This window comes from Drosophila innubila, assembly GCF_004354385.1.
Source record: "Drosophila innubila isolate TH190305 chromosome 3R unlocalized genomic scaffold, UK_Dinn_1.0 2_E_3R, whole genome shotgun sequence".
In the NCBI taxonomy this organism is placed as follows: domain Eukaryota; kingdom Metazoa; phylum Arthropoda; class Insecta; order Diptera; family Drosophilidae; genus Drosophila; species Drosophila innubila.
The window spans coordinates 21113762-21229794 of NW_022995380.1; the positions used below are offsets into that span (position 1 = coordinate 21113762).

At 37.2% G+C, this 116033-nt stretch overlaps 4 protein-coding genes and 1 long non-coding RNA gene across 5 annotated transcripts; 2 read left to right on the forward strand and 3 right to left on the reverse strand.

Moving 5' to 3' along the window:
- Positions 1 to 9593: 9593 nt before the first annotated feature.
- Positions 9594 to 19135, reverse strand: LOC117792876 (platelet binding protein GspB). The gene is made up of 4 exons (XM_034633182.1): positions 19085 to 19135; positions 14118 to 14462; positions 12641 to 14024; positions 9594 to 11628 (listed from the first exon to the last, which is right to left on the reverse strand). Exons 1-4 carry the CDS (start codon positions 19133 to 19135, stop codon positions 10847 to 10849), a joined length of 2562 nt encoding a protein of 853 aa, XP_034489073.1. The 3' UTR covers positions 9594 to 10846.
- Positions 19136 to 27432: 8297 nt separating this feature from the next.
- On the reverse strand, positions 27433 to 49299 carry LOC117789793 (serine-rich adhesin for platelets). The gene is made up of 7 exons (XM_034628926.1): positions 48431 to 49299; positions 38030 to 38255; positions 36999 to 37110; positions 36226 to 36799; positions 30680 to 31276; positions 28762 to 30010; positions 27433 to 27751 (listed from the first exon to the last, which is right to left on the reverse strand). The coding sequence occupies exons 1-7, from the start codon at positions 48438 to 48440 to the stop codon at positions 27709 to 27711; spliced, it is 2811 nt and encodes a 936-aa protein (XP_034484817.1). The 5' UTR covers positions 48441 to 49299; the 3' UTR covers positions 27433 to 27708.
- Positions 49300 to 50313: 1014 nt separating this feature from the next.
- Positions 50314 to 69490, forward strand: LOC117790133 (serine/threonine-protein kinase Warts). The gene is made up of 9 exons (XM_034629423.1): positions 50314 to 50424; positions 56823 to 57821; positions 64775 to 66271; positions 66762 to 67665; positions 67951 to 68071; positions 68141 to 68256; positions 68319 to 68397; positions 68457 to 68652; positions 68716 to 69490. The coding sequence occupies exons 2-9, from the start codon at positions 57699 to 57701 to the stop codon at positions 69115 to 69117; spliced, it is 3438 nt and encodes a 1145-aa protein (XP_034485314.1). The 5' UTR covers positions 50314 to 50424; positions 56823 to 57698; the 3' UTR covers positions 69118 to 69490.
- Positions 69491 to 72817: 3327 nt separating this feature from the next.
- On the reverse strand, positions 72818 to 102390 carry LOC117791039 (zinc finger protein 1). Its single transcript, XM_034630667.1, is given in 5 exon segments — positions 72818 to 74636; positions 75463 to 77683; positions 88859 to 89551; positions 89662 to 89828; positions 102103 to 102390. Coding segments are annotated over 5 exon segments (3888 nt in total). The 5' UTR covers positions 102200 to 102390; the 3' UTR covers positions 72818 to 73926.
- LOC117791041 lies at positions 78439 to 80912 on the forward strand. Its single transcript, XR_004618015.1, has 2 exons — positions 78439 to 78709; positions 80709 to 80912. It is a non-coding gene; the product is annotated as an uncharacterized LOC117791041 (long non-coding RNA).
- Positions 102391 to 116033: the final 13643 nt, after the last annotated feature.

Here is a 116033-nt window from a genome sequence, read left to right on the forward strand (position 1 = left end):
GTCCAAAAGGTCTAAGGGTCTAATTAGAATAGCAACCCCTCGAGTTGTTACTCCTGCTGATGCTGAGGGTTGTTGCAGCTCTTCTGCTTTGACTGAGCTTGTGTTTTAACCACCCACCACCACTAGTACGAGCAGCACAGTGGCTCGTCACTAACAATTCAGGTGTATAGCATGGGAATGCATTTGCGTGTGTGATGTTATGTCTAATAACGATGTTGATCATTAGCTGCCATCCCACAGCACTATTGATTATGATGCTCTACTAAACCAGATGACGATGACATATCAATTTTTTCGAATTCCTCTTTCTGACCAACGGTCAGTGGGGTTTGTCGTGGGAACTCATGAATATGAAATGAGTTGATGCTGCGTCAATTTAATTGCAGCTGCTTTCAGTATCAAACTTTCTCACATCAATCCCACATCAATAATTACACAACTCAAATACTTTTGCTCCATTTGCACTTCAGTTTGCATCAGGGAAATTTGCAGGAAAAACTCAACAGCAATTTTCATTCAAGTTCAAGTACAGTTGCATTACTTAATGAAAACTTGTAACGCCGTTGAGCTGCTAATCCCGCTAATCCCCGCGGATTAACGCTAAATCCACCACAAGAATTTAAACAGCAGTCGCGCACATCTCACAGGTAAAATACAGCTAAGGTCGCAGGTACACATAGGCCTTGCATATGTTCACTCCATTCAAGGTCAGGCTAATAAAAAAGTGAAAAAAGACGCATTCCGCGAAATGCGCATATGCATATGACTTTTTAGCGAAATTCCTCAAGGATTGCAGGTTCTACACGGTGGCGATAAGGAAAGCGAAAGGGTTGAGTAGGTGTCACGTTAGGTAGGAGATGGAAGCATATCGTCGCCTGTTTAGAGCTAAGGCTAATGATGATGTTGAAAAAATGTAGTTAGCACCTTTTTGTCTTCGAAGAATGCCGAGAATGGACATCAGGTAGCAAAGACTCGAACTCCTAAGGCATACCGATTTTTATGGGCGTCATTGGCACTTTCACTGCATTTTTATGAATCGCCATTATTTGGACTGAACCTAAAGGGTTAGCCATCATAAACAGGCAGCAAATCAGTACAACTACAACTATGACATTGTTGTCAGGCGTCTGACGGCGACGCCACAGTCCTAATGACACTTCGCCCGAAACTACCGAAAGGGTTAAATATTTGGGAAATTTTCTTCATTTGCATGGCTCGAGTGTGGAAAAATTTCATAAAACTATTCAATTGTATTGTATTCTGTTTATGGCCTAAAAGTTGCTACCGTTCATTGAGCAGCTCTGAACGACGCCGGCTGTTGGCTCAGGTTCCTCTTCTCTCGCTCATCATTATGAATCGCGCCAGACTTTTGATGGGAAAGTCCCGAAATGTCATTAGGTGAATGTTTTGTATTATTTTTATGGCTTGGCACAGATCATTTTATGGTTGTACTCTACGTGTTTCACTGTATGAAGATATTTGTTGATAAGAATCTTGTGTTATTCTACTTTTGTTTTCAAAGTCCCCTACACATGTCGAACTATATCTCAGTTGTGCAAAAATTTTTTGTATTTATTTCAGTTTCAAGTAAAAATGAAAAAATCGTAGAAAAATATTGCGTGAAATCTACTACAAAGATTATTATTAATTCAGCATGTCTTTTCAAATTTTCATTTCTCTTAAGATCTTTTAGTAAAAAAATCGATAGCATTTTATGAACAGGATATGGTACAAATCTCCTTTATTGAAATAATTACTCCATAACTTAAGCCCATTTGCATTTCTTATACTTCTCTTTCATCGATTTTTGGCGCGCAAAATATCAGTTTATTGTAATAAATAGAAATTGTTGTGATATTTGTATTTTTGGCGCACAAATTATGTAAATTTCCTTTTGAAATAATATGCATCCAGTATGCGGAAATGAAGAACCCTTCTGGGTAACTTCCGCCTAAACGAGTAGCAAAGTTCAGTAAAGCAAAAAGCATGTCAATTGAAAAAGTACAAACAGACAAGTCTCCAAAAGGCAGACAAAAGGAAGACTGGATCGAGGGTATAGCGGCGAGGCGTCAACAACAGGAAGCGACTCAGAAATCACGTCAAAATGGCTAAGCAACAGATTTTTATGGATGGTACCCAGGAAGTAAACTATTATAGTCAAAAGAAAAAAAAAAACGAAAGGTACAACAACTACAAAAAGCGCAATAATTACGTAGTGCACACAAATTGAATCAGAGCAGCAAATGGATGGAAAGTTGGGATTGGGAACAGGGAACAGAAAAAGATAAGCAATCTGATCTTGAGAAATCATGTGAACAATTCATGAAAACATGAAATTAAAGTGCTCAAATGTCGCCAGAACCCGGCCTAAAATTGCGTAAAGTAGGAGCTGTACGATGGCAGAAAGTTGAGCAACTTTTGTCGGGATTTAACAGAGAGTAGGAGCACTCGGGTTCAGGACTTGGTTCCCAGAGCTGCACGTGCAAAAAAAAAAACACACACACACACACACTCATATAAATTAATATTAAAGGAGAGCAAAGGAATCCGTTGAGATAAGTTTCATATGGCTGCGCCACGGAAGCGCGTTCAAAACAATGGGACACACCTCCAAGATCATATGAGAGTTCATCTTCGTCTCGGTCTCGGTCTCTGTCTCGGCCTTTATTCGCTGTTAACCTGATATCCGAGCGTGTCCCCTTTCAAGAATCTCGCAATGCTCGCAATTTATGCAACAGGAGTGCGCGCAGAGGAAACAAGTGATGAAGTCGCTGCTTCCATTTCAATTGATTGTTATGTCCTGGCCCAAAAAGGAGGTTTGCATAAGTGCCATGTCTCTTTTGTCCAACGTCCTCTCAAGAGTTTCGCGTTCTCTTTCCCCCCTCTCTCTCTCTCTCTCTGAGGAACTGGCTCATTGTTTTCCATTCCATTTGCCAGCCAAAATGACGCACAACATAACTTAAGGACTTTTTGTTTGCCTTTTTTAGAATTGAATTTTTTTCTCTCTCATTGCGTTGTTGTTGTTGTAGTTGTTGTTTTAGCAGTAAGTAGGATGTCCTGTTGCTCTCCGGTTGCCTTTTCAGTCTCCTGTCTTAAGTCGTTTGCATGTGCTAAGCCCAAAGATTATGTCATGCGCAGATTATTTGATTTGCTGCCAACGATAGACGCTGATAGTTGAGTCCATTGCGTTGCATTTCTCACGCCTGCACCTCGTTTTGGCCAACAACTCGAAACAGTCTCCGATTTCAGCCAGTGATTGTCGTTATTTTACACATTTCCTGTAAACATCCTTAGCACAACGTGTTTGTCTTTTCACTTACCCTACAACGATAGACATCTACATATTACTCGGCCTAAACTCAACTTTCCAGCTAAAAGTGTCGCAAAAAGTAGGTTGGTTTTCAGGACTCTGAGATCCTTAGATAGTTGCATTAACAGCGGTAACTTGCTTTGATTAGATTAAAACACAACAAACTCCGACTGTCATTGCAGGAAGTCGGCAACTCTATTGATATTTAGCTACCAAAAAGGAAATTTGATGTGTTAAAAAAGACACTTTGCTTGGTTTGAAGAGCAGCTTCTTATTACTGGTTCCATTTAAAATCACCCAATACAGCATGAGCTAATGAATTATTGCTAATTCTGTCTGGAAAGCATTTCATTTGACAGAGGTTTAAGAAATTTTATCAAAATTTATGGAAGTTGTTTTTTAACAAAAATGAAATGCAATGTTTATAATTTAAAACAAGACTTTTAGAAAATGTAATATCATATCACACTTAAATAAATTTTTAAAGATCGGTAATACATAATAATTAAAAATTTTTATGATTTGTAAAAATAAACAAAAGCAATTACATGATAGAAATGAATTTGTAAATATGAAGTAAAATTTAAACTTTAAACGCTTTATTAGAAATAAGATGTAAAACATATTTCACTTTAAAAAAAACTCAAAAAACCGAGTTCAATGCTCTCCACTTGTAAAGATCATTAACCTTAACCTTACCATGGGATCTCTCTTTTGATTCACATCATCAAAACATTCATTTGCCGTGGGAAGAGCCAATGTAAGCTTCCACTCAAGGATACATGGCTGATTGAGATTGAATACAGAGAGAGTGAAGCAATTCAAGGCACATTTATTCTGCACAATGTGACGGCACCTGATGCGCTAACTGCTAACTCGATATAACAATTGATTCCACACTTGAGTTGCCCCCAAAAGAGGCATGTAATTGAATAGATGGGGGCGCTAGACAAGTGATTCCCCCGATCGGGGCAATCATGCGGGAGATATGCTATGCACTACAAATTCTCATATAACAAAAAAGGCAAACAAAATGAAGAAGAACCTTTTATTAAAAAAAATGGCAAAAAATAATATGAGAGAATTAACTTTCACGAAATGTTCTTTTCATCATAACTATTAAAGAATGTGTGGCAGGTACAATGAGTATAAACTGGGAGAAAGGGTTTTTGCGCTAAACAAACTCGATTTCAAGGAGCTGCGATCAATCTAGTTTTCGATTGAAATTGAATTGTGTATGCGCAATATGTTTTTTGTTTCAATTATGAAATGAACCCTCATCAAGGGTCGCTAACTGCCTGATCGATGAATGAGTAAAGTTGAAAAGAAATTCTGGGCATGTCTTATCAGTTTTTTAGCATCATGTGCGTGGGCACAATAGACAAATATTCCCGTTTTGGACTACCAAAGAAGCGGGCAACTTGTCATATTGTCAACAGCTCTATCAAGATAGCAGCAGAGATCTTTAAACGGATCTTCAATTAATTTATTCAGTTTGTCTAGTTCAATCATAGCTCATCATAGTTTTATGATTTAATTAATGCATTGTCATGACTTTCGCTGCTCTTAACTGTAGCTGAGCTACTGACTGACGGCATTTTGATTTCATTATTCAGTTTGGTATCGTATGTCAACGACGTGGGAAGCACGCACGACCTGGCTCCATCCACGTCAAGATGAAAGATATGCGAGATCAACATGTAATCTTTGGCATAAATACAAGAAAAACGCTTAACAAAATGACAACAGCAACAACAACAATAAGAGGAGCAGCAAGATAGAGTAGACAATGGTAAAGATAAAGGCGCAGCAATGAGCGCATGTTGCATGCCCGATCAAATGTCCTTTGATATCAGAACGATTGTAGGAGCATCTTTCTTATATGGTACTTATATTTCATTATGCGAAAAGGCAGCACACAAAAGGTTGCAAAGAACTACACATTGTTGAGACACAGCCAGTGCAAAGAGAGAGACCTGTTGTCATCAGTTCCATTCTCATTCCCTTACCCTGTCCCATTCCCAATCCCTTTCCCTGCTCCGTTCTGAGTCAGCCTGCCGCAACAACCCCTTATGTCAGTTCAAGAGAATTCTGATTCCGCCGTGTGCTCTATGCTGGTGCTACGACTACGTTTTTTTTACCCAGAACGCACACTTCAACCCCTGACAGTCTGTCGGTCTGTTGGTCTGACGGTCTGCCTTCGTCAACTCCTTTACCACCATTATGATTGTGTGGCTTGTTCAGGAGCACGCCGGCATCTGTTAAGGTTAAGGCATCAGCAGCTTCGACCGCTTGACACTTGCAGATTAGTAAAGTGTTGAGTTTTAAATATATTTCTTGCTAATTGCTCAACGCACAATTAGTTCTGTGCTCCATATACTTCTCATCCTTGCATCGATCCCAGGTCACTTGCATTGGGTTGCAGTTGCACCAACTGAGGAGAAGAAGGAGGAGGCTGGACATGCAATGATTTGCATTCCTTTTGTTTATTTTCACATGTGTCCCGTGTTTGGTATTTTCTTTTTTCTTTGCTGAATTAACTTTTTGCTTGATTCATGACTTTTGGTTAATTTTAATACACATTTCCGGTTCATCTTTACTTCCAAGTAAAGTAAAAATAAAAATTTGCAGAAGAAACAAAACTTCTAGAGCGTTTAATGAGATTATACATTTTACTGAAAATTTACCTCATTAATGGCAGTCAGTCTATTAATTTCATTAGAACTACAGCTAATAGAATTGTTATAATGAACGGTGTATAAAAAAAACTTATAAAAGTATTTAATTATTTATAATATGTACATTTTTAACAGAAGTATAAGGAAAACATAATTTTTCTGCCTATAATTTCTACTAAAACAGTTTGTTGGCCACTCGAATTTGATGATAAAATGAATGGTTTGACAAGCACTGCAGGCAATTCTATATTTTAAAAAAGAATTGCCTACTTTTGGGCATTACATATTCAATATATTCCTATACTACGCCAATAGAGGGCGTGTTTTAGTAATTTAAAAGCTGAAAGTTATTGAATTGATGCATAAAGCAAATTAATATGTTCAAACTGTCTTAACTTTGCCAAAACTTAACCAATTTTCATGCAGAATATCATTTTGATATTATTTTGAACAAATTGATTATACTTCAAAAAATAATTAGTTTATAAAATTACATTTTTTGTTATTACTGTCCAATTTTTCCTTTGACGCTTTGTCTAAACCTTCAAACTATCATAAGTTTGTCAAAACTGAACCGATTTCCATCAGAATGTCTTTTTGATCAGTGTTTGGCCTCTTATTTGATTCTGCATCAAAATTACATCACTGTCAATTTTTTCAAAATTTTATTTTTTATAAAACTTTAAACTGTCATAGTTTCGTCAAATCTTAACCGATTTCCTTACGTAATATTTAATCTTGCATTAAAATTTTATGCATTTATTAAAAAAAGTATTTTTATTGAAAATGTTTATTAATAGAATTAAGATAATTATATCCCTTCTACACCCAACAAAGCAACATTCTTGCTAACATTTACATTGTTGTCCAGCGTGTTCTATAAATAAACCATTGCTTATATGCATAAATTGATTGCAAAACCCTCTGCCAGATCCTGTCTATATGATTTAACTACTGCCCGGATCTTGTGGCTGGTGAGCACAGCGTGTTCACTAATTATAATGACAAATCGGTCAATTATAATGTCATGTCATAAATTTCCAATACACGATCGATCAGGCCAAAGACAGGAATATTGAATAAAATAGCTCGTAAATTATGAAAAATGGACGCAACCTGGGCAACTTTATTAAAATAAGCGAGCTAAAGAACATTTTTACAGTAATTAACTGAGAGAGGACACTTGCGGGAAAAGCGGGGAAGAGAGGCCTAAACGGAAAATAACAAATGCAGCAACGTCAACAGCTCAAGGCAAAAGGAAGCGGGCGAATGCAGGTGGAGTTGAGTTGCAGTTTGAGCTGTAGGCAATTTAATAAAGCCAACGCGATCGAGGGGCCAAAACCTGGCTACAAAGCTGTCAGAATGGCAATCCAGGCGGCACGCCCACCACATTAAAAAGCAACTAAAAGGACGTGAAGGCGTGCTGCCAGCGTCTTTCAACCTGTCGGACTGAGAAAGAGAGACAGCGGTGAAGAGGCAGAGGGAGAGTTGAAACAATCGTGTGGTTTTCAAATTTATTGTCGACACGCACTGACTGCCTGCCAAACGCCCCCAACAACAGAGATGGCCAACACAGATTCAGATTCAGATTCACAACAGATATCCCGATTCTCCTCCCCCATGGATGACCTGAGGCGAACGTGTTCGCTTAGCGTTCATCATGCCACAGACACTTTAAGGCTCTGTTCTCCAACATTGTAAATTATTTTCGCAGCAGAACTCTTTGCTCTTACTACCAAAGAGTACAGCCCAGAGAACTCGACTATAGGAGACCCTGGAGTTATCCTTAAAAGAACTTTCTTTAACCCGACGTTGAACAACTGTCGAGTTTATTATGCGCTCGCAATCCTTTTTTTTAGAATAAAAGACAAGTTACATAAATTGAATATTAAAAAATAACTTATGATTTATCAATTTTAAATTGAACTATAAAAATAAACTAAAAAGTAGTCCGGGTGTCCACGATATTTATCACTTGTGGTAAAACTCAATACTATGGCTATAAAATTGCTCTTAATAACCTTATGTTACGAATTGCGAAGGCGACAAACAAGAAAAATATATACAGTCGAACTTTCCTAACTCGAATCACCATTATCAAAAGAAAAAGTTCGTCTTATGGAGACTTCAAAGTAAGGAATAATTTTTTTTAAGGATTTTTAAATGAAACTACAATTTATTCATGGTATATTGTGTTTTTTTTTAATTTTATTTTAAAAGGCTTACAAGCTTACTTAAAAAATAAAAAGTCAGAAACTAGTGACAACAAATGCATACATTCAAATTGCGAGCTGTTAAATTTTTTTATCGTTTTAGTTAAGCAAACTAAAACTTTTTTTAAGATGTTTTCTACATCGAGTTGGGGAAGTTCGACTGTATTTAATCTACTTAGGATATATAGAAATCTACTTATCAAGTTTGGTGAGTCTATCGTTTAAATTCTTCAAGATCCAGGTGTTCGCTCATACAGACGGATACATATAAAAATTTTATGGGAACATCCAAGTCTCCTAGTGCCTCATACCTACAATTTTTTGTACAACTTAATATACCCCTTGTACTTTTTAAGCACTGGGTCTAAAATGGGGGGCTATAATTGCCTGCAACGGTATAAAACTGTAACCAGTTCCTTTAGCTGTCCATCAGGCAGCTGACCGCAGAGGGCACGGCAGGGCACGGCACGGCAGCATCGTCATCTGAACGTTTACTCTGTTTCTGCCACAATTCACATGCCTGGCACTGCCACTGCCACTGCCCCTGACTCAGAGTCAGACTCAGACTCCGACTCAGGCAGTTCGCATTAAATCTGCGCGGCACATTCTCTTTTCGCCCAAGTTTATGGGCACAGCATGCATAGTATTTCACACAGATTGCGTCTTCGATGCTGGGTCCCCGTACCCATAGCCGGGCTCATGTTGGCACTGATTGCTGGCCAGCGATAAGATGACATACCAAAGCTGCTGCTACACTCACCCGATTGTCTTCGGGGCCCAGCAATTTATAAATAGCACTGGTAGAAGAGGGCTCTATATATTGTCGACTCTGGCGCATGCAATCAGTGGAATTTGCCAGTTGATTTTCTCGCAATCCCTCAGTGGCAATAAAATCCAAATGACGACACGCAGACGCCAAACATGTCCGGCGACCGCAAGCAAGGCCGTTCAGCGACCTTCAGCTTCGATTTTACAGGTTCAGATGCAGGACCATCAGCAACAACATTTACCATTTGCCATCCTCTGTTCATTCTCTGCTTTTATATTGTGCCAGAGATCAGTTAACAATGCTTCGCCATCAGAGCTTTTTTCTTAATTGACCAAATGCATCTATATAGGTCCAGTATCCTGAGCCCTGACTTTGTTTTCAACCCAGAGACGAACTGTTTCCGCATTTCGCTGTCGAAACTGATAGCACTTATTGTTGTTGCTGTTGCTGATCGTCAGCCCTTTGTCACTTGTTCATATCAATTAAAGTTTAATGATATTGTCGGAGAGTGAGTGCCGATCGCCGTAGGCAGCATGTTTTTAATCAATTTTAAATGGTTATTTACATTATATTGGACCTGTTTCTTCCCATATCCCGCTGTGTGCCTCCATTTATTTACACTATTTACAATTTCAATCAGTGTTCTTTATTAATTTACTTCATTTATTATTTACTTAGTTCACACTGCAAGTTACTCGTTACTTAGGACTCTAATTAGGATAGTTTATGCATTTAGTTGTGTTCGTGCTTTTTTGAGGCCAACTAACTTGGCCAAATTGTTATGAGTAAATTATGGCAAGTTTGCTAGTTCAAAATTTTGCGGATCGTTTAGTTAAGTGTATAATTTAAATTAAATTAATTACAATACCAACAACTACAATAAATTAATTAAAACATTAACTAAACTATTAAACAAATTCGATTACATACGCAGACACACAAATACAAATACAGTTACTGGTACAGTTATAATTACAGTTACACATACAACACGCTCACGCACACTTGCTGAATGGGGCTGTAGGATTAAGTGGAACAGATAGTCGTGATTATGTGTAGACGTACACGTACTAACTATGTGGTACTTAATTCCCATTGACACTTGCTGAAACTGACAATCAAACGTGGGATTAATCTTGGCAAAAGGACAAACTAAGCTGATAAATAAATAGCTTGTCAACGTTTCGTTTTAAGATTCAGTGAAAGCTCATTAAAGCTTTCCAACACAAGATTTCAAATAATTCTAGCTATTTTATCAGTATAATTTTAAAAATCTCATGATTAATTTTTTATCTCTCGCAGCTTTCTGCTTTTGTTTGAAGTGAAAGCATATTAAAGCTTGCCACAAAATGTTTACTAATACCATATTTCTTTTAATTGATCATTTTATCAAAATATGCTGAGCAGCCTTTCACTTAAGTTTGATTTGAAAGCATATTAAAACCTTCAGCGAAATCTTTCAAGTATTGTGTTTAAATTGTATGCAATTAAATCATCAGATTACAGTGAAAGCTCATTAAAGCTTCCAGCAAAAGCTTCGACTTTTGCCCAGTTCACTGGACACATTTATTTTACTCTAACTCTTTATAGACATGTATGTACTTGATTCAGTTTCAAAATAAATCGATTGTTGAATTTGTCACTTTCAGCCAGTGTCATTTGGGCTTTAATAAATGAAGGCTACTTTATATTAATTTAAGCTACGCTAACTACAATACGACTTGGATCACATGTGTATGAAATGAATGCCACAGCAATTGTGGCCGTTGTGGCAGCTGTGGCAGCTGGTTCAGCTGGACAGCAGAAGGCGGCAGCTGGGGCAGCTGAGGCAGCTCGACTGCAGTCTGCACAGTCTCTTTGGCTGTGCGACTTGCGACTACTTGAGCTTCAAAAATGTCAACAGCCCCTTTTGTATCAAACTGCGATCAATGGTCGAGTCGGCGGTGTAACGCACGCCGCTCAAGTTGCCATCGTTGTGGTCGACAACGCCATACTCGCCAACGATGAAACCATCGTCGGTTTTCTCCTCAACGCGATACTTGCGATAGTTGCGTCCCTCGACCACATAGGCGACTTTATCATCATCTGACTCATCCGGGTGGCCCCTTCTGCCCTCATCCGAGTTGCCATCATCACCATCATAGCCATCGTCACTGCCACCGCCATCGCCGTCGCCATCGCCATCGCCATTGCCTTCGTCGTCGTAGTCGTTGGCATTTGCGTTGGCGTTATAAACCACCGAACCACGTCCCCGGTCTATGCCACGATTGCGACCGCGTTGCGTTGTTGCAGATGCTGCAGACAGCGCTGCTGCTGCTGGTGTTGTAGTTGTTGTTATTGCTGGAGTGGCTGGTGTTGTTGCTGTGACCAGTGAGAAGCCAGCTGAGCCAATGTTGCTGCTGCTGCCACCCTGCAGGCCATGGGCTCGTCCGTTTGTCATAACACTTACGGACTCCTCAATTTCGTAATTTTGCTCTGGGGTCGGTGTGTAAAGCTCAGCGCGTTCGGTTGTAAAATGTGGTAACATGACCGCAGCATCACCAGCTGCAGAGGATGAGGATGATGAGCTGCTCGAACTGGAAATGTATGAATAGGCGCTGTTGCCACCGTGTGTTGCATGTTGGTGCTGTGCGAATTTGGAAACACACTTGACTAGATCTACACAGCAAGAGAGACAGAGACAAAGAGAGAAGAGTAAGATACACACAGTTTGTTGTTTGATAAGTTCAAGATTAGTTAAGTTATACGTGCGTTGTCGCTTGCCAGACAAAGAGTCTCATAATTACACTGGGCTGCAGGTATCAATTTTCTATTTTTTAAAAAACAAAATCCAAGCTGAACAAATTATTTGTTTATCAATTGATTGATTTTTTTGTGCAAATATTAAATGTATACTATTTTTTATAATTTTCCTTGACAGTGCATTTTCTATTTACTTATTATTTAAGCAGTTCGAAAATAAGAAGATCGATAAATTACTCGAAAAAAAACATTCTCTAATTTTTTTTTTTTTAAATTTGGTGTGTATCAAAATTCATATAACGTGCATAATTTGTAAGCTAAAAAAAATTAACGTTTAATGACAAATTGGCTAAGGAAATAGTAGGAATTTCTTAAAATCTCTCCCACAGACTAGAAAGTCTTTTAATATGTTAATACTGAGTTTTTAAAACTTAATCTTGTTATTACTTTGCAACCTATTAAATTCTAAAGATTAAATTAATTTTGTTAGTTCTTTGCTTCCTATTAAACTCTAAATATTAAATTAATTTCAAATTATATTTGACTCTGAAGGCCGTATTTTGAAATTTGTCATTAATACGTCAATATACACGTATCTTTTAAATAGTTATCTATAGATTTTAGTTAACTAGACAGTGAAAAAATGGGCCTGAGAATTTTGAAAGTACTAAGCACTGAGATATTCAAGAGACTGCGGTTTTTCCAGAACTTCCATCATTTAAAAAAGAAAAACATTAAGATCCAACCGGCATTCCAACATTGTTTCACATCAGTTGTTAAAGCTAAGCCCTGAGTTTGCGAACTGACTAATTGTGAAGTCATAATGTAGGCAGTCATGAAACGACAACCCAAATGAACGCCTATTTAATGGGCGCAAAAACCTGCAACACAGTGTAATTTGTTTAGCCAAAAAAAAAAAAAGACTCACCTCTATTGGGCAATCCTTTGGCATTTTGATTAGAATGTTGAAGCGACAGTGATGAATGCTGACGTTGCTGTTGTTGTTGTTGTGGCTGTTGCTCCCAACATGGACGATGTTGTTGCTGTTGTAGACTTGGACTTTTTGATGATAAAATTGGCTCCAATAGATGGCGTTGCTGTTGCGGTTGAGGCTGTGGTGCATTCAATAAATCATAAGGCAATCTATCCAAATTGAAGAGTACACGACGCGGTTGTGAATTGCCCGCATTTATTGCCGTCTGCTGATGCTGTTGCTGATGCTGTTGTTGTTGTTGCAGTTGCTGATTATGAGTTTGGTGATAATGTTGCTGCCAAGTGCTGGGCCTGACAGTGGCCGACGTGCTGCTCGTTGCTGTCTGAGATTCCATAGATCTCGCTGTTGTCGTTGTTGTTGTTGTTGTCGCTGTCGTTGTCTGTGCCTCACCGAATGCAATCCTCGACACAATTGCCGGTCGACGCGAGGGCACAAAGGTGCTTGGGGCAGCGCCCGGTGGCACAGTTGCACTCGCTGCCGTTGTTGTTGTTATTGTTGGTGCTCTTGTTGTTTTTGTTGTTGTTCCTCTCGTTGTGGTGGCTTTGATTGTCGTTGTTGCAGTTGCTCCTGTGGTGGTGGGCGAGCTGGTCGTGCTGGCCGTTCCAGTTAGCGGCCAGTAGGTCTTGGCAGGCTCTCCATAAACCTTAGCTGGCTGTGAATAAACTTTCGCTGGCTCCGAATAGAACTTCGAGGGTTGTCCATAAACTTTCGCTGGCTCCGAATAAACCTTCTCAGGCTGACCATACATTTTCGCTGGCTCGGAGTAGACTTTAGCTGGCTCCGAATAGAATTTCGAGGGCACACTGTACATTTTGGCCGGCACAGAGTAGAATTTGGCGGGTTCCGAGGCCAGACGTGGCATGGGCTTCAAACTGTCGCTGACATTACGCTGTGCCTCGGCCAAAATGCCAGCTGACTTGTGCCAACCACTTGGCAGATGCAGGTCATCCACGTTCTGTGATATGGAACTGTATGATATTGATCTTGACTGGGGGCCATGACCCTGTTTGGACCCTGTGTCGTGATAGATTACCGTCTGGAACGGCAACAATTTGTCATCGGCAGCTGTCGCCTCGCTGACATTTCGCCCAGTGGCGACAGAGCTGCGAAAAGCCACCGAATTGGAGCGACTGGAGGCGGCTGCCGCAAGCAGTGGCGCCGCCAAAACATTTTGTATGTTGGAGGCGCTGTTCAACGAATCGCTTTCCACATCCATGACATCGGCAGCCAAGCGTGGTTCGGTCTCCTCAATGGACAATTCGCTCTTGTGCGAACGATTGACAAAGTCCACACCGATTGCACTGGGAGCACTGCTTCTGTGGGAATGGGAATGTGTAAGGGAAGAGGCATGTGAGGGGGAAAGAGCAGGGGAAGGGTATGCCTTGACTGCTGGCTGTTGAGTGTGACTAATGCGACTGCCACGTCTGCTGGAGGAGCTAACACTGACAGCAACCACCTTGACCTCATCGCTGGCATTTGGTTTTGTGGTCGACTTGACGATATGACGCTCAACTGGTGCATCATCCAGAAAGACAATCTTGCTGCCTGTGGTAACCAACTTGACGACCTGTTTGCCCTCAGCGTCTGTCTGCTGCTGGCCATTGGCATTGCGGTAACGTGTCCTATGCTCAAGACTTCTCGCACTATTCAATCGGCCATGTCCCTCGAATTCCTCCTCTTCGCTGTGCAGGCTGCGCTGCTGCTCGTCGTGATCGAGAAGTAGCTTGAGAAACTCATTGCCCGCAATGAGTTCACTCTGTCGCAAACCAGAGGAAGGTGCAGGAACTGGTGCAGGGGCAGGTGCAGGGGCAGGAGCAGGGGCTGGGCGCGTATAACCACAGCTCAACATCTGCAATGATTGAGAAAATGGCAGCGATTTAGTTTTTTATGTTCATGTCACAATTGACTCGCAATTTCCCTCAATGCGATTTTTATGCAAATCAACTGCCGCATGATGCATTCGTTCGACTAAGCTTATCTCAGCGATCTATTTATATATTTGCGTAATTGAAATATCATTCGTACTGAACTTTAATATAGTTTTTATTGCTGGCTGAAATGTCTTCATGCCACCTCAACTCACAGTACGAAGTCATGCTCTGCTCTGAAGCTATGACATTTAAATAATATGATTACGAGCAATGTATTGGCTTTATTAACACATCAATGGAATGCAGCGGCTCTGTTTGATCTACGACTACGAGTATGTGTTGCTTGTGCTGCATGTAACTGGCCAATGTCATAATTATGAACAACTGACAAATGGTTAGTTAAAGCGGTGGCAAGTGGCAGCTAATGAAGACAACATATGAATAGCCGACACTTAATCTTTTTAACGCTACAACGAGCTCAACTCCATTGGGAGTATCTTTGGGAAAGAGTCGAGCCAATGAATATGTAATGAGGGGATAAGCCAATAATTTTTTGCTTCAATTGATCTAGCAACTGTATGAATTTAAATTTAATGTATCTCATTCAAACATAATAATTTACTTACTTGAAAAGTAATTAATTATAAACCAATTACATATTTAATATTATATTTCATTATAATGCAATAATTATACATAAAACATTCCTTACAATATATACAATAACAACTATGAGAACTAGTTACTAGCTCATCTACTCAAAAATAATTGTCTCTTTTAAGAAATAAAATAAATTATTTTCTTTGACAGTAAAAAAAGCTCAACTAATTTTGAGCTTTTCAAGAAATAATTAAATCAATCTATATCTATGTTTATTATTTTTTTTTTTTATTGGCCGTAACTATTATGATAATCACCTATTAGCTCTATATAACAATCTATCAGTAATTTCTAAATCTCACTGTCAAATATTCATTATTATATAGCCTTGACTAATTTTCAGATTAATAAAATTATCATTACCTCATTTGGTTTCTTAGAAATCAACCTTTCACTCTGAATAAAACAAAGAGTTTCAGGAATAACCACAAACATTATGGTTAAAATATATTAAAGATTACGGGGGATCTTTTGAATGCACTAAATTTGTAATTGAAGATAGATTTCTTTAAACATTCGTAAATATTTAATTAATTTGGAGAGCAACATTTCTAAGTTCGAATATTAAATAAAGCAATTGTCTAATATCAAGACATAAACTATTTAATTGTTTATAAACTATTGTTATGTGCCCATTATTATTATAATGTGCATGACCTTCTCTTTACCTTTTCTTTTTTATGTTGTATTTCAATGTGCTTGAACTAGTCGCTCGGCTAGAAATATATACATATAAATCAATTTAAAGCAAATCAAAATTCCGCCCCGCTGTCGACTTTTAATGCCGCAGCGATAAAAACTATAGTGAAAACAAAAGACTTAGGACACGAACTTGCCCTGCAACGCCTCTAAACTAACCAATTGAACAAGAGCTCAGATAAATGGCAAATAAAACACATTTATTGCGTTTGGCAAAATCAGCATAGCTAATTGTAATTGAGATAAATCACACACACACACACACACACACACACACACACATACAGAAACACTTCTATGGGCTATAAAAGTTAATGCAAATGGAAAGGCACAAATTGAAAATCGACCAAAATAAATAACTAAGATACATCAATAGTTTTGCAACAATGTCAGCTCTAATTATAAATTAAGTATGTTAAGTATTTTATTATAAATTCAAACATAGAGAAAAAACTTTTAAAATATTTTTGCACTTTTATATATTAATGTCAGTTAATAATAATTTAACCACATTATGTTAAATATTCTAAATAAAATATAGCTTATAAATCATACAACAACAACAACGACAACATCCGGCAGCTTTTCGAGCATAACTGCAAATTGCTTGACAGCGCAACGATGTGCAACAACAACAAGAACAACAAATGAGATTAGGTGGGCGCCACGGCGATCGCTTGTCGTTAGTTGTTATTGTTTTAAAGTGAACATTTCTAGATCATATTTAAAGCGATTCTATCAAACAATTGCTGGCAGCGAGAGCAACCAAAACACCTTCGCACATGTGCTAAAATTACAGAGTAAACAGGCGCAGGCGCAGTACAAACTATAAGCTGTAAGCTGTAAGTTGTTAGCTGTTCGCGGTAAGTAGACTGGCCAGTTACCAGTTACCAGTTGGCAGTTGCCAGTTATAAGCCAGCCGGAGTTAGTCACCAGTGAGGCCTTGCCTTTTATGTCTAAAATTGCAGAAGTTACTTGGACTGTGGCTGCTGCGGGCAGTGAATGAGCATTTAACATTGACACACAAATTGCTGAAAGTTAATAACAATGCGAGCAGAGTTTAGAACAATGGCCCAAAGTGTCTCTAGGGCTAGTGTCATGTATTTGGTTACCCCTTAAACAACCCCCAGTTAATAATAAACAAAAAAAAAAAAAAAATAGAAATAAAATAAAAACAAAAGACACACAAAAACGTTCTAAAAATACAAGAAACGACAACTCGTTTCTCTTGATATGACATTATAAACAATCTCGCAAACATTCCTTTCCATTGTGCAGAGTTACTTGAACCGACTGGTCAGTGCCATTACGAGCTTTAATGAATGAAAATCAAATCATGAAATTATTTGAAATGAGTTCAGTTTTGTTGGATCTAACCAAAAATAGATAGGCAATCATTTATCCTAATCTTGATTGATTTATCAGCTGACAATTTGGCTACAAGTAATGCTAATCCTGTTAGACATTCTTTTGCACTTAGCTGGCATCGTCATCCAGTTATCATTTGTAATTTATCATTTATCATTCAATTGTTGCACCTTTCACAACAGCGTTGACAATTTTCACGGCTGTCAACTTAGCGGAAGTGTCAAAGTGCCACATTTGCTACTTATGTAGAAAACTAATCAAAAACGACGGCGGCGCTCCAAATTGTCTATTGAAATTCTAAACGCTGTTGTCGGTGAAACTCAATGAGATATCCGCCTTAGCCAAATCAATAGACCTGTTGTTATACATTTAACAATTAAGCAATAATCACGCCTTAATGAACGGCTCTTACGTGTACTTGTCGCTTTCAAGTGCCGCTTCAAAAAACTTCAACTTTTAATTAGCCACAATCATCCACAAGCCAAATAAAGAGACGAAGTTCTTTTATGAGTTGAATTTTTTATTTTGCTCACAGGTTGACAAATTCAATTGCGTTTCGCTTTCAATTTAAAAATCCGTCTCAGTTTGAATTTCAATTTCAAATCGTTTAGTGTTTCGTTTTGATTGAATTTCATATGCAAATTTCGGAAGTGTAGACTAATCAATTAGGTGGTCGCTTCATGATTGATGTGGCAACCAAATAAAAATTGAATAAAAAAAAAAATAAACAGGATTCAGTTGCATAAAAACGAATGACTCAAGACACGAACTAGCCACACACAGCGACTAAGCGATTTGCATAGAGAGTTGAAACACGGAAAAAGTCGACGGGCTATAATAATGAAATGTTTTCGTTTATCAAATTCGCCTGGTCAACATGCAAAAGGAAAGAGATAGACCATGTTCGCTTACAAGAATTGGCCAGACCGCATAGTTTTTGTGTATTTTATTTCTTTGTGGTGTGGCTGTAACTTTTATGTGGCCCAAAGCATTTTGTTGTGGGCGTTGCAACGTTGAAAGGAGCAGCAGCAGCAGCAGCAATTGAAGTTGCAGTTGCAACAATGTGAATGTGTCAGCCATAAGCGTCTGTTGCCAAGCGGCCATTGTTTAATTGCAGCTACCACCCGCTGCCTCTTTAAGCTGGCCAATGTTGCAACTTGCAACGTGCAACTTGCAACTTGTAACTTGACTTGTCACTATCGATTCATCGATCTTCGACCAAAAGTGCGGCCCACATTAGGGCCACTCAATGCCACAAAAATAACCACACCAATTGCTATGTTTCCCTCTCTCTCTCTCTCTCCCTCTCTGTCTGTCATAATAACACACATTTATTAATTACACAGCACAACAAACAACAGACAACAAACACTCCTCGCCTGCTACACTAGATTCTACATATCGTTTTGCTAATCGTCATATGCATATCACACACACAGATGAAAGAAAAGCTGACGCTGGCTTTAGAATGTTGTTGCACCACGCGACGCGACGCGACGTTGCACCGCAACCCACCTTGCCCCGCACTCAATCAACGTCCCGCCCGCTGCGCATAATTTGCAAATTGCCATCGTCATCGACGACGACGGCGACTCGCCAGTTTCTGTATTAGTTTTTTTTTTTCAGTCTAAGTTTTAGTTTCATTTTCATTTTCAGTTTTGAGACTCTGTCTCAGTTTGTGTCTCGCATAACCGCGCGCAAATCGCGTGCAATTATTTAGCTTACTTTGGCCATAGTTAACTTCACTTTAGCCGACTTTACTCTATTTAACATTACTCACAATCAACTGGAGCTCTTCGATTGTTGTTGTGTCCAGCGCCACAATACACATTACCATTAACCAACTGGGCTCAAATTAATAACAAAAAAAATGCATTCACCAGCTCGCATTATGGATGATTTGGGCCAATAAATGTGAGCCCGATCAAATGCAGACATTAAAAAAATATATAACACTGGCAATTAATCCATTTATTACATATTTTTTTTTTTTTGCAAAACATTTGCCAAGTGAACAATTGTAATTGCAATTGCAATTTTATGATCAAACCATTAAACAGCGACCAATTCAGCGGTAGCCAAGCCAAAACGCCAATTGCATTGAAACTCTTTACTTTTTTGGGTTGATCAACTCGTATTGATTTCGCTTTGACTTTGATTAAATTGTCCGTAATCTCCCGCATAAACTTGAGCTCACTCTGCGTATGCGTAATAAATCATTTTCGATTGTCTGACAACTTGCAGCAGATCTTTTAAAAGTTCAATGTCGAGAATGAAGTGAAGATGAAACCTATTTGGTTTATTGGCCAACAACAGCCCACATCTTAACCCGGCTTTTGGCAGTCAAAATAACTGCGAAACATTGTGGAAAACTTTCGAAATTGTAGGTTATACAGGTGAGCTCATACTGGTAGCTATAATCGATGAGAGTCTTTGCTAGATGCTTGCTGCATCAAGAAAATGTGCAAGACATTAATAAGCAATACTAGAAAATTACTAAACAATATAGTCTGGGCTAAGCAAATACAACAACTGACCGAACTACTCAATAAAATATTTCGCTTGTTCGGTAATTCCTATTAACGTATATGAAAAAACTTTACGATTTTTGTATCAGTGTATTATTGATTGACATTTAACATACAGCACAGAACTTGATATCCAAACTTCTTGCAAAAATAAAAATACTGTATACATTTTTTTTTTCAATAATAAATTGATTCTCAGATTCGGAGATGATGATGTTTCATAAATAAAAGACTTTCCTTAGGTTTCTTTCGAAAAATATACTGCTCAAAATCTTTTTAATTATTAAAAATCTGCTCCCAAAAGCATCTCCATGATTAACTTGCCAAGCATAATAATAAAGATATATTTAGGATTGAATAAATTTAAAAATTAAATGCATATTTCCTAACTATTTACTAACATTTAAGCATTTTATTTTATTATAAATTATTATTAACTTACCAACAGTAGAAATACCAATTGTAGATACCAGCAAAAGTGTGCCATGAGTATGAGTATGCGTTGAGTTGAGTTCTTTGAGAATTATCCACGCTGACACGCTGACTGTCTCTGCCCTCAATTAGCAGTTTAAATCAAGCGCTTTAATGCCAAACTTATCTGTTGTCTTTTTTGAGTTCTTAATGAAGCTCACTTTCTTTGTAAGTGAATCAAGTGAATCATTTGGCCGTTTGTCTTGTCTGCAGTTGAATCATGCTGAAAGTGGGAAGCATTCTACAGGGTCACCTTTGATTCTTTCCTCTTTGTGTTATGGCTTCTGATGTGTTTATGGTGTGTATTGTGTGTCTTGTTAATGACTGAAATTAAAGAACAGAAGCGAGCAATTAAAAAGTGCGCTCATCCAAAGGAAAATTAAATTGACGGAGTTTTAAAAGCAAAGCTTAAATAAAGAGAATAAGTTGAATAAGCTAAATGATAGCTTTATTTAATATTAGCTAAGTAAAACTCTATTTTAGGATGAGATAAATAATTTTTAGGAAATTAGCTAATTTTTCTGCTCAATAAACAAATAGAAGACTCTTCACTCCAGGCTATAAATCCAATCGAACTATTGTTTGATCTAAGTGGTTAGTGGGGGCAAGAACATTAAAATGATTACCGAGTGAACATCTAAATTGCAAAAATGATGCATAATTTAACAAAGTTATTGGCTGGCATTAGCAAAGGCAAAACAAATTCATTGCGAACGGTAATCAATAAACGGCGGTAGAGAAAAAATACAAGTATATATTAAAAACAATATATACATTCAAATGTCAAGGTGCATTTCACACTTGTGAACGAACAGTGGGGCAAGTAAGATAGAAGTGAGGCAGGTGAAGCAGGTGAGGCATGCAAAACATACAAATATTCGAACAGACAGAGAAATATTTGAGCATTTGCAGCTAATTTTTAAGAGTTGCCAAATGCGATTGAGTCACGGCTAGAAGAATCATTGAACTTGTCTAGCAACATAGCGGGGGGGTAAACGGTGCAATAGAGGGCTCAGGCGTGGGGGATGGGGGTGTGGGGAAAACGAGGCAAGAAGAAAACAAGTCGCAACAAGTTGCAGCAGTTCCAGCCCAAGCAAAACCCAAGCACAAGCAGATGCTAAGCTGTTTAGCTGTTTAGTTGTTTCTTGCGATTTCAACATATTTATAATTAATGACAAATATTTTGATAGCCACAACAATTGGCATGTCATTGAAGCTGGCTTCGGGGTTTGGGTTTGGGCTTGGGAATTATTTCTTATTCGATTTTTGTGGCAAACTTTTGGCATACTCATCTTATACCAATTCAAATGGCCCGAGGCGCACATTAGCCTTTAGCTTGATTTCATATTATATATATATTTGGCAAGTGGCGCCCTTTCTGCACGCTTCAATCACAAATTAATTTAATTAAAGCCTCAAAGTAATTAGCGAGCACGCAGCCTCAAAACTCAGCAGCATTTCCGCCAACAAAATAACGAAATATGTAATTAAGCCGTAAACTAACTAAGCAAAGTCAAAGGTGGTATAAAATAATAAACTAAAAATAGTTGGCCAAAAGAGAAGCCCATAATGCCTAACTATAAAACCAGTTCTAGTTCTTATCAAGACTTCTTCTCTTCACAGTTCATATAATTACTCATAGTCATAGTCACAGCCAGTTTGAGCGTTCAATGGCTTTTAATTACCCAGGAATCTGTCTATAAGAAACAAGCAACAGAACAATATGTTTATGACTAAAAATTCAGCTCATTAAAAATGAAAGTTTCTTGACCAAAAAAATGAACAAAAAAAGAATTCGCGCTAAACTTGGCTCATTAATTAACCAACACACATAATGCGATGCTTATGGAAATTCCTTTTTGATTCTCCACTTCTTTTAGAATCTTGGCTTAAAGTATCTCGCTGTTCTCGGTGTATCTGGCAGCTTGTGACGCATTTCTTTAATGATTTGTTATTTTTTGACAGTTTGACACCTGCTGCCAGCTAGTTATCATTATTATTAACTTATGTAACTGAGAACAGACCGAAAAGTAAAAGTGCTGGTCACAAACTCATCTAAAGGTCGTTGTTATCTAGAAACCAGCTCGACTCCTCAGCATTCTCTCTCTCTCTCTCCCTCTGTGTAACCTGAGCAAACAGGTCTTTGCTGCACCCAGAAATGAAACCAGACAGTCCGCAAAAACTAGAAAGAGTATTGGTAACTTCATAAGGAAAGATAGAGTAATGCAGTCTCAACGAATGGAGATCGCTTACGAGTATGATATAGATTATTTGTTAAAGGAATGGGAATGAGAATGAGAATGGGAGTGGGAGTATACAAAAAAATTTGTCACTTGACAGTGGCAATGGAAGTGGAAATATTGACTTGGTCTTGCACTTGGCTTAGACGACTTCGACTCGTGCATGGCCAATGGCGTCAAATTTGCAGCAGTTAGTATATAAATTAGAATGCTAATCGATGGCTGATGGTTACGCCCAGAAAAATCAATACAATAGAATGCTAGCAGAATTCCGGTTAATAAACTTGATTGAATTGAAAGAAAAAATAAAATATAATAAATAAACCAGAAGTGAGGCAAGTTAATAAATTGTTACTAAGTACGTATATGGGACAGACAGACAGACAGAGTACAATAAACTAAGTAAAGTGTAGTGTGTGTAACAAATGGGTCGCAAGTGTTGAACTTGTGACAAATTGTCAAAACATTCGCAAATACAAAAGGCAGCAGCAAAAGTCAAATGACGATTGCAATTCAATTGACAAAACAAGTTGAGGGACGGACAGGCTCAAAGACAAGCCAAGGGAGAGGCCACACGGCGTATGCGTTATTTGTGAGACAGGCCGAAACTGAAGCAGAAACAGAAACAGAAACACAAACTTAAAACTGAAGCAAAGTCAGACAAATGGCCGCGACCATTAAATTGTTTATATTTCCATGGAATTTCTTAAAAGTTTATTGCACTTCTTTTATGATTACTGCCAAATATGAGACTCAGCTATCGCCACAGTGCCACATTGCAGTGTATATAACTATTGCAACCAGTTTGGTCTACCAACAACAACAACAAATTCGCTGTTAACAATTTGTTAATTTAGCTTAGCGGCGTTAATTATTGTGGCTTAAAGCTCAGGCTATAGCATTGTTGTTGCCATCTTAGAGTGTGTTTTGGCCCGTTGCCGACTGCACTGCAATTAAGCTTTTAATAATAATTTGTATTAAAATAGTTGAACGAGTTTGGCAATGGGCTGCCGTTTTGCAATTTGGCATAGAATGTGCACTAGCAAAAACTAAATTACACAAATTACACGTATTAATAAAATGTCTTAATTGTTGTTGAATCCAATCGACTGTGGCAATACAAGAAAGTCAGTTAATAAAAATTGTTTAATCCTACAATAAAATGAAAACAACCTGGCTCAAATGCGTAAGTTTTCTTTGCGCCTTAGCAGAAAATTGATTAAATTATCACATATGTCATAATTAATTCAAACAAAGCTGCATTTATACCAAGTTGCAACCCGTCAATGCTCAACTACATTTAACCCTTAATTATGGACAAGCAAAGTGGTAACAAATTACTAAATTATTACTTCCAGACGCCGTCTCGTCTGTCCATCAAGACACAAAATACTTTTAGTAATATTTCAAACAACAGGCGGGCAATGCTGCAATCTCCAACGGATGTGATAAACATCTGCTCAATCAAAATTGATCTACACGGCTGTCAATCAAAAGGCAGGAGACAAAGGTGCCCCACTCCCCACCTTTTCACTCCCCTACTCCCTTTCTGCTGCCTAGAAAAAAGGCTTTTCAATATGCTTTGATTTCGTTAGCGTTGCTTGCCACAAAGGCTAACTGTAAGGCAAATAACAGCTACACACACACACACACACAAACACTCGCACACTTTCATCGATGACCTTGACGCAAATCACTGGCTATTTTCTTGTTGTTGTTGTTGTCTGTTTGTTTTGTTTTCTGCACCTTTTGGCCGACATATTTTCAGAGCAGTTGCAGTCGCTTTTTGGCTTTAACTGTGGCTTTCGGCTTAGGTTTTGGCTCAGCGTTTGGGCCGTGCAGATTTCTAAACACAATTGAAGACAAATCCACTTTATAGCCGTCAAAAAATGTAAGAGAGCAAAAACAAAAAATACATTGAGCAAGGCAGCAAAAATTAAAAACTTAGCAAAAACTTTGAGTACAAACGGCGAACGACAACAACAACAATTCAAAACAACAAAAAAATGTTAAGCATAAAAACGCGTTTGCGCATAAAAAACGTTTTGGCCAATTTTTAGCGATTTTGGTTGTTGTATTTCTGTTAGTTGTTGTTTTTGTTTTTATGTATTAACCGTTACTTTTTTTTAACCCGCTGAGCTTACCAATGCACCCACCACATTTGTTGTTGTTCTCGCTGCTACTGCTGCTGTTGTTGTTATTATTTTTGTGGTTGTAGCTGGATTTTTAATCCCGTGTTGTAGTTGTTGCTGGCGTCGCTGCTGTCGAAGTTGATTTTGTGTATTTGATTGTTGGGCTTTCTATAATACGAGCTTATATTGTTGTTGTTGCTATTGTGATTGCTCAGTGCAATTGTTGCTAAGCCGTTTTTTTAATTGGAGCAATATTGGCGCGCGTCATATATACGATATTTAACGAAGATTTGTTTATGGCTTTTAGAATATGAGTTCGTTTTAATTTTAAATTAATTTTTTATTAGTTTCGTGTTTTTTATTCCAGTTCTTTGTTTAACTGTTGCTCTTGGTTTTTGTTTATTGTTATTGTTTTTTTTTTATTATTTGTGATTTTATTTATATTTATGCTTGATTGTGCCGCACTCACACACTCTGAAAACTATATATTTAACTGACTTTGTCGAAAATGCTTGCATTTATATTAAGTTTGAACTTATTCGGCCAACGGTGCGTATGGGGAATATTAATATATGACTTTTAGTACTGTCCTTAAATATGTTTTCAGCTGTGTTCTGCTAGCAAATACTGCGCTGCAAGTTAGTCTCGCTTAGTTTGTATACTATATTTAGTTAAGCTTAAAGAACTTCTAGTGCCACTTCCAGTTCACTTAAAGTTCCAGTTCCACTTGCAGTTCCAGTGCCACTGACTTTCACACAAGACACAACACAACGACAACAACAAATGTTCGAGAATCGTATTTGAATTTGAAAGATATATATGTGTATTAATAATTCTGCAGGTTGTGCCGTGCGTCCGTTTGGCTACAGCGTCCACAATTAACTGAATTCCCACAGCGATCAGAAAACTGATAAGTGCTTGGCTGGCTAGCGCCCAAGAAGGCTGAAAGCTCAGTAAGTCAGACTCTGAGACAGAGTCAGAGTCAGAGCCAGTCTCAGTCTCAGTCTCAGCCACCGCCAAGTGCCAAGGCAACAACAACATAGCCGCTCAAGAAAGGCAAAAGCACACTCACACACACACACACACACACACATGCGCACGTGCAAACGCACACACTCGCAGAGTTACATAGACAGGCAGGCAAGCGACGCACAGTGGGTCAAAGGCGAGGGAGCGCATATGTCATATAGCATACCTATTTTGGTCATACGTTTAGCACTTTTTCCACTTAATTTAATCCTTTTTCTACTCTTTATTATTATATTGTTTTTAAATTGATCCATAAGCTTTATTATATTATATGCATATTCTTTTTCTATATATTTTGAATGAGATGATCTCATTTCAAATACAAGAAAATCAACTTATGATTATATAATAAAAATTCTCTCGTTAAATTATTAACATTTATTTTTTTATTTTATTTAGAATCTTATTCAAATACAAGAATATCAACTTGTCATTAAAAAATAAAAATTATTTTGTTAAATGACATTGGACCCACAGTGCGACCTGCTGAGTTGATTTCCATAGGCTAGTGACGTAGAATAAGCTTTTATGGACTAATATATCAGCAAAACACCAACTCATAAAAAGCTTATAAAAGATCGTATGCTCGCTCCACTGTCAAAGAGTCGGCTTCGTGTGAACATCGTGCTCGACCATCGGTCATCGTGTCGAAGCTTTGAATCTTCGTGTTGTTGTTATCAATGCATTCTGTGCTGCCAATCACTGTTGCCAACTTAGCTATTTTATAGCTAGCTCTGGCTTTTTTCAGAGTTCGTTTGCTGGAAAAGTTTCAAAATTGATATAAGCTGAAAATCTGGTTATTTTTAAATATATCTCAGCTAAGTTTTGCTATTAATATTTTTGGTAAATTTGTGAAAAAGTGCCCAAAATTACAAATTTATATGCTTTCCAGCCAGTTAACAGGTATTGTTCCCCCCAAAACTTGCCAGCACTGGTGAGGAAGACTGCCACCCAGTCCAAAGGTTGCCACCCTGCAGAATTTACGAATCTCGCAATATGAACCATTTTGGGAACATTGTCAAAATGGATAACAAGAAATATTTCCACCCAGTTTTGGTGAATTTTTTTTAATTTTTTGCAGAATTTTTGTTGGAATTTTCTCGATATTTGATATTTTTTTTATAACCAAGGGGGTAACCAACTTCAAGCCTTCATTAAAATATTCACCTTAGTTTCATGTAATTTTGAATTTTAAATTTTCTTAAAATTGTTAATTAATTACAAAGTTATGGTACTTTTTTATTTGTAACACCTCTATTTAAGTTTATCGACTTGGCGCCAGCTCAACCAATTCCCACTAAAAACTTGCCAGCACTGTTGTGGAAGGTGGCAGCCTGGTCCTTGGTGCTTGGGCTGCCACCCTGCAAAATTTCCCGATCTGGCAGCTTGTTCTAATTTAATCAAATTAGAAATTTAGTTGCACCCAAGAAATTCACCTAATTTGGAATTTTTCTTAATAATGAAGATAGAATTTTTTTTAATGTTTTCAGAGATTTTGTTAACATTCTGTCGATTTTTTTTATATATTTTTTTATACAGAGCTAGCGCACTTAACAGAAGTCTGTTACGTTAACATAGCATGAAGCTGGCTGCGATCGAAAAATTGCGTTGCGATAACTTTTCAGAGGGCGCGAAATTGAAATGTGTCAAAGCAAAGTACAGCATATATTAATTGAAATAAATAAGTGTATATGTGCATAGCAAGATTCCGATTTAAAAAACTTGGAATTAATATGTGATTAAGTCAATCATTTGTATTTATTATCAAGCCATATGGATTTACAGTATTTACAAGCAATATTAAATGCGATATCAAATTCAATTGCAATATTTCGCTAATAATTGGGCTGAGGGATTTATGTTTACTCTTATTGCCTAGCTATAGGCATATTATGTTTAGTTTTATATGACTTAACGTTCCAAAATGCACAATATTTATGTAATCGAATGGTTTATCACAAAATTAAAAGGAATTGCTGTACAATAGATTGTAATGCTGTTGCTTCAGAACATCCAATTATCAAATTTCCCGCGACGTGTTTGCTGTCTGTATTGGAAAGATTGAAAGATTTAGCCATTGATTAGATGGGTGTTGATAATATGCAAATGTCACTAGGTGAACTAATCTAAAACTCTAGACATATAATGCTGATATGGTATTTATATCAAATTGAAATGGGAATCTTCTATGATATGATTTGAATAGTTGACTTGATGATATGATGGCAATACTATAAAAAAAGGAAAAGGAGACTATTTATTAAGTATATATTTTAGTTGTTTTATTTGGAATACTTAACGCTTACGGCATCTTCATCGAACTTTATTTATTTATATGTATATGTGTTTGTATATATTCTTTTAGTATTTATAGTACACTTTTTTTTCATAACTTTAATACATCATAAAAATAATTATAATCATATGAACAAAACAAATTGTAATTGAATTATGCTTATGCTAAAGCGCAGCTCATTTAAAAAATAATCACACAATGCCCACAAAATAATTGGAAATGTTGTAAAAATACTTATCAAAAATATGTATGTTGAAACTGAAGAGAACAGTTACTGCATGCAATTTATACCAAGTTATCAGTTGTTGTTGTAAAACAACATGGCAAAATTATCCATAATATAATTAAACAGTTCATATATGTATATATGTAGTATTATATAGATTTAAGAAGGTAAAAGGCAGCTCTGGATGAACTGGCTTAAGGTTTTGCTGATAAGTACAAAGTTGTGTTTCTTTCTACGTGTTGGTTTTGTTTTTTTTTTTGGGATTGTCTTGGATTCTGTTCTATTTGCCACACAGCTTAACAAGCATTGGAATGGGTATATTGGTATTGTGGTAGAAGACTCCATTTTGTTGGGAGAAACCATAGATTAAAGCTAGCTAAAATTGACTTTAACTACAAAAATCTGTTAAGCAAACGCACAGCTAAGCGGGCCAACAAAAAAACAATAATCAAGGTGCAAGCACGACTATGGAAGGGATGAGTTCGACTTGCAGCTTGAGTTCAACTCCAAGTTGCTTCAAACTTGTGTCACGCACTGCGCATATTTATCCAGTTCGCCTCGCAGCACCTTCACACGCTCCGTCTCCTCACGCAGTGTCCGTATTAGCTCCTCAATTGTTCGCTGTTGAGATAGCACCATTGCCTCCAGTTTATCCACTCGATTCTCCAGCTGTTGCACCCTTGGCGTAGACTCTGCAGTTGTCGCTCCTGCCGCTGATTGATGATTGTTGACAGTGCCATCATGGGCACTTATATTGTTGATCTTCTCCTGCGGCGCCGTGCTATTGACACTGCTGGTTTTCACCAGCGGCGAGACGCTGCGATTACGTATCGAGAGACTATTGGGGCGTGTCACACGTGACTCCTCATCGCTGCTGGCAGTAGCTGTCGCCATTGCTGTGGATGTTGGAGCTACCTTTGCTGCGGACATACTCCTCGACATGATGGCATCGTTGTGGTTGTTGTTGCTGGTCACATTGCTTGTGCTGATGCTGCTACTGCTGCTGGACTCTTTCCTTTGGCTGCTGCTGCTACTGCTCTCCACAATCATGGACTGTTGCATAATGCTGGACGAAGTCACCGCACTCGATTGCACTCTAGTCGCTGTGGTGTTGCTGCTGCTGTTGCTGCTGGTGGTGCTGGTGCTGCTAGTGGCGCTGGTGGTCAGCACACTGGATGTGGCTGTCGTCTGCTCGGCGGCGAACAACTTTGAGGTGCGCTCGGCTACAGAGATCGCAACACCACGTGGTTCAACGCTGGGTGAGGTCTTCTTTCGGGTAACCTGGGATGCCTTCAGCTCCTCCATCCACGGTGCTTTCTTCTTCTCCCAATCACGCGGCTTGGGCTTCACCAGCTGCGCCTCCTCGCCCGTCGAATTGTCATCCGATGAGGCTGTCGCCTGCTTGCCACCAGTTCCACCATCTTCGCTCAGTTCGCTGGCACTGCTCGCCATACCGCTGCCATTGACATACACCGAATTGTTGTTGCTCTCGCCTAGCACATTTATAGCCGCCGATGGCGGACGTCGCTTTGGAGCCTTAACGCGCCCAGCACGCATATCCGGTAGTATAGATCCACGCTCCACACGATCAAAGTCCGTATCCTCCACAGCAATAGTTGCTGCACGCCGCATTACCACATTGCCTGCCATGCCCGACTCCGGCAGCTGTCCACCTGATAATTTACTGCCAGTCAGGCCATCGGAGACATCGTGGGACACGGCGCTCGTTAGTTTGCTGTCTGAGCTCTTCTTCTTCATGCCACCACCGCCGCCCAAAATGTTGCCTGGAAAATTAAGAGAACAAAATTTAGTTGCGAAAAACTTAATCTCTCTCTATGAAATGCAATAACTCCATTTACGTGCAGTGAAACCAAAAAAAATTCGTTCGAAAAAATTGTATTCCTCTAGCTCCTGGTTTTCATTTTAATGCAAAGGGTCCCCCCTTTATAATTTTTAAAATATTAAATCCCAAGTTTACACTTTTGATCAACTTCTTATATCCTAATTATTATAAATTAATTAATTTCGTTAAATTAATTTTTCCTCTCTAGTCAAAGTAATGTTAAAAAGGTTAATGTATTTTGAATATAATTTTTAACTGATATTTAATCGTTTAACTAATTACTTGGTTCCATTGCCTAAGTATATTTAATTTTTTATTGTAAATTAGTCTTCAAGTCAATTATGGAAACAACTATTGAGGATAGATATCTCCTACAAGTACTGGTCTTTTTTTCTGTGTTTGAGGATAGTTATCGGAGAGCCTTCCTTGTAAATACTTGCAATATTTACTTTATCATTCTCTATAACTCCATGTCTTCTTTCTCTAGCTAACCACTTGCTGTCCCTTGTTATTTAAAAACACCCACTCGAGTACTCAAGCCAACACTGCGTACGTTTTATAAATTTGAGTTATTTAATTTCGAGAGTTGTAATTCATATTTATAGCTAACCTGGGACACTTCCCGTGGGCGTTTTCTTGAGCGGCACACTGGGCTTTTTGCTTAGCACCGGCGGCGGCGGTGACTTGATCTTCTCGTCCATATTGTCCAGACTCTTGCGCAGATCAGCATACGCGGATGTGGGCACGTTTGTGTTGCTGCTGCTGTTGTTGCTGTTGCTGTTGATATTGTTGCTGCTGCTGTTGTTGCTTGTGGTTGTTTTGCCGGGCAGTTTGCTCAGATCGAGGTTCTTGTTCTCCAACGATTTGCGCTGGGCGGCCACAGTGCCGATGGGCAAGCCCGTTTCGCTGAGTATATCATTGAGAGAATCACGAGATCCGAAACTCTCCTTGCGTCCCGTTGTCGACGAGTTGCTGCTGCTGCCCGTCTTCTTGATGTAAACCTTTACTGTGGTTGAAGCGCCGCTCTGTTGTTGCTGCTGTTGTTGTTGTTGTTGCTGCTGCTGCGTCACCGTTGTGGTGCTGCCGCTGCCGCTGCTGTTGTTGGCATTCGTTGTGGTCATGTGGCTCGTGTTGCTGATCTTGCGCTGTAACTGCTGCGTTGTTGCTGTTCCCGTTGTGGTTGTTGTTGGCTCGTTAATGGGCGCGACTGCAAGAGGGCAAAAGACGAGACTTGAAATAATCATTTAAGCAATAGGAAGTTTTTTTTTATTTTAATCTCTGGGTGTGGGCTGCTTTTTTGGCCACCCATCAACATTCGCTCATCATTAACATCAACAACAACAACGACATTACTCTTCAAGACGATACGAAGATGTTGTGTTTATTATTAAAGATGAGCACGTCGAGCACATCGGCGTGACTAACGCTAAGAATGACAACAGCTGAGCTACAATGCAAACAACAAACTAGTTTCACTGCTCAACTGTTGCCAAATGTCAATAAATTAACATGGAAAACAAACAAAGCGCAAGCGTAGGAGCGCAAATGCAAAAGGCATATCACAAAGCAAGCATCGAATAAAACGTTAGAGATGACATTAAGAATAGTAAAAATATTTAACACGATTTTAAAACATTCTAGAGGGATTTCAAAAGTATTATATTTCCAATAATTTCTATTTAACAAAAAAAGAAAACAAATTCTTGTAATCTAAAATGTTTATTCTATTTATTTATTTGATTGTTATTTTGTCGTGCTTTTAAAAATTTACAAAAGTAAATCGACATCTGACCCCAATATCAATAACTAATTGGTTACCCTTTCCATAATATTTTTTATTAATATTTCTCTCTCTCATGATCAATCAAACAATATTTTCTATTTCTTTAATTCTTTTTCTTTGCGCATTCTAATGTCGTGTTATCTCGTGTCACGACACGCTCTCGCATCTCTACTACACGAATACAACAAAAGAGCAAGCGACATAAATAAACGGAAATAAATGGTGATGGCAACAGAAATCAAAGCAAACGCTGATTGAGTAACGCTTTAAATGTGTAAAGGTCAAGCAAATGGAATAACAATAAAAACAACAACAACGTCAGTAGCAACATAAACAACATCCAAAACAAAACCAGCAACGACAAATGGCCAACTGACAAATGGCCAACAAAGTCAGTCATAGAATAGACAAGTTGGCCAAAGCCGTTGATAGTTGCAAATGTCAAAAAAGGAATGCCCCAACAACTTTCACTGCTACCAAATGACAAACAGGCCAAAGCAGCAATAACAACAGCCAAACAACAACAACAACGAAAGGTAGCAAAAAATGTTGCGCGCGATTTGGAATTTAATATAAGTATATATATTTTATATTATTATATATTTTTTCATATATTTTCAAGTATTGAGTAATTGAGTGAGGTGCTGTTGTTGTCATTGTTGCTGTTGCCAGCGGCAAAGCTGACGCGCACACAATCACAAAACGAAAGACTTAGGCAACAAACTTGGTTGCCTGCTTTGATTTAATGATGACTGCGTTTCGTTTTAACTTTTTAACTCTTAACAATTTAATCATTAATCACACACACACACTCATACGTCTTCATAATTATATGTTTCTTATTTTGTAAAGAAAAAAGTCTTTCGCGACAACTCTTGTAAGCCACATTCGGTTGCCAATTAGTTAATGCTAAGTTAATGGTTTTTTGGGCCAACTGCAATTGCAGTTAGCAACCAGCGAGAAAACCGCAAGAACGGTAATTGTAGCACACGCACCAGCAAAGCGAAAGAGAATAATTTAACAAAAACTAAAGAACAACAACTCGCGGCCGCAACAAAATTTATTTCAATAACGTAAATGGTCAAGAAATCAAAACGTACTGAGCTAAAAAGGTAAACAAAAATGCTGGCAAAGGTACGAGAAACATTTCTCAAATAGCGAGAGAGTCAGCGAGATAAAGAGAGAGAGAGACACTTGACGCTCTCTGGCAACATTGTTGATATGCCAGCAAAGACAATGAAGCAAGCACAAAGAGAGAGACCGAAGGAGGAGATGAGGCAACAACAAGTGAAGCGCGCGCTTGTGTGGGGCTCGTCTCTGATAATCGCCGCTAATGTGCGCCCATAATGAAGTTCAGTTCAGCTGTTCATCATTATAACAATGATAATGAGCTAAGAGAGCACTGGCGTTGCATATTAAAAAGAGAATTCAGACAAAGAGCAAGACACAAATTTTTATTTATTTTTTTTCGAACAAAGGAACAACTACAAAAAAAAACAATAAACGTAGCAGAAAACCAGTTACAACAACTGCTATTTATTTTAATATTACTGCTTAAGTCTCTGTTTTTGTTGTTGTTGTTGCTGTTGTTGTTAATGCTGTCGAAGGTGGTTTGTGTCTTTGTTGTTGTTCGGCGTTGAAATTGCGACGTTGACAAAATGTAATAGCAAAGCAAAGATCGTAAAAATTTGATTTATATGTAAGTCAAAGTATATACAACGAATAACAAATACTCTTTTAGTTATATAAAGCTTCCTAAATCTTTCCACATTTTTTTAACTCTTAATTATCAAAAACATAAACTTACTTAATTTAAATATTTTTTTGTAAGCTTTGTAAATTTAATACCTTATTTATTTATATTTATTTTAAATTTTAAAGAGGATTATGTGGATGGTCATACTATCGATTGATTTATATATTATTTATATATAAGACTTAAAGCAAATATATAAAAGTCGGTTATGATTGTTGATTTTTACTAAAATACTGTGCACTTAGTTTATTATTAGGATATCATTGCTGTTCGCTACTTTAAATGAATATTATTTAAGCAGAATCTCAACGTGATGTGCATTTAAATTATATCTGCATTAATTTCTTAACATTTCTGCAAAGTTGTAAGTTGATAATTAATGTGTTTAAAATACAAAAGTTACTTTAATGGAAACTACTTATTAATGGAGTTTTGTCGAGGCGTTCAAGCCGCACGTCTAAATTATAGACCCGCTTGAATGTGCATTAACCGCAAAAAAGCAATGCAAAGTCAACAATTAAATATTACAGACTTGATAAATATTTATTTAAAAGGCAACCGCAAAGTATGCAACATAAGTAAGTTTAAATATTTTTAGGTTTCTTTTTTAATATGCAAACCAAAGCAAAAAATAATGGCAAATAATCAAGCAACTAAGCCAAGCGACTGTTGAGCGTTTAAAACAGCGCCAAAAACGCACACAAAACGCTACAACATGGCCATAAAGCAACGATAATAAATGTAAACAACAAATGAAAAACTAGTTTTTAGTTTGCCATGCAAAATGATAACTAAAAGCGAAAAGGAACCAAAAAAAACAAATAGCGAAACCGCAATTGTAATACTCGTGGCAAAGGAAATCGACATCAAAGCAGCTTCATTTATAATTTTCCGAGACTTTTCACGCCACGGCAGAGCATCTAAATTTACAGACCACTTTTGCCGGCGCCAAAGAAAGCCAAATAAATGCGAGTAATAATGAAAACAGAAAATAAATCATAGAAATTATGAACATGGCCAAAAGAGCCAAGCAATTTTCCATTTCACATCAAAGCGAGAGACGCCAACGGGTCGAAAGGAGATAGAAAAAGAAAATGAAAACTGGCGAAAAACGAAAAGGAAAAACTAAGCCAGTGCCGTTGTTCCCCACTGGAAAAACTCGTTTACATACAAATCGTGGTGATAAAGCTGGCCATACGAGCGCCCAAGAACTCGAAAGAGCCGCCGCGTTGCGGAGCCGCCGCAGCACCACATCGTGATCGTGGCCGGGGACGTGGCGGGGGCAGAGGCGCTGCCGGAACATCGGTGTACAGTGTTGTTGTAGTTGTTGCATTGTGGAGTGTGGAGTGTGGAGAGTGGAGAGTCAAGAGTGGAGTGTGGTTTTTGGAGTGTTGTTTGTTGCCGTTGTCGTTGCAATGAAGTTTTTATTACACACGAAATATTGTAAAAAAAGGCAGAAGAGAAAGGGGAAGGAGGAGTAGAAGAAGAAGAAGAAGAAATAGAAGGAGAAAAGTGTAGAGGAAAATTACACAGAGAGACAACGACATCAAGTCATATACATATATGTACATATAAGAGCAAGAAATAAAGTAAATACAAATGAGAGAAAGAGTCATAAGAGCGATAGTGAAACGTAAACAAAATGCCAATAAAAGTCGTTCAATAAAATGCAAGTAATAATCAACATAAATATAAATCGATAATGACGATAAAATGTGATGATGACGTTGACTTTAAACTTTAAGAAATCAATTGAAAATTGTGAATGTGTGCATGTGTGAAGTGAATTGTGATGTGATGTGATGTGTGTTGATGTCAAGTGATGTGTGTGATTATTCAAGTGCACCAATGCATAGGAAACATTTGTTTGGACCGAACAACGAAAGAACAAAGTCAAGATTGCATTATAAACACAATCTTTAAACGAACTTTTAAACCAGAAGGGCATTCAAATATGAGTTAATTCCTTATCAGCCCGAGGAGCTGTGTTCTTAACGCCTGAGTATAGAAATGCATTAACTTTGAGCTTGGGAAATACAACTACTCATCTGAACTAATAAGTTCATATTTAAATTTAATTTGATTTATTATTGATTATTCTGAATATATTCAGGAAAAAGTCGCTTTATGCTTTCAATCGCTTTCATCTATATTATTACTAAACCCATACTTCCCTTAATTGAATTCCCATCAAGATCAAGAACTAATAAATTTATGGATACATCAAAGGGGAACTACAACTAAATCTGCTTGTCAATTCTTCAATTTAACACCTATCGACAATTTAATGTTCTAGACTTAAATGCATATCAAAAGACAAACATTTTTCTAGGTTTGCTTACAGTCAAGTGTACAGTCTTATCAATTAATAATAGAGGCGCCTTGAACTGCCTACAACTATAACAGGTTGAGCGAGGGGAACTTTTATTTCAAATTAATTCAACGTTTGTTGACTTTTCACGACACTTTAATCAACTTGTCGATGCGTTCAATTAAACATGGGAGGGAAATAACGACGATGCAGATGCAACGATTGACGACGATGCGGATGACAGACCAAAATCAAAACTCATTGATGTGTTGAATAAATGTATAAATTGTCTGTCGTTGCACTCACCATCGGAGGGCGCCAAAAGCTTGACAAAGTTATCGGGAAAGACGCCCACTTTGCCACGCACTTCACCCTTCCACCAGCCCTTGTCCGGCAGCTCCATGCTGATGACACTGATGATGTCGTCCACTCTAAGCTCCAGCTCATCATCATTCTGCGGTGCATAGGGAAACTCGACACGGCAAAAGTCACGTTGTGGCTTCGGTGGTAACGTTGGCACTGCAGCAACAGCAGCAGCAGCTGCAGCTGCCGCCGCGGCTGACGCTGCTGTTGTTGCATCCACTGTGGACGCCGTGGCTCTGCTTTTAGTTTGCTGCTTCGTTGTAGTTGTTGCTGCTGTGGTAGGAGCAGCTGTCGCTGTTGTTGCTGCTGCTGCTGCTGCCGCCGCTGGTGTTGTTGTTGTTGTTGCTGGCGCAATGTTAGCCGCTTTTGCCGTTAGCGAAGATGTCGTGACCGTAGCACCAATCGTTGGCGGCCGCTTAGAGGCCAAAATCGGTGACGGTTCGATATGTTGCACAAAGTTAGAGGGAAACACGCCGACTTTGCTGCGCAAACGTCCGCGCCACCAGCCTTCCTCGACCTAAATGCGAACAATGACAACAAGAAACCAGAAAATAAAATACTAAATACAAGTTTCATATTCGTTTTCATATTCTTTCGGTTTTTGCTTTTCGGTTTTTTGTTATTGGGTTGCGTCAAAACTTATTGGCAGTGAGGTTAAATGGGGGTTGTGGGCACTCTGTGTGTATGTGGGCACTCTAAACACTATATTTACATACCTCCCCTAGGAATTCAATGACATCACCCACGGCCAGCGTCAGTTCGTCGTCGTTGACTTGTGTGTAACTGTAGATGACTTTACAGCGGCGATTTGATGTCGCTGATTTCTCCCTGAGAGCAAAAATAAAGCACAAAATAAGAGAGAATTCAAAATACATGTATTTGTATAAAGAGAGAAAGATAGAGAGAGAGAGACAGGGAGAGGGAGAGAGAACTTTGCAAATTTGTAATAAAAATGACAAAAGCTGAAAGTGGCAATAAAATTGTTCTTATTGATGTGTTAAGTTATAAAAGATTTATGTATAATAAAATAACTAAAATTAACAAATTAAGTTTTAATGTGTTTTCAAAGAGAATAATTTCTAAATAACTGGTGAAAAATAAATCAAATTTTAAGTTTTTATGTGCATCTGAGTCCGATTTGAAGCTTAAAATTGCTAACAACATGTTTTGCAACACATTTTAAGCTCATACAAAGCTTTAATATATTTTAAATATTTTGTTTAATCCTAAGATAAATTTAAATTGAAGCTTTAAAGTGCTTATAAAATTAATATTAACGAAAATAGTTATAATTAACAAGCTTTATCTAAACAAGACTATATTTTGATTATAACAGAATTAAGAAAATAGATAGAACTATAAAAATTTAAAAGCTTTCATGTAGTTTTTAAATGTACATATGTACTAAAATATTATATATTTACTGTAAAGCTTTCAGATAACTTAAAGCTTAACTGTGCTTTCAAGAGCATTTTAAATAAATTTTAAAAATAAATAAGCTATTAACATTTAACATACAAAATTGTTTTCCCAATATTGAAATATTTATTCTATTAAGAAACTTCTAAAAGAGACCAAAAATTAAATTTCTTCAAGCTTTAACGTACATATAAAAAACATTATGTAATCAATTAAAGCAAAGGATTTACTTTAATACAACATTACAGAGATTAGTAGTTTGTTTTGTCAGTATTAAATGCCATCTTCAGCTAGTGTCATTGGAGCTTAAGTGAATTGCGTCACCAACCTGAGCTGCACCACCGCACTGTCATCGCTGTGGTTGCCATTGCTGCTCGGCTCCAATATGCGAACAAAATTGTCTGGAAACATGCCCGTTATGCCGCTGGTCTTCAATGTGCCTTGCCACCAACCGCCGGGCATCTGTTTGATGCGATGTATGATGGCACCCTTTTGTAGATCCAGCTCATCTGGTTCCTTAGCCGCATATTCGTATTCCACTATTGCACAGATTGCTGCAAAGAGAAAGTGCGAAGAGTGTGAGAGAGTGATTTAAAGAGAGAGAGAGAGAGTAGTCTATTTAGTAAGCCAATGGGGTAACCTTATATGGGACACGCGCATTTATAATCATGCCACAGTCCAAGTGCAAATATTTACAATTGCCCCGCAATTGCGCAATCCTCAATCAATTTTACCCCCTCTTTCTCCGCCTTCATCGTCTCCATCTATCACTTTACGCTACGTGACAGTCACATTTTGGTTTATTTTCGAAGAAAACAATGCTTTAAAAGTAAGAGTCATATGACGCGACGCTCTTTGTATCCATTTTTGGAAGAGGAATCATTATATGAGCTCAGCCAACTAGGCGCCAAAATTAGGTTACAGTTTTCGGTGTCTGGCTGTTGACCAAGTCAATTTAATTAGTTAACCCCCAAATTCTATTTTCTTTTTTCATCGACTTCGCTTCGCTATCGCTCATAATTCTTATCAAATTGTGACTCGAGATTTCTTGTCAATAAAAGTGATGTCATTTTTTGCTTTCTTTGAGTTTATACCTAATATTTGAGATGATGAGTAATTGTTCATAATTTATATCCATGCTTTAATTTTTATAACAAATTTATAATGTCTAAAAATTTTAGTACATTTTTTGTTTTTTTTTTTTAAGATATTCAGCTGTGTCATAAAAAAACAAATTTCAATTTATTTTATTTACAGTATAAAATATATTAATGATTAATAATTCGGTTGAAAACGAAAATTATTTACGCCAGCCGATTTATGTGACCCCGAATACTGAAATTTTTAATATTTCAGGAGCACCGTCATATCGTTCGGTTGTTTTCAAAAGCAATTAAAAATCTCAAAACATTTGGGTAACACACATGACTTAAAATTTTTAGACTTATAACACTTGTTGCGGAAATGAGGATCTTAAACCCAGAGATGGAATATTTCTTCAAATATCGCACAGAGAATTTACTGACATTTGATAATATTCTGCATTATTTGGAATTAGAACTCGTACATCTTTTCGCTGAGCACACCAAGGTGACAAAGCTGAGACTCGTTGTAATCGTTACAGATCATCTTTACACCCCTCTCTCAACAAGTTCTCAATTCATTATTACTATTTTAGTCGCCAATTTTCACGTAGCGCAATTCGCAGTTGATGTAGGCAAAAAAAACAACAAATCTGTCATGACGCATATTGACTACAATGCCATGGGCAACACTTCATATATAGTGTGAGATACATGCATCAACAATAACAATACCGGTACCAAAATTACTTTTAAGCGTTGCTCTCTAAAGCTCGTCGCGTTGCTTGGCTCGCTTGCCTTCAATCCAATTTAAATAGCAACAACAACAACTTTAACAACAACAACACAAATATAAACACCATACTTATTTGGGATTGGAGGTTGCTGCCCCCGCACGATTGACTCATTGACTTATAAGTGTGTTTTTACTGTGTCTACTGAAAAGTGGCTCAAACTGAACCACAAATAGAAACGTTTATTGGCTTACAGACGTGACAGGGGAAGGGGGGGAAATTGTAAGCAGGCAACCAAAAGGAAAATGCGTTACAACAATGACAAATGACAAGAAGCGAAAAAGAACACGTAAAAAGAGACAATTCTGATTGAGAGATAACTACGAAATACCCTGTAAAAATTACAGGCTGTCAAACTTTAATAAGTGTAAATAATAATATGAGATTCATAACCATATAATATGACATATGTCAATACCAAAAATTATATACTCGTAGAAAAAGTTTAAAAAGTTGGGAAATTAATGAAATAATAAAAACAATATAATAATAATAAAATATAAATTTATTTATGTACAATTTTAGATATAAGTCCAATAAGATAAAAAAACAATATACCCATTTAGTATAAATATTACAGGTTATTGAAAAACAAATAAGTACCAATGATACGTGATGTTGTTGCCACTATCAGTAAATATACGCTGTACTTTATATGGGTCAATAATGTTGGTCTTCTTTTATGGCCAAACAACAAGCATAGGTCTAATAAATGACGCCTGATGAATGAGCAAAAGAATAAAGTGGAGAAAGAGAGGCAGGTAGAGAAAAATGAAATTGTCATAGGCTGGCCAGGCTGTTGTATTGAGCCTTTAAGCCATTTAGCTACGTGTAATAGCTAATGGATGCCAACTCGAATAGTATTGATAATGAGCAATTAAGACAGGCTGTTAAATGTCGTGTGACTTGAAAGCTTTTCATTTGTCGAGTTTATAATGTGTGTGCAAGTGTGTGTGTGTGTTGTGCCACCAACGTTGAAGTGGCAGCCAAATCCAATCTAAAGCTGCTTTTGTGTCGCACATAATAATTTCACTTTATTTGCAGACGACGACATCAGCATTAAAAGTTGAACAAGTCCAAACATAGATGTTGAGAGACAGAGAGAGGGAGATAGAGAGAGAAGTGGCAAAAGTGCTGTTGAAGGCAGCAGACGTCAAAGTCGCGTCGCGTCGAGTATCCGCCAATTTGTAACTGGGCCAAAACGGCCGTATTTCAGTTACAGTTTAACCTACGCGACGGCTAAAAGCCAAAGCCAAAGCCAAACAAAGCGACAGCCAAATGAACCTTTAATGTGGTTTTTGCTTTTTGCTTTTTTATCTCTTTTTTTTTTGAGCGTTTTCTTTTCTTTGCTCGCAACTGAATGTGCGCTTCAATAACCCAACAACAAAAGCTCAAAGGCAGCTAAAGATACACTACAACCACAACAGATGCAAATACTCATAGATACACACACACACACACACACATAGATATAAATGTACTTATGTATAGAATGGGAAGCATGCAGCAAACGCTGCTTGTGAAATGAGGCGCGCCGTCTAAATGCTGAGAAATGGTGAAAAGTTGCAGCATTAAGTGGTGAAAACAACCACCACTAACAACAACAACAACAACCGCTGGAAAAAATGAGGCAATGTCGACCGTGGTGCGCGGTGTCGTGTGAACAAAAAAAAAAAAATAACCGCCAAGTTTCAACTGAGAAATCGTGCAAATGTGTCAAAAATTGAAAAAAATGACAAAGATGTCAGCTCTCTGTGGTGGGTGGTTTCTAATGGATAAGCAGCACCGTCGTTTCAATGTCAAAGCGCACTGCAAAATCACCATAAAAATATGCAAATTTCATATTTAAAAGGCGAATTGAAGTAGGTTGAAATTTATTCAAAATATTATTTGTTTACTGGTTATAAGAGTACTTCAATATATTGTATATATAGCGTACAATATTGTTTCCAGCTTATTTATTTAAGTGACTCAAATATTATATATATTTACACAATTATACAATTGACTTAATAATGAACATTGCATTTATATTTATTATTTTTAAATATTTATGTTGATGAAAAATATCCAGACACAAAAATAGCATAAAGAAATACACATATTCATTGTGTTTATCAAGAATTGAGAACAACAAAGAAAAAGAAAGCAAGCTTTTAAATAATTGTTTTCTTAAATTTAATATGAAAAACGTAATCTCTATTCTAGTTAATTACTTGCTTGTTGACGCATGAATCGATATTATAAACAACTTAATAATAAGCACAAATTATAGAACTTTATGAGGAAGATTAAGTGATTTATTGACCTTTCTTTTGGCCCTCTTTTGAGGTGTTGGCCACAGTTAAAATACGCTAGGCGAACACACTCTTACTCTTTTATTTATGATAATGAGCGATGGAGGCATTCAAAAATGAATCAATTTGCAGTCATGTTGCCCCAGCGGCAACAAAGCTTGACAACATACAAAACGCAGCCGCTGCTGCTTGCAACAAAGGAGAGGGGGAAGAGGAGGCATGCAACGTTAACCGGTTATTGTGCCCCTTGGCAAGGTGCGGCCTCCGATCTTCTGCTGCAGCACCTTTCGAAATGAACACCTTGCGTAGGTGTGTAAATGAGTGTGTGTGTGTGTGCGTATGTTTAGGTATTCCCTCCCCTCCTCTTCCTCCTTCTCTTCTCTCTGTACCACAAACACATGCTAATTGGCTTAGCCATCAGTTTTCGGCTTTGACTGTCTTTGACTTTCTGCTGATGCCTTGAACCGTAAATGTTAAATTGCGTTTGCGTGAGTTTTATTATTATTTTTATTTTCAGCCAGCTTCAACTGGGCTGGGGGCGTGGCTGGGCATAAATAAATCTATATACATAATTTAATTTGCCCAGTAATGTCAGTTGGACTTGTTATTTAACTAGTAGACTCTCTCTGTGTAAAAAGAACTTTAAAACTTTCCAAGACCCGGTTTATAAGTTTATTTACTTTTGGGGCGAAAAGACATAAAGGAGGCGTGTCGTGTTTTTATTGCCAGGTCAGAGGGCGTATAATAAACAAGTTCAGTTGAAATATTAAGCGAAATAAAGTTCAACAAAGTGGAAAAAACACACTCAGCATAATAAAATATTTAACTTAGCATTTACTTGGTATACATTTACAAATTGCAAACAAAACTAGTCGAAAAGGCTATAGTCAAGATCCCGACTAAAGTAGGATGCCAGTAACTTACTACATTATATATATAAAAGTACATTAAAGAAATTATTTGTATTGCTTTGTAAACATTAATTCGCCATTACCGCCGATCAACTTGTCCGATCTAGCTGGGATTAGGTGGGTTAATAGATAATAAAAATAAATTGATAGCGTTAATTACCACAAAAAAACTATTATCTTAAAAACTGTGGGTATGGTGGTTTTTCGCAATTTTCGGGGGCGTGTCAGAAATTTAAAACAAACTTTACTTTATATTTATATTGAATGCTATCGATAAGTATACCGCATATTCTATCAATTATGTTAAATATCAATGTGCATGCATCTCACACAAATTGTATGCAACACTCTGAAGGGTCACACATTTTTTTAGGTCCCTGCTGTCTGCTTTCGTCCTTGAACCTTTGTAAATTGATGACCTTGGCTTTTTGGCTTTACATGACACTGGCGTGTAACGGACAATTGGTAAAGTTCAGGGCCAAGGTCACAATTCAAGTCCGCAAATGTTGCGTGTCAACCAACAAATGCAATGCAAACAAAATTTGTTGACAAAAACAAACAAAGTCAAAAGAATAACAAGGAGAGAAAGGCCCAATTTTTTTTATGTTTTTATTTTGAGTACTCGAAAAAGGTTCAACTGTTGACCAACTTTTATCATGGCAATTGAATGAATCACAGTTTGAGGGTATTGTAATCGAGCTGATAATAAAGTCAAATTTCCCTGAAGTCTGTGTTGTCTTATCAATTATTATTAGAGTTAAGCTATGTGTATCAGGCAACTTGATTAAGTCATTGCCATCTGTGATTTGTCATTAGTTAATGACCACGCCCACAAGAAGGTTGCGTTTTCATTATCAAGGTTTATTTTCAATTGGAAAAGCCTTAGCTAGAGATTCATTTGCCGCGTCTGCTCTTTAATTGAAAAGACTTTACGATGGAAAGTGTTCAGCCATAAAATTAAATGTCTAAACGACACACAAATACATGTGCATACACACACACACACACACATCCATAAATGTTGATTAAATTGGACTCCCCCCAGAGTAGGAGGCAGAGGTCAGCTGCCAGCTAAGAGACTCTTGCTGATTGAAATTTTCCTAAAAGACTAAATGCAGTTGCCTCTTGCTCAAGCAGTTGCACTTTAATGGAAATTCATCTTTAAAGTTTTTCCAATTCATTTTTATGGCCCAACCAAATGTGAAGGGGCAAAAACATCAAATGCCAATGCAATATCAATGATTAAATGCTTTAGCTGAAATTAGATTTCTTAAAAGTTTGCTTCGTTTAAAAATTTGATTGGAGTTTGAAATAATCGAAAATTTTGTAGCTCTAGATCTTGGTTTTGATTTCAATGCTTAACTTGCAATGTTTTGACTCGTAAAGTTGTTAGGTCAGAGACTTGACTAACTTTGAACTGTAATAACTTTGGCAAAATTTAACCGATTTTTAAACGGAATATCATTTTGATCATGGTTTAACCTCTAAATTCATTCTGCATTTAAATTTTTGTTATTTTGAAAATTTTATGTTTTTCGATCATTTCCATGATTTGATGGTAAGGGTCCCCCCTTTGATAATTTGAAAATTCAAAATTTTAAATCTCAAGTTTTCACTTTTAATCATCTTCTCATATCGTTATTAGTATAAAACAACACTTTAAACTTGATTCTGAAACCTTTCATTTTTCTGTAAAAAATCATGTAAAAATTAAGAAAAATTTTGTCTTATAAAGTTGTAAGGTCGTAGGCTTGACTAACTTTGAACTGTTATAAATTTGGCAAAACTTAACCGATTTTTAAACGGAATGTCATTTTGATCATGGTTTAACCTCTTAATTCATTCTGCATTTAAATTTTTATTATTTTTAAAACTTTATGTTTTTCGATCATTTCCATGATTTGATGGTAAGGGTCCCCCCTTTGATATTTTGAAAATTCAAAATTTTTAATCTCAAGTTTTCACTTTTAATCATCTTCTCATATCGTTATTAGTATAAAACAACACTTTAAACTTGATTCTGAAACCTTTAATTTTTCTGTAAAAAATCATGTAAAAATTAAGAAAAATTTTGACTTATAAAGTTGTAAGGTCGTAGGCTTGACTAACTTTGAACTGCTATAAATTTGGCAAAACTTAACCGATTTTTAAACGGAATGTCATTTTGATCATGGTTTAACCTCTAAATTCATTCTGCATTTAAATTTTTGTTATTTTAAAAATTTTATGTTTTTCGATCATTTCCATGATTTGATGGTAAGGGTCCCCCCTTTAATATTTTGAAAATTCAAAATTTTTAATCTCAAGTTTTCACTTTTAATCATCTTCTCATATCGTTATTAGTATAAAACAACACTTTAAACTTGATTCTGAAACCTTTCATTTTTCTGTAAAAAATCATGTAAAAATTAAGAAATAATTTGACTTGTGAAGTTGTAAGGCCGTAGGTTTGACTAACTTTGAACTGTCTGTTTTTTTTTTCCATACTATGACGTTAAATCTCTAATTATTTTAGTGTTTGTTCTTCCACTTTCAATTGGCAATTTAAGTCGCTTTCATAGATCATCTGCCATATTTATTTCCACATTTGTCCCATTTTTATTGTTGTAAATAAACCTGCAATTGTAAGCTTCTATTTGCAGTGCAATAACTGTATACGATTTGTTTAAAAGAATTCCAAGAATTAAAAATAGCATAAACAACAACAGTTAGTTCCCTTATTGAGTTTCAATTATACAATTGCGACAGTCGCTTACTATTGACGCTAAATGAAGACAAGGCCTTGAGTTCAGTTGCCGCTTATCAGTTCAATGATATGTGAATGTACAAATTTGTGTGTGTGTGTGTGTGTGTATGTGTGTGTACTTATATGGCTTGCCCGCATTTCTTGCTTATTTACAGCCAGAATTAATGACGCCTAAACAATCAGCTGATAAGAGTGAGGACCAATCAAGCAGGCACAGTCACAGTAACGCTCACAGTAACAGTTACAGATACAAAGATACATGTATACAGTTATGTATACATATGTATGTATGTAAATAGTTGCACTTGCCATACTTTTTCTTTGAGTTTCTTTTGGTTTTTGCTTTAACTCAATGTTTTCCTTTTGTAAAAATTCGTAAACATTTTCTTTTGTGATAATCGTCGACTCTGATAAGTTGAGTAGTACACGTAGCTACAAAACGGATCCAAAACTGGCCATAGATAAGATAAGCGTTTCAACAGCTAAACAAACACAAGTTTACTCGTATTTCAACTATTTATATAGTGAATAGCTTACAGATTCAACTGCTCTGAGTCAATTTCACATCCAACAACCGAATGCAAAATGCAATAACTATAAAAAGTCGTCGATTGCTCACTCGGGGACAAAATTCATGAGTTATGGATGATTCATGCGGAGTGTGACTGTCTGTGTGAATGTGTATAGTGTTAAAATGAGTTAAAGTTGAAGGCGAACTCAATTTTCGATGTCGAAAGTGAGCATGAGACGTGTAAGAAATGACTATGCCACGCCCACATCTGCATAATAGAGGCTACGCGTTTTATCATAATTTTCCATTAAAAAGTATATACGCCATTTTTGCGCTATTTCTATTATTATTCATTATCTAAAAATGTTTAGTTAATATTATTTTGATAAAAAAAATCGTATTCTAAAAATAAGACTAAATATTTTTATTTTTTACCATCTCAAAACAATTACTTGATAAATGAAAATAATGTGGGTAAAAACTGATAAAAATATACATACATTTTTTAGTACTTTGTAAAGAGTATTGAGCAATTTATTAAATGTTGATAAGTCATATTTGGACTTTGCCAGATTTTAAGCTAATAAAGATTTTTTAGAGTTGCTTTGGGCATTTCCTGTTGGACATCAACGTATTTATGGTCTCTGTTTCTGTTTCGGCTTCTGCTTCGCTTTTGTATTATTATTATGATTGTCATTATTTTTCACTTTTAGTTTTCAAATGGAATCACTTAAAGAGCAACAACAACAGCAGTTGAAACGGAAGAAAGCTGCGTCTTTTGTTCAAGATGCAAATGCGGCACAGACAAAACCATTTCAACTTCCATTGTGTTGTGACTGAAATTGCCCATCAAAAGAAATCATCAGTGGAAAATAAATACAAAAGTAAACTCTGTTTATTGGGGAACGTTGCATGCGGGCGATGGCAGAGGCAAATGAATATGCAACCAATCAGCTACATTATCAGCAATCATCAGCAACAACAAAACAATAAAAAGTCACAACCACAACAACAATAGCAGACAAGAAACAACGTAACAATCTTGAATATGACAAAGAAACCAAACCCAAGATCTATTATAGCATTTACTCTCTTTCCTTATCAAACATAGACTGTGCGCAATTATAAATATAATACTAAAAGTCTATGCCAAAAGTCTTCCTCTTACACGTTGAGTAAACAGTTCAAGTAAAAAGATTAAATTTATTAGAAATCTTATTATTTATTTGTATTTATTAATTCAGTTTCAGCTAAGAACAGTTGCTTAAAATTTAAATTAAATTTTAAAAATATATAAAATATTAAAAAGAGATTTAAAATTATATAGAAAGCTAAATTTGAGAATTCATTAGAGTAAAGTTACTACCTCAAGTTTCAGAGATGAAGTAAGTTGTGATTAGGTTTATAATGAAACCCTTGCAGTACATGGATATAAGAAAATAATACTAAATTTATAAAATTTAAGATTTATTTGTTGTAGTACTTAAAAAGAAATCTTAGAAGAATTGAAACACTCTGTCTCTATTTTCTTCAACATCGAAATTTCAGTTTATTTGTTTAGAAATTTCCTATTGAAACTTGTTCTTTAATTCACACTTTATATACTCGTATTTATTACGACTATAAATTAATAATCACGTTTAACTAATGCATACTTATGCAATGCACTGTGATAGTGTGTACCCAGCATTAATTTAAAGCTTTTTTCCAACTTTCTAACATTTCAAGCATAATTTATTTGACAATAAGCAATGATTAATTGTTTAAATGTGATGTGAAATTCTTGCAAATATTTACTCAAATTTAAAGGTAAATTACTATTACAAGACATTTCTACCTGTTTCTGCTTCGGAGTATTGTAAATCTTTTAGAGTTCCTCACGTTCGCACGCAAAACAAGCTTTTTTTGTTGGTTGTTGTTGCTTTGATGAAATCATCAAGAAAATCTTATTTAACATAATAAAAAAATAAAAATAAAACAAGAACAAAGCTCAACTGTTAAACCGGTTTATAGCTCTTTATTTTGTTATTCTTTTATTTTCATTGTTGCGAAAATTCAAAGCTTTCATTAACGGTAATTTAAATTTGTTTGAGTTTAAATATATTCATTTGATTTCATCCGAAATAAAACTACAACAACAATGTCCTTGGGCGCGACAATAACAACAAAAAAGAAACTTTTAACGCCCACCCTGTGACACACCCAACAATGCGAATGTGAGCGCAAAACGGAGAGCCGAAAACGCATAGATAAATGTGAATTGAAAGATGGACCCACCCTAAAAACGAAGCAGTGACAAAACTGCAGCAAGGCACGAATTTCATAGTTTTTAGCATTTTTCGTTTTTCCCTTTGTCTTCTTCTTTTTCTTCTTAATCATCTTACTTACTTTTGTCCATGTTGCTGTCGTTGTGGCTGTCGTTGTTGCTGTTGCCGTTTTGCCAGGAAGCAATTGCGTCGCTGCAGCGTCGCAGTCGCAGTCGTCGTCGGCGGCGGCGGCAGTTCAATGGACGACTCTCGACTCTTTCTGGCCAACACTATAAAGGTATGAATCACGCGCGTTTGTTCTGTTTACACACACACACATGCACACCGACACAAACACAGACACCGCTTATAAATTGTTTTAAAGAGAATAATACCCAGAATTGAGCCGCTTTTGCGTGTTTTATTTTGACCTTATTCGCAGCTAAAGAACCAGAATTGGAATTAATTAAAATATCTACATCACATAATGTATAACAAAAGCGAGCACAGTTTTTTTTCAAGAGTCCGAGCGAAATGCAAAGGCAGACGCAGCAAAAAGAACAACAACAATAACGGCGCACTTAACAAAATTCACGTCACGTCCACTTTGTATTTGTGTTTGTGTATATGTATATTTGTTGTTGTTGCACCTCTGAGCCTGGCTTGAAGCTGCTTGCTTTCTCACTCAACACTAAAAAACCGCTGTTCTTCTTCTTCTTAGCACTTTCGTATGCACTTTTCGCCTGCGTTTTATTTACTTTGCTTTGTTATTGATTTTCGCCATCTCACACCTACACATATACATGCACACGTAGCTTTCAACGGTTGCACCTACTGGCCAAAATCAAAGCGTTGCTGATTTGCACGAATTGATAACCAACTCACTATTTGTAAGTAAACTCTTTTGTTAATACAATCGCAAGGCGAACGACGACACACAAAATGCCAAATGGGACCACAAAATACTCCGCCGACCGTCCAACAAGCGTTCATGTAAAGTGCGCGCAGTCTACTGCAAACCACTGTTGTTTTAGTTTCAGTGCTGCCAGCTTGTTTTCACAAACACAACCAACAAAACAAAACAAGGGTTGGCAGGCTTGGGTTATGCACTTCAGCTCATTTTCATATTGTGATCAATTTTCAAAACGGGCTTGAAACTTCTATAATATTAAAACTCGAATTCTGAAAAACTTTGCAGAACTTTTTTTTTCGAATTTTTTCAAATTGTTGGATTACCTAGAGTAAACTTTGTTACACAACTTCTAACGCTGCGACCCAACGAATTCCTAGGATTTTAAATGAGTTCGCGTTTATTTAATCTAATTTCGAATCAAAAATTTTCATTTAATTGTTTACTTGTTTGCTAAATTATTGCTAAAAGAAAACTGAAAAAAAAAAATTGAATTACCCGCCATTTCAGATTGTGATTAAAGTATTTTCGCAATTGCAGCCGAAAATACCAATATGTTATTTAACAGAAGTATTACATCGCATAGTGCTGCCAACCTTAGAGGAAAATATGCCTTTTTTTTGGGTAAAAAAATCTGGCCAGATCGAAAACTTTTACTGGGTGGCAGCCTTTGGTTTATTTAGTAAAATTTCCAAAATGTATTCATTTATGTATTTAACTTTATTTTGAAACTAGAATTTTTTAAATAGTTGCAGAATTTTTCTTTGAATTTTGTAAATTTTTCTATGCTGTTCTCAGAAATAATTCTGTAACCATTCTCCCCAACTGGCGACGATCTTCAGGCTTTCTTAGAATCATTCACCTTTATTTTATTTTATTTCAAGTTTCATTTGATTTGTCATAATTTTATTTATATTATATTGAAATATCAATAATATATGTAACTAACTTTTTGCGATATTTTTGAAACGCGTGAGAAAATAAGCTATAGCAATCAGCTTGTTGTTGTGTACCAACTTGCGGAGCTGCCAACCTCTTAATTTCTTATCGATATTAAAGCTGATTGCAACACTGTAACTTTAATAATCGACCGACCATCACAATTAATGTCTGTCTATCGCTTAGCCACCACGATCTATCGCTATCTATTATTATTAATTAAAACAACGCAGCGCGTGGAGGTGGAGGAAAAATTTGTGAAAAGTGCAAAAACGCAGCGCGTGAAGGTAAATTTAATGAAAAACGCAACGATTGCATGTGCAAACAGTGCGCGAGACGTGTGTTTTTAGCTCGAAAATTCAGTACTTCTCTGTTCGTGCGTACATATGTGTGAGTGTGTGTAAATGTGTGTGTCGTGTATGTACATATGTATTTCCAATTGTGCTGGCTGGCTCTGTTTCTCTTTCTAAAAAAAAATCCAAGAAAATCTATAAAGAAAAACGCAAGCAAACGCAAGTGTGTGAGTGCATTTTCGTGCTTTGTGAAAAATCCAAAATAAAAATGCCAAATGCATGCAACAGTTCATGTATTTACATATTTTTCATCTCAATATATTTTCCCAGTTCGTAAGTGAGTGCAAGTGTGTGTGTGTGTGTGTGTGTGTGTGTGTGCGTGCGCGTTTGTGTGTGCGTGTGTTGCTTTTCCTAACTCTATGCCCGTTCCCCCCACCACCGCACAGCGAAGTCGTCGTTGCTCGCTCGCAACATCTGCGCGCTCGTTACTTACTACAAATCGGATTAAATTCTTCAGCTGCAACTGCTCCGTTCTAGTAGTGTATGCCCTCTCTTTCCCACTCCCACTTCCACTTGAACTCCCTTCTTTTCTTCCTTTTCGTTCTTTGGCACTTTTGTTGCATTTGTTTTGTTCCCTTTGGTCGCTGTTCTCTTCTATCTACCATGTACGTGTATTTACATGCATATGCACATGATTATGACAAGCCTCCTCCCTCCCCCGCCATTCTCGCTCCCCCGCGTTGTCCTTAACTAATTTTCATTTTCAAATGCCATCTGCAGCTAATTGCCGTAATAATTCAGGTGTCCAAACGCATCTGACGTGGGCGTTTCTCAAATTCGCGTGCAATTTGATAAAAACAAGCGCGACAATTAGAAAACGAAAAATCAAAGCAAACAAAAGGTAACAAGAACAACAAATAAAGCGACGACAGCAACTGCAGCGGTAATTTGCATATTAGGGGTATTCCCGTGATGTGTTCAATTTATAAAGTGATCAATTTTTAAAACTGTAGTTTATTAGTTTGCAATTTATTTATGTAACGCTATCCAAATGCAGTTGACAATAAATTATTAATTAATTAGCAATTGCTCATTTGAAAGCACTGTTTTTCTTGAAAAATCCAGTTGCTTATCAGAATTGCCTTCTTTTTCACTGACAATATAAACAACAGTTAATTTATTGCATGCAGCTGCAATAAAGAAATCGTATACCATACAAATGTTGCAATTGTCAGTTAAACAATCTGTTCATAAAGTAAACAATTAGAGCAAAAAAAAAGACAATTTTAATCAGTACAGTGCTTAGAAAATTTAATTTGTAATAAAATAATAAGCTTCGTAAATTTTGTTTTACTTTGTCAATATAAGCTCTCCCATTTTCTATGCAGTTATTTCATATAAATTTTATAAATATCTAAATATTTGTGGTACAAAAAAAGCTTTTTTTATTGTTTGTTTGCTTACTGGAATACCCCTATTGTAAATATTATGAAAGAAATACAACGTCTATACAATGTAAAATGTAAATATGAGAGATGCAAAATGTGGCACAAGTAACTGCAAGACAAACAACAACAACAACTGCGGGTGCGCTTGTAATTAGAGGCATCGCTGCTTCTGCCACTGCCTCTGCTGCAGTCTCTGCCGCTGCTGTGAAAAATGCGCTTCAATGTCAGTGCGACAATAATTTCTCAAGCTGCTTGTTTATGTATGTTTGGGGTCTGTCAACTAAATGACATACATACTCGCATGTATTTGCATACATACTCGTATAAATGTTGCAATTTAATGTTGAATTTTTTTAAATTTGTTTTTTTTATCGTTTTTATATTTTTGATTTGACGTGCAAAAAGTTGCGCCAAGCGACGCGACGTCAAAAGCGACGACGGCGTCATCGTCAGCGACGCTGAAAATTGTTGAGATTCCATTCACATTCCAGCATGCAATTCGTAGTGGATTATAGTGTGAGTGTATGCGTGTGTGTGTGAGTTGTAGTTTCTGCTGCTGCTGTTGTGGGCTGCGCTGCCGCCTGCAGGCAGCGACTAAACAGGTGAGGCGATGTGCATGTGTTCGTGTGCATTCCAAAAACACACACTCACACAAACATTTATACAGGCATGAGCAGGGCAATAAATACAGTGATATGTTGTTGTTGTTGTTGCTGCTGCTGCTGCTGCTGCTTTTTAAAAGTAAATGAACGATAAAAAGTGACCAGGCCTGGACAGGCCAAGTCAAGTCAGTTGGGGCCCAGTCTGTGGCTAGTTTTATGCTTGGGGGCGAGGCGTTGGGTGGGCGGTTGTCCATTGATGGCAGAGAGTTACATCGCATCGATATCCCCCCTCCCCCTTCATCACCGTTTACTCCATTGCACTCGTCGCCAGTGTACAGTGGTCCCTGCAATAGGACAAAATTCAAATTATGATAGTTAAAATATATATAGAGTTTGAGATATGTCGCTCTTTTTCTGGCGTGGGTGGTAGTGGGTGAATATTTTACAGATCCATTTGTACAATTTTTTTTTTGGTTTGTCTTTAATATTTGGTGGCAAAAGTGGGCGTAGACGTGTTCAACAGCAGTTTTAAATATTTTGACCCGATATAATCACTACAAAAAATTTAACCCCTTTTCCCATATAAGCAAAACCACTGTGCAGCGGCCCGTTGGCTGCTGCAAGTTGCAATCGACGAACGACAACGACGACGAAAATGCAATTTAGCTCGTTTTTCTTGCTTCTTGCTTCAATTTTTTTCCTTTTCTCTTTTTCTACACATTTTGAAACATGCCTGCTGCAACTGCATGCATACATGCATACATTGTATATCCAAGTGTGTGTGTTTGTGTTTGTATACATGAAAAAAGGGAAAACGAAACGAAAACACAGAGAATGGAGCAGCAGCCGCCTTGTGGGGATAAGTCGCCGAGGAATGCGCATTTTTGCAATAATAATCAGCAACTAATACTATTTTTATCTTCTGCCCAGCGAGGCTGCGCTGCTTTGCTGTGTAAGTGAGAGTGGCTGTATGTGTGTGTGTGCTTGTGAGAGAGTGTTGCTCCCCTGCTGCTTGCTCTCACAGTCACATTCATAATCTCTCTCTCGCGACTGGCATTTCTGTTATGTATTTTATTTGCTTTTGCACTTGCCTTGCATTTTGATGGCCAATTTCTTATGGATTTTACAGGCGCACGCGACTCCCCCGCACACACACACATACATAGACACACACATACAATCTCAAGTATTTTACGATCGTTTTTAGTGACGTTTTGGCAATAGAGAAACTAACTAAAAATAGGCTTTTAACATGCGCCATTAGCATAAAACTTTACAGAAACTAGCAAGTAACATGCAGTCGCACTGTTAAATGTTGCGCCTTCTGTAATGATTTCTGTTAATCATGCGCTGCAATTTATTTTTAGCAATTGTTTGTCTAATGTCGAATGCTTATAATTGCTCATAAAAATGTTTCAATGCGGCATATTGTCTTTCAAGTCATCCAAGCAAAAATTTGGCCGCAATTAAACAATTAAAAATTCCAATAGCGTCGCATTCAACGAGCCGCTTAATAACGCATCAAAAATCCCTCATCTCACTCTCTCTTGCTCTCTCACTCACGCTTAGACAGACAAAAATTTGAGTGAATTGTCTTTGTATGCTGCTAAGGCTTTTTATACCCTGTACTGTATGTGTAATAAGTTGAGTCCCCCAACCAATTCTTTCGGCTTAATTCATGTAAAGGTTTTTTTTTGGAGTTGGCCCAGCCTAATAGACCATTACCCCTGAGGGAATATTTTAATTATAATTTTTTATATAAATACTTGTGAGCCTAATAAGTAGCTGCTTACACGGTATCTCCTAGTCGTGCTCGCTCAACTGCACTGTATCTCACTTGTTTGTATTGTTAATTAGTGATTGGATATATGTATAAATATATACATTATTTTTTGCGCAAGCAAAATTACTTTGAGGTATGTGTGGAATGTAAAAATTTCCAAAATTGGCACAAACTTTTTGATGGCGTACAACAATGCGTAACAACTGTACAGAAGGGGGTGGTGTTGCGACCGGGATAGGGGTTGGCTGGGTAGCGGGCTGGGGCTGGGGTTGGGGTTGGCACATTCAAGCAAAAGCTCTGGGGGCCACTTCTGTTGACAATAGGATTTGACGCGTGTTTGTTTATCATCCCAAGCACCTTCAAACTCGCTTATCTTGTATGTACATATGTACATCCGAAGTCTCTAAAATTCAGCATTCCACAGCACTATAACAAAATGCGTAGTGTCAACAAAACAACAAGGCGCAAAAGTCAACTTTTGTCAACAATATAATTATACTCTCTTGTTAGTGCAAAATATGTACATAAGCTAAATTTACGGGTCCACAATTGCCTAGCTTTACGATTACGATTGCATTCCAAAGGCGGTTAACATTTACTGTTAACTGTTACGAGTCCTCTATTTGTATGTTAAGCTATTATGTGTATACTAACATAAATAACTGATCTATTTCTAACTGTTACGCCTTAAATGATTTAAAAAAAAGGATGAAATTTATTTAATTGCACAAATTAATTATCTTTGTCGAAAAGCTACTGTCTGACAGCTGCGAGCTTTTATTAACATTTTACATGTCATGTTAACGTTAAAATTAAAAGTTATGCTCAAGCATTTCCTAAGTTTTATGTAATGTTTTCATTTCGCTTCCAGTCTAAATAGTCCATAAAACAAAATTCTAATTATGCTAAATAGCTTTGAAAAATATTTCATATTATTTAAATAAAAATATTCTTTGTTATTTTCGTAAATTTAACAATATTTCTTTTTACATTAATTGCAAATTTAGTGAAAATTTATTTACAAGTTTTAAATATTCTTTTATTTAGATAGTCTACTTTAAATGTACACCTTAAGCTTTTACTGTAAATTTTGATGAGAATATGTATGTATGTATTTACATGTCTGTTTATGTATTGCTATTCCGTTTACTCATTTGCACTTGGCACAATTCGACGAATTTTTCGGCAATTTTGTGTGTTTGTTTACATACAAATTATTGGTATGTGTATGTGCCATACATACATATATAAATGTATCTATTGATGGTCACTTTCATAGTCCCTTTGCCCTTGCCCCACTTCCCCCTTCTCCCTTACGAAGCTGATCGCTAATTTCGTGGTGTGTGAACTTAATGGTTCGTCATAAACAGATTTTTGAGGGAATTTCAATTTATTGGCTTCCCAGAATACGGCTATGACATAATGCGCTACTTGACGCATAAATTATGAGCATGCGCCACCTAAAAAAAAACCTCTTACGACTCTGCAGCAGAGGGGAAGAAAGGGGAGGCGAAGTCACTTGGCCAAATTGTATGCAAATCATCATTCCAAAATGACTATTATTGCCGTTTTCCATTGTCTGTCATTTGCAATAAAACACAAAATTTAACAGAACAACAAATACAAACAAAAATCTGTAACAAAGTGTCCAACACAATTTTGTAGCTGTCTGCTTGTCTTTCTTCTGACTCACGTCTTTGGCATGTAAATGAGCAGTGTCTGTGTATGTGTGTTTATGCATGTGTGTGTGCTCGTGTGCATGAGTGATGGAGCAGTTTAGTTGCCTTTAAAACGCGTCGCGTCTGCGTAGCGTGTGACAATTTTATATACCCTGCATTTATGGTTAGATCCAAAAAGTGTATACTCAGCGAGTACATGACGGCGGAAACTGTGTATGCCCTATAACATAGGTGCAAACTATCGATAATACTATTGCCAAATTGAATTTACCAATATCCAATTCAATATTTGAAATGCATCTTCCAATTTTATAAACGTTATCTATCTTATGAATACAAAATTTGTATAGATTTTGTTAATGATTGAAAGAAACTATAAGCAATACTATCATTAAAGTTAATTAAATGATAAAGTTCAATAGAAATCTTACAAAATAATAATAATCCTATAACAGATTCATCAAACTATATTTTGAAAGCTTAATCAACATGGATTATATTATATCGATAATACTTATTTAATCGACTATTTCATTTTAATGAATTTAATTTAAGATCTTAACTATAATAATATTTTCCAATATGTAGATGCATTTAATAAATACTTAATCCACCGCATTTTGCTTGTGGGACAAACATTGAGAATATGTCTATAATTTAATTATATTTCAGGATATTATTATCGTTAGTCGGCATTTTCCATAGTTTTCCTTGGTTTTTTGACTAGAACTTGTTGGAAGTTGAATTAATTTTCACATGGTATCTGCTAGTCAAGCAATCACCTACAACTATATTCTTACTTTGGCTTTTGTTGCTTCTGTTTGGCGTCCTCTTCACATTTTTAGTTATTTTGTGTCTTCTGTTTTGTGTCTATTTTCAGCAAGTTGGCGACATCGATCGTGTATATTATTAATTAAAATTCCGTCAAGTCAAAAAAGCCGAGTGGTGTGTGTGTTGTGAATTGTTTGCTGCTCAGGCTAAAAATCAAATCAAAATACGAATTCGTATTGAATTATTCAAATTCATTCATCGAATGACATCCAGTGTCCGACCAAAATATTAATGCTATTGCAAAGATGATCATGATGACATTGATAAGTGCCAGAAATTGTGATAAACAACAAGAAACAAAATGATAATCATTTATTAATAAATAAATTAAAAAGGGCAACGGCAGAAAATGTGATACGAAAAAATAAAATGAAGATTTATAACAAGCACACAAGTGTATCTGTGAATCTTATAACAATCAAAATCACACAAATGTTTTTATTATAATGCAAATAAAGTGCCTTAGTGAAGAATTTGCCGAGTGTTAAATAAAAGCAAAAAAGCAAGCTAATATATTTTAATCTTAATAATAACAAGAATCTACTTGCTTACTTGCCTCAAACCAAGACTAGTAAGCTGCTCAACATAAGACCAACAACAGCAGCAATTCCTTACAAAATACAGCATAAAGAAGAAGAAAATCAGCTGCATGGAGAGGCAGAAAATCTCCGCCACACACACACATCTCCCAAAAAATATATATTTATAAATATAGTAACCTCAAGTATTTATTAAAATAATATCGTTGCTGCCGTTTAGTCTACGCGCGCGTGACAGTGTGTGCGTGAGTGTGAGTGTGTGTGTGTGTGTGCCAGTGTGTGTGTGTGCGTGTGTGTCTGTTTTGTGTCGTGCGTGTGTGGGTGAGAGCGCGGAGCATTTTGTGATATGAGTGCTAAATATCACAAAGAGAAGAAGCAGCAGCATAATGCATCCAGCGGGCGAAAAAAGGGGCGGTCGCCCCAATGATAAATACACAGCGGAAGCGCTCGAGAGCATTAAACAGGATCTAACACGATTCGAAGTACAAAATAATCATAGAAATAATCAGGTAAGTTTACTTAATAATTCACAAAATCAGGGAATAACACCGTATCCGTAACCTAACCGTTTAATTTTACTGAAATTAATTCTCTTTCAAGAACCGAAAACCGAAACGCTTGTACCGGTACTGTTGTAGTAAAGTTGCTAGGTCAAAAGTTCACACACTTCAAACTGTCATAACTTGAAAATAACTGGCCCGATTTTCAATCGGAATGCCATTTCGATCATGATTCGGACTCCTAATTCATACTGTATTTCAATTTTGTTCATTTCAAAAGTTTTATTTTTTTCGACCATCATAGCCATGGTTCCACGTTAATGGTAAGGTCCCCCCTTTGAAATTTTGAAAATTCAAAATTTTAAATCTCAAGTTTTTACTTTTAATCAACTCTTAATATCGTAATTAGCATAAAACGACACTTCATACTTGGTTCGGTGGCCTTTCATTTTTTTGTAAAAAATCATGTCAAAATAAAGAAAATTTTTACTTGTAGAGTTGCTAGGTCAGAGGCCTGAGCAACTTCGAACTGTCATAACTCTATTAAAAGTGAACCGATTTTCAAGCGGAATGTTATTTTGATCATAGTTTGCCCCCTTTATTCATTCTGTATTCAAATTTTGTTTATTTAGAAAATTTTATTATTTTTGACTATCGAACTATTCTTTGCTTTTCAAATTTTTCTTAAAAAAAAACTATTTCGTTTTCTGTGGCACCGTATTATGTCTAAATATTTTTTCCTATCTTCTCTTATGAACAAAATGAGATCCATTAGATTAAATATTTTGTTTAAATAAGAATCAAATATGTTAATTTTTTATTTTGTCAAAATAATTACATGACTGGCTGTATACAAAATTTCTAAGTCGCTGAACCCAATTAATAATCTCTCAATTGCAATGGAAAACTTATCACCGGAAACCGTATAAATATTATCACGCATTCGAAAATTCTTTGAATTTTAAGAAACATTTTTACAAAGTCTGGACTAAAAATTGAATATAATTTCTTCGATGATTCACTAAATAGTTGATAATAATGAACAGTTAAGAAACTTTCCAAACGGGCAACTAATGCTTAAGGATAGAAAGAGAGGGACGATGAGCAAATGAGTAAGAGAATGAGAGCGTAACTTACATAAAAACAAACTTATCAGTTGTTTTAGTGCTTTACAAATGATGCAGCAACATTTTCAGGCAGGAAAATAAAAAAAAAACAAAAAACACGACAACTTATAACAAATTAACAACTAGATAAAACGCTTGTCGCGCGACAACGAGAAGTACAATAGAGGGAGAGAGAGAGAAAGAGACAGAGAGAGAGAAAGAGAAACAATAACAGGAACGTGGGCGGAAACATGTTCACCTGATGATGGCACGAGCCGCCGCAAAGTTATTCACCTGTGCGTTGCGATGGATGCGTAATAATACATCAATGTTGGCCAAGACATTTGTCAAAATGACGTGGGAGACAGGAGTTGGCAATTAGCCTGGCCAGAAAGTTAAAAATGATAAGAAAAAAAAACATTCAAGAATCAAGAAGCATTCAAATAGAAGATGTGGGCGAGAGTGTAAGTGTGTGTGCGTGAGTGTGTGTGTACGTGCTAAATATAAATGCAGAGAGCTTGAAATGAAATTAATGAACTGCCAACGAAATGCAATTGACCTTCTGCCATTAAGAAACACACACACACACATACGCACACGCATATAGTGGTGCGGGCTGCTGAGTGGGCGGCTCTCTGCCAGACAAAATGTCCAGCCGTATATATCTCTCTCGCTTGCTCTCTTGCGTGCGTGTGTGTGCACGCGATCACCCTGGATATTTAACATTGACGTCACAGTCTTCAAAAGCTCCATAAAGAGAGCAATGCAATGAGCAATGAGTAAGAGAGAACTTGCAATAACGGTTACCATCTGAAATATAGAAGATTTTGTACCTAATTTAAAAAGAGCGCGCATAATAAGTACCACTTTAATTAATAGTATCAATTAAATAAATACAGTCTTATTTTCTTGTTTTCTTCATTGAAATAAATCTACGATTATTTGTTTTGAAAATATTTCTTAAATACTGTGATTTTGAATAACTTTATAAACAACTTAAAAGCGGAATATTAATTTGATAATTCTTTAAGCCCTAGTTATTTTTTCAATTAAAATTTTCTGAAATGATACACTCCATTATATAATGAATAAGACGTTTGGTACATTAGATTGAAAATGGTACAATTTCCACAATCTGTTACCAAATATTTCGCTCAAGTTTTGCGAGTGCATTGCATTTATTAAATCTTAACTGGAAATTGCTGTATAATTTGGCAACAACTTGCGAATAATGATTTAAAATGGTTTGCTCTTTGGTTTATCGGTTGTTTCAGCCTTAAGCTGAAAATGCAGTCTCTCAGACGGACGGACGTACGTACAGACGGACAGACGGTTAGACGGTTTGCCTGGCAAGCAATAAAAATGCTTAAATATGATCTGACGGGTCATTAATTTAAAATTTTACGATTCCTACTGCCAGCTACTGTTTGTGCGATTGTAAATTATGATCGAGCGCTCGTACCATACGATTAGCCAGCGCATTCCTGCGGCTAAGCCGGGTCCAAGCCAGGGTTCTAACCAATGTGGCCGATGCGAGGAGCTTGCTTTTGGGCCATAAAAAATGTTTGCTGACGGGATGCGGCAAATTGTTATGACCAGGCCGAAAGCATTGACAGTTGGGAATTTAATGTTTGCCGATGTCTGCAGGCACATTGCATATTTCTCATTTTCGGCCAACTTTCGCTTTGGCCACGTGGCATTAACAAATTGGTCATGCTGCGCACTAAATACCCTGGCCATAATCTGCTCATATATGGCGAATCGACTCTCCTCAGTTACATATGTGGGCAGACTCAAAAATGATAAATAAATACAATTTATTCATGGGTCGCTCAACACTTTCGGCGGCCATGTTCACGCCCACGCTTTACCGCTTCTTTTGGACGGCTTTTTAGCCATGGACATTGCCGCCGGCTACCATAAAACGATCGTGTCGCATTTGACAATACCATAAATATCAAATGGCAGCGCGTCTAGCACAGACACGAACCCAACCCGGCCCAACACGAGTTTATACCATATTTGGATAAAAATAAATACATATATCTTTTTGAAAATAAAAAGACTTACGTAGAACTAATTAAAATAACAAAACGATCAAAATAAATTAACTGAAACACCAACGCCGTCAACAGTGGGCTAAATGACGATATATTAAAATTAAAATCAATACAGCTTAACAATAAGAAATATGCATAAATAAATTAGCCACAACGAAAAAGCAATAAAAGCAAACAATGTACAGCTTCCCCTTCAATGCTCTTCAACTGATTTTTTGGGTGTACAAACAACAACAGATATGCTCGTTAGCTTTGTACAGGGTATCACGTATACACATGTAATCCGGCCTTTAAGCCTAATTGGTTGTCATAAGCCCTGAAGCTATTTATAAATCGCATACAATGCCTGACAAAAGTATGCATACGCACAGCAAAGGAAGGTCACAATTTGCTGTCGATCACCATACATTTGATTACGTTATGTTGATCGATAGCAAGTTTTTCCCACGTTACAGTTGATATTGGCTAATTAGAAAAGTATTTCGTGGTATTCTCTTGTGCGTCAGCAAAGGTTGTATATCTACGGCCGATTCAATATATACATAATTACGTTAAGGTATTTTCCCTAGGAATTATTATGTAGTTAATTGACAGGAAATTGGAAATTTTAATTTAGGCGGAAATCGATAAAAAAAAAAATTTATACATTTATATTGTAAAAATTAAGGTATAATTGAAATACATATATTATTTCAAGCATTAGATAAAATCGTTTCAAAAATAATACATCTTTTATAATGATCGTGCTAACCCAAAAATTCAATAGAATTGCCACTTTTTGGAGACCGTCCAGATTTTGTTGTTCGCTTCGCAGATTCCCTGGGGTGTAATTTGTATTTAATTTGCGCGATTTTTCGTGCGACGTGTCGCTATTTTCTAAAGAATTTTCACCTAAATAAATATGTACATAAATATATATATCATTTTCAGTGGAAGAGCTACAACAACAAGAAAAGCAAACGACCAAAAAAGAACATTGGCCCGTCTCTAATAATAACAAAGGCGGCCAAAACAAAAATGTTTGACTGTTCTGGTATAGCATTCCCCAAAGTATACTTATATATAAATATACTATATCTACATCTATATGTGTATACTATGATATATGCATGTGTAGATACGTGTTTTGGCAGTTGCCAAGAATTTTGATGTATTTTTTGGCGTTGTGCGCGATTTTTGACCAAATTATGTATGTTGCCAAAGAAAATCCCAAAAAAAATATTCCAAATTCCCCGCGGACAAGTTGGATATTATCAGCCACCAAATAAACTATAGATATATAGTATTGTCAGGTTCAAAGTTATTTCGGTCAAGGTAATAAACTGGCCCTTGTACACATATATATACATACTTTTTTTGGTTTACGGCCAATTGCAGTGGTAATTGGCTAAGTGGATTAGCGAAAGTGTTTACCGCCCTCCCCACAAATCCAATTTATTTTATATCGTTCAAAGATTTTGCATTGCGAATTTGCGTGTAGGCGGCACCTTGGGGCGGGAACAAGGGTGGCCGTGACGGTTCAGCTGATTTAGTGCGCCCATTGGCTTTTGGCTAATTTGCCGTCAATTGGTTTGCTTGTAAGACGACGGATCGGGCTAAAAAAAGAAGATGAAGACTATGCGATGACATCGCGTCAGATTGTCTGCTGGGGGTCTTTTGTTGGGTTTCGACGTCCTTGGTTTTAATTAGTCTGGTCGCACATTAAGTGTACGCCCACTTGAGGGTGAATACAGCTGCAAACAGATATAAAATTCAGATAAATATATTTCTATACATATTTAAATAGGTAAAGCATCTTTATAACTTGTAATAACTTTAAAAAGTATGCTACAAGTGGAGCATCTGTGATTATAGTTTATTATTTCAACTTTAGTCAGCATTTAAATATCCCATAAATATAATAGATATCACCTGTCGCTGCAATACATGATATTACAGATATTTTTAGTTATTCTTTCTCTTAGGATAAATTTTTTAAATGCTGAAAATTTCTAAAAAGTCATATAATATACAGAAAACTTGTGCAAAAAACCATAATCAGTTGAGAAATCTAGAAGTAAAGATACTTTGAATTTGTGTACTTGTCAGAAATTAAATTCTACAAAAATCAATTGAAAAGATTAAATTTTCTGGGAAATTTATTTAATCAGTCTCAATTTACAATATTCTAGGTTAAGAGCTTTTGCTAAGCTTTTTTTTTAAAAGAAAGCTTAAGCATTAAGAGCGTCAGCTTAACAGTGTTACTGGTATGTTAAGGCTAAGAGAATTCGTGACTGTGCGTGATTTAACGATTATAATATGTGCATATATTATCTCTTGTCACGTTGCCATCACAAATTTATGGCCATCGCTCATGCAAAGTCAGAGTCGACAGAGTCAAACTGTGAGGATCAGTCACAAAAGAAAGACGATGATGTAGTAGCATCAAAAGAATGCGTAAAACGGGTAGCAGCAGCAACAATAACAAGAACAACAACAACAACAGCAGCAGCAGCAAAGTGCACACACACACTCATACTGAAGGTTGCCTCTGTTTCTGTTGTTTGCTGCAATCTGTCAGCCGGCGATCGCTTTGCTGCCATTGTTGTTGTTTATTTCACGCTCTCTCTCTCTCTCTGTCTGTCTGTTTGTATCTGTTCTCATTTGCTCTGCGCTCTCCTGTTGAGCTTGTATCTTTGCATAGTTGGGTGTGTGTGTGTGTGTGTGTGAGTGCTCCTGACTTTTAGGAATTTCTCAGCGATGGCAAGAATTTGATTTCATTGCTTTGACCGCCGCGTTTCTTGTGCCTTTTGTTTTAGGCGCTGTTCGCATTTTTCTTTTTCTTTTGTATGCGCCTTTTGTTTAGTTTTTGAACTGATCCAAACACACACACACATACATACATATGCAGAGGCATACATATGTAAATACACAACCAAAAGTTTCTCACAGCACAGGAATGCTGTCCCTGGCAGAGGCGTAGTTTCTGGGGATAATTGTATTGTATATGAGGTGGCTGAAGGGGTGATAAAAGTTGTGGAAAATATAGATATATACATGTTGAACGATTAATCTTTGAAGATGCGTAAATAGTAATATTATTATTTTCGTACGATAACTATTTTAGAGTTCACACCTGTCTCCAGCAGGTCAGGAAATTAAAATTCCTGTCAATCTTCATATAAAAAAAACCAAAAAATTGCTTCAGTTTTTTTCATATTAAAAAAAAACGAAAAATTCCTGCAGATTTTTGTATGAAGTTTGACAGGAATTTTTATTTCCGAGCCTGCTGGAGTCAGGCCCATAAGATGAAATGTTCAATGTGTAAAAAGTTATAGCGGTAACGATAACTATGATAAAGACTATATATACTTTACACACTCTCGTCAATAAATCGAAGCCTATGTACATGTGTATTTCTAATAGGAAAAATTTTCTAATTGAAGATCGGTCCAATTTTGAGAAAGTAATGAGTGCTTGAAGTTGGTCAGACTTTGAATCTAGTAACTTTACAAGTCCAAATTTTTGTTCAATTTATCATAACTTTTTTTTAAGAAATTGAAATGACTCAGAATCAAATTTAAAGTGTTTTTTTTTTAAATACTAATTACAATACAAGAAGTTGAGTATAAGTGAAAACTTAAGATTTAAAATTTTCAGAATTCCAAAGGAGGCAAATTTTGAATTGAAATCAAAGCCGAGATCTTGATATCTGGATTTGAGACCGTCTTATAGATAACATTTTATCAGAATCAAATAAAGATTATCCCTACAGCATACTTATCGCTTCCGATTTCTCCTCTTTTGCTTTTTGCAGAATTACACAGCTCTGCGATATACCGCCGCGAATGGTCGTAACGATGCAACCGAGTACCACCATGCAAAGCTGGCACTGGAACCGCCTCCGTCGGCGTCACCGTCGCCCGATGTCGTTGTACCGCCATCGCCGGTCGGCGGTTCCGTGGCGTTGCCGACGGCCAACGGACATGTGCCAAAGATAATCAACTCACTGATACCGCCCAAGTTAATACGCAAGCCGAGCATCGAGCGGGAGACACCGACGCATTATCTACGCTGCAGTCCGGCGTTGGACTCGGGCGCTGGCAGTTCCCGCTCCGACAGTCCGCACTCGCACACCCACCAGCAGCTGAGCGGTCGGGCGAGCACCGGCCAATATTCGCCGTCGCCCAGCAGCTTCAGCGATGCAGCGCCGCCAGCGCCACCGCCGCGCAATCCCACTGGAGTGGGAGTGGGCAGCTCGGCGACACCACCGCCACCACCACCCACCAATCAGATGTTCAAACGTCGCTCGCCAGCCCTGACTCGTCCCGCTGCAATAACGCCCAGTTGCCCCACAACGCGTGGCACGTCGCCGGTGATACCACAGAATGGTGGAGGCCAAGGGGGTATCAAGACGCAACAGCAGCTGACGCAGCAAATGAAGGCACTCAACATGTATCAAGGGGCGAGCAGTGGTGCAGTTGTGGAGCCACCGCCGCCGTACATGCTCAACACGGTGGTATCGGTGGTATCGGCAGCACCACCACCACCGCCCAGCTACACCGCCTCCATGCAATCGCGTCAGTCGCCGACGCAGTCACAGCAATCCGACTACCGCAAGTCGCCCAGCAGTGGCATCTACTCGGCCACGTCGGCGGGCTCGCCAAGTCCGATCACCGTGAGCAACAGCAGCGGCATTTTGCCAGCCTCAACGGGCGTGGGCGTGGCAAGGCCACAGCCACGTGTCTATCAGGCGCGCACGCAACAGCCCATTATCATGCAGAGCGTCAAGTCGACGCAGGTGCAGAAACCGGTGCTGCAAACCGCCGTGGCACCACAATCGCCGGTCAGTGCATCCGCGAGCAATTCTCCCGTGCATGTGCTTGCCGCACCACCCTCCTATCCGCAAAAGTCGCCGGCGGTGGTGCAGCAACAGCAACAGGCAGCAGCCGCTGCTCAGCAGCATTCCCCCCTCCCCCTGCTCGTGCCCACGCCCGTCGTTGTGGCAGGTGCGGTTAAGCCGCCGGCGGCCACAACGCCCCCTCTGTTAGTCAATGCACTGAATGGTGGTGCGGTGGTCAGCAAGGGAGCCGCCATGGAGCCACCCTCCTATGCCAAGAGCATGCAGGCCAAGGCGGCCACAACGCCGCAGCCACAACAGCAGCAACAGTTGCAGCAACAGCAGCAGCAGCAGCAACAACAACAGCAGCAGCAACAGTTGCAGACGTTACGTGCGTTGCAGGCGCAACAACAACAGCAGCAGCTGCAACAACAGCAACAACTACAGCAGCAGCAGCAGCAACAACAGCAAAAGGTGCGTCTATAAATAAATCGATCAACTTACAGTCAAATTTTCCTATTAAAAAAAAATTAAAGTCACTAAAATGTACTTTGTAGTAAAGAGGAATAATTATGATAATACGTTCCGTATAAAGTTTTAAGTAATTAATCGAGAGCACAGTTTTAGAAACAGTATAAGAAATCTTTAAAAATTAAACTTTTCATTTGGACTTAGTATTTAAAATTGAACGTTATTTTCTTAACAGGACTTAAATTAAACAAACTTTAAGTAATGTAAATTCGAAATGAAATTAAAACAGGTTTCAGAAAAAAATGATTATTAAAAGTTATAAGTGCACCAAAAGTAGAAAGAAAATTTTTAAACGAACTAATTATAAATGGCTCAAAAAGGGATAAATAAAAATCAATGTATAAAAGTTCATTATAGGAAAGTTTGACTGTAATATGCTTGCAACAGCAACATTAACTAGCTTCTCTCTCTTATCTTTATTTGCATGTTGCAGCAACCGTTGCCCGTGAGCAGCAATGGCAATGGCAATCGACAGCTGCCGCCGCCGCCGCCGTATCAAAGTGCACGTGTTACCACGCCCGAGTTGGCCAACAGCCACAGCAACAACAACAACAACAACAATGTCAACTTGACAGCTGAAATGAAACCTGCTTGCAATATTAACAACATCAACAATAATAATAATAACAGCAACAACAACAACAACAACATACAAATAAGCAACAGCAATTTGGCAACAACACCACCAATTCCACCAGCCAAATACAGTGGAAGTGGTGGCAACAATGGCAACAGCTCGAGTGGCAGCAACGGTTCAACTGTTGCCTCAGCAGCAGCTGCCTGTAAGAAGATCAAACATGCATCTCCGATCCCGGAGCGCAAGCAAATCTCCAAGGAGAAGGAGGAGGAGCGCAAAGAGTTTCGAATACGACAATATTCGCCGCAGGCTTTCAAATTCTTCATGGAGCAACATATCGAGAATGTGATTAAATCGTATCGCCAGCGAACGTTCCGTAAAAATCAGTTGGAAAAGGAAATGCTTAAGGTTGGACTCTCGGATGAAACACAAATCGAGATGCGCAAGATGCTCAATCAGAAGGAGAGCAATTACATACGCCTCAAACGGGCCAAGATGGACAAGAGCATGTTCGTCAAGATTAAGCCCATTGGCGTTGGGGCATTCGGTGAGGTGACTCTGGTCCGTAAAATCGACACCTCGAATCATTTGTATGCGATGAAGACACTGCGCAAAGCGGACGTCCTCAAGCGCAATCAGGTGGCTCATGTGAAAGCCGAACGTGATATTCTGGCCGAGGCCGACAACAATTGGGTTGTCAAGCTATACTATAGTTTTCAGGATAAGGATAATTTATATTTCGTTATGGATTACATACCCGGTGAGTAACCGTTCTATAAACATCATCATCATCAAGATCAACTTGAGATCTGTTTCCAAAACAGTTTAAATTTTCACTTTTCATGGTTTAATTTAAAATTTGTATCTTATCATACTTTACACTACTACTTCTCTCTATAAACTGATTATCGATCATATTCCTGATCATTTAAAATCGACTTTAAATGCACTTTTGCATTTTTACACTGCTTTACTTAATGTAAATTGTATTTGTAATAAAAAAACAAACACTCATGCTAACTATCAATGTTTTAAACTGTTACAGGTGGTGATCTGATGTCGCTGCTGATCAAGCTGGGCATCTTTGAGGAACCGCTGGCACGTTTCTATATAGCTGAGATCACCTGCGCCGTCGACAGTGTGCACAAAATGGGCTTCATTCACAGGTAAGTCACACACTCGATTATATAATCACTCAGTTTACATTTATTAATGTATGTATATATATTTTCTAGGGACATTAAGCCCGATAACATACTCATTGACCGGGATGGACACATAAAGCTCACCGATTTCGGTCTTTGCACTGGCTTTAGATGGACGCACAACTCCAAATACTATCAAGAGAATGGTACCTTCAACTCTTTGCATACCAAAATGCGTTAAATACTCAATATAATATATGTCTCGTAGGTAATCATTCGCGGCAGGACTCGATGGAGCCTTGGGAGGATTACTCGGAGAATGGTACAAAGCCCACAGTGTTGGAGAGGTCAGTTGAACAGTCATTATCATTGTCAATTGATTCTAATAATTGTAATCCTTGTACAGGCGACGCATGCGGGATCATCAAAGAGTCCTGGCACACTCACTGGTCGGCACACCCAACTATATAGCTCCAGAGGTGTTGGAACGCAGCGGTTATACACAACTATGCGATTACTGGAGCGTTGGCGTCATTCTCTACGAGATGCTGGTGGGACAGCCACCTTTTCTGGCCAACAGCCCAATGGAAACACAACAAAAGGTTGACTCAGTGGACATAGTATATTTATATATTGTGGCTAATATTATTTGTCTCTAATCACAGGTCATAAATTGGGAGAAGACGCTTCATATACCGCCGCAAAATCAGCTATCACGGGATGCAAAAGATTTGATACGACGACTCTGCGCATCGTCGGATAAAAGGCTCGGCAAGAGCGTGGATGAAGTCAAGGGTCACGATTTCTTTAAGGGCATTGACTTTGCGGATATGCGCAAGCAGAAGGCACCATATATACCGGAAATCAAACATCCCACAGATACGTCCAACTTTGATCCCGTTGACCCCGACAAGTTGCGATCAAATGATTCCAATTTGAGCAGCGGCGATGATATCGATCTGAATGATAGGCAATTCCATGGATTTTTCGAATTTACATTTAGAAGATTTTTCGATGATCGGCAGCAGCCGGACATGACGGACGATCAGGCGCCGGTTTATGTCTGATCTCGGTCATAATATACATACATAACATATATCATTGTTAGTCAAATAGTCACAAATGCTTGAGAAGACGCACGTTAACGGTGTGCCAAGAACGTGTTAACAGCGACGCTGTTAAGTCTTAAAATTGCAGCAGCGTTCGTTAACAGTGTGCCAACAGCTTGTTAGCAGCAGCGCTGTTATGTCTGCACACGTTGACAGTTTGCTTACAGCGTGGTAGCATCAACACTGTTGAATCTACACAAGTTAACAGCGCTGTTCAGTCAGCCTGGTTACAACTGCCTAGGTTAGCAGCATGTTAACAGCGACGCTGTAAAGTCTTAAACTATTTTTAAAAAAATATTCATTTAGCGTTTTAGTGAAATTTGTTGCCAAATAATGGAAAAGTTGAGGCACTTATATGAGCAGAAGATGTTTAAATTTTGGCAAATCTTTTTTTATTGTAGAAATTATTGCAAATGGCACACACACACATCAACAAGAAGAACTACATGCATATTAATACATATTTATATAAAAATAAAAGTAGAAATACAATAAAAAAAATTATATACAAAAGGTTAGAAAGGGACTACACATATACATACATACATACACACTTACATACATAAATATATGCTTGATTGCATGAACTGAATAAATTTAAATGAAATGAGTCATAACTTTTTGATTTTTTTGTTAACTAAAGATCTTACACATACAAAAACACACGCACCTACACACATCTATAAATATATATAAATATATAATACAAATAGTTATGTACGGTATGAATATGTTAAATTTATATAGACTTGGAATACCAATCGAACCAATTTTTCTGGTGCTCAAAAAAGCTATATATACTTACAGATATATTTATATATACATGAACTACATGCCTTGAAGGAGCAACAAAGGGAGAAGCGAATTTAACTAAGCCTAGACAACTTTCACACACTTACATACATATATATACACACACTGGACCAATTTTAAAAGTGTTATCTCAATGGCAACTATCTCAGCAGGCTGGATAGTCTTAGGCCATTTGAAGGGACTTGAAACTTTAGCTTGACAGAAGAAAACAAATGAATAATGTGCGGAAGAGAGGAGGATCAATGAGAACCGATCTCGACAGACGCACAGCATCGCACCAAGTTAGCGATATAAGCGGGTCTTATAAGCCTAATCTACAAATTCTATCTACTATTATAAAATGCCCGCGGGCGCGCTCTTATCACTCTTATCACACACACTGCTCATTCAAACAATCTATGAACGTATTACGCGCCCTCCACCAACCACAAACACAACCCCCCAAAAAAAGAACAAACTATATTGTATCTATCGTATAGATTCTATGCATATACATATACATATATATACCATAATTAACTAAACTAATTATTTTAGAAATGTTAGACGAACTTGTTGAATGCCAAATGAAATTGTTTTTTATAATATTCAACAGAAATTCTCTAAGGAAACAAAATGGAAAAACAGAAACAAAAATTTAAAATAAATCTATATATATATATTATATCTATTTACATAATTATTATATATATTATACATAAATTGTAATAGTTTTATATAATTATGCAATACATTTTTAATGCTAAGATGTTTTTTAGTTTATAAATCGCTAACAAATAAATTAGTTTAATTTTCGTGTCTAAGCAAAAGTACATTAAATATCTATTTGTTTTTTGTAAGTTCCGTTGGTAATGCGTTTGTATCGGACTTTTGTTTTAAATTAGCATTTCAGTTTTTTGTTTCTTTAACAAATGTATAAGTTAAGCTAATTGACAAATAACGAAGAAACAAATCGCGTGCCTTGGTCAATTCATTTACAATAACAAATTAATAAATGGAAAGCAAAATATGTAAAAAAAAAATTAAATCCTTGAGTTTTTATGGGAATTGGGACGAAAATTCTTTTACAGTCTGAGATTAGATGAAATGTTAATTTTAGAGAAGTGTTTAAAAAAATATTTGAATGTTTTTAATATATGACTATTTCAACTGACAATACAAAAATTCAGGTGTTTCTAAGTACCCGATAATTTAATAGCAATACCGAATAATGTAACTCAAGAAAGCGACTGATAAATTTAAACTTAACCGCATTTGCTTTGAAGGATACACGATCTCCGTTTATATATCGATTCCAAATCCCAATCCCCTTTATAAGATAATAAAAACACACAGATGATTTGAATTTTAATAATTTTTGTTTTTATTTTCACATTGTAAATTTAATAATTATAATAATTTTGTAAATTTATCAAGACAAAAAGTGTTTTATCCGTTTTTTGCTTATTTTGATTAAAATACATTTATGCGTAATATTTGAAATATAAGTTATTTTTTTTTAATTGTTTTTTTTTTTTTTTATTATTTTGTTGTTTGTTTGTGTATTCTTTGTGTATAGCAATTAACATTTGATGCCTGTCTCAACGCATAACTAAACATAAAAAGAGTTTATAAAACATAAAACAAATAATACATTTCGATCCAAACCGATCCTAGGTATTATGGTGTATGGTATTATGGTATATGAACAACTTTAACAGAGGATACAAAATACAAGAGTTTGGATTGGTAACTTAGGGAGGAGGCTCAGCAATGGATCTTAACATAACTAACAATGTTTATAGTATGTGTGTGTGTGTGTAAGTGTGTGTATCTCATATAAGGCCCTAGAGTGCAAATATTATCGCTGGCATCTCCATCACAATTAAAATATTTGCGCTTAAATATAATTAATTATAATTTAAATTTTGTTTTTAAGTTAACATTTATAAAGTTATGTTTAACTAGTCTAGTTTATCAATTATTTAATTTATGCTAAACGAGTGCTGGCTGTATTTATTTAAACAGTTTGCGCGTGTTGTTCTTCTTCATAAACTTCTTTTTTTTGGATTCTCTAGCTTTTTTTCTTGCGAAATAATTTACAAAAAATATATATATATATATTTATTTATAGTTATGTATATATCGAGTTGACTTTTAAAAATACAAATATAAAAATTAATTAAGTAATAAATGCATTATTTTTTTGTGTGTGTAAGTTGTTTTTGGTTGTTTTTGTTTTTTTTTTAAAGCAAAAGAAACAATGTATTAACAGTACATAGATTCATGAGAAACTCTTGTTATTATTAATTAATAAACATTAAAAATAAATTTTCGTTGTTCTGGAAACCTTTAGCTTTCTCATTGCGTCTGTTATTTGTTTCATTAGTTGTTTCATTGCGTTTTTCATTGTTTGGCTGAGTAAAATAATTGAATTTAAATTGAAGGAAAAATGGAAAGCATTCTAATTATTTAGAAATTTATTGTCCTTTTTAAACATTTCAATAGTTAATGTTAATAGTGTTTTACTTTTTCATTTAGTAGGAGAATTTTTTTTTACATCAATACGCACATTGAAATTTGCTAATTAATTTTTCTTAGAGACTTTTCCAAAAGTTGAATTTTTGTTGTTTACTTGCTAAGTTTATTTATTTTGCTTTTTGTTTAAAGTTTAAACATTGTTAGCCTAGAACTACACATAGTTTAATTCTTCCGTTGCTTTTGTAAGTAATTAATTGTTAAATAATTTTTAATAAGGCCAAATTAAGTTTTTCTTTCTTTCGCTTTAGCTTTAAATATAGCATTTATATATTAAATATTAGTTATTAAATTTATTATTATTAATTTCTGTTCATTTTTGTATTTATTAAGCATTACATTACATTTACAAAACTGTTTTTATGCTCAAGTTGCCGAAGGTTTAAATGCATGGGGAGGGCACCTTCTTCTAGCGCGACTTTAGCTTAATGGAATGATCGTATAGTTGTTGTTAATTTCTTTTCGATTATTATTATTAATATAATTAATTGAAACTTTCATACAAAATGAACAAATCGAAACAAGCGCAAATTTTCTTGCAGTGTAATTTGTTCTCGTATTAGTTAATCAACTTGAAACGCGCAGCAAGCGGTGGGTTTTCATTTAACATAAGCAACAATTTGTGTGTGTGTGTGTTTTTGTATGTGTTTTATTTAATTATTTTACTATTTTTTGTTTGTTGTATTCTGGCTTTAATACATTTGGATGTTGTTTAATACTTTTGCGAGAGAGCATCATGCTCGGCATCATCGTTGATCTTTTTTGGTTATTGAATTTGTTTAAATACGATATTGTCAATTATATTTTTTTTTTTTATAATTTTTCTTTTTTTTTTTCTTTTTTGCTGTTGGTCCAAAATGTTGGATATTGTAAAACCCAAAGTTCATAACGTTTTCAATTAGTATTGAAATTATAATATAAAACGAAATAATATACATTAATGCTGAATATAATGTAATAATGTTAAAAAATAATAATAAATGTGTCGCATGCCACAATTGAAATAATGAAAGCTTTGAGTATTTCGCAGCACTTGGTACTGGGATGTTGCTCTTACAACTAAACGTAAATAGTTATCAAAAAATATATAACTTAATCATAATAAAAATGTAAAATAATAATAATAAATTCGCTCAAACGAAAGGTTTCTTCAACTTTAAAAAGACATGTTAAAATATTGCTATAAAAAATATAACATCTGCTCTCTACTGAGATGGCTGCCAGTTGCAACATGTTGCAAGTGATTATTTTTTTTTTGTTGTTGTTGTTTATCATTTATACATTTTCTGTTTGTTCTTGTTGTTTTGTGTTCCTGCACAATTTGAGATTTTTGCTTGTTTTTGGTTATTTTTTTAAGTACAACATTTAAGTGCACTGTTAACAGTGAGCTGTTAGCCGACTGTTAGACCTATGTTAACGATTCGCCGTGTGCTGGTTTTAGTTCAGCAACATTTTGGCATTGAAGAAATTGAAGGCATGACCGGAGGAGTGTTCATTTTGCAGAGGATGTGGATGTGGATGCGGATGCGGTGGTGCCATCAATGCCGCATGATGATGCAACGGACTGGCAAAGTACGAAGGCGGCGGCGGCGGTGGTGCGCTTAGTAAAGGCGGTGGTGCTGCTGTTGGTGGTGGTGGCTGCGGCGCTGCCTGCTGCAAATTGTTGCTGGGCGGTGGCGGCAACATAACGTTGGACGGTGGCCAGGCAAGTCGTTGATGATGTTGCAAGCGATGTTGTTGCTGCTGCTGCTGCTGATGTTGTTGGTAAGCTGCCATGGCAGCCAACTGATGTGGATAGTTGTTGTTGTTGCTGTGGTTGTGATTGCTGTGGTTGTTGCTTGCTCTGGCTGAATTGGAGGCTGGGCCGCGACGAGCACGCGTTCCCGTGCCCGTTCCCGTTCCGGAGGCATTGGCGGCTACGACGCAGGTGGGCGGCACTGAGGTGTCGCTTACCTATTCCCTGTAGGGCTTGCAATAGGAGTACCGATGGTTCATGTGCTGACTGTAGCTGCCCGAGTGCGAGAATCGTTTCAAGCACTTGGAACACTGAAATGGCTTCTCGCCGGAATGCAAACGCTTGTGCTCCGTCAAATGATGTTTGTGCTTGAAGGCCTTGGGGCAATCCATGCATTGATAAGGTCGTTGACCTGTAAAATGGATGGAAAAACAAACTGAGATTAGTTGCGGTCACTTAATGCATTACTCATAATTATTTATTCACATATTGTCAACTATAAACAGTCGACTCAGCAGTTTAACACTTTAAATTGAAAAAGTTAAAAGATAATGCAAAAAATAAAAATGTCAGCTTTAATATTACAAATTTAAATTAAAAAACAATCTGGGTTTATTTAAACTAACGCTGGAACTCAATACGTTAGTTAGAAACATACAAATTTAAATAATTATAAACTAGTATGCTAAATGTTTTAACTAACATAAAATTACATATTTGCTTTGAAATTTTGAAAAATATTATTGCTTTATATTTTAATAAAATAAGAAAATAAAACAAAGATAATAAAATAAATAAATAAAATTTGAAATACACAGAGGTTTTAGAAACATAAAAATGTTAATAATTATAAACTAGTATGTTAATTATTTTAATGAACACAAAATTACATATTTGATTTAAAAGTTTTGAAAAATAATTTAAGATAATAGAACTTATTATTGCTTTATGTTTTAATAAAATAAAATAAGAAAATAAAATAAAAATAATAAAATAAACAAATGTAAAATGTAAATAATTATAAACTAGTATGTTAATTATTTAAATGAAAAATTACATATTTTCATAAAATAAGATAATGAAATAATATAAGAAAATCAAATAATCAAGAAATGTTTTCTTGATGAAAAGTATAACGAGTGTAAATAAATATGATTCATGATAGTGTGTTTAATAAGGAAACCAGTAGTCGATAGGAATATATGTAGTTGGTAGTATTTGTGGCATTGATGACTCACCGGAATGCTCGTATTTGTGTCGTGCCAGGGAACTCTGCTTGGCGAACGCCTTGTCGCACTGATCGCACACGAAGGGTAGGTCGGGATCACCCGCATGTCCATGGGTCTCGGCCTTGGCCCGCTTTGGTTTCGGGGGCAACAATCCGCCGGCTCCGGCCATCACGTAATCATCCTCGTGCGAGATGCGCGAATCGTCGTCGCGCCAGGAACGCTTCTCGGATCCACCGGGACTCAGGCTGGTGCCACGGTAATCGGGCAGCTTAATACTGTTCATTAGTGGATTGGGCGCATAATCACCGCCGGGACGCATCGAGAAGAGCGCCTCCATGGGCAGGCGTTGCATCATGTACGGCGGCAGTCCGGGAAACGGTTGACCCCTTGGCCCGGCGGCGCTGTGTGGCTGCATTGGAGGCACAGCCTCATGATGCATGCTGGGCGGCGAGGGTGGGGCAAAGTAGAGTGCGGCCGCAGCAGCTGCCGCCGCCGCTGCCGCCGTTTGTTGCAACGTCGAGGCACCACCCGAGCAGGGCGACAACGAAGCCGGCGACATCGATGCCGAGCTGGACAACTTGCGGCTCAGATTGATGGCCATGTTGTCGGCGAAATCAACGGGCGGCTGACTCAGTGTCGTCTGCTGTGGCGCCACGCCATACAGCGGCGATGCATCCCGTTTCAAGGACAAATCCAGCGGCTGATCCTCGCCTGCACGTGGTTGTTGTTGGTGTTGTGGCTGTTGTTGTTGTTGTTGTGGTGTCATTGCCGGGACACTTGTTGCTTCATTGCTGCTCACATAGCTCTGCATTTTGCGTTCCCGCGAGCGATTGTTCTGAAACCAGACCTGGACGACACGTGCATCCAGCTGGAGACGGGCGGCAATCAGCCGGAACTCATCACGCGATGGACGCGCATTGTGGGCATAATGTTGCTTCAGCTGCTGTTGCTGCTCCTCGTTGATTGCGGTGCGTACGCGGACTTTGCGCTCGCCGCTGTCGCTGCTGCCGCCAGCGTTGTAATCCTGTCGTGGTTCCAGCTCCTCCCCCTCCCCCTCGCCATCCTCCTCATCTTCATCTGCATCGCTGACAAAGGATTGCTGCTGTTGTTGCTGCTGCTGTTGTTGTTGCTGTTGTTGCTGGTAGTGTTGCTCCAGCTCCTCTTTGATGAGTCCGCAGAGCACTTTCTCATGCTGCACCAGCTCTGTGGGATGATTGAACTGCTTGGAGCAGCGACTGCAGCGCAAGTCCTGTGATGTTACCAACTCCTCCTGCTCTTGCTCTTGCTCCTGCTCCTCTATCCGCTGCTCCAGCTCCTGCTTAATTGGTTTGGGTGAATCTGCTGTCATTTCCGGCGCTGGCGTTGGCTCTCGACTCTGCTCCTGTTTGGGCGAAAGGATATTCGCATTGACTGCAGCTGGCGGCAACTCTGGCGTGGCTGGCTTGGTCTCCGACTCCTCCAGATCCATGACCAGCTTTGGCTCATCGGGCGTCTCATCCTCATCTTTGATGGGCTCATAAAGAGGAGCCTGCAGCTCATGTTGTTGTTGCTCCTCCAGTTGTTGCTGCTGCTCCTCCAGCTGCTGTTGCTGCTGCTGTTGTTGCTGCTGCTGTCCGGCAGCTGTCAGCTCCAGCAATCGCTGAATGCTATAGGGACCCAGACGCGGATCGAACGCAAAGGGAAATGCCAACAGCGCCGCATTCATGGCATTATAATTGGAATAAAAGGGAGCAGCTGCATTCGCTGCAGCCGATGGCAACTGCGGCACCTGTGCCTCGCCAGCAAAGTAGTTCATGGGATGGGGCAGCAGAGGATTCGACTCTGGCAACTTGGAGACACGCTTGCCAGACATTTGTTGTTGCTGTTGTTGCTGCTGCTGTTGTTGTTGATCAACATTTTTATCCAAAGTCTTGAGCATCTGTCGATTGTTGTTGTTGTTGTGATTGCTGTTGTTGTTGGTCTGCTTTAAACCCATGCTGATGCACTTCTTGGATGTCATGTGGGAGGAGAAGCTGCCCGAGTGCGAGAATCTCTTGCCGCACTTGTCGCACCCAAACGGTTTCTCTCCCGAATGGATGCGCACGTGCTCCTTGAGGTGATGCTTAAACTTGAACGCCTTTTCGCACAGTGCACACTTGAACTTACGCAACGCCGTCGACTCATCGTGACTGATCATGTGACGCTGCAGGCGATAAACATTGGCAAACGCCTTGTGGCATTTTTTGCAGATCTGCAAATATAGGAAAAAATACAAAATATTACATAAAATTGCCTTAACAATTGTAATTTGTTTGTGTGCATTTTATTGAGCTTGCACTGTAATTGTAGTCTCGTGATATCTACGTCTCCCTCTCTCTAACTATCTCTTTCTCACTTGCGCATTATTCCAAGCCAGCAATTGAGCAGCTGACATTGTTGTTGTTGTTGTCTTCCTCTTCTTCTGTTACGAACAGTGTGCTCTCATTGTTGTTGCTATTTCTCTGCTCTTCTCCTTTTCTTGTTGTGCGTTTTCTGTTACGCGCTACGCACACGCAACACTCACACACACACAAACACACCGACGGACAGGTAATAAAAATTGTTTAAAATAACATGCTTGTATATTTATTTGTTTTGCTGGCCCATTTGAAATTTAACGGTTTTTAATTTGTTTCAAGGCCCGCAAAACACAAACCAAAAAACCAACGACCACAAAGCAAAAAAAAAAGGAAAAGGCAAAGTCAAATATTCATTTTTTTCTGTTTTCCTTTTTTGTCTTTGCTTAAGTTTTGGCCAGCATCGTTAAATGTTTGCCTATAATTTTGATTTTATGCGCTGCTGTTGCGTTTGGCAAGCAGATTAAAAGCGTTTGATTAATTTATTTAAACGCACAGCAGCCACAACAAAAAAAATTGAAACGTAATTAAAACGCGCGCGGCGCAGATCACGAAACTGTAACTAAAACAGACACCGAAATACAACTATCAAATCCAAGTGTCATAGCACTGATCTTGTGCAGTGAAGCAGAAAATTGGCGCAAATGTAACAAAAAAATGTTGACAGTGTGCTGCAGCAAGCAGCATTTATTGATGGTGAAAAAACAAAATTAAAAAACTTCAATGGATAAATTGCGACAAAGCGCCAATAAGAAATTAAAGCATAAACAACAACAAACGCCGGCAAGTGAAGAAATAAACAAAAAGTCTTGGAATCAGAAATCAAATCAAATCGAATTGTTTCAACAGCTGATGCTAATCAACGGCAACCATCAAAATATGTGAGTGTGAGATTGTTTGTCTTTGATTTGTTTGGCAACAAATTGAACGCAACAATAATATCGTCTGCAACTTTGTTGTTGTGTGATGTTCGAAAAGGTGTTCACTGTAATACATATGTACAAACATGCAATGAAAGCAAAAGCTATGTAAATGACTGACAGGTTTGGTTGCAACGGGAAGAGGAAGGAGCTCCACTTAGCCAGATCGCTGAAAGATTTGCGGCACTTTCACTTGCCCAACAGATGGCAGCACGTGTTGCATTCCCCCTCTCTATCTCTCTCTCTGTTGCATTCATTCCCTGCGGTTGTTTTGTTTACGTGCAGCCGTTGAACTTTTCCTGCTGCATTTCAGCTCACCTCAGTAATTTTTAAATATAAAACGCGCCAGGTCTGTTTGTTATTGCCGTAAAGTTCATGACATTGTTTTAATTGTTTATCAGCGTTTAACAATTTTATATGTTTTCTTAATACGCCATTAATGTAAGTCAATACATGCCAGCAAATGCATCTGTGTGTGTGTATGTAAATATGAAGATTAACAGCCGCTGTTAATACTTAACAGCTGAGCTTTAACTATTCAACTAACCAGTGTTGCCAACTTAGCTTTTTTCCGCCAGATTTTGGGGTTTTCGAATGCCAGTTATCCCAGCAGCGATTGCTGGCGGTAATTCGAGTTTTTTTTTTAAAGTAAAGAAACTTTTGTAAATATTCCAAGTTATTATTACTGTTGAAAATAGTTGTAAACACTATTTTTGTGTTTGATTTCGCTTGCATGACGTGCACTCTCTGCCTTTGCAAAGACAATTTGTGTTTGCCGCAGCTTAAACTTTGACGCGTTACTCAGAGGCAGCTTTTGCATGAATTTCAATTTCAATTAACGTGCAACAAATATGTGTGTGTATGCTTGTATCTATTGAGTGTGGTCAGATATTAGTCATTATTTCAACACAAAACCAATTTATACTGATCATAAATGAGTTTTTGACATGAGATCACATTCATGGTCATCAAAATATGAAGGTTTCAGTTTGTATCTTTGTATCTACATATGCAAATTGGGCCTAAAAACTAACGGCTGCTCTTCAGCCTAATTAGTTTGTACATTAACAGTGACATTCTGTTTATTTGTACAAAATACGCCCAATAATTACGGGCATAAAAAGTGCGGCCCGTCTTCAGGCCTAATTTGTTTGTTTTGCAGCCGTTTGCACATAAAAAGACTCTCGATTGGGGAAAATTTGTTTCGTTTTGTTTTGTTATTCGAAAGTGAAAAAACTTTTAAACTACAATTTGATTTTTGTTTTGAGTGATATGTGAGCGCCGGCTGGCGTCGGCTGATGGAACGGAAGGAAAGGGCAGAAGCAACATAAATTTCCGCTTCCGCTGGTTATGAGTGGGGCGCGAGTGCAAGGGAAAGGGGAATACTTGTTGTTTTACCTGTTCTTTGAATGCTAAGACTTAACATTAACATTGCAGACCTTACAGTCGCCATTTGCAGATGAGCGAGAGCGAGCAAGCAAGCAAGCAAACGAAAGAGCGTATGAAACGTACAAGCGAACGAGTTTTAACATGCTCTCAACATGGCTACGGCTACGTCTACCTGTTGCGCTCACACAAATACAAAGCAAAACTCGTTATCGCTATTGCTATCGCGTAGTATGAAGTTACGCTCTAGCTCTCTCTGTCTCTCCACCTTGGTATGTTGTGTAAGCCGCAGTGTGTGTAAATAATCAGTAAGTGTGTGTGTGTGTGTGTGTGTTTGTGTGTTTGTATATATACGCCCACCTCTCTGCTTAAGTACAGCGTGGACATTAACTCGCTTTGTTGACGTTCTCGCTGTTGTTATTTTTATTGTTATCAATTAAATGTAATCCAAAATGGCAGCTTACCGCTCGCATGAAGCACAACTGTACGTTTACAAAAGGTAAACTACAGAGTTATGAATGAGTCAGGCGAATTCTTATGCATTTTCATTTCGTTTTTTTTATTTTGTTTGCAGTTTGTCATGTGTTGTGAGCGGAAATGCCAATTGAAGCTACCTTTAGTTAATAATGGAATCTCGCCCCATGAAGATGCCCTGGCACCGAGTGGAACTCAACCTCTGAATGCTATGGTGACTCAAGAGAGCGTCTGTACCATGATTATTCATTTTTACATATAAGAGATACTCTAACTTGAACAATTATATGAGATTAATTCATTCAAATTATAACGAATCATTTAAAAGTTTGTTCTAACCTTAGCTTTTGATAAGCTGCAAAACACGTGCCCAGGGGTCAACACACTACAGCTTGACCTATAGACACGAGTTAAATGCTATAAAACACATACTGAGTTAATCAATTTATTCTTCTGACAAATATAAATATCTATATGTATTTTTATTTTAAATAAAAAACAAATGTGTGTACCATTTATTTTGTCGAAACAATTACTTGACTTAACAAATACACTGTTTAATTAATAAAATTTCAACAGAATTCCATGCCTCATGGCAGCCAATTAAGTGTATACCTTAAGTCAACTCTTCACACACAAATTTTTATTTTTATTATTCAAATTTTACAATGATGTCACAGATACACGAGGCGCGCTTTATAAACAATCTACATAGTGTATAGAAATGTATATACTTAATGCTTATCACTAGCGGTTTCTTATCAGGGCGTGCCTAGTGAAAACTAGCCGAATAAAAAAAATACTATCCGGAAATTCGGTTGCATAGATCGACCACACAGCAAGCAGCTTCAAAGCACTAATCAAGCTAAACCAAGTTGACAGTGTAAAAGTAGCATTGAGCGTCCAGCAGGTCCGGCAACATTAATTGTAGACGACAGAAGCCTTTTTGCTATAATTATACACTCAACGTAGGTGGGCGCCAATCCACAAAGACACAGGCACTGTGAGTGAGGGAGACGAAGATGTAGACGCAAGGCAATGACAAGCGCACTAATAGAGAAATCAAGTCAAAAGCAGACAAAAATATAAATACAAACACACACTTGCATGGTGAGTATCTGTGCGTGTGTGTGTGTGTGTTTGGGCACAGATATCGCTAATTTGTGAAAGTATCTCACGAATGCTTTATGCATTGAGTGACATGAGAATTTGGCCATAATAGCGCACATAATTGGCTGTAAACAGTGGGAAGGGGGGTAGGGGACAACAAGCTTTTTAAAGTGACAAGCTCAAAGGCATTGTTGTTGCCTCAAAATTGACAAATGCCATGGAAATACACACAAACACCCATATAGTATATGTATATATGTGTCTACAAATAAAAACGCACCTGTCGCATGTGGAAACGCGTAAACAAAAATAACAACAAGCGACACGCTCAAGTTGTATTTTTTTTTTGAGGTCAGTCTGAACCAATGTCTGCTTGCAGAAGCGAAAAAAAACCAAGATTATTAACGACACCACAAAATAAATGTTTAAGAAAATAAAAAAATATAAAATAAAAATAATGTCTAACGGCTTTATAGCAACTGCGACCCAATTTGCAAACGCTGCTTATCGCAACACGACAGCTGCTGAAGAATTCTACAAATGAAATATTCTACATATTAACTAGAGTCTATGCTTTATAAGGCAGCCGCTGATTAGAGCAATGAATGAATTTCCAGTTAGCATTGACGTACCTTCAAGAAACAAACAACAACAACAATTATAAAAATAATAATAATAATTTATTGAAATGACAGTCCATATAGTACTTCTACTATTCGTATTTAATCGGAACACGTTGTGCTCAGTTCGATTAGGGTTATCGAAAGTGGTTTTTTAACATAGGTACCGCAAAGCCAGGGTTTTTGAACTCTACCGATAAGGTAGCCCACATAGAGGTGCGCCTCACTGATAAGTCTGAGTTTATTCTTTTTTTTCTTCTGAATTCCTATAAACAGTTCTAGTTATTGTTGTTGAGATTTTTTTTCGCCGTAACAGTTCATTAACATTGAGTTGGAAAATCCGTATAGTCGCAGCGCCATTTGCCGATGGGTCTCTTGTGAGTTTTTTCCATTTTTGCCACGGCCGTTGCTTGTTTTTAATTTAAAAGAAATACATTTGTTTTTTTCTTGTTTCTTACAAAAAAATTGACTAACAGGAAAACACTTTTAAGCACTGTTGCTTCGTTTCGCAATTCATTCCGACTGCCGCATTTTTCAATATTTTATGGCGGATTCCTCAGATGCAGCTGATAAACCGATCCAAAAAAAAAAAAACGGAATCAAAGAAATTCAAGATTTATGAAAATCGACTACAAGATATCCAGCTGACATACAAAAAATACCCTTGCAATAAGTTTTAAATCTCAATATGGGAATGATCTTAATTAAAATATACAGCAATGATCTTAGATTTATAATACCCTCTGAAAGTGTGCAGAAAAGACAAAAGCTAAATAATAATAAAAGAAAATCTGGCCAAAAGACAAGCGGAAACTCGTTGAATTTTCATTTTCGTTGGCTGCCAGCGAACGACAAATCAAATTTAATTGTTTATAAATAAAACGTTTTGCTCAATGATGCGTGGGGATCGCATTCGAATATATTTTCAAATATATATACAAAAGTATATACTGTGGGTATGCGCTCTCTTTTATTTTTTGTTTTATTATTTTCTGGCTGAAAATTCGGCTAAACATGCGAAATTAGTTGTGTATTAGGAAAACATAAATTAGGCGCCGCCGCAAAATAAATTTAATTTATAACTTTTGATAAAAGCTCCTTCAAATTGTTGCTAAATCAAAGAAATCTCATAATATGAGAAATTATGTCTTTTGAAAGGCTTTAAGATATCGCTCGCCCGGGAGACAACAGCTGCTTCAAATGTATCTCAACAACTACACGAGTATTTCCCTTTTATTATGAATTCATTTTACGACTCTCGGACTTTAGACCCCATTTCGAAAGAAAACTATTGTAATACAAGCTGCTTGATGGCTATAAAAAATTTGCCAAGGTAAGAGAACACAGTTCGATTTAAGGACATTCAAAGCCAAAGTTAAGTGTCTGGCTCTGATTCGGGATTCAGTTTCTGTCTCCCATCTTCATTAAATATATTCCGAGACACAACCGCACAATAAACGTCATGCAATGCACAAAAGTGAAAGAGCCCAAGGGAAATGCCGTTGGGAAATTCCATGTGAGAAAAATGCACTGACAACGCTTGGGGGCCCCACATTATTTATGATGTGCACGGTGAAAGTTGATCCAAATCCCGAGAGCAAACTCAAAAAATGAGAGAAGAAAGAACAAAGGTAAAACTGTGCGGATATATCCGGAGAGGGGAACAATATCTTGGCATGTGTTTTGGTAAAAAATGGGCAGGTGCTGACGCAGAGCATGGAATCTAGTTATTTAAAAAATTCTCCTCTATAGGAAGTAGTTGATGGTAGTCCTTAAACAGGAGCTGCGGAAATCAAATGTTAAAATTATAATTAGCTGTGCATAGATCTGGGAGATGGAACACTTTAAGAAAATTTAGTTTAAATTGGAATGTAAAAATAATTGCTTAAAGGTATATTTAAAAACAGGCTTCAACTGGCTCTGAAAGTATGCTTTAACTATTTCTACTACTGCTTTTAATAATGATAATAATATTATTGGTTTTATTGCTATTGCTATTATTTTACTACTGGTAATGAATATTTTACTATTAGTACTATTTGTGACTCAACTACTTTTACTATTTACTATACTACTTTTACTACAATTGTTGCCTCTATAACTTATTGTTTTACTACTACTATTTAATTGCTATGAATCTTTACCACTTTTTTCTACTACTTCTTCCACTTCTTTGACTTCTCATTAGTATTCCTGTTTAAGCCACATTATAAATAGTCCACTTTTCCAAATGTGACATACTAATTGAAACATGTGTCAAGCTGAATAAACTTTATGAAATGCAGATATATTCATTACATATATACATTCGTATATATTATATGCAAATAAATGCTACAAACTTTGCGTTATAAATTTCAATAAATTTTCATTATTTGTAAACATGCGCGTAAAAGTTTTTTAATTTGTTTGCTTTAATTGCAAATAATTTTTAAACTTTGTGCGGGTCAAAGGGCAGAGTTGACCTTACAAAGCACATATAAAATAAAATAAAAATACGGGAATACCAAACTGGGAACGGGGGGCAAACAAAAGGGAGCATGGGAATGCGAGTAGAGTAAATAAATTGCTATTAATTTTTCAACGTTGTTCGTCAAGTGGCGAATGGCGCCGAGACGACGACGATGACGACGATGGAAAGAGTTGGGGTTGGAGCTGAAGTTGGAGTTGGAGTTTGGGACTGGAACTGGGACTGGGAACTGAAGTTGGGGCTGTGGTAGGACACCTAAAGTGCATATAATTTTTCAATTTGAAATGTTTCGTGTGCAGACACATGACCCGGCCATTCTGTGGTGGCCAAAAAGGTGGCACGACCCAAATGAATTGTGGCCAAAAGTTGCGACTGTTTTTATTTGTAAGTGCGCATGTGTGTTTGTGTGTGCGTGTGTGTGTGAAGCGCAGTTAAGCAAATATTTAATTGCTGCACTTTTTCTGGCACTCTGTTGTTATGGCTGAAAGTTTGCCAACGTCAGTTTTTGCCAACATTTTGAGTTTGACCAATAATTTATGTGCTGCCATTTGCTCAACAATTACGGCCTCGCTTGCTAGCTTCCTCTCTCTCTCTCTCTCTCTCTCTGTCTGTTAATGATGTTGACCTTTGGCATGTTGTGTTTATTTTCCCCAACAAATATGTTGACTTTAAAGTGACCACGCGACGACGTCTGCGGCCAATTTTAAATGGCTTTTCAATAACAATTGGCCATGGCAAGAGAGCATAAAAAGTGTTGCCTACTTTTGAGCGCGTGATTTTCATAATGAGACGCTTGTTATTGCTATTGTTATTGTTTTTTGCATAATTAATTGTTTTCACACATAATAATTTAATACGCGTGTACACGTGTTATGCCGCCCCATCAATAATAAATATTATATATATGCACATATATGGCAATTAATGTGTATTGGCCATAGTTGCAATATGTCAGACGCTTTTGGCCACCTCTTGATATCCTGTTGCCATTTGTGAACTTTGCATGTGTTTCAATGTTTAAATGTCATTAACATAAGCCGTAAATTATGTGTAGCTGTATGCGTGTTCCAGCTTGCCAGCTGTGCCAGCATGCAACAAAAGTGGAAACAGGTCAAAGGGCTTGGAATGGAGCGCAATTCGGCTTTATGAACCCACAACTCTCAGCTTTATTAGCTTTTTGATGCAGCCTTCTGACGGCTTAGGTAAATATTAATAACAGCAGTCGGTTGCCAAAAAAAAAAAATAGCCAAAAAGTTGCAACAGCTACAGTGAAAACTGAATAAAAATGTGAAGTTGAAATGAAAATTGAAACAGAAAAAAATGCTAAAGTTACTTTTAAAATGTTTAATACATTTGCAAAAAAATATATTTTCATTGACGCTTCTTAAAAAATCTTGTAATAAAGGCATATATATAAATATTGCTTAAAATTCTTGAATGGTTTTTGAGTTTCCAAAAACATATGATAGAAAAATTGCTTGTTTGATTTTTACTTCAACGATTAAGTTCTCAAAAATATCTAAAAATTGCATATATTTTTTCAATTTTTTCGGAAACTTGAAAAAGTTTTATCAGTTCACATAGGCATTTAACACTGTAGCTTCAACTGTCCGCTCTCATATGAAGTCCCGTTAAGCTGTTCAACATTTTCATTTCGTTGAAGGTAAAAAGGCGAAAATAGAAGAAGTGGAGAAAAAATGCCAAACTAGCCATATGAATTTATGACCAACGCTTGATGGGGGGCATAAAATGTTTTGTGGCAAGGAGAGGCACGCCCCCTGCCCACACAGCCCACACAGCCCACACTGCCTGCAACTACCCCAGCCAAGAGCAGCAAATGCAACAAAATTATAATTTATGTGGCTTTAATAGCCGCTGGCATGGCCCAAAAGGTGAATGTGTGTGTGTGTGTATACGAGAGTGTGTGTGTGTGGGAGTATACGATAGTGTGTGTGTGTATCTCTCCCTCAAAAACAACGCACTTGCTTATCACTGGAGTCTGAGGCAGACAAGTTTCTTTTTTTATTGTTCAGACGTAAGTAGGGGAAAAGGGCAGTGAAAAGGGCAGTAGAAAATTCAGGCGTATAGGCCGTAAGCATGTAAGTGTTAATGTATGTCTTATCAGCTCGTCTGCCTGTAGCAACATTTCTTTTAATGCCTTATCACACGGCCAGGCGAAGACGAAAGATGGAGAACAAGAGAACAAAAAAGAAAAAGAAAACAACAACTGCACAATTGGGAGTTACGAGCGTGTGACTGACAGATCCCCGACCCAAGAAGTACTACATACCCGACCCGAGACTCTCTTTCTCAGACTCTTTATGATAGGCCCGCCACAGAGTGTGACAGACGTACGCTAGCGCTATCTCACTCACTCAAACCCTCTTCTCTCTCTCTCGCTTCTTGCCAATGCTCCCCTGATAATACTTTTTTTTTTCTACTTTTTTTCTACTTCTCTGCGCTGCTTATTTTGTTGTTGTATAAGTGTATGTGTGTGTGTGTATTGGTGTGTGTGTGTATCGGGTTTGGTAAACGCCTACGTTTTATTTAATGCCAGTTTTTTGTTGCTGTTTCTTCGTTTTGTTTTTTATTATGACGGTGTTGCTTATCATAGTTTATAGCTGTTGTTGCTGTCGTCGTTGCCGCCCTTCTTGTTGTTGCCGCTGATAAACTTTACGTAACAAACAACAATCTTTAATTCGTCGACAGAGAAAACCTCTTGAGTGTAGGAAAACCTCAAGTATAAATAATTGTTATCTTTAAAAAAAAAAAAAAGAAAAGGAATAAATCGAAATATAATGAAATTCTCCCTGCCTCGTCTCATTGTTGCTGTTGCTGTTGCTGTTAATTGTTATCTTGGCTTAATTATTTTCTCATTTGTTGTCGATATAGTGTCGACATTTTTAATAATACATTTCATATACCATTGTGTCAACAGGAAACGTGGGCACATTCATAAGGTTGCTTTGGGTTTTTTTTTTAATATTTTTCGAGCTTGGCACCGTCTCCTTATCCGTCCGTGCCGCATTATCGTTGCCCACTTCCCGTAACCATTCGGGGAACAGTAACAACGCCAACAACAACAACAACCACAACAACAACTACAGTTTGAACAAAGCCAGCGCATTGTTGTATTTCAATGTGAGTTGCTCAAAGATCAAATTTTTGCTGCGTAGCGATCACTTTGGTTAAAGGAAGGGAGAAAGGGGAAAAATACATATATGTTGTCTGCGACGATCATGAACTTTAACCTACAGCACAACAAGTGCGTCTTTTATAAAAAATACAGTCGAGCCTGCCTATAATAAATTGACGCAGCAAATGTAAATAAATTATTTATACGGAAATAATATATTTTCCTCAAAAATGTTCCATAAATAATTATTGTATGTACCATAAAGTAATTTTAGTTTGAATTACGCTCATCTTTTTTTCTACCGTAGCAATACCTTCCCATATATTTAAGATTGCTCATAACCACTAAGATTGTAACTACGTCAATCGATAAAGAAATTCCTTTCAATGTTATTATACATTATAAAATAATTATGAGCAAAGTATTTAATATTTTTTTTTTTATAAAGTTCATAAATAATAAAAAAAAACTTGCAAATCCATTATGTTGTAAACAAAAAACACGATAAGCATCTCCAAAAGTTTTAATCAACAATTTATTCAAAACAATTAGTAACGTTGAATTTTAGCGTCAATATTTATTTATGTTGAGAACAATTTGCTGAAGAAAACCTTAAAAAAAATAATGAAAAACCATCAATTCGTAATGAAAAGAACTTCATTGTATAGTCTAATTAAAAAAATTGGTTTTGATTGTAATTAAAATTATACCAATTATATTTGTAACATGTATTTGAATTTTTATCTAAAAAAAAAAATTTAGACTCTTATAGAATCATAGAAATCGTTTTTTTTTTTTTGGTTAGGGTAGAAGTTCAATAAAGGAAAGATTGACTGTAGATTTAACCAGACCGCACAAATAAAGGAAAAGAGGCGCAAATGAAATTTGAAAAGTTTAAAGTCTTGTCAACCTACCTGTGGCACGGAGTGTGTTGTCTGCTGTCCCGTGGGTGAGTGCAACAACTGATGCTGCTCGAGTTGCTCGCGTGTGGCAAATGCCGCCGTGCATTGCATGCAGGGAAAGGATGAAGCGAGTTCGCCGGCTGCGGAGCCAGGACTGGAGGTGGAACGTGGTGCACTTAAATCCAGATCATAGGCGGAATTGCTGCCAACGCTGCTGTTGCTGCCGGGCTGTGGCGGTGGCAGCAGTAACTGTTGTTGTGACTGCTGATGTTGCTGATGTGGCAACTGCTGTGGCGGCTGCTGCAACTGCTGTTGGCTGGGTGAGCTGGCGGAGCGTGCCGATTGCATGGCCAAGGCGGCGGCGGCCATAAACTGGGCGTGCAAATGGGCGGGCAGCTGCGGCGGCGGATGCGGCAGGTGGGCAAACAGATCGCTGGGCGGTGCTTGGGCAACAGGTGAGCACATGGGCGAGTGTTGGCTTCTGTGATTGCTGTTGTTGTTGTTGTTATTATTATTTTGATTCTTGGCTGTCTCGTTGTTGTTATTGTTGGATGGGGATTTGGCATAGCGTCGACTGTTGCTGCTCAAATTGCTTTGCTCATCTTCCTCCGCGTCGCTTTCCGGCTGCACAGCGACAACAGCACGATGTGGCTCATAATTGAGCTTGTCATGCGGATGTTCACTGGCAATATGCTCGCTGAGGGACTGCAGAGATCAGAAAGAGAGAGAGAGAGCAAGAAATATAGAAAATTAAAGAATAATTTAATTTAAATGCAATTTCATTCAAATTGCTCTTGGCTTGCCTTGCAACTCACCTGAAACTCATTGAATCGCTTGTGGCATTGCGTGCATTTGACCAAAAAGTCATCTGCCGCACTCGCTGTGGCACTTGCCGCATGTGTGGCAAGCTCCTCACTTGCAGCCACATTGCTGGGCTTGCTGTGTGTTTGATGATGATGCAAACTGGAGGCCAAGGAGGGAACTGTAAGTGGATAATACGAGAAGCAAATAAAGTTAGTCAAAAAAGATACTTTTGTAAATAAATAAATATTTGTATATAAAAAGATAATTGCAATTTTTTACAAATTTGTTAAACTATGAGCACATTTTTTAACATATACTTATATAAATATAAATACATTAATTTCATTTACTATACTTTATTTTATGTTATTTTTTTAGAATATAAAAATATTTTTTATTAACTCTTTCCAATGAATTACATTATCGTAGTTAATTAAATATATTTATTTTATTGTTGTTATTTTAATATATTTTCTGTTTTTCTATTAATTAAAGTGTATTGAATTTATTGCTGTTCAAATTACCTCAGTCTTCTTCGAATCTAAAACAAATAAATTTTTGGCATAATGAGTTCCTATTAAATGCTTAAATTTGCAAAACGTCAACAATGCACTGAGAGAAATAAAGTTGCGCTACAAAATTTGAGTCATTATTTTTTGTGAGACTCCAAACAGTTTTTAATGAAAACAAATTAACTGCCAGATCTGCAGCAGGCGATAAGCAGAAAGACTTCAATGGAATGCCACACACAGGAGATGGAGGAGCACATGAAGATGAAGTTGAAAATGAAGAAAGAGAAGTTTGAAGTGGCAAGTTGAGACCTTGTGCTGTTGCCGTGTGGCAAGCAGGCAAGCAGGCTGGCAGACTGACTTTGGCTTTAGCTTTAGCTTCGGCTCAAAGATCAACTTTAATTTCGTGGCAAATCAACTTCAACGTGGATCGACGCGAGACGCTTCCCCTCAGCTGCCCCTCTTGCCAGTGGTTTATTGGCATTGTGGTTTGCCGTTGCCGTTGCCTTCACGCAACGTTTCCACGTAAAAGGCGATGATCTCATGCGCCAATCAAAAGCAACAAAAAAGAAACAAAAAATGAAGAAAAATAAAAGAGTGGAACTGGTTTTCACACACACACACACACACATGCACAAACAGATACATTTACAGATACACAGATAGAGATACAAATACAAACACTGTGAAACTGGCTGAAGAGTCGACTTAATCAGTTCAAAAAAGCGTTCAAGCATGCGAAAAGGGAGATCATAAAGAACGTGAACGACTGCCAGGCGAGTCACAACAGCAACAACTACAGCAACAATAACAAGAAAGCAGCAAAAGTATCTTGAAGATTGCTTTGTTCAATGACGACGTCGCTGGCGATGCTGATGCCGAGGGTCAGCCAATTGGTATACACACACAGTAAATGACTGTGTGTGTGTGTGTGTGTGAGACACTTATGGCCGCTGCTGTGAGTCGCTTGGTAAATAAGCAACTTTGTTGTATCTGCCGACTCGGCCCAAGGCACGTTGCAAGGTACAAAATGGAGTTGCTCTTGCTGTATCTGACAATGCAAGTCTTTGTTGTTGCTGTTGCGACTGTTGTTGTTGTTGTTGGCGCTGTTTGCTATTGCTGCTATTTGATCGCTACCTTAATTTAAGCCAATTAACCGCCTGCAGACAGCGGCTCTCATAGGGGCAAAGTCACAGTCATAGTCACTCCATCTCTTTCACTCTCGCCTCCCTTCTCTCTTCCTCACTCGACGGCAGAGCTAAATTTATGGTCACCGTATGGTCATACCTTTTACAACGCTAGCTGCAGCTGTATCTGTATCTGCAAGTCTGTATCTGTATCTATATACACAACTGTAGCCGTATCTTTGTAGCTTGTGAGTGTTCTTTCAATCATAGAGTTCGTTGCACGTATTCAATTTTCACTTTCGTTTACGCTGTATTATTATTTTTTATTGATATTACAATGTTAATTGATTGAGATACAGTTTGATTTGAGTTGCAAACAATGCGGGTCGTCAGTTTCTAGAAGATCTTCTCTCAACTGCCCGCATTTCTCTCTCCCTCTCACTCTCTCTCTCGCTCTCACTTTGCTGCAACTGTTGCAAGTCTTGACGTTTTCGCCTAATCGCTCTAATTGGCTACTCTCGCTCTTTTTGGCCCATTTTAAATGCCATAAAAAGCAAATAGAATCAAAGAAACAACAGCTGCCTGTGGATTACAGCACAGGTCTTTAAATTTTCAAGTTAATAATTTTTGTGTAAATTTATTTCTTGTTGGCGGTTTAATGACATTTTTATTAAATGAATCTGTCTCTTGGCTGCCTCAGCATTCGCTCATCTTAATAAAATATGCAAGTTATTAAAATGTGCGGCAGACGTATAAAAAACTGAAACACCAAACACATTTTATGACTCTTTTCATCAGTATAATCATTATGATGGCAGGGGACAGAGAGGTTGGATACGTTCAACACTCAACACTTAACATTCAACATTCAACACTCAACAAGTGTGTCACCAGCTCATTTAGTTCAATCAATTTTTCATAACAGAAATTATTAACGCAACGTGGAAAAAGCCGTTTCATTTTTACACTTTTTCTCCTTCATTTTTTGTTGTTGTATAGATGTCTGTAAACGGTATTGAAATATCGAAACTGTCCGCAAATTAATTTCAATTTGTGCGAACCCGAATAACGAATAACGAATTTTGATAGTCACATCAAATGTTTCTGTTTGTTTACTCTGCAATTGTCATTTTGTTGTTGTTGTTGTTTCTGTTGGTGGGCCAACTATTTGGCGCTTAACGCAGCCCAATTGAAGTTGATTGATAGCACTGTATGGTATTAAGAAGTGTATAAGGAAATATGTTCTGCTATAAGCATTTTTAATGGGGCTTAATCTTGTCTAGCTGATGGCCAAACTCTTTGAAATTCCATGCCCGAGATTATGGTGTCTAATTTGAATAGCTTCAGCTGTTAATGAAGTAACAGAGCCTTAACAGAGTGCTGTTACTTACAATAGTATTGACAGCAGCGATTTACTAACAGTTGCTTACATATGTTAGCTTATTAACAGCGCTTAAACACAGTTTGACTATTGTATACATTAGCTGTTAACAGCTGTTACAAGCTGTTCTCTACAGCTGTTAAAAAGTTAACCGTGCGCTGTTAATTAATGCTCAATTTTGGGAAAATTATAATGCCATTAGATATAAAAATGCCAGCCTTTATGTGCTTTTATACAGCTACGAATTATGTTTAAAATCAGTTGGGGCAAAAAAATTGTGGAATACATTGAAAGACGCAAAATATTTTGACATAAACGCTGTTGACAATTTATGCCACACGTTTGCCAGAGCAACAACACAAACAATAGCAACAATATAAAATTATAAATACAAAAAAAAACAATGAACTCTCGTGGCTCGAGTTGCTCAATTTTTGTGGTTGCTGAGAAATTGGTGTCAATGCTGGATGTTGGTTCACCTGTGCCACATCCAACGGCAACACGCGCATTCCGAAATAGTTGATTGATAGGAAGAAGGGTGAAGAGAGGGGGAGCGGTGCACGTTATTATAAATAATATGCTAAGGTAGTGGGAGGGAGAGTGTGAGACAGCGTAAATCAATAAAAAATACATTTGTGCTAACGTGCAAGGCGACAGATACATTTGTATCTTGTATCTTCTGTGCGTATTTGTTGGTTATTATTGTTGTTTTTGGCTCCGCACTAATTTTATGTGCTTTTTATTGCCAACTTTTATTAGCCAGACATTTTTCAACTAAGCTCGGTTAATGCAAATTTATTTATTTCGTTTCATTTCGCTTTGCCATCATTATATTTATTTTCTATCGCGCTTTTCTTTTTGAAATGATTTTCACGTCTAATTTATGGGCAGCGGTTGCAGACGGACAGTTTTACCTGCACAAAGATCTTGGGGCATTTCTCATGCTCATTTGGTTGTCAGTATTTAAAGTGTTTTTAATATTTCAATGACAGGCGCTTGTCAAACCACTCCAAGCGAAATGTAAACCGATGACATTTCTCTGTATTTTTTGATTTTCTTTTTAGCTCAGGTAAGGGAAATTTGTTGCTACTTGCGTCGTGTCTAATTGTTTAATTGTTGTTGCTATCAGTAAAAAATATATATATGTATTCTTGAAAAAAACGCGCTGACGCAGTTGCAGACAAATAGTCGACAGGTGGCGCCTTTTTTCAATGACAGTCTGCTTTTTATACTCTTTCAGAGAGTATTATAATTTTTTCATGAAATCTTTAATATATATTCTCGATCAGGTGGAAGAACTGAAACTTGAAAAACTTAATTTTAAGTAAAACATAACATATCAATAGTATATTAAAATGAGTCCGATTGAAGTACAATCTCACAGAGGAAAGATTGGTAAAAGATGTAGTTTTAATATTGAAAACTTTATAAAAAAAATTAAACTTAGTTTATAGGATTTTCCCTATAACATGACATGAAGAAATTCGAGAAACTCTAAAGAGTATTTAAACTTCATCGTGCTAAACATAGACATGCTTTGTTGTTGTTATTGTTTTTTTTAGTTAGTGTAAATAAATAAATAAACATAAATTTTAGCACTTAATTATAAACAGACTGAACTCAACTCGCTGCTTGTAGTCAAATGCAGTCTCGTGACGTTTTTAGCATATTTATTAAATAAATTTAAATGAAATTAGCTGCAAATGGCACTCGACAATAAACACAGAGCAAGTTGAGCTAATTGCGTGCCACATACGCAATACATGAGCAATATATGAGGACATATGTAAGCGACACCTCCATCGACTGGGGGGATGTAAATGAAAACCTGTGGGAAGGTCTAAGCAATTTGTTTAGGTGTGAAATGTGACATATTATTTGGAGCTCAAATGACGATTTGAAATCGTGCGAAAGTTTATAACTGCAAATGGATAACTCTTCTAAATTCCCTACTCTCAGTCTATCAATCAGTCAGTCAGTCAGTTGGACAGTCAAATAGCATACGCTGGGGATCTCAAGTGGCACTTGAGTCGCATATGAAAACCATATGCCCGGCAGAGACAGACTCAAAATGCTAAGTAATAATCGGCGAGGCGTGCTAAATTTGGAACTGGAAGGGCACTTAAAGGTGCACATAACAGAGGAAGAGAGAGAGAGAGAGAGGGAGAGAGAGAGAAACGGGTCGCCGTATACGATACATCATGCATGCCACAAAAGGTGGCTTAGGTAAAACGCTGTGCGTGCATTGCAACTGCCTCAAGTGGCGATGGCGATGCCAAAGGTGGCAGCCACAAAACAACAACGAGTACAAGCACTGATGACGCTCACTATAAATAGAAAATACGCTGCAATGGCAAAGAGCTGAAAAGGGAGTTTGCAGTCAAAACGAGTTGCACCAACGCCAAGCATTTTGCCCTTTAGTTTCACTTGATTTTATTTATTTGTGCAGCGCGCACGGCTTGATGTTGCAGCAGTTGCAGCCTCTGCTGCTGTTGTTGCTGGCTGCCACGTTTATTTTATTTGTAGCATTTGCTTTGCTGAGTGTGAAATTTTAATAGCCAACCGAGCCGTGTCCATCACGAACAGAGTTCGACTCCTGCTGCCTGGGCATATGTGTGTCCTCTGTCAGGCAGGCAGGCAGGCAGTCAGGCAACGTGTGGCACAGCCGCAACGTGCCACATATGTGCACAGTGTACACGGCGACTGCAATTTCCAACTATTTTTGTGTTTTACCTTGAAAATATCTGCAGCAACTGCAACTGCAACTGCAACAGCAACTGCATGTCGACTGCGTAGGCGTCTCCTTTGCTTTTTGCTGGTCGTCAACAGAAGCAATTAGGGAAAATATGCCAAAGTCTAAAACTATCAACTACTTATAGATAGAGGGGGAGATATGCCATAGCTGAGAATAGATTGCTTGCAACTACAACTGACAAGGTTCATGAATATTTACCTCGCTGGATATAATATCACTTAACATTTAAATTAAATTTTTAAACTGCATTTTCGCTTCATAGATCTGATCTGATCTGAAGAAGAAAGTATCTATGGCTTCTTATAATGAAGGATATATATAAATCAATACCTGCACTTTAAAAAGATGTCTTGGTAACATCTCAAATATCTCTATTTGTTTTTATTTTTATTACATCTCATTTAAAAATTCGAACTGCCAGAAAAATGAAATTGAAGCACATATAATAACTGTATTAATTGCTGACAAATCGAACAATTATTGCGCCCAATATTCATTTTCATTCATCGATTAATTCCCAACAATAATTCAGCTAATATTCGTATATGCATTCGCCTATTCATTCTCAATTTTATTCACATAAATTGTCCAGCTAAATCTGCATTTAATTAATGACAACTATTTAAACTGCAATGAAAATTTGTTAGCTAATTGATATTCGAGCATACGAGTATAATAAATGGAGTCCTTGCACAGGCCAAAAGCACAAACATTGAATACATTTTGTTTAAAATTTCTATATTTTTTTTTTTTGCATTTTTATTGTTTTCTTTTTATGGCAATTGTTGTGTCTATTTGTATTGTTTATTTAAACTTTTAACAATTATTGTGCAATTGTGCGAAATTTATTGCGATTGAACGGCAATCAGAGTGTAACCAAAGCGAAGCCTCCACTTCACGGTGTACTGTACCCCTGTTCTATCCACCTTCTCCCTTCCCCTGCACTCTGCCCTCTGCCCTTCGCTCTGCGCTCAGCGAGCAGTTAACAAAAATCGTTTACATGTTAAATTGTGCCTGGCATCCGTTAAGAGCAGTTTGAATATCGACTGCAACCACCCGTAACACTGTGCAACAACGAGTGTTACTGCCCCCTCCCCCACCCCCCTTTCCTCAGCTGCCCCTCTCCCCGGCTATTGCAATTTTGCAATGCCCTTTGGCTACACCTTTTGGTTTTGGCCGCGTTCGCTTTGTTTGCGCCTCGACTTATTTTTTTGTTGCCACTTCTTTTTATTTTTGGCACTTTTTCCTTTACTTTATTTTTTTATGCTTTTATGTTGTCATTTTTTTTTTTTGTTTTGTGTGTTGGCTACGTTGTTGTCTCGTCGTGTGGCCGGCATTAAATAAATAAGCAAATAAAATAAAAAAAAATATAACAGCTGTAACGCCATTTTTTGGGCAGCATTTTCATTTTGGACGCGGTTCTTGTTCTGGTTCTGAATTGGGATTGGTTTTTGAGATTGGGATTGGGATTGGGGTCTTCTCTCTGGGCACATTCCGTGCAATTTTCACTTTACAACTGTTTCAAAGTTATCTTTGTTTCAATTGTATGCACAAAGGCAGCAACAACAATGGGCAGCAAAAAAATAAAAATAAATATATTGGCAAACAATTTACTTGTAGGCAAAAACGTGAAATAAAAGTAAAATGTGGCAAATAATTTGCACAAAGCTGCGGCAGGTTGTACAGCGGCTGTGGCAGTGGCAACATGGGTTGTGGCAGCAACAAAAACAGCAATAGCAACAGCAACAGAATGTGGCAGTGGCAGAGGCTGTGGCAGGATATCAAAGTAATTTCCAGTACCTACAGTTCTGGTCATTGATTTATTGTCTTGGCGAGAGCTCTTCAATTGAGTTGAAATTAAATGCGCATTTAAAGAGCATAACAAATATATATATTTCTAGAGTGAAAGAGCGAGAAAGAGACGGAAGACAGGAGAACTTGGCAATGACTAGACTCACCTTCACTTAGATATGATCAGTCTAAAGTCTAGGCTTTAAGCAAACAACTTGTCTCAGCATATTAATCATTTTACAGCAAATAGTTAAGCGAAAGTTTGTTTAATTTCGATTACCAGAAGATGCTAAATGGAGAGTCTGGAGGAGAGCGTATGTCAACGCTACACAAAGATAGAATAAGACGAGGTAGTAATATAAATGGCAGCACCGACAGCACCAGCATATAAAACTGACATTCACTGACGGCCCAAAATGATTAATTAGCACCAAAAACTGTACTCAAACTGAGCCAAGACAAACTCGAAGTTGACTCGGGATAGATAAATGATAGAGCAAGTCTTAGATACGTTGAATGTGTGTTGAAAATATGCCCCAAGGATTTGTGTTTGTTTAATGAATCAAAATACAAAAACTACACTCGAAAAAATCAAGTAGAATAATCAAAGAATATTGATTTATTATGTACTAGGATGCTGAATAAATTAAGGTAAACAAGCAAAAGTAGCTGAAGTATTGAAAAGTTTAAGTGGTGAGTGAAATAATATTAAAGATAGTGAATAAATCTCAAGATATTTTCAAATATACTAATATTAATTTTTAACTGACTTAGTATCTACCTTTCTACCTCAGAAAAGCATCTACAACATCTAATTATAGTAAAAACTATTCCAGAATAAAATCAAATGTGTGAAAGCAAACTAAATCACTTTAATCATATGAGTTTTGTCATATTATGTGTTTCGTTGTTCATTGGGAAATTAGCACAACGTTCAGCGCTTTCAGCATTGATTTAGTGGCCACGAGGCAGACTAAAAGCTCTCAGAATGCCAGGTTGTGAGGGGGGCGTTACCAAATAATTTGTGTGTAGGTGATAACACGGCGACAGGCAGACAGGTTTTTAGCTCAGCTCTTTGTTTGTGTTTGCTGGTTGTACCAAATTTTGATTTATGACATTTTGGAGCAATTTCGAAATGCGACAAACACACACGCCCCAAAAACCAGTTCGCAAGCGGCCAGCAGCAGCGGCCAGCAGCAGCGGCAGCAGCAGCGGCAGCGGCAGAGGCAGCGTGCAGCGAAACAGCGAACAGCGTTTTCAATGTAGCAGCGATTAATACACATCGCGGACGCAGCTGCCCAGTGACATCAAAAGGCGGCCCAGACAAACAACAAACAACAAACAACCGGAAAATGAAGACGACCACGTTGCCAGCAAGAGATACATTTGTATCTGCTACTCTAAATACATACATATCTATTCATCTATCTATATGTGTATATATATTTATGTGGGGCAACCTGTGCTCACTTTTCTGTCTGATCGATCGATTAGCTGCGCTGCTGTTTGTTGGCTTTTAGCAGCGATCCAGCAACAACAAGTTGCCGCTGCCACTTTACACGAAAAAGCACAGGGCGCTACTTAAATGCCCATAAATTATAATTTATTGTTTGGCCTGCACGAGGCGCAGACGAAACGAGAGTCGCCTCTTAGATCATGCTCAACCAAATCATCGCTCACTTTTACAAAATTAATTAAAATACCATAAAACGTTTTTGGAAATTATTGCAGTTGCAGCTTGAAGATACAAATAAGTAAAGAATATATGTATGATATAAATAATTTTTATTCTTGAAAGAAAAATTATAGTTTGATTCTGAAATTGTTTCTAAAATAATGCTGAGCATGTGCTATATATAGATATATAATTTATCAGCTCTGCCATATCATTTAAATAAATCATTAAACTTTCATCCATTATACTTATAATAATTTATGTGAGATACAATATTTTCAAAGTATCTTAAGATTGTTGCTCGAAAATCTCATCTCACTTTTAAAATTCAAAATACATTTTTTGTGTAGAAAACAATTATTAACACGACTCTTTATATAAGGTAATCTAAGATGAAACAGAAAAGGTGTTCTTAAAACATTATGCAAATTTGGCAAATTTATAAAGTTTTTATTTTCTTTCTTTCAATAACAATAAAATTGTAGATAAACAATCAAAAAAATGTCTGAAGTATAATAAATTAAAGTCTTTATTATATATTATTTGTAAGCTAATTAAATCAGAAGTTCCTTCATAAATAAATTAAAATTTTACATAGATGATATATTATATCTCATCTATCATTCATCATAAAAATTTAAAAAATAGTCTATAGTCTTAGAAAGTCTACTTTTCTTTTACAGCAGCTGAAGACTGCAGCATAAATATCATAATTCTAGGAACAGCCCTCGCATTAGTATGCTGCAGTGGTTCCCTCGACATTTGCTGTGAACATGTGCAATTAATCCATATGTTTAGCGCTACTTATTAATTGTCACCGCTTTGAGATGTAGATACGTTTGTAAATGTGGCACAGGGATTGTGGGGGGGGGGGCGGGTTAGGCGTGTGGGCAGAGGACTATAATGATATTGCGCCATAAATTTGTAGCTCATTTTCGTTTCACTTTTCCAGCTAAAGAAATTTCCAAATTTCTTTTTGAGAGAAATAAAATTAATTTCTTGCCACGTTGCATTTGTTAACACCTTCACTTTAGTTTGAGGGGGGACTTTGTTGGAAAAGGCGGCATGAGCGGAGGAGATGGCTGATGAGCTGCGCCCACTGACAGTTTTATGTTTTGTTTACACTTTGATTGGCTGTTCGGCATTTTATTTAATTTGTGTGATGGAAAATTGTTCAACAAGATTTGAAAGTGGCCCAAAAATGAAACCACACAAAACCGCAATCAATCAATGAGGCGACAAGCTGCCATTTGCCAGCCACAACAAACCGGCCATAACTCAGTCCGAAAGGTAAAACAGGTTAACCACGTTAGAGCCAAGTTAAGCTGGTATTTTTCGTGTGAAACGGAGACGGCGACTGTTGCCACATTTTCTACCTGTTCGCGTGCGCATGTCAAAAACACAGGTGAGTTTATTACCAGGTTTGAATGGTGGTGTCGATCTGGCTAGTGTTGTTGCTTTTGGTTTTTGTTGTGTTTTTGTAGGAGGCGCCTGCACTTGACTCGCTGCCATTGCGGTGGTGGCTGTCCTACCTGCGTCAAGCGAAAGTATCTTACGGATACCTCACATAACAGCAAGCCAAACGGCTGCCAAACAGCTGCCAACAAATCAAATTCGAATGCGTTTGCAATTGGTCGCTTGCCTCGACTTGTGCGATCCACAAAAAAAGCTCTTCAAGCACCCGCATAACCAACAGTATATAATAAAAAAACGTACAAAAATAATATAAAAGAAAATACAAAAATAAAGGTAAATGCAATCTGAGCCTGCCAGTTTTGAGCGACCCTCAGAAGTGTTTCAGTTTCTTAAAATACTTTTTTTTTATAGAGTATAACGAACTTGAACGCATTGCCAAAAACAACTTTCAACTGAGTTTTTACTGAATTCAATAGCTATGTAAATTCAACAGATATTATAAAGCTTAGTTTCGGAAGATTTTAATATTGTAGTAAATTTTTTTAATCGCTTAAAATTTTGTTTTGCTTTATTAAGTTGAAATGATTTAAAGAAAACATATTTTATTTATATAATATTAGACCATTTTGAGTTTAGATTTCTCTAAAAACAAAATGTTATTTTTTTGTGTTAGAATATGACATTAAAAAGCTGTATTTATTTATTTAACATTCAATCTATAAGGACTTTTTTCTGGAATTGGCTTATTATAAAATTTAGTTGAGTAAGACTTTCTTTTCTGAATACATTTTACTTATATTCTAGATACTCGTATTATAGGGAAGCGTTAATTCGAGTTTTTCTGAAACATATTTGACTATTTTATACATCCATAACTCAGCAAAGTCGTTATGAATTTAAAAAAAAAAAACAAACAATGTTTATGGGTACTTTCTGTGTTAATAAGAAATTTGTATGTGTAAAATAAACGGATACATTTGTATCTTCACTAAAAGTAAAATTTTGTTGTAAATTCGAAAGAGCATCTAAAATTCAGCTTGACAAAGTTTAAAAAGAGTTAATTGAATTTTTGTGCTGGCTTGCAAATGCAGGATCATAACAGAGTGTGTGTGTGTGTTATGTGTGTGTGTTATGAGTGTGCCTCGAAAGGTGTTTATTTTCAAAACTGAAGCTGGAGGTGATTAAACGATGCCCTCATACCATTATCGCTGCTTGTGGGCGATCGCTCGATTGTTGAAACGGATTCTCTTACTTGATTTTTTTGTGGAGTTTGCGTTTGCGTAGGAGGTAAATGGAAATGGAAATCCGATGCCAAAGGCACAACGATCGTTCACTTGCTTGTTTGTGTATTTGTGTATGTGTGTGTGTGTGTATCTGTGTGTTGCTTGAGCTTTATTGTTGCTTTTTACTGATATTATTTTTTGCTGTGTCGCCTTTTGGTTTAAGGTGAATTTCAATTTGGTTGCGGGGACCACACAGCAAAGAAGATTGAAAATGGCGGCGTTTCAATGGAAACTGTTGACACTGACAGTGTGCGAAGATTGAAACAGATTTGTTGCTTTTGGCGCGCTTCGCAAAAAGTTGAATGAATTGGACAAGTCATAAGCAATCAACCAGACACACACACATCACACTCACTCACACACTCACACGCACACACTCAAAGTTCAATTGCATTGTGCTGATAATGCAATGTATATTTCTAGACAATTCAATTTGATGAGTCATCGTCGAGTCGCAGTCTAAAGGTATTGAGCTGGGGATCTTGATCTCAAAATGGATACGTTTGGAAACTTACACTGCATGGAGAAGGCTGTGGACGATGGCATGCTCTGCTGTATAATGTTATCCTCTTGGCCAAAACGTGTAGACGATGGCGCCAAACAGGACAACATTGGAATGCTTTTTTATACAATTAGTTTTTCGATTTTCAATATTTCTTATTTCACAAGCGTTTGCTAATTTCTTGTTGTTCAAATTGTTTAAATCTTTTTTTTTTTAATTTGCAGCGTAGTTAGACATTTGTTGTGCACACACGTGTCGCGGCCATGGAGCTGACCAGGTTTTTTTTCTTCCAGCTTTTCTTTATGAATTTTGAATTTTTATTTTTATGTTTTTACAACATTTTAGCACTTGGCGCGTTTATATTTATTTAGTTTTATTGTTTTGCTGTGAACCGCACTAAGCACACTGCGTGTTGTTTTGCGTGTATCTGAGAGATACTTTTTCGACTCGACGGTTTGTGTCAATTTTGTTTGTTGTTCTATGCGTTGGCTTTGCGCTGTGGGGGAGCAGCGCGTGTGCGGCCGACGCGACGTCTAGAATTCAACTAACGGTTTATGTTGATTTCTGTTTTCTACGTTGGGCAGCCTCAGCTTCTGAACAGATTCAGATACAACATCTCTTTGTGGACTATGTGTGTGTGTGTGTGTGTGTGTTTGAGGGTGCTTCAATGCATGTGCTTGGCACGACAAAGGCAAAGAGATTGAGAGCGAGAAAGAGAGAGAGACCAACTGAATGAGAGCAACTAAAGGCGAGAGAGCGCAGAGCGCATTTGTTATATGGCAGCTAGTGTGTGTGTGTGTGTGTGTGAGTGTCACCAATACACCAATAACAGGCAGCGGGCACATAAGCAAACGGCAAACGTGTAACGGCGCACCGTTTGTTGATAGTGTGCGTGGCGGCAGCGCTGCCGAGGTGATATGGTGGCGGCAGCGTCGACAACTCACAGTTCACCCCCTTCCCCAGTCACTGTGTGTGTGTGTGTGTTCTGTTGCGAGGCTCTCCAATTGGAGAGAGCGCATTTTATAGGATAACAGTTTCTGTTACTGCCTGGGGCGAATACTTTATCGTATGCTGTTAATGCGCTGTTAACTTGACGCTTACGTTACGATATTTTACTTTGACGTAACAACAAATATAATGGGCGTTTAAACTGAGTGAAACTGAGAAACTTAAGCAAATCAAATAAACTGAAAGAATAAAAGTAATTAATTAATTAAAATGTTATGTATGAGAATAATTTTTAAGCAAAATATTTTTGTTGTAACAGAAATTGCTTAATAATTTTAAAATTAAAATAATTATTTTTTTAATTATACGCAAAATGTTTTCTTCAAAATCATTTCAAAATTGATAATTATTTTAAAATGTTAAGCATACAATATTATGTTTTATGCAGAAATAGCTTATTAAAATTAAAAACTAAATATTTTCTTTTTATAGAAGCCAAAAATGCTTTGCTTTCAAAATAAATTCAAGAAAAAATTAATTTGCACTTGCTATATTTGAAATGGTTGTTAAGATTTCCAGCTTAAAAATATCATGTGGCCACTTTTCGTTAGAGATTGCAACACATTTGACATTTTGTTGACGTTGACACGAAGCACAAGTTCTTGAGAATGTCCATCACGCACATCAAGAATGCAAACAGGCAATAAAAAAACAGCAACAACACTTGAACAACGCAACAAATTCAACAAATTCAAAAGAAATGCTCCACAAAAAAAACTTGGAAAAAGCATAAATATTGTTTTCGACTCTCAATCAACAAGTTGAAAGCGTCCAGTAATATCAAAGGCAAAGATTAAAAAAAAAGCAGCACATTGAGAAAAAAATATCCTGGAACTGTTGCAATGATTGCGTAGTCAAGAGTCATCAAAACTCAACACACATGCACACACAGTCTTATGAGTGTGTGTGGGCCCGACGGCGAAAAAGCAAACTCAACAACATAATAAACAATTTGTACATTAATTTTTAATGCGGTTAACATGTGTTCTCCCTCCACAAGCACACACACACACACACACACACACACAAACACTCATATACATATGCATTCACACTCGCAACCGCAGCTGCTTTTTAGTGTGTGCGTGTAAAAAGGTGGAGCTTCAATAATTTTCTCACTTGACGCCAACAGCGACGTTGACGTCGACGTCGACGCTGCCGTCGACGAGCGCGAGATTCAGAGCGTAAGGCAAACGATTCTTTGACGCTTTATTTTGTTGTGCATTTTTTTGTTTTTGTTTCAGGCGTCGCTTTATATGTTAATTAGCTTTCGCTCTTTACTATTTGTGAGCATGAGTATCTGTATGCATGTTTGTATATGTGTATCTGTGTGTGCGTGGGTGTGCTAATGAGCGAGGTGTTTGTTTACTAGGTGTACAATGCTCAGCTGGCATTGGTCGCTTTGCACCTGTTGCCGCCTCATTGGCTGTCGGATGCCTGCGGCTTCAGCGTCAACGTTAGCGTCAGCGACGGCCATTAAATGAGTATTTCAATTGTGTTACAGTATATTATAATTATACTATACTTTTTATATAATATTAAGTAATGGTATTAATATTAACCTATTTCAAATATGTGATAAAAGTTGCGATAAAATGTTTAATAAATAAAATAAAATAACCGAAATTGCACTATAATATTATAAATACATAAGAAAAGCTCATTATAATTATTTTTGCGGTCATAAAATTTATGTTCTAATTAGCTCTAATTTTATGTTAATGTTTTTTTACTTGATATTTATTTATTTAAAGAAAATCCAATCAGATCAATAAGTATTAGTATTGTCAGTAATAGTATTAATATTGGACTGAGTATATACATCAGTTTAATTTTATACTTTAAAATTATTAATAAAATATGTATAGTAAAAAATAAAATTAAGATTGCTATTTTCTATATAAAAAGTCAATAATTATAAGCCAGTTCAAAAATTAATTTGCAAAAATTTCATTTTTAATTCAAAGAGAACGTTTAAAATGTTGTTAAAAGTTTACTTTGTTATATATGTTATATTCCTTCAAAAATTATTATTAAAAGCGCCAACCACATTTTTTTCAGACTGTTGAATTTGTCTTAGTCATTAGAATTCCATTCATAAAATAAATTATAAAAAATTATTGCGTAATTCAGAAATGTAATACTCGTAGCTATAGATAATTAATAATACATTTTAAATATCAAACAATGCTTACACATGAAATGTGACTAATTATACAATCTTAATATAAATAATCCCCGTATGTTAAAGGGGAATTTGAATTACAAGTCTTAATCATTTTAACCGCGGGAATACCCAAAGTGTAGTTGGTAACTTTTGGTTTTCATAATTGCTGCCCTTATTTTCAATAGAAAAGTAACTATCTTAAAGCACACTTGGTGGTTTACTTTTTGCAGTCAATCCCGCATTGGCATGGCATAAGTAATTCTTCCCAGACACACACACACACACACACAAACACCCACTGCCCCACAGAGCCGCTAACCGTGAGAATGACTTCACAAGCGACCCACTTTGTTTTGGTACCTACATATCGAAGTGTTCTTAATTTAAATTGGATTTGTCGATCGATGTATTTGTATTTGTACTTGAACTGGACTGGACTATGCAATTGCAATTGCAGTTTCGTGCCGTGCGTCGAGAGGCAGCGGCAGCGGCAGTTGCTGCTGCGGGTCCCACATAAAAGTGCGATAAAATACGCGTACTTCTCGCACTTCTTGTACTTCTCTCACATACAAAGAGAGCGAGAGAGAGGGAAATGCGAAGAGGTTGACGTCATCGACGGAAGGAAGCCGACAACGATAGCTGTCATTAACTTTGCCGTTAAGCAATCAATTTATTTCACTTTATAATTACGAATAGCAGAGGATAACCTAAAAGTGAGCAGTTCTACGACCCCTTAAATTTCTCCTGATCGCAGTACGGTGGGAAAAATTGCTTGCAATCCTTTTAAGAGGTGACCCCCAGCATAAGGGCTCAGCATTTTTCACACATTACGGCTACAAGGCGGGTCCTCAACCACACACACACACACACACTCTCATCTGTTCACACACACTCTCATACACTTACTTATAGATATCTTCATCTAAACATTTTCAATTGCGGGCGGTTCGGTTTTGGTTTCTGGGTATTGAATTGCATGCATGTTTCTCGTTTCTACAATTTTTAATTAGCAGTAAACTTTGCGCGGCATTTTACCCAAAAAAAAATACAACAAAAGAGTTTTCTTGAGGCGGTGACTGACTTGGTGATACCCTCTTCGAGAAATATTTAAGTAAGGTACTACAATATAATTTAAGACTAAAGATGAATATGCCTAGCTTATAAATACATATATTTCACAACTACTATATAAGCAATGCCCGAATAATTTTTGGTTATTATGTTGAGTATCTTAAATCCGAAAACGAACCAAAGATATGTTTACCAGATATATAAAAAGATTTGCGATTTACCCTGGAGAGTTGCTGTTCAATTTACTTTAGCTTTTAGGTTAATTTTAATACACAGGGTATCTTCGAGCACATTTATTGATGTTTTTCCTCGAAATTTATAGATGATCATTCTTACATGTATGAAAAAAATATATGTGTTAAGACCAAAAGTCTAAATATTGCATCGATATAATCAATTCTTAAAATTAATTAGCATATTAAAAAAAGAATTAGGAATTATTCTTGATTTTTAAAGTTGATTATTTTTATCAGTGTAACAGAGCGTAATCCATTACTACAAAAATGAAAAGACATTATAAGTATCATAAAAGATGAAATTTGATTAAATATATAGGTTGCACCTATCTTTTAAACAGCCTTAGCATGCCCTTTTCAGATTGATTTGATATAGAGGGTATTAAACAATTCGAAACCGAACCGAACCGAACCGAAATGTAATGACAGCATAAATACTTACTTGGCGTTCTAAATGATGTTGCCAGTGGTATGTGGCATGTGTGTGTGTGTGTGTGTGTGTGTAGTATTGGTGGTGGTGGTGTCTATGGTGTTTGGTTGTAGTTTGGTGTAGCTTGGTGGTTTACAATTGGGGTCGCTCTCAATCTCAAGTGTTGCAGTCGGCGCGGCGCGTTTTTGTGGCTGCTTCTGCTCATTTCATTTAACACTTTATGTGACAGTTAAGTGCAGGCAAATGTCAAATTTTCAAATGTTTCTAATACATGCCACGGTGGGGTGCTGGGAAGGGAAAACGGGTGGGGATCTATTGGCTATAGTCAAGTGCATTGGCGCTGAGTGTGGGAAGATTTTTGTGGTGTGAAAAATGTTGACTTGACTTTCAATTGCAGCTAAAGTTGCAGTTGCAGCTGAAGTTCAACGCTCTGTTATCGAATTGTCCTGCAAAATTCATATCGAAGCGTGCCTTTGCTTTAAAACAACAACTGCAGGAACAATACCGGAATCATCATTATCGTCATCTGTTTTCATAACTGTCAATTGTTGACTTTACATCGATCTCTGGAACAACAATAACTTGACAGGGACAACGGTATTTGAATGGCACGGCACATTATCCCTTTTTCTCCTGTCTCCTTGTTCATTCACAAAACAGACAGCAGGCAAGAAAGAGCGAGAGAGCCATATACGTTGAGCAAATGTACAAATCTAAGTTGCTTGGTTAGAGCGAGAAGAGACCTAGGCACGTGCTTAATGCAGAGTTTGACTTGAGGTACAAATACTCTCTCTCTCTCTCTCTCTCTCTCTCACACTCCTTGATTTTACCTGCATTGTTTGACCGTGGGGAGAATGTGGAAGCAGAGAGAACGAAACAAACTGTCCTCATATATACATATATGTACATTTGTAAGCAGTTTACCGTTTTTGATGCACTCTAAAAATATTCGATTGGTAATTTAATATTTTTGGGTCGTTGTTTGCTTTACGCAAAAATCGTTTACACTGACAGCAAGGCTCTTCAAATTAGAGATGAGCGATTGACGGGCGATGAAACGAACTAAGTATAACGATTTCTTTGATATGAATTAAAATCTATCGAAACAAATTTTGTTTAATTTATTGTATATTCTTGGAAAATTCCAATTATGTGTCGATATGTTATAATATATATATATTGCAGATTTAGTTTTATCATATTTTAAACCTCAAAAACGTTGATTCATGTTGAATTCTTATTCTTGCTCTACTCGTATATATCTAAGGCCCATTTTATCAGCGTCATGTTAATATTTCATTCAATTAACTAAAAGTTATGTATATAGAAGTTGTTTAGGTATTGATGTGGAAATCCAAATAATAAACATAAAAATTATAAAACATTACTTTTGCCAACTCTTGAAAAGTCTAACGTGCTGCTCGTGTCACGATCTCCCATCTCTAGTTCAAATTAAGCAAGTTGAAACAGATACAGATACATTTACTTAGAACGTGAATCGCAGCTGCGCAAATAAATACTTGAGGTTAGTTTGCCCAGATTGATGTAACTTTAGCCGCTAAAAGGTTGTGCCAATTGAATTGAAAGGGCTAAGAACCATAAAGCCAATTTCAGTGCTGGCCAGGACGCTCCAGCAGGATACTATGGCAAACAACGTCACGGTTTGCGCTGATAAAAATGAAATGAAATTCTCAGATTTTATTGAAACAATATTTAAAGTATAAAAAAATAATAATAATAATAAATCCCATTTCGCTTGCGGCGCGCGCACAATGAAAACACAAAAACAATAACAGCCAACAACAACAAAGATGAAGGAGAAAAAAATTGAGAGAAGGATAAGGCAGGATGGACAAAGTTTACCTTGATGCGGCAGCCGAGCACAAAGTGAACAAACAAATAAGCAAATGAACGCGCGCCGAAAAAGCACAATAATAAATAAAAAAGAAAGAGAAAAAATGAGAAACGAGATTGCGGCACGCGACCTACCACAGGATGCAGGATTCATTCAACATTGAATGTGTGGCATGCTGAACGTTGCACGTTGAATGTTGAACGTTGAGCAATCGAGCAGCAAAATCAAAGCGATGCCAACGAAATAAAAACAAGTTTCAGACTAGCTGCTGCTCCTGTTTTTATTCTGGTTCTTGTTGTTGTTGTTGCTGTTGCAATTGTTGTTATTGTTGTTGCTGGTGGTGGTTTGTGGCAGTGGCAGTCACATGTGCGACGCACCTTTTGCACAATTGCTCATCGAGTTTTCTGCTTTTTTCTTGCTTTTGACCCTGTACTTAAAAGTAAAATGAGTCTATTAATTTGTAAAAAAAGCTACATAGATATATGCATAGTTATCATCAAAAAAATTTCAGACTAAGGCCTTCATACACAGAAAAAAACACGGATTTAATCATTTCCAAATAATGTCAAAACTCTTGATTCAAGTACGGATTCGCTGCTATACATTATTTCAATTATCACAGTTCTTATATAAATTTTATACTTTAATCATTTAATTTAGACTTATTTGGCCATTTTAATGCTAGTTCATTGTTAATTATCAGGCCTGATCCGGCTTTCACTTTATATTTTTTAGGGTTTCATAAAATGTATTTTTCCAATTGCAATTGGACTGAGTATTTAAAATTGAATTTTTTTCACTAAGCTAACTGAAATAAACTATTCGAAATAATTTTAATGAGCAAAATATGTCCTGAATAAAATTAGATCAGATTAAAGAATTTCACATCCGATAAATCTAGCCGCAAGTGAAAACTGGAACAGACTTTTATATCCTTAATACTTAGTTACATAGTAATTTGAATTTGATACTTTTTTTTCTGTATAGTCTCCATTTGCCTTGTAAATTTAATTTCTATGAGCTTGAAGTGAATGAGTACGGGGTCTCTTTGAGTCGGGTTCTCTGGTCCGTAGCCTCTTTTGCTAGTTTGTTTTTCACCTCAATCTGGGATCGCGCGTTTGCTGATATCATCGCATGGGGTTGCAGCCCTCATTTGTGCGAAAAGCGCCTGCAGCAACCGCCGGCTGCTGCTGCTGCTGATGTTGCTACCTCTGTTTGTTGTAAGTAATCACCGTCATCATCATCAACAGCAGCGGCAGCAGCAGCGGCAGCAAACGGGGCAGCAACGGGGCGGCGTCAAGGACAACTGGCGACAACATGTGCGTCATCGCAGCCGCCACGTTTACTCATTATGCCCATTCTATACGACTTGTTGTTCTGCTTCTTCTGCTTGTTGTTGTTGCTATTTTGTGATTTTTTGGGCGAAATTATTGCGAAATTGCTATCCACGTGGCAAGGTTGCCGTGCACTTATTGGGGGTAGCTTTTACTGTTACACCTTCCAGGCGGAAGGGACACACACACACACACACATACGTAATCACAATGGCATTGCTAATGGTTGTGCGTGTGTGTGTGTGGATGATAGCGTTGGCAAGCAGCCGCAACAAAAACAATGCAAAGCCAATGCTGCATGCACCTTTATCGACTTTTGCTCTGTACACGCGTGTATTTGTGTATGTGGTGAGCCTATCTGTGTGTGTGAGTGTGTGTGTGCTGAGAGATTTAATGATTAACGCTGGAACAGCCACTGTAATGCCCAGCCACCTTCCACCTTTCAGTCGCCCTTCACTTTAGCTCTGCAATAATAATAAATGTGAATATATAAAAATGTACTTGATAGCACAGCATTTTTCTTGATCAGATGTTGAAATTATATTCTAGAATCTATTGGATAAAAATGTATCTTTAACTATAAAAGTGTCAAAGGGAAAGTATGGAAAAAATGGACAGTAATGGAAAAAATTTGACTTTTTATATTTTGATGCAGAATCAAAATAGAGCCCAAATAATGATCAAAATGATATTCCGCAGGAAAATCGGTTAAGGTTTGACAAAGTTATGACAATTTGAAGTTTTTGAAAAAGTGTCAAGGGGAAAGTATGGAAAAGTGGCAGGAGGAAAGCATAAAAAAATGGTCAGTAATGGAAAAAATTTGACTTTTTATATTTTAAAACAGAATTGAAATAGAACCGAAATAATGATCAAAATGGTATTCCGCATGAAAATCGGTTAAGATTTGACAAAGTTATGACAATTTGAAGTTTATGAAAAAGTGTCAAGGGGAAAGTATGGAAAAGTGACAGGAGGAAAGTATAAAAAAATGGTCAGTGATGGAAAAAAATTAGCTTTTTATATTTTGATGCAGAATCGAAATAGAGCCCAAATAATGATCAAAATGATATTACGCATGAAAATCGGTTAAGATTTGACAAAGTTATGACAATTTGAAGTTTTTGAAAAAGTGTCAAGGGGAAAGTATGGAAAAGTGACAGGAGGAAAGTATAAAAAAATGGTCAGTGAAGGAAAAAAATTAGCTTTTTATATTTTGATGCAGAATTGAAATAGAGCCCAAATAATGATCAAAATGATATTCCGCATGAAAATCGGTTAAGATTTGACAAAGTTATGACAATTTGAAGTTTTTGAAAAAGTGTCAAGGGGAAAATATGGAAAAGTGGCAGGAGGAAAGTATAGAAAAATGGTCAGTGATGGAAAAAAATTAGCTTTTTTTATTTTGATTCAGAATCAAAATAGAGCCCAAATAATGATCAATATGATATTCCGCATGAAAATCGGTAAAGATTTGACAAAGTTGTGACAACTTGAAGTTTTTGAAAAAGTGTCAAGGGGAATGGATGGAAAAGTGACAGGAGGAAAGTATAAAAAAAATGGTGAGTTATGAAAAAAAATTAGCTTTTTATATTTTGATGCAGAATCGAAATAGAGCCCAAATAATGATCATAATGATATTCCGCATGAAAATCGGTTAAGATTTGACAAAGTTATCACAATTTGAAGTTTTTGAAAAAGTGTGAAGGGGAAAGTATGGAATTTGCAATTTGTATGCAGTATGAAAATTGAGCTCAAATAATGACCAAAATGATCAAATAAACTGAAGTCTATTTCAATTTCAATAATTTATATCAGGTTATTTAATATATAAGCTATAGTAAAAATATTACTGCTAAAATAAATATTATCTTAACTATCAGCAAAATACTTTAAACGTCATTCAATAATTAACATAAAATAATTTAATAACAAATTTTAACTCCTATAAATCCTTTGTTGCTATAAGGGAAAGAGTATATCGTAAAAAACATTGTGGAAATCCTTTTAATGGCATATCTGTCTGCAGCCAGATATGAAAGGTAAACATAAACAGCACAGTGAAACATCATTGTGCTGTTGCTGCCACTGGCACGAGCCACAATTCAAAAGGTAGCAAATCTGCAGCTGAATCGGAAGCGAGGCAAAGAGCCGGAAGCTGCCTGAAAGTATGCAATGACTTTACACTCGACTGCATGACCAATTGGCACAGTGAAGTTGAGTTCAGACTGAGGCTGAGACTGAGTATTGAGGGGCAATGAGTAGTTTGCCTATATACGAAATTAGATTGGCAAAATGCGCCCCTCGTCGCATCCCGCATTCGTGCAGCTTGCCCGTCAGTTCGTCAGCCCGTATGTCAGCATTCTGTAGCACACTAATCTGTCACGCTCGGTGCTGCGGCTCGTGGCTCACCTCGCTGAATCGCAAGCTGTATCCGATACCAAGGGTTTACCTGCGCGTGCACGAAATGCACACCTACCCCCCGCTCCACACCACGGACTGGCAAGAACGGGTCTAGCAACCCTCTTCATTTACGGTTTAGCATAATGAAAAGTGCTGATGATGCCACCGCCGCCGCATCTGGAATCGCATAAAATGCAATTTAGGGTTGCAAAGCGACACACGGGGGTTTTAAGAGCGACACCTTTTGGCCAAAAAAAGCAGGGGCCGGAACGGGGATTGAGAGATGGACAAGAACAGGAACAATCGTCGTACCAGCATTAATCCTTCTGTTACTCTCGGTTTTTCGCAATTGTTCAATTGTTCGATTGCCCCGTGCAGCCCTCTATAAAGAGAAGGATACAGATAGACACAGAGAAAGAGATGGAGTGAGGCAGAGAGAGAGAGAGAGACAGATTAGAGGGTTGCTCAGAAGGTCATTGAGGTATTCAAAGAAGGGGAACATTAGTCTACATTTGTTGCCGGCACGCTGCACGATTTTGATTGATTCCGATGGCCGGGTGTGTTATGCCTTATGAATTATGAGTTTAACATGCTCTAAGGTGTAACAAAGCCCATAAGCTGGCCGCAAGAAGTCAAGTGGCAAGCGCAGCACAGACCCTGAAAATCTCATAACAAATCCCGTGCAGAAAAAGCAAGAGCTCTGGATGATCGTCAGCCTCAACTGTAACCCATTCAGCTGCTCAAATGTGGATACTGACAGGTTCAGTGTTGGGGAAGCAAGTTTGTTGATTTTTATACTCAGTAGCAGATCATAGAAGGCATCTTCGACTACATAAAGCAAAAAGTGTAATTTTCTCCAGCTAATCAGCCTTGGAAAATGAAATTAACAAATTAAAAAAAAGACAGATTTTTTATTTAATTTAATTTTTTATTTAATTTTAATTAATTGTAGCATATTCTACAAATAATTTATTTCTTTTAATATTTCTAGTAAAAAAATACGTGCAAAGAGTATCTCACAGTCGAGTACGCTCGTCTATAATATTCTTACTCTTTGTGGCACTCGTTCTTGTTGCACCTTTTTTCTGCTGCTGCCTCCTGTGGGCGTGGGAGCTGTCAGTTTTGGCCGGATTGGGCTGCTAGCAGATTGGTTTTGTCTGTGCTGCTTGCGATTTTATTTTATTTTCTCCATTTTTCACACACGACTTTTTTGCAGCAGCTCAATGTCCGTATTCGTGTCTGTGGTTTTGCTTAACATTTATGGCGTAGTTTCGGTTTTTTCCTCAGCCAGGAAATGGCTCATTGCACTTTGGCTACACCAAATGGCATTTAAAGCGCATTTCCGTTGGCTTTTTTTAGTCAACATTTTGAGGCAGGGATCAGTCACATAACTCAATTGCATTTTAAAAGATTCTTTGCAATTTCCATGCAAGAACTACTCTATAAAAGGGGTTGTCTAAGGTACAACCCTCGATACGCTAATGATACGAGCTTTGTTGCAACATGGCACGAGAACGACATCATGATGATGCAAAAAAAAAAGAATAAGAGAACCAAAAAAAAAATTTTAAACCTGTTTAATGGTGGTGGCTAAAGCCGAAAGAAAAAACTGCGACAAAAGAAAATTTAAATTAGATTAATTGATTGAAATACGCGCCAGGATCTCGAGCTGGCTGACAGGCATCCCTGATGCGGATGCCCTTGTGGATGAGGATGATGAGGAGGCGATTGCTGTCATCGCAGTTGTTGCATGCGGGCCACGTTCCCAAAATTCTATTGGCTTCTCTTTTGTGTTCTTTCATTCATAATGTTCTTAGCCGTCTCGTTATAGCCCAAGGTGTAAATAATGCGGCTTCTGTTTAATGAAGCGCAAGTTTGTTCGGCATGAGGTGGCAGCTGTGGTTGCTACAGGTTGATGTGGCAAAGTTGCAGCTAAACGAAGCAAAACAAATGTGGATAGATTGTAATGTCTGAAAGTACTTTAAGTTTCTCTTGATTGTAAAACTTTAATTTTTTAGAATTAATTTCAATAATATATCAATTTATTTAAGATCGAAGGGAAAAATTTTAATGAAGAATTAATTTGGAGGTTAAGCCATAATCAAAATGGCATTCCGTTCAAAGATCGGTCCAGTTTTGACTAAGTTATGCATTTTTGAAGTTGGTGAAACCTTTGACCTATCAAGTTTACAAGCCTAAAATTTTTACAAAAATGTTTTACTTATATAATTATAATAGTGATACAGCAATGATATTATCCACACTTGCTAGCAATTTATAATTGTCAGACTCGACGTTTTAATCCGAAATCGAAAAGTATCTTTTGATGATATCTTAAAAATATTATTTAATGTAATTTGAATGAAAAGATATAATCCATATTTGCCAGCTGATCGCCATTGAATTGTTGAATAAATTCAATAAAAATTGATTTATTGCTTCTTTCGGTTTTCCATTCCATTTCGGAACTACTAATAAAGCGCTCAACGTCAAAAGAGTTGCCTCTGCCGCATGTTGCTTTATCCAGACGTTTTTTTTTGCCGCTGCAGCAGTTCATAAAATGTCGCGCTAAAATTAATAAATAAAATAAAAATAAAAATAAATAAGAACAACTTGAAATGGTTTTTTAAACGAAACGCGCGTGTGCGTGCCTCAAGCGCAGCTCAGAGCGTAGCATTTTTCGCGTATCTGTCGGATACATTTTCGTTGTGTCCCGGCTCAACTGACACATGTGAAGCGCGGCAGAGATATACATACATACAAGTATGCATATATCTGTATGGATTTTTTTTGTTGTGTTTATTTGCAAAAGTTATTAATTTTAATTGACTGTTGTGTAATGTTGTCGCTCTCAGTGCACATTCCGACACTTGGACACAACAGCAACCACTTCACACTGCACTCAGCGCAGAGTCAGAGTCAGATCCAGAGTCAGAATCGCAGCTGAAGCCGGAGCTAAAGGCAAAGAAGTCAATGTCCTGGAGCGGCATAGCTTTAATTGGACACACCATTTGACACTCGACGTAATGTCGGGACATGTCGTCATTTAGCTAAAAATAGCTTAATGTTGTAATTAGCCGCGACGCGTCGTTAATGATTAACAAAGGGGATATCTATAGGGAAAGGGGGAGACGAGGTGTCTGTTCAGCGTTGGAGGTTACTTCTATTAACTGTTGTCGCTTTGGAGCTCTTTCAAATGCTAATTGAGGTATGCGCCAGCCACTTGTCACATTTGCCATAATTTTAATTGTTTAAGTTATAATAGGCGCCAGGCATCATCATGCAACTGGCAACTGGCAACTTGCAACAGGCAACTGGCAGTCTTGCAACATCTTCATCAACTGGTTTCGGTTTGCATTGCAATTTAATGCATTTGCTGGCGCCAAAAAATGACAGCGTTTTCGAACTGAACACACATATGATATTATCAACAGATCTTTTGA

Excerpts from the sequence above, each read along its gene's own strand:
- LOC117789793 (XM_034628926.1), bottom strand. Across the intron at positions 36,800-36,998 it reads TCATTGAATTCCTAGGGGAG|GTCGAGGAAGGCTGGTGGCG; the intron begins GTATGTAAATAT and ends GTTCGCATTTAG. Across the intron at positions 30,011-30,679 it reads GCCCACGGGAAGTGTCCCAG|GCAACATTTTGGGCGGCGGT; the intron begins GTTAGCTATAAA and ends TTAATTTTCCAG.
- LOC117790133 (XM_034629423.1), top strand. The coding sequence starts at position 57,699 with ATGCATCCAGCGGGCGAAAAAAGGGGCGGTCGCCCCAATGATAAATAC. Across the intron at positions 68,398-68,456 it reads AAGCCCACAGTGTTGGAGAG|GCGACGCATGCGGGATCATC; the intron begins GTCAGTTGAACA and ends ATCCTTGTACAG. Across the intron at positions 68,653-68,715 it reads CAATGGAAACACAACAAAAG|GTCATAAATTGGGAGAAGAC; the intron begins GTTGACTCAGTG and ends CTCTAATCACAG.
- LOC117792876 (XM_034633182.1), bottom strand. The coding sequence starts at position 19,135 with ATGTGTATTGTGGCGCTGGACACAACAACAATCGAAGAGCTCCAGTTG. Across the intron at positions 14,025-14,117 it reads CCAGCAGACGTGGCAGTCGC|AGAAGCAGTGCTCCCAGTGC; the intron begins ATTAGTCACACT and ends TCCCATTCCCAC. Across the intron at positions 11,629-12,640 it reads CAAAGGATTGCCCAATAGAG|ATCTAGTCAAGTGTGTTTCC; the intron begins GTGAGTCTTTTT and ends CTTGCTGTGTAG.